The 143,098-nt window shown below is 48.2% G+C and overlaps 6 protein-coding genes and 1 pseudogene across 13 annotated transcripts in view; 4 read left to right on the top strand and 3 right to left on the bottom strand.

Moving 5' to 3' along the window:
* LOC144153778 (uncharacterized) overlaps positions 1–9,409 on the bottom strand; it is a gene marked incomplete in the record, with an annotated part of 404,355 nt that extends 394,946 nt beyond the window's left edge. For 2 of the 4 annotated variants that reach the window (XM_077685504.1, XM_077685505.1), the window contains 1 exon segment: positions 8,831–9,409. 4 annotated transcript variants of the gene reach the window in all.
* Positions 9,410–13,689: 4,280 nt separating this feature from the next.
* Positions 13,690–32,513, top strand: LOC144151947 (uncharacterized). Its single transcript, XM_077683130.1, has 4 exons — positions 13,690–13,908; positions 25,526–25,563; positions 26,081–28,501; positions 30,714–32,513. Exons 1-4 carry the CDS (start codon positions 13,839–13,841, stop codon positions 31,281–31,283), a joined length of 3,099 nt encoding a protein of 1,032 aa, XP_077539256.1. The 5' UTR covers positions 13,690–13,838; the 3' UTR covers positions 31,284–32,513.
* A 10,409-nt stretch (positions 32,514–42,922) lies between these two features.
* Positions 42,923–90,659, bottom strand: LOC144152694 (protein regulator of cytokinesis 1-like). Its single transcript, XM_077684095.1, has 11 exons — positions 90,456–90,659; positions 89,586–89,841; positions 87,002–87,238; positions 84,726–84,896; positions 80,213–80,362; positions 71,857–72,007; positions 68,029–68,258; positions 62,571–62,717; positions 58,224–58,451; positions 50,799–50,945; positions 42,923–44,016 (listed from the first exon to the last, which is right to left on the bottom strand). Exons 1-11 carry the CDS (start codon positions 90,482–90,484, stop codon positions 43,849–43,851), a joined length of 1,914 nt encoding a protein of 637 aa, XP_077540221.1. The 5' UTR covers positions 90,485–90,659; the 3' UTR covers positions 42,923–43,848.
* A 2,640-nt stretch (positions 90,660–93,299) lies between these two features.
* Positions 93,300–94,790, top strand: LOC144152695 (solute carrier family 25 member 32-like). Its single transcript, XM_077684096.1, has one exon. It carries the CDS (start codon positions 93,456–93,458, stop codon positions 94,410–94,412), a length of 957 nt encoding a protein of 318 aa, XP_077540222.1. The 5' UTR covers positions 93,300–93,455; the 3' UTR covers positions 94,413–94,790.
* Positions 94,791–99,026: 4,236 nt separating this feature from the next.
* Positions 99,027–103,786, bottom strand: LOC144152696 (uncharacterized). Of its 4 annotated transcripts, XM_077684097.1 has the most exons (5): positions 102,690–103,473; positions 100,942–101,065; positions 100,193–100,348; positions 99,728–99,814; positions 99,027–99,551 (listed from the first exon to the last, which is right to left on the bottom strand). In XM_077684097.1, exons 1-5 carry the CDS (start codon positions 102,948–102,950, stop codon positions 99,517–99,519), a joined length of 663 nt encoding a protein of 220 aa, XP_077540223.1. In that variant the 5' UTR covers positions 102,951–103,473; the 3' UTR covers positions 99,027–99,516. The 4 variants fall into 4 exon arrangements, 3 of the variants coding, with proteins under 3 accessions (XP_077540223.1, XP_077540225.1, XP_077540224.1); XM_077684099.1 differs by lacking the exons at positions 100,942–101,065; positions 102,690–103,473 and adding an exon at positions 103,494–103,772; XM_077684098.1 differs by lacking the exon at positions 99,728–99,814.
* Positions 103,787–118,210: 14,424 nt separating this feature from the next.
* Positions 118,211–123,834, top strand: LOC144151825 (ubiquitin-conjugating enzyme E2 J2 pseudogene; annotated as a pseudogene). Its single transcript, XR_013318983.1, has 2 exons — positions 118,211–118,331; positions 122,971–123,834. The product of XR_013318983.1 is annotated as a ubiquitin-conjugating enzyme E2 J2 pseudogene (transcript).
* Positions 123,835–137,077: 13,243 nt separating this feature from the next.
* The window catches only part of LOC144153162 (uncharacterized), a 24,856-nt gene continuing 18,835 nt past the window's right edge, over positions 137,078–143,098 (top strand). The window contains exons 1-3 of the mRNA XM_077684813.1: positions 137,078–137,129; positions 139,591–139,941; positions 142,437–142,560. Coding sequence (XP_077540939.1) covers positions 137,078–137,129; positions 139,591–139,941; positions 142,437–142,560 — 527 coding nt within the window. The remainder of the gene's footprint in view (positions 137,130–139,590; positions 139,942–142,436; positions 142,561–143,098) is intronic.

Below are 143,098 nucleotides of genomic sequence, written 5' to 3'. Positions count from 1 at the left end.
TGATCAAGCTCCACGCAACGGCGTCGATGCAACATCGTCGGAAGCGAAGGAAAGCGAGAACACATCTAATCTGCTATAATGTTAGGAATTTGTGTGGATAGTTTTATAACTTTGGTAAATTCTTACGAAATGGTCCCACAATTTTCCAGAACCCGGGAGTTTCTCCAAACGCCATTTCTTAGAAGGCTGTTTTATTGAAAAAGTGGACGGTTATCAAACGCCGTTTTATCGAACGCCCCTTTGTGGAATCGTTAACGGCCGTTTTATCGAGTCTATTTTAATCGCTATTTGCCGTATTATGTCTCACGATGAAAGTGTATACGTTGCAATTAAATGCAATAACCATAATAATGGGAAATTAAATTCTGCTAACTGAAAATTTTGGGATGGGCAGAGGTTGAGGGAAGGGGGGGGGGGGACATTTCGAAGAACAACCCGCCTAGGTACAACTTGTAATGTTGATGTTATAAACGTTAATTCAGTAATTGTGGTTTCGGCATAATGCACCCGAAAAAGTTACAAGTGAGAGCGGGTGAACGTTTTCTGCCCACCGCCGGAGAAAAATTATGGGACGCTCTGATGCAGATTCGTTCTGAGGCGCAGTTGATACATTTGCGTCATTAAGACGGTTCAAATGAATCTTTCTTGCTCTCTTCAAAAAGTGTGCATCAGACTCGGCAGAAATCCCTGCCGTTGTCAAATACAACTCTGCGGATATGTGCTACTTTGCGAATATGCAACACCTTCACAGATTTCTTTTGTCGTAGGTAGACCACGGATTTCTCGTGGTCGATCCACGTAGTTCTTGCGCACAAATTGATTGATTGATTGATTGATTGATTGATTGATTGATTGATTGATTGATTGATTGATTGATTGATTGATTGATTGATTGATTGATTGATTGATCCATTAGCCGTTTTAGAAAGCATTGTCATGTACATCTCTGCAATTACGTAGCTCTTCAGGGTGCAGAGGCTTTAAAGAACGATCAGGGCCCTTGCGGCTGATTCTTTTAGGGATTGCGCACAAAAATTCGCAGACCCCATTAGGAAGAAGGGGGGGGGGGATTTTCCGATACTTGATCTTCGTATAAAAGTCGTCTGTGACTAAATGCAGCCTTTGATGTTTTACATTTCGTTGGCATCCTCACAACAACGCCTTCTAGTTACGAAATTAATCAAAACGTTACTACTGCGGCCAATGACGTATCTATAAAACAAAGGGGGGGTGCCTGGCCATGAGGCGGCTCACCCTTTCCTAGAAGACGGTGGCCTCCTTACCCGAACCTCTCCGCCTGAAGCCGACAACAGGACCGCGTAGTAAACAAGCAAACATATCCAGTCCCGTCCTTAGACATCCGGCAACGTATGTCATTGATAGCCTGAAGGTGGCTCTTTCCGCATCTTCTCTTGTTGCAACGCCCAGCATGTCGTTAGACGCGCGATTTTCGCCGAAACCGCAACGCAATCCATAGCAGGCACACACGCCCCGCGGTGTCTTCATCCGTTTCTCGTAATGTCCATCTTTACCTTACACAATAAGGAGAGAGAGAGAGAGAGAAATAGCGAAAGAGAGATTGTAGGGAAAGAAAGATATTGTCTCCGGATTCACCCACTTCCTTTCAACGCGGCCCCTTTTGTCGACACCTTTCTTCTATCTGCCTGTCCGCTCATCGAATCCGAGTCCTCCACACGAACTGCCGTAGTTCACGCACAGGGAGGCGAAAATTACGGACATCGGCCCCATAGTATTCCCTTGTCGCGTGACTGCTCGGCGGAAAATGAGAGCACGTGGGACGTCACGCAGCATCGCGTCCATCGAACGCGCAACAGGACCTCCCCGAGGCAGAAGGAAGAAAAATTCCACTCAGTGGGGAAGAGTGAATGCGTGGTGCATGGAGAGCGTCCGCGTCGTTCTCGGAAACAAACCCAGATATAGAGCTCAGCACAGGCCACCAAGGGGGGTCGAGCTGACCGCGAGAACTCCGATGACGATGCTGATTACGCGCCATTAGCAAATGGACGTAGGTGATGACGAATCGCCCACATGCGTTCCAGGGCGCAGTCTCAGCGCCTCGGGGCGTGCGCTCGCCCCGCCCGTTATTCGGCGCCGTCCAACAGACGTGGCCGCAATCGAAGAGGCATCTGGCCGCGATGGGTCACATCTCCCGCGCTGTCCGTGCTCGCCAGGCGGACACCCGATTGAGTACAAGGCCTGTGCGTCGCGTCAGCATCCGAAATCTAGTGACCGACCCATTCAAGGCTCGTGCGAGGCTCGAAGTTCTCGGCGTCGGTGCATGCGATTCGATTTCTGACTGTTGAAAGCCTCGTCACTCGTATATCTTGGTGCGAAGGGATGCGATGTGATGTGGCTGCCTCCTACAGCGAGGGAACCGCTGCGGCGCTGAGCCACTTCATTTATTTATTTGGTCAATACTGCCAGCAGCCTATTGGCTGCCAAGGCAGGACTGTACAAAGCAGTGAAATAATGCATTTTGCAAACTGCGAGCACAGAAGAGGAACAAGGGATAAATTAGACATAACACAAATATGCAGAATATTCGAGGAACCATGACAAAAAAAAAAGAGAAACAAATATTACTGAATTCTGTAATGTGTGAGGAACAAGTTCGTAACAAGTTCAGATATTTCCGGTGACGCGGAACCTAATGACATTCCTTTCTATTTTGGAGGAACTTAGGAAGGAAAGAAAAACTGGAAAGGCAGTAAAGTTAACCAGGGCAAACCGGGTGGCATATTCTCAGAGTGGAAAGGAAACTGCAAACATTGTTGGAACTATAGCTAACACAGACCAAGAAGCTAAACACGCTGCCAACAGGTTGTTAATAACAACGACAAAGCTTACACAAAATCATTCAGATGCAAGTGAGATGTAAGGGTAAACATTCTAGATAAACCATCACTGCGTGTTTAAAGCCTACGTACTATTTAGTAGCGGGATCTCAGTCGTGGACAATGCAACCGACGGCGCACTAATACAGACTCTTTCTTTAGGTATGGCGAAAGCTCCCCAAATCTCGCCGGTGAGCCCACCTGAGAACATAAGCAAAATTCTGCTTAGTAATATATGCAGCAAGCCCTCGTTATAATGAAGCACTCGGAACAGAAAACAGGCTTCGTTATAAGCGGCATTTCGTTAAAAGCGGGTATGATTTGCTCTCAACGCAGTTCAGTGGGGGCAATGAGACACTTTGAATGAGGAAAGTTTTAGAATAAAGTGATTTAGTTACAAGAAGGCTTTACTGTGTTACCGAAAGGGGCCAACGTATCCAAGGGCCCAGCCTTGGGAGAGAAGGAGAGCGGCAGGCCCTAATGTCTCGAGGTCTCGTCGGCGAAGAAAAGAAATGCAGAAAAGGATGACGGGGAAACGAGACGACGCGCTAAACCGCTCGCGTGGTGCCTAAATGCGCCCGGGAATGTACGAGCGGGTAGCAAGTCGAGGAAAGTTCTTGCGAACGGGGGCCTAGCGGAGCAGCGGTGGCAGTGTAGCCAAGAATCGCAGGCATGCGCGCTGGAGGGAGAGGAGAGGACAGGCGTGGGACGCGAGGGCCGGCTCAGCGAATAGCCGTCGCCATCAATCGGTCAGTTGCTCAACCCTGTTTCGCGGTCAGCTATGGCAGCGCCCGGGGGCTACTTCACACGAGCACAGCGGGATAACGAGACCGCGATATATTGAAAGTGTCGGGGGCCCGTCTCTCGTTGAATAAGAAAGGCGTGGGCTGACTTTGAACTGCCATGACCATAACTCGGCAAAACTGGACGCCAACTCACTCGCACTCACTAAAAGAATACATTTTTCCTCAAGCGCTCATTCGCGCTCACACCCTTTACTCGCCGCCACGACGCGCTTACAACTTGCCCTCACCACTAGCGCTCACGCTCACCACTCACTCGCGCTCACGCTCATTACTCGTCCTCACCTCCTCACCACTCGCACTCACTCATCACTCCCCACTTGCCCTGACGCGTCTCACTCACACTCACCACTCGCCCTCACCACTCACACTTACTCATCGCTCACCACTCGCTCTCACCCTCGCACTCACTCGCACTCACCACTCGCACTCACCCTCATCGCTCACCCCTCGCACTTACTCTCGCTCATCGCTCACCACCAAGTGCGCTGCTGTAGTCACGCGCAAAGTGTGAGACAGACATAGAGAGTGAGATAAATAAGTGAATAACGGAATGAAAAACTGCATTCGAAGGAAATATTACAAATACCGTAAAAACCCGCGTATAATACGAACCCGCGTATAATACGAGGTGTAATTCGAGGACAGCAAAATCAGAAAAAAAATTTTCATCCGCATATAATGCGAGGTAAAGAGCACAGAAAACATTTATTTGCACTGCAGTTACCGTTCAGTCATTGTCAGTTTTCCCTTGCACTGTCTCCCAACGTGCGTGCAGTCATCGTCAGGTTCGCTGCCGCTGTCTCCTGAAGTCGCCTTGTCAGAAATGTCTTCCCTAAGAAAGTGGTCCTCAGTGCCATCAAGGGCGTTCGAGATGCCGCATTTCTTAAAAGAGCGACTGACGAGCTCCTCTGGGGTGGTGGCCCACGCATCCGCGATCCAGCCACAACGCACCGCTGGAGAAACCCGCGTCAGCCATTCGGTAGCTGTCACTTATGGGTCTCCTGACCTCATCCACTCTTGGTAGCAGGACCTGATGCTGTCTTTGAAAGGCTTGTTGATGCAAACGTCTAGCGGTTGCAGCAGGGATGTCATTCCTCCTGGCATGACAATGAGTTCGGTGCGGGGTTCTCGCAACAACTTATTCACGGAATCGGCCAGGTGGCAACGAAAGGCGTCCAACACGAGCACTGACGGGAATCCCCAACAGTACTCCAGGCCGCCGACACCACACAGACTTTTTCCAGTCAAGCACCAGTTGTTAACATTCTTCACCCACGAATGTTGCCTTCGGTGACGCCGAACTGCCATCCTGCGGCGCAATTCCTGATGGTCTCGGCACATAAAATAACTTTTCTTTTAATTGTAGCCGAATACTGTTTTCGTGCACCCGACATCGTGATAGACTTGCGGTGAACGTTCCGAGATTCTTCGCGTGGTCAAAACAATCAAAATGGCGCCGGCTGAGAAAAGCAGCAGCCAGCTAACGCCATCGCAAGATGGCGCACCCTCCGCTAAAACCGAAAGTGCAAATTTTTGGCTGAAAACTTTGGGATCCACATATAATACGAGGCACAAATTTTACATAGTCAAATTTGGAAAAAAAAAACCTCGTATTATACGCGGGTTTTTACGGTATACCAAATTATTCCTGTTCTAAGTCAGAAGCACCGATAACAGAAACTGCTATGTACTTATGCTGTCATCCGCGACAAGTTCTCATGTGCTGGCATCTTCATTGTCTCAAATGTGGGCAAGGACAAACATGCCAGGTTCGGCCAACTCGACCAAATGTTCGAAAACACTTACAAACGTAGCAATTCATACGTTGCCTCTATCTGCCTTGCCAGAACAATTGTAATTCTATTCCCATTCCTTATCCAAGTTTATTCCTGTTATCTCCCCCACCCACCTTTCACGCTGGTCTCCTGCCGTCCCGCTCCTTCTACGATAAACACGTTGGAGGTCAGTCCAATTTTCCCGTATTCGCACTGCTCGCACGCCATCTATTGGAACCTTTCGTTTCTGTTGGACATGGAATATCGCCTCCAGGCTTAAGCTCGGACGTGAGCCCTTTTTGCGTTTTAACAACGAAGCTTTTTAGCAAATCGTAATTTTTCGTGTCCGCAGTTAAATACCAAAAAATTGCCGAGCGCACACACCGCGCACGTGAGCGCGGGCCTCGCGGCGGCCGCCCGGCAGTTAACAAAACAAAAAAAAAATACAAAAGTTGTCCAGTTTTCTGCAACTTTAATGTTCCAATCCGTCGTTTACAGATTAAAAAAAATTCACAGCATATCCACGGGGTGAATGATGATGAGTGGGCGAAGCTCCTGAGGGGAAATCATCGGTAAAACCGTGACTCTTCAGTGAAAGTTCGCCCACTACATCTGTGTCCGAACGTAACGTCTAGAAAGTCTCGCTTAAACCGCGCGTCGGCACCTTGGGGCTGAGCTCGCCTGATGCGTTTTGCAGACGCCTCACGAGCTCTCACTGCATCGGGGTCTGCCTGCCGATACGCGCGCTTTCTCGCCGCTTCCCGTTCTCTGACGTTTTGGAGATCCTCTTCGCGCCGCAGCCGTGCCGCTTCGCGTACGGCAGGGTCCTCGCGCCGTTGCCGTGACGCTTGGGCCTCTCGTTCTCGAACGCTGGGATCTTGGCGGCGTTGTCGCGCAGCCAGACGACACGCTTCGGCCTCCCGCTCTCGTACAGCAGGATCTTGGCGGCGGCGTCGCGCAGCTTCACGGAGCGCTTCTGCCTCGCGGGCTCGCACATCTGCAGCCTTATCCATCGGGCGACTCCGAGCACGCGCCAACAGCGAACGGATTTTATTACAACGCTCCCCGCCATCTAGTAAACAATCCAAGAACTAAACTAGAGGTAGCCACGCCATCTAGTAAACAATCCAAGCACATCTTTTCATCATATACAAGTACCGCCATCTAGTAAACAATCCAAGAACTAAACTAGAGGTAGCCACGCCATCTAGTAAACAATCCAAGAACTAAACTAGAGGTGGCTACATACATACGTCGAGGATGGACAGACCCACGCCTTAAGGAGCTTCGCCCCTAAAATGCCTAGTGCTCATGTGTGCATCCTCTTGACGACCGCCCAGCGCCCCCTGCGCACGTTTGTCAAGCCAAGCACGCCCACTTAGGGAGATTGGCCAAGATTGCGTCGACCGTCCGGCAGTTAAAAAAAACAAGAAAATACCGAGCGCTTGTGTGTGCGCGCCTCTCGGCGACCGCCCAGCGTCCGCGGCGCACGTTTGTCAAGACAAGCCTACCTACTTCGGGAGATTGGCCAAGATAGCAAAAGAAAAACTCCAACGTTCGCCGTAATCGTGAAACACACTTGCCCGGAACGAGAAAGACTCCTGCGCTCGCCGTAATCATGGCAACACTTGCTCGGAACGAGAAAGACACGTAATTGCGTTCGCCCCTCTAAGGTGATGTCTAATGATAATTACTCCTAAAAAATGAAAGAAGCTCACACTTATAGCAACAATGATGGCATAAAGGTCGTTGCGGCAGCGAAGAGGAAGCAAACCGGCTGCAATACCTTCGTGATGGTCGTGAAGGTAGCTTGCAGCTTCGCTATAGCGAAGCTTTATACGCAACCTTCAAGTCTTACGCGTTAGTGTGAGCTTCCTTCATTTTTTAGCTCAAAGCATTGTTTTAACGCGTTTTTTTTAATTCGCTCTCGCAAAAATCGAGAACATGTATTTTTAATGAAAGGAACACTGCTAGTACCAATTACGTATTCGTGCTTTATCTCGAACACGCCGAATGGTTTCTTTTTGCACAGTAACGTTGACAAGTGTGAAGAATGGTACCATATTTAGCATTTCGAAAGGTTTTACCATTATAAGCTACTTGTTCAAGAATTCCCTTAACTCTTGGCCTTGTGGTTGATTCGAGGGGCGGACAGACGGACGGACGGACGGACGGACGGAAAGACAGACAGACAGACAGACAGACAGACAGACAGACAGACAGACAGACAGACAGACAGACGGAAAGACAGACAGACGGAAAGACAGACAGACAGACAGACAGACGGACGGACGGACGGACGGACGGAAAGACAGACAGACAGACAGACAGACAGACAGACAGACAGACAGACAGACAGACAGACAGACAGACGGACGGACGGACGGACGGGCGGACGGACGGACGGACGGACGGACAAAATTTTCGGGGTTAAGTAGCCCAAGAAAGACGATCGCCAAGAAGCCCTCGGGACGGAGCACTCACGTTCGCGAAGCGGCGCTGCTAAGAAAGGAGCAGCCTCCAAACTAAGGTACGCAAAGCGAGCGACCAGGTGTCTGGACATCAGTGACAAAACGTCTGCGTGCCGCTCACGAAGCACTTTACCTGGCGCATGACGCTGCATTCGAAGCCCAACCTCGCCGTGTTGCGTCACCAGCGTTATCCCTAGAAGTTCACGAGGTGTATGTATACCTGTCATCGCCATCAACTAAAGTCTGCTTGATGATGATGATTACCGGTATATGGAACATATACACCTTGTGAAAAGCTAGCGATAACGCCGTTGATGCAACATGGAGAAGCTGGGCTTGGGCTTCGAGTTGGGCTTCGAGTAGAAATTTGCCGCGGTGGCTCAGTGGCTAAGGCGTTGCGCTGCTGAGAACGAGGTCGCGGGTTCGTTTCCCGGCCGCGGCGGTCGCTTTTCTGATGGAGGCGAAAAGCAAAAACGCCCGTGTGTACGAGATTTTGGCGCACGTTAAAGATCCGCAGGTGGTCAAAATTAATCCAGAGCCCTCCACTACGGTGCGCCTCATCGCCTGCGTTGCGTCGGCGCGTTAAACGCTACAATCAATCATCGATCGAGTAGAAATTTCGGTGAGAGTTCATGATCGTAGTAACCGGTTTTCAAATCGCGAAAAAAATACATAGGGCTCTGCTGCCGTTAAAAAAAACTTGTAAAGTTTTGACACTGCTATTTGCTGAAATATGTCAGGGTAATTCGCGAACGCAGCCACACAACACCAAGCGCAACGAGGTGCACAAAGTGTAGCCAGAAAAATCTTGTTAATTCCCTAACCTATTTGCCGCAGCTATTGTGTCAATTATTAATTTCATGTGACGGGATTATGTACTCTTTCCATTCAGGGGAAAATAACGGTTTAAATTGTAAGCTTACCGGCAATCTTGGTTCCACGCTGATCCATCCTTCAAGCCAGTCAGCAGTATGCAACTTCGGCAGGAAACTTCGTGTATCATCACTATAATCATCATCACTAGTCAACGCACAAACGCAGGAACATGTCCTCCGAGTTGCTGCTCACCTGCAGTCTCCTGCACCACCACTGTGGCCGACACAAAAACGGGGCGTACGCGCACTGCAGCCCCAGACGCGGGAAGTAAACCTTACCAGTTGTCACATTTTGAAGGCTCCGAAATGCAGTAAAGTTCATTCCACGGTAGTTCACAGGGCAGCGAATACCGACGGAAACGGCGCAGCACCAGCGATGGATATAAGTCGTCGTTCAGTCCTCAGAGAACGGCCTGAACCACGTCTCTGTCACTACTATCCTTTATAACCGCACAACTCGTACACCCATCGAAAAGGTATGTCCGAAACGACGTTTCCACACGGGCAACTGCGTAAAACGCCCCCAAATCCAAGCAAGCTTGGAACGACGGTATTTAAAGGGTGCCACAGGCGCTGAAGAACTGGCTGTCTAGACAGACATGACGAGGCGTCTTTGCGCAGCGGGCGGCGCACTTTCGGCGTCGGCCGAAAATGCAACTTCACCACGTCATGGTATCGCCGGCGTTGTCGCGCGCAGATCGCGAGCTCTTGCATCTTCAAAAATTGCAAGCATTGGAAGTCATTACAATTATTGGCCACGACCGGCAACCATCCTTTCGTCGGGAGGAAGAACAAATGGACGACTCTTGGCCAGCATTTGGGAAAACTCGGAATGCACTGTTGGAGGACGACGCGAAAGAAGAAATAAGCCGACGAAAGCCGTTTCGCACGATGGTTACCAACAGAAAAGCAGCGCTAAACGGTTTTTGCGGCTGACCTAAAATTGTAAGCCAACCGTGTTCTGTTGCAGCTATAAATAACTCGCTAATAAGGTCCTGTCTGTGCGCGATGACGAAGAGCTTGGACAGCTAGATCAACCGACTCAGAGAAGCAGGATACCATGTTCCCTTGCTGTGCAGCTCCGAAGAAAACGTCCTGAAAGGGTTTAACGCTAACATTGCAACAAAACAATCGCAAGAAGAAAAATTCAAGGGTCTCCTAAACGTCATACCCTACGTGAATGGGGTATCACACCTATTGAAGAAGATCGGCGACAAGGCAGGCATGCGGGCCGTTTTTTCAGCGCCCAACACACTGGCGTCTATGTGCGCCAAGGTAAATAGCAACGAGGGCCTAAGAGCCATATGGGGGAAAAAGCATGAGAACGAGTATGTGAAATGTGCGGACTGTGTGGTGTACGAAATCCAATTCATGCGAATGAGTGCAAGAAATTTGCGAAAAGGGATTCCCACTCAAAGCTGAAAGAAATGCGGATTTTAAAACGCTATCCAGACGCTAGCTCCTGCAGGGAAATATTGGAGGCCTCAGTGATTGGCATTCGGGGTAAACAATGCGTAAGTACGCCATCAATTGCACTTTAAGAACGAGATCGAGGGCGCATATTTAGCCAGTTGAATCTAACTTGCACTAACTAGCAGCCTTGACACTTTTCGTTTGACTGTATTTATCATTGATGTAAGCTTTTATTGTATATCCTGAGTGATATCTTTTCCTTGAACGGACACATGCTTGCGTCCTTCGTTTTTCCGTGCATTTAAACTGTTATGATAAATCGCTCTCCAGTTGTTCGTAAGCGCTCTAGTTTGTCATTTTCTCCGTCCTCGTTTCTGCGCTGCTTTTGACGAGCGATATACAGCTTCACTGCAAAAATAATTACTTGAGTGCCACCCAAATAAAAACTGCAGTAACACATCGCTGAATACAGCCAAACAATAAATTATAACACAATCCCAGATCTTGGGAACGTAAGGAATAGAATAACACGTATTTATTGGGTTACTTTTGCACGGAACTCCGGGATGGCGGACGTATAAAATACGGAGAGTTAGGCACCCGGACGTTTCGCTGCAGGGCGATTTCGGTGCAATGAGATTCTGGCGTCCCAATGATTAACTGAAAAAGCAACAACGAAGTGAACAATTTAAATAAATTACGGGTTTGTCGATGTTCCCATTGATTGTTTTTATTACGCATAATAATCATATATTGGACTAAATTTCTTGGAAACGATTTATCCTGTAATTATCTATTAAGTATGGTTCGTCGATCCCGTTTTATTAATTATTTTTCTTCAAGATCGCTAAAGACGATTTTTTAAAGAATGTCTATGTTCTTAATAAGGAGTGACCACACGCAGCTAATTTGGTGAGCGACGCGACAAATATAACTCAATGGGCACAGTAAGCAGGTCGTGTGGGCGACATCGACAAGCGAAAAAATTAGTATACTACCTCTGCTGGCCTTCGGTGCTCTAGCTCGGCGCTATCGCTCACTTGTCGGCTGCCTCTGGTCGGACAGACGAGAGCGATGGCGACGGCCCGTTGCTGTCGCTGTCGTCGCTCCCGGCGGCAGTGTATTAATTTTTTCGTTTGTCGCTGGTTTTGATTGATTGTGGGGTTTTAACGCGCCGACGCAGCGCAGGTGATGAGGCGCGCCGTAGTGGAGGGCTCCGGATTAATTTTGACCACCGGGAGATCTTTAACGTGCGCCGAAATCTCGTACACACGGGCGTTTTTGCTTTTTGCATCATTCAGAAAAGCGGCCGCCACGGCCGGAAATCGAACCCGCGACCTCGTGCTCAGCAGCGCAACGCTTTAGCCACTGAGCTACCACGGCGGGTTCACTTGCCGCTCGCCCACACTACCGTTTTCCTGCGCCAATTGAGTTATGTTTGTTGCGTCGCTCACCAAAATTGCTGCATGTGGTTACTCCTTAAAAAGAACACAGACACACACTTTAGAGAAATGGTTTTTAGATACCCTAAAAAAATCCACTAATTACAGGAGAAATCGTTCCCAAGAAATTTAGCAACGCGACCACAAACCAATTTGTTTTTTACAACGGAGCTAGATTAGACTACGCTCCCATAGGCTTTTCGTGTCCTTGCCTCAAAACTCGCAAAGTCTAGTCCCAGTAAACAAACAACAACAACAAAAAAGAAAACACATTTGGGTTCGCGTGGGAATGCAACACGGATCTCCTGAGTAGCAGCCGAGGGCGTTACCAGGGTCCTACCCCGCACGTCGCCAATGACGGAATGAGAGCTAGCCTCTGCTTGCCGCGTGACTGACGAACGTGAGCCACGTGAGTAGAACAAGCGCACACTAGCCACGGAGAGCTGTTATTATGGAGAAGCGATCGTGTGAAGTGTGTCCTGTCGGCCTGTTGGAGTAATTGGCGCCAAAATACGAAGAAACGAAAGCGAACAAATAGACGCCCAACATGATGTAGCAATAACGAACTATGATAAGTATAGCTAGCTTCAGAGAACGTAAGCAGGCTTAATTGGCCGATGAATATTGTTGAAAAATAATGGTAGATTACTGTATAAATTAGTAAATGGCCGATTAATAAAGTACCCCAGAAACCCTGGAAACAGGCTGAAATAGTTCTAGCCCATAAAAATTGCCAATACAGCCTGAACATTTTGAACCTAGATTAGGCATAACTGGACATTACTGAGATAAACTTAGAAAAAAAACACTAAATAAGTCCACTAATAGGTACTTGAAACTCATAGTATGGGGGAGGCGAAATTTATGCCATCTAGTGGTCACCCCAAATTGGAGGGAAAAGCTTAGTCGATCTAATTTTAAGGAGAAAAATGACCGGTAAATAACCCTAATTAACGCGCATCACGGTGAAACTGTTTCTGCGCCGATACATCGAAAACAATATTGTTGGAATTTTAGCAGTCATGCTAAAACTCTAGCATATCGTGCACATGGCCTTTAAATCGGAAAAGCTAATTTGTGCAAAATTTTAAGAGAGAAAGGAGTGGGCAATTAGGGATAGTAAAGGCGAAGAAACCCTGCGCAACTGTTTCGCGCCCATAAGCTGAAAACGACGTCTTAGGATTTTTATCAGTGTGATTGAGTAGTCCAACTCCTGAAAACGGTATAAAATCTCGAGGACAATTATCAACAACACGTAATAGTTCAGCTAGTCAAATTAGGCCAAAATAAGTGTTTTAGGGTGGAACTGGGAACTGCTTAGTTATATTTGGCACCCAACATTAAAATAGGCTGACGCGGCAATGTTCAAAGTGTGCGTCGCTGCTAAGCGTTGGTGTGCCGCAGCTGTCTACCACAAACGGATGCGCGTACTCCTCAGGTGCTGTACAGCTCCACTCGTCGTCCACCTTCCCGGGGCGGGATGGCCTTGAATTTCTCTGCTTTACTGTATACTTAACTTTTTTTTTGTCTGTGCTTCCCAAACGTTTAGCCGGAGAACCGAACGTTTTCGCCCCAAAAAAACGACCAGGCTATAAACTTCGAGGGATGTCCGAGCCGCCGGAAAACAGGCCCGCTCGCATACCAGAACACGCGCACCTCATTTTTTTCTCCGTTTAGAGGAATCGTTTACTGGGCACACCCTCTAAAGCGCGCGCATTTTACCCGTGCAAAGTATCAAAGCGCCGCTCGAGTAGAAAAAAAAAATTAATAGAAAGAACCAGAAAAAAGAGAGCGGCAGCGGGTAGGGCACAGCGTCGAGTGCATGCGCTCGTATACAAGCGCACGCTGGTAGCCGCCGCGCGCCGAAGTTTGCGTTCCAGCGGCGCTCCAGAGGCAGATGAGACGAGATGGGAGATGGAAGAGGGGAGCAGCCGAGAGGTGAATATTTTCTTCGCGGAACGCGAGCGCGCGTTCGGAACGGACTCGAGACCAGCCGCGAAAAGCAGCGGCGGGTGGAGGGGAGGTGCGGCGGGGGAAGGGGGACGGGGAAGAAGTAGCAGCGGCCGGCAGCGAGTGAAGAAAGCTCTCTCTTTCCAGAAAAAAGCGTGTCAGCGGGACAGGCGTCCCGGCCGCCGCCAGCGCGGGGAGCCACCAAGGCAGTGCTCCGCCAGTCTCCTTCGGGCGCCCGTGCCACCAGAGCCATGCGACGTCACCAGCCGCTCAGGCTGCCGCTGCTCGGAGCCCAGGCCGCGGCTCTGCTCCTCGTACTCGGTGAGTGATGAGTCTTCAAACCCCCGACACCTCGTTGAGCACGTGCGAGGACTGTGAACCTTTGACTCCCAGCCGATGACGTGACGCGCGACGGACGCATACTATGGCAGATGAAAAAGACATGCAGAGTTAATTCTTCTTCACAGTGGTTAACACCCGTTCCCTACCCCATTTAAAAAAAAAAATTCCGGGCCATCTCCACCAACGTGAAACCAGGAGGGGCGAAGCATGCAGTGTATAAGTGTATTATTGGCGCCTTGGCGTTTTTGCTAACGGAGGTGAAACCGTTGGGGGTTAGAGGTATACAGCTTTTCTGGAAAAGTATTTTGTCTGTGAAGCACGAAGCTCTCTAACGCGAGGCGTAAACGAGTGTCCCGGTAGTTTTTTAGTACGCGTTACCAAGCGTTCCAGCGCGAGGCGTAAACGAGTGTCCCACTGTCTTTTTAGTACGCGTTACGTTCTAGAGTACGGCGTTAAAGAGTTTCTCGGTGTTTTAGTACCGTGACTACATGAGACGATGATTCCGACGACGACGACAGGAGACGCCAACAGCCCCAGCCCCTAAGGGGCTTCGCCCCTAAAAAAGGGAGGTTACTGCTGTTGTGGCTGCTGAGTTAACGTCCCGCTAAACGTTTGCGAGAAGTCCGCTTTCGACATTTTTGCGCAGAACTCGGAAGATTGCGTTAACGTTCGGGTAGATTCGCGCCGAGGAACCAGCGGTGCGCTTAGTGTCGCACTTTCACGGTTTGGGCACGGTATTTGTTTCTGACAATTACTGCGCATAAAACGGAATAATATTCCGCATAACTCTCGTTGACGCCTCCCATAGCTCAAAAGAGTAGCGGAGCACAGTAAACTTTGAACCAAAATAACTGGGGTTGGCGAGTTAGCAGCGGGAAATACGCAGCTGAACTTTGGTAGGTATACTTAATAATACTGTGCTCTATTTATGCTCGCAACGTGCGCTGCCGGGCAGATATTTAAAGAAAGCGGAATTGTGTTACATTCTGTTGAGACGCTTAAAACATGTCGTTGGTGGAGCGGGGTGGGAAACGAAAGACATGGGACGGTGGCAAAGCGCAGGAAAAGCCTGAGGGGGAAATACAGTTTGAGCAAATGCGATAGTAAGACCAGAAAAAGTAATTCCAGATACCACCAAGCATGCCTGAAATGGTAGTTTTGTTGCATATACCATTCACAACACTACTCACACATTTACCGTCTGTGGAACTGGTTGTCGTGCGACCGCCAAGAAATAGTACGGCGTTATAAGAATCCGTGTGGGAGGTTGACATTCCACACGTCTAAATGCTTTGTAACTGTTCATACTTTTTTGTGTACGTATCAAGGCTGCAGCGAAATTGATTGCAACATAACTATTACTGAAAATTCGAATTTCAGAGCGTCTGTTGCAACAGCTGAAATTTGAAGTCGTGAGCATGTTTTCTGCGCCCTTCTACTAATAATTCTCCGCAATCCTTTAACGCACGCTTCGCCGCACTACGCACGAGCAGGCCGGTAAGCACTCTTTACGGAGAAGCAGCCTTATAAGCGCTGTTTACCCTGTGATGAATCGGATAACACCGCAGCTTCTTGTGTGTTTAGTGAAGTGTGCGCCGGCAGGAGTAATTATTCCCCGAAACTCGGTTTAGCTGGGACACTGGTATGTTGTTCGTACAAATATATACAGCTGTATATGTATATTTACAGTTCAGTTTGTAAGGGCAGCCTCAACGGTTATATTAGTTCTACCGAGCGAGACTCTGCAGACCTGCTACACAGGCGCACATTTTATTTTCAAATTTTTTGTGGTTTAACGCACTAATGCTACACCTGGGCCATGAGGCGCGCCGTACTGGTGGGCTCCGAATTAATTTTGACCACCTGGGATCTTTCAGTTGCGCCGAAATCTCGTCACGCGGCCGTTTTAAAGGAAAGCTCTATTGTCCTCACCTAAGCCATGGTACGCCAATACGCCCTGCAGAAAAGCCAACTTTCACTCACGATGATGATGAATGATTGTGGGTGAAGCGAAAAAAAAAAATGCTTACCGTGGCCGGAATCGAACCTTCCCATGCGTTACGAAGCCGGCGTCTAACCGATTGCTTCATTTTGACATTTCTTTTTCATTGTTGCCCCATTTCAACATGGTCGAAGAGAACGCCAAGCAGCAAGTAACGATTCGCGCCGTTCACCCCAAAACCCAAACGTTAGGCCTGCAGAGTGCACACCTGAGATTTGCTGTGGGTATTCTTGGTGCGTACCTCCAGAGTGCCACATACTCGCACTGTGGGATTGCTCAACCAAAGAATCCATTTTGAGAAAGCTTCGCGTTCAACCATCGTCGTCGTTAGGCGGAGGGGTGCATGTTTTTCCTTTTTTTTTTTTTTTGCTTTTTGCCTCCATCCGAAAATCAGCCACCGCTTCTGGGATCGAACCTGCGTCTTTGGGCTCAGCAGCGCAACGCCCTAGCCACTGAGCCACTGCGGCGGGTGGACGTTTGTTTTAGATCCACAGCCGCCAGTCAGTGCGAAACGGTCAGCCTATCATCCATCAGTTTATGACAAAAGTGTTCACTGTCGTCCATCGTCGCTGTCTTCGCAGAGGCTAGGTATTGGTCATAGCAGTAAATGTAAATATAGTCGTTGTCATTGCCGTCCTCGTATCCGACCAAGCAACTGAATGTGAACGACGTGACTGTGGCCACCTTCTTCATCGGCGGGGCCACTGCAGCCTGCAACAATCACCTGACGATCAGATGAGCGAAAAGACATAAACGCTTGAAAGCGGTTGCCTTACGCTTCATAAACGCTTGGAAAACGTCGTGCGGCAGAAACAGCTTAAACGTAAAAACTAACTGTAAAGCAAAACCTACCAGTGTCCACTCACGCAAATATGACTTATCCGTGTGGGTTTTTAACCGACATGGAACTGTGCTGACCACCGCGTGACCACGTAGAATTATGCAGGCACAAAGGTTACTGCAAAGCAGTCTGCAAGGACGATTCAAGGTCAATGACTTTAGAACATCCCGCAACGGGCTCAATGAACCTAAACGGACGCGTGCTGAATCACCATTCTAAAAATATGGTAATTTAATAGCTCGTACTGTATGGTCACCAACAATCTCAACTAGCTGGCACCCCGGTGGTTTCGAACACATTGTCCGAACGGGATGCTGCTGGCGTTGGAACATATTGGCGCGTTGAATGAGAAAAGTGTAATTTTTGTTTTCCTAAACAAGAATTGTTATCAAGGTCAGATCAAACAGTTACACATCACTGAAGAGAGAACAAAACGTTAGCGACATAACTGTTCGTGTTCTATGCCCCGCTACTCGCTTGTTCCCCTCGAGGAGAATCTTCCTCAAGAGCTAACCTAATGCCAGAAAAATGCGCCATTTTGGGTGGTGATTTTAACTTGAAAACGGGGTAAATGTGACACTCTGTTTGTAGTGAATGGTGAGGCACTACGCTGCGACGAGCTGAGTGAGTGAGTGAGTGAGTGAGTGAGTGAGTGAGTGAGTGAGTGAGTGAGTGAGTGAGTGAGTGAGTGAGTGAGTGAGTGAGTGAGTGAGTGAGTGAGTGAGTGAGTGAGTGAGTGAGTGAGTGCTACCGCTTTCCCCTTCTGTCCTATCGCTTAAAAAAAGTTGGGGGGGGGGGGTTATTCGCCGATACTACACCTAGGCAATGAGGCGCGCAGTGATGAAGGCCTCCGGATTAATTTTGACCACTTCGGGATCTTTACCGTGCGGCGAAATCTCGACACACGGGCGTTTTCGCTTTTCGCTTCGATCTAAAAAGCAGCTACCACTTCTTCCTTTGCATGAAAATATCGTGAGTGGACCGGAACATACAGTAAATACTTGAGTGCCTCTCCATCAACGAGATAGTCAAAACCCTATCAAGTCGACTTATCGCTCCTTGAAATTACCTAGTCGAGCGAGGGTGCGTGCTGGTGGAGTCTTTAACGGTGATAATTGTGTTTCCCTCTACCCCACCACGCGAGGCTTTAATGCGTACTGGCTTGGCGGGAAACGACCGCGTCGAAGTACACTCGCGCTAACTTTCCCAGTAAACAAAGTGGCGCTCTCAGTGTCGTGCCAGGACGTTTAAAGCATAAAGCGGGAATGTATGCGAAAACAGAAGAGTACAGAGAGAGTAGAATAGAACGAGGCAGGTCCGCACAGTGTTTAAGTGAGCGTAACTCCATTTAAACATCTGGCGCGCGAACGCTGAAAGGGGGGAGCGTGAAACGAGATATACATATACATGGAAGCGCGCCGCGCGAAAAGCGAGTCACCCGAGGTTGTTGGCGGTTACGTCCATGACTAGAGCTGTCTAACCAGAACACTCGGACGATAACTCTGCTCTTAAGGTTTTCCTTTTTTTTTTTTCCTTTTTTCTCTACATTTTTTTTTTTTTTTTCGTGAGCAACATTTTTTTTCTGAGTCCGGGCGTTGCGTCGTGTCGGTGATATCTTGCAGGGGTTCTTCCATGACTTCTGCAAATTTTGTTGCTAGTGCCTTTTGGGATGTGTTGTGATCATGACTTTCCGAGTTTGACTTATACACAATTCAATATGATTAATTAATGGTTTTACTTCCAGGTGATTCAGACGACGTAGAATATGACATGCAACGTGTTCGATTTTATATCCTGTAAAGCTGTATAGGTAATGAGTGGCGTTTCATGCATCCAATTTGTTTTGTCCGTGCATTTACGTTTATCAGAGTTAGCTAGGAAATTCTATAAGAACACCGCTAATTTACATATTTACATTGACATTTAAAGTGACTATTAAGCACTGGTATCAAATTTATAGAGAATCAAGGTCATTTAAAATCGGTTACATTGTCCCCTTTTCAGCCGGAACCAATCATTTATATGTCGAGCATAAATGAGCAAAAATTAAAGCACTCAGAGTACGGCAACGTTTACACTCGAACGCCAAATGCGCGCTCGCTACCCTTATCACTGAATGACTTACTATTTTTGGAGAATACGCCCAAAAGGAAGCACTTGAAAATGTAATTTTCAAATTATATTTAAGTAAATCGTTACCTCATTTTTATCCTAATGATAACCGAGCCCTCCGAACAGACAGTGATGACTGCACCCAAGTAACCGGTTTTAATGTTTTGTTGGCGCAGCTGAAATCGAAAACGCTGCATACGAAAATGAGGTACCGAACTAAACACCTCTCCGAAGCAACTATGCGGCGGTGTGATAGCTGTACCACTTGCAGTGTCAGTTATAAGGTTTATCCCCACTTACGTAAATATATAATGCGCTCAAGGAAATGCTTTCGTGGTGCACTTGGGTAGCAGATACACAATAATTTTAGTTTTACTTTTATTCTTTGTTAGTTGCTCTAATGCAGTATCTCCTTATGACGTGCGGTTTGCGGTGAAACGATTGACCGTCCGTGAGAACAGCATGGAACGGAGCGTCATGCTCATTATTGATTGATTATGAGGTTTAACGCGCCTACGCAGCACAGGCGATGAGGCGCGCCGTAGTGGAGGGCTCCGGGTTAATTTTGACCACCTGGAAAGCTTTAACGTGCGTCGAAATCTCGAATACAAGGACATTTTCGCTTCCACGCGGATTATCTGTTACGAATCTTACGTAGGTCCTGGCGGTATGCATAAGTCAGCCATGAATTAAACGCTTTTATTCACACTCCTCGTCGCTGCCTTTTTATCCACTGTGTAAGTTCCGCCAAGATCACTAGAAGGGGGCAGCTTTAAATGACCTTTACACAGTCAGTCGAATGGAAAGCAACAAGTAGGCTTAAAAAGCACTATGTTTGGCATGTTGGTTACACTTCTTCTTAATGCATGTCGCTCAGTAAGCGTGCTTTATCTTTAGCGTTACATCTACCTTGTTATCTTTTCTACTGCTTGGAGAACAACGTACAGCAAACTAAGTGTAAAATTTAAAGAAAAATCCCAAGCCATCTCGACTAACGTGAAACCTGGAGAGGAGCGAAGCATGCAGTGTATAAGTGTATTCTTGGCGCCTTGGCGTCTTTGCCAACGGAGATGTATCAGTTAGGGGGCATACAGATATGCAGCTCTGCGAAGCACAAAGCGTTCTAGCGCAAGCCGTAAACTAGTTCCGAGAGAGAGAGAGAGAGAGAGAGAGAGAGAGAGAGAGAGAGAGAGAGAGAGAGAGAGAGAGAGAGAGAGAGAGAGAGAGAGAGAGAGAGAGAGAGAGAGAGAGAGAGAGAGAGAGAGAGAGAACAACCTTATTTAATCGTCTGCAGTTGGTTAGGCTTCCTCCACATGGGGGAGGGGTGCTGTCACCGTGACGCAGCCTGGGCCCCGTCCCGGGCATCCCTTGAAGTCTGCGCACGAGCTCCGTCCACGGGTCCAGGAAGGCTAGCGCCCCCTTCCCCCGCAGCTTCGCCCGGGCTACTTCTCAAGGGCTGCCGAGACCTGCTGGACGGCCTTGAGTTGTGTGTCGTAGTCATAGCTCCTCGCCGCAGCCTCCAGCTGCGGTGGGATCGTCGTCTTCTCGGTGGCCTCTCGCGGATTTACGCTACAGTCCCAAAGGATGTGAGCTGCCGTGGCTCGTTCCTTTGTGCACAGTCTACAGACATCACTGTCGTACACACTGGGGCAAATGTGTTTCACAAGCACCGGGGTGAGCAGGAATCCCGTCTGCAAGTGTCTATATAACACAGCCTCAGCTCGGGTGAGTCCCGGGTGAGGGGGCGGCATAGCTCGTCTGTTCAGTCTGTACCACTTCACTATGTCGTTGAAGCTGGTCATCGTGTCTTTGGTGTTGTCGAGCATCCCGTACCTCGGGCCGGTCTGGCGTTTTGTCGCGCTGTTGGTGAGTCCTCGCGCAACTGCGTTGGCCGTCTCGTTGTGGTTCACGTTACACCGTCCCGATATGGTGTTGCCCATGTGGGCCGGGAACCATTTGATCACCACAGCGCTGGTGCGCCCGTTGTCTTCAGCCTTGCGTAAGATGCGCGCGGCCTCACTGCACACTCTGCTCTTGGCGTAATTCTGTGCCGCTGTTCGAGAGTCGCACAACACCGTCGTGAAGCTGCAGGGTCGCCGACGGCCAGGGCGATGGCCGCCTCTTCCGCGTGGTGCGCTTTCCTGGCATGGATTCTCGCCGCAGTCCTTGTAACTCCCGTTGATGCTTCTACTATCGCCGCCGTTCCCGGTGTTTTTTTTTTTTTTTTTAGAACGCGTTACGAAGCGTTCCAGCGCGAGGCGTAAGCGAGTGTTCTGGTGTTTCTTTAGTACGCGTTACGTTCTAGCGCGAGGCGTAAACGAGTGTCCCGGTGTTTTATTACCGTGACTACATGAGACGACGGTTACGGCGACATGAGACGCCAACAGCCCGAGCCGCTAAGGGGCTTCGCCCATAATAATAAGCATAGGTTTTCCTCTCTCCCCTCTCTTTCGCTGCAATAAATATGAGGCATGCAGATTTGTTGATACTCTGGTAAACCGTTTTTACCTAACCTTAGAAACTTGCGATCGACCTCTTGACTTTCGGCTTGAAATTTTCCGGAGGTGCACTACTGTTCGCCATACGCACGAATGAGAGGATAAAAGGAAGCTATCAAAAATTCCCCAGAGCATTTCTCAGCAGGTTAATTCTTTCGCTGTTAATTATTACTTATTCTTTTCCCAAGAGTTTTTTTTTTTTTTTTTGACCGGGGAATTTCAGCAAATCCGTTTTCAAGGCAGTTTGCGTCGTCACATGCTTAGACTCCCTCTTATGTGTAAACCCCGCAAGTTTCACACCACTTGGCCTCAATTTGCAAGTCTCATTCGTAATTGTACTCCTTCTCATAATTGTTCCTCGCCCAACTCCTCGTCACATTCCTCATTCCCCACCTTTATTGTAAATCAGTTCATTGTACTGGTCATTCCTTTCTGCGCCGCAGTCCTCTTCACCACCTGATCGAACAAATCGTCACCCGCATTTGGTCCGTCGCCAATCTCGTTATACAACTTGCCCCGCTTCGCTGGAAGCGGCATCACTGAGCCCTTCATTTAATACTTCCTGTACGTTTTACTAAATTACATCGCGACTCGGACAATGTCGCTGTGGTCAAGATACATTTGATCTTTATTTAGTTTTGTTGTTTTCACTAATGCAAAACAGAAAAGCGTATTGTCTTGCGGGCGATCTGCTCGTCACGTGCAGAGGGAAAACAAAGGCGCCCTCCGTTAGCGCCCCCACGCTCTGACACACAAACACACATGAACAGTGGGCCATCCCAGCCAGTGTCAAGGTCTGATTACCGTCGCGAGAAATTTCCTTCCTCCGACAAGAGGCTTCCTTCCTCCGTGGCGGCGGCGGCGGCAGCGCCCATCGGCACCTCGCGAGCAGCATTCACGCGTGCACGAGAAAAAACGGCCGGAGGTCGCCCGCGCGTGCCTCCTCTGGAGCGCGCTGCTCCGGTCCCGATTCCAAAACAGAGTCATTAGGCGCCCGGCTGAATGCTTCACGAATAGCCGCGGGCCTCCTTTGCTGTGCGCGTGTGTGCGGTATGGGCGCGCGCTGGTCAGGCTCGCTGGTCTGTAGTGGCGAAATCGTGCTACCGCAGCCTCCCTTCCACGTGGACGACCTCTGTAGGGCACACTCGCATTTGTTGCGTCTGGCGGGTATAAATGCATGCCGGATGTTGTGAGAAGGCAGAGGCGACGGCTGCGCGATGGGCGAGCACCACCAGGTTAACGAGGTCAGCTGTACACTTCGCTCATGGCGTCGGCTCTTAGTAATGGCGCAGTTCTTGGAATCATGTCCGTCGCCGCACCGAAAACTACGGTTCTTCCTCAGGCTCGCATTCGCATACACGTACAGCATCGGCCGAGAAGGGGGTCTGGCCAGGCGTGTGGATTCTAGTAATCTTTTTCTTTTAATTGCGAGAGTTTGCCCTACGGTATAACAGCAAAGGTACAACATTGTACCAGTTTCACGCAAAAATCCAAGAAGAGCCCTTTACTGGGGTCCCCATATGCAACGCTTAAGATGTGGGGGTCTCCCAGGATGGAGCCCTGCGCCTCGAAGGGGTTGGATTCGGGCGGTTCTGAGGCCTGAGCAAGTCCACAACAGGTGCTTAACGTCAGCTTCTGGCGCACGAGCCTCACACAAGGGGCAGGTGTCTGCAAACGGGGCGTGATAACGGGCAGGCCAAGCGTGAGTAACTGCTGGGGATAACGCCACCCCAACTACTTCCAGAAGCCCACTGACGTCACAGAGAGCAAAGTCAAACCGAAAAGCCACGGGTAGTTGGCTGATCGCTGGGATAGGTTAGAGACACACAGAGAATACTACTATTTAAGGAACAGATGCATGATGCGTAATAACTCGAATGGAGAAAAATGAGTCCCCTTGCACGGGTTCACTCCGTGTGGGGTGTAGAGCGATTTTGATAATCCGAGGCACCACAAGTTTCGCACTTTGATCCACAACACGATGTACCACTGGGAGAAGATTCCAGCCTTCTCACTTCTCACTTTCATCTACTTAACTCCGTGGAAGTTTGCAACCACACTTCAGCGCTTGTCTTACCGAACCTGCCCTCTCTCTCTTTTGGTCCACATTTGGAGCAGTGATGTTCACTGCGGTCGGTCGAGTCCGGCATTCGCGAGGAGCTCCTCCGTGGCAGTCTTTCGTAACTTGTGCGTGTGTGCCTCGCACCGCTTTTGGCACAAAATGAATCGGTAAAAAAAAAAAAAAAAAAGCGGACAAACGATCGTGTACAAGCCGAGCATCGCCGCAGCGGCGAAGGACTAAGCGTCCAGTCACGACCAAACGCTTTGGACGTATACCCCCGCCGGAACGGTTCGCGGACGGCGCTTTCCTTTGCGTGCACCACACAGCGATGGAGTAACGCCGCTTTGTAACAAGGACCACTCGACGCCGCTGCTTCTCATAAAAGCGAACATACCGAAGCGACGGGACGACTTCTTATTTTGACGCTGAACTTGTTTCTCGCGAAGAGTTCCCTGCGCTGCATTCAGCTGCTCGCTGCTAAGCGGTACACGCGTCTAAGCGCTCCCATACATACGCGCATACATCGTGTGCAGGGGAATAGGGAAGAAGGTCACGAAGAATACGGAGCACCTATAAAAAAGAACAGGGGTATAAATGACGCGAATGAAAATGTGGACGACTGAGGCGAAGGGGCCTATTCAAGAGGGCGAGCAGTATACCGGGCATGGCGGCTTCGTTTGACAACAAAGTCCGCCCCTTTATCCCAGATATCATCAGGGTCACTGCGAATCTTGAGATACAGAATGTGAAACCAGAATCGTAATCCTCGTACTTCAGCACTCGACAATCATTGGCCGGCGCCTAGGAAGGGAGACACCGTAGTCCTCCGCCCGTGACAGATACATTCTACCGCCGAAAACTACTCCAGCAATTTGAAGACCAACTCTAAACAGAATCCGCCATCCCCACAGCTAATCTAACAATAGAATCGTGGAAGTTTCAAGATCAAACAGGGTGACTTACAACAATACGTAGCTAGCCAATTTAGTCCACACGCCATAATAGCTCCGCAAGAAGCTAACCCATGACGAAATCACCCGAAACTACATGCTTACACGACGCACCGTCCCGCCGCCAAGAGACCAGTTAAAAAAAAAGTCACCTTCCCAGAACTGCAAACGAACACCATTCCACACTCCACGAGGTTACGCGTCATCTACCGCACAATACATACGATGCAAGCACTGAGACATTCCAGCTACGCTCAACCAAATGTTCCGGGAACAACAGTCGAATCCAGAGCTCCAGCCAATCCTCAATTAATTTATACTGCACGCGAGCAGTAGGAGAGCTTACTTTCCAGCTCTCTCTGACGGCTCTGACCTCAGTGATCAGCTTTGGTCCACTAAAAGGGCTAAGGCGGTGGGTCGCACCAGCGGAGTCCTGAACTAGGTATCCTTAAAGGAGCCATGAAGAGAAAATACAACTTCGTTTAATTTGAAAGAACTAGGATTCAATATCTCACTCAGCTCCAGTACAGCCACAAAAGATGTATTTTTAACGAAAAAAAGCAAGAAGTATTTAAAAACTTTCAAATTTTGCGCCACAGTGACGTGTTATGAGCAAGAATGACGTCATATGGGCCAACAATAAAACATAATTTTCAGTGCGTTAACTGCACGTTAGCATTCAAGTGATGCGGCCAAATGGAACTAGAGGCCCCATTACAGACGTCCAGTCATGTGTCTTCGCGACAGGTCAGTTAGGCGGCCTCCAATCGCACAAACAATGTTCCGTGACGTCATAGAAAAGTTGCGGGAAATTGGCTAGGGGGTCGCGACTGCTTCACACGTTTTCTTTAATATCTCCGTTATTTTTTCGAAGATTGCGATGATATTGATATCATTGTTATCGGGACTAAGCAGTCTTTCTAATAAACCCAACTTGTATTTTGTCTTCATGGCTCCTTTAACGAACTCAATTTTAGTGCTCAGTAAAGAGTTTTCCTCCTCCCCGTTTCCCCTCCCTGTGGGATAATACCATGAACGATGAGAGAATGTGCCATATGTTGTACTTCCTCACAGTAACAGGCAGCGCGCTATAACATGCTGCATTCGCGTTTTTTTTTGTTGCTGGCGCAGGACCCACGCTCTGGCTTCCACATGGCGCAGAAGCGCAGGTGAGTACATTTGCTGTGCCTTACTTCTGTCGCAAGTTATTCGGAGACCGAATTGGGCAAAATTTCAACACATGCATGCATGCACACATACTTCGATACAAGCATGCATACCTACCTACTTGCCTACATACATACATACATACATACATACATACATACATACATACATGCATACATACATACATCATACATACATACATACAAGAAAAGAAAACTTCGAACAAGGTAAAAGCACGATTGTTGCCAACGTTTCAGCAAAGAGACTTGCTTTCGTCAGGGCAATCTTGTTCAAAGTTTTCTTTTCTTGTGTTCTCTACCATCTTCAAAAGTTCAACTACATACATACATACATACATACATACATACATACATACACACATACATACATACATACATACATACATACATACATACATACATACATACATACATACATACATACATACATACATACATACATACATACATACATACATACACACATTAATCGCTGATCCCACTGCTTGCCACTCCGCAGTTCATCAAGCTCCCCAGGCTGTCCGGGCGGCTGCGGCTACCCTTTTTCCGCAAGAGCCCGTCGAAGCCGCTTCAGGGCGGCCATAACATGGAGACCGACCTGACGAGCTTCCTCCAGAACGGGGCGCAGCCGGGCATGCCCACGCTTCACAAGCTTCTCCTCAAGCAGTACGGCCCGCCTCCGATGCACGGCGGCCCCGGAAGCATCCCTCAGGCAAGCCACCCGTACCCGTCCTCGATGGCGCCTTTCGGCATGCCCAGGCTTCCGGCGCCCACTTCGGTGCGGCCCATCATCCATCCACCACCGCCACCTCCCATGTACCCGATGCCGCCTCACCTGGCCGGCTTCCATCCCATGAGGCCGTACTACCCTCGGCCGGGAGGCATGCTACCCGGCATGCCATTCCCTTCGAACCCGTTCGCTGTGCTTCCGCCGCCACCAGGCCCACGGCCGCCGCCGCCTCCGCCGCCTCCGCCCAAGATGAACAAGCGGCCGGGGCCGGGGCCCAACGTGGTCTTCGCCGACAAGGAGCCGCAGAGCAGTGGCGGGAACTTCGACTCTGCCGAGTTCGACGACGAAACGCCCATCATCATACGCGGCCGCAAGCCCCACGGAAAGCGGAGGCGGCCCATCGTCATCGAGGAAGATGTTTCCAGCGAGGAAGACGACTCGAGGCCCATCGTCGTGCGCGGGCGCAAGCCGTACCGCACCCGTGGCCGGCGGCCTTCGCCGATGGCCGACCAGGACGAGCCCGAAGAGTACCCCAACCGAAAGAGACCCTTCACGTACATCGAGGAGCTGTCCGAATCGCGGCCCTACGATACCCGGGGCGGCGGTGGCTTTGAGGACGAGGTGCCCAAGCCATCGGGCAGCTTCATACACGACGTGCCCACGGGCCCCAGAAGCATTCTGAGGTATCCGCCCGGCGGCAGCCGTTTCTTTCAACCAGACAGCAGCCGCTTCGACAGCCTCATGACATCGGAGCAGAGGAACAGCCCGAGGGCTACGGGCACTCCCAGTTTCTTTACGGGCTCATCCGGCGGCATGATCCACGACTTCAGCAATCTACTCTCGAACCAGAGGCACAATGATTTTTCGGGACTCCTGGACGAGCCCAAAATGGTTCTCACGCCACACATCGACGGAGTCACGTCTCTAAGGGACCGCCACGAGCAAACCAATTTTTTCCCGAACAAGTTGGAGGCGCCACCGTCCAGCAAGACCATGCCACCCATCGTCTTCCAGTTTCCCAACAAGGCACCTCCAAATCAAAACAAGTACGTGCAAGCGTTGATAGTCCCCATCCAGGGAAGCATCGACCAAGTAGCCGAGGAAACCTTCGACAAGGCGACCAGGGGACAGTCGTTTGTGTTCTTCCCGCCGAGAGCCGAAGCCTTACAAGGCAAGCCGCAGAAGGGACATACGAGCGACTCTCTGGAACAGCAGAGCCCTTCCAGACAAGGAGGCCCTGTTGCCGCCCAGTCCTTCTTGCCGGTTACGTACGTGAGACCACCCAACAGTTTGGAAGCCAACGAAAACCGAATGCCACCCCCATATCACCCGGTCGACGGTTCACAAAACTACGGGCAACCCACTGCGATTCGCATTCTGGTAAGGAACCCTATAGACGGAACAAGCAAGGAAGTATATTCTAGTGCGATAAACACGCCAAGTTCCTACCAGCCACTCGGAGGGGAGCCATCAATCCATCCCGTTAGGAGCACCTACGGCCCAGGAAATGACCAGAACAGAAGCAAGATGGTCATAATCGCTCTCCCTAGAAACGAACTTACCAGAGGAGCGCAAAGTGTGGGTTCACCTAACTCCCGTTCCAGCACAATTGTTAACACCTATTACCAGCCGTCCTCCTTAACCAAGGGCCCACCGGGTAACTCGGCCGAAGCATCAACAGCTGTCCCTATGCGGTACAGCGAGCCCCGGCGAAACACCCAGTACGTCGTTCCGAAGGTACCTTACAACGTTGTCTCTTCACCAACCTCGTCACAATTCGATCTGTCCGACAGCAGGCATAAAAGTCCTTCGACGTCCACCGGGAGCTCGAGAAAAGAAGGTTACAGCTCAACGTCTTCATTTTTTAGCTCCGTCGACGGTTCACGACAGCAATCGTATCTCAAGATAAAGCACCCGGCGTCCTCGTCTAACTACGCCAGAAGAGTACCGCCTAGCCCCGCTTACTACGAGCAGCAGCCGCTGTCTTCGTCTCCGAACACGCCTCAAAGACGCGCCACTCACGTCTCCCAGTACGCGAGGAGGAAGTACTCCTCCGGAGCGGACAGCCTGCTTGGACCGTACGACCCCGGCTACGACAACTACCCGTCCCTTACGAAGTTACCGGACACGAGCTTCACCTGCTACAATCGAGCCCCCGGGTACTACGCCAGCACTGAGCACAAATGCCAGGTACGAGCTCCCCTCACGCACATGTTGCGGCTCCATTCTTTCATAGCGCTTTAGATGACGACGAACGGATAGCCAAGTTCGCGCTAGGAAAAATGTACGGTTAACATCCGCTCTTCTTTGTTTTTGCCCACCAGAAAGAGTATGTGAAGTTTTGTAGAGCGACGCGTACACGAGAAGACTGGAACATTGAAAATGCCTAGTTGATCGCCGTAAATTCTGCAGCATAATTAGCTTCTCGGTACTCGATTTTAATTTTGACAGCAGAGATGTTTGAGCTTAAGCTTGGCCCGGTGACGTTCGCAAAAACAAAAGAAAAAAGAAAACGAGCGCACGTGAGCGTGCACCTTCTGAAAAGCGGCCGGCGTCGTCCAGGCTTGCGCGTGGGCTTGCGCCAGGTGAGGAGCTCGTAAAAAACACAAAGAAAACGTGCGTCCGCTCCTGAAGTGAGGAGCACAGGACAGCTCGCGTTACAGGCGCCAAGTTCGCGAATCCGGTTGCCGCCGGTTCTAGCGCGTACTAACGTGGTCCACTTTGGGAGAGATGTGAAAGGCTGCGGACAAAACGATCCGGACCCGCCAGTCATGGAGAACTTTCAGCGGCAAGTTCGCAAATCCGTGTTAGGTGGAACAGCCGGAGCGACCTGGCTCTGCTCTGCTGTTTCTCCCGCCTCGCACCACAAGTGCAAGCTGCGCAATTTTTTTTTTCTGCGTCTTTCCACCCCGGGTCTAGCGAAGCTGGCGAGGTTAAGCGGGCTTTAGCGAAGTATTTGCATGTTGTGGTTTAGCTGTATAGGGCATTTGCTATATTGAATTGCAAGGACAGTGGCCCGATCTTTACGTCACAGACTAAGGGCACGCACACGGTTGTGGGGTAGAGACAATGACGTTTTATTATAGCGCGGCTACGCCAATCCCAGCGCAGGCTCTAGTGCGCCGCACAGGTGGCCGCCGAGGAGCGCGCGGCATTGCGCAGTGGTTGCAGGGGGGAGACAGACGCCGCCCGTGGCAAGCATACACGCGACTCGGGAAAGAGCCAGCGGCGTTGGAGAGGAGCATAAAGTGGGACTCTAAACATACTCCCTGCGTAGATTGTCATGCTTCACTGCGCAACACCTAATGTGGGAAAGCCAGCTTACAAAAACCAAGCTTACATCGACTTTATCTAATGTCGGCTTCGCCTCTAAACACAGATGCGTTGCTGTGAAGACATTTATCTAGTGCCAATATTATACATAAATCAACATATGGAGGCCCAAAGCCATTTTTTCTACTTTTATGAATTTTTTCACACGCTGAACACACACCTCAGAGTAAACTGAAGCGCGCACTATTTTAGGGGCCTTAGCGCCCACGAGCGAGGAGCAGCCGCCACCTACCGACGAGCAGCCTAGTTCGCCAGGCGCGCCGTACTTTTTTTTGAAATCTAAATACTTGCAGAACGTAGTCACCCAACACACCCAGTACTTAGATCTGGGGGTCACAAAGTACCTGAGCCATAAATTACTGCTCTATGCCCATCATCTAACTTGTAAACTCGCTTTTTTTTTTCTCTCTTCCCCGGTCTTGACGTTCTTCGACGGCTCGAATTACGTCACTAAGGCCATGGAGCGGCTGTTGGCCAGTTTTCCTTCAGTTGCAGCAATGGACACTATTCGACAGCAACTTTAAAAATAAAGATAACTATAGCTTTCGTAGTGGTTCCAGACGCGAAGGAAAAAGTGAAAGCGCTTATCGAAAGTGTTACAGGGTCTCTTTAAGAATTGTAGTACCTCATATATGTTATAATGCGTTTTAAACAGTCTTCTTTAAATACACGCATGTAGGCAAAATCAAAGAATATAAGCTAACAAGCGGCGTTACATCTCAAGGCGCACCCAGTGGCACGGATGCATGGCTTACCTGGGGTTGCCAGACGGGAGCCAGAGGCCTCTAAAGCCGCCCGTGGATGTTTAGATGGCGAACTCCAAAGGTGAACTCAAAACGGCAAACTCCGAAATGGTCCACAGTCCTTTCATATTGATAAATTGTAACGCCCAGTAATTTAATTATTAATTTTAATTTGTTTATTTGCTTATCGCTGGGAATCCTGCGATCATTCAAAATTCTTTATCGATGTGCTGTCCCAATGGCCAATTTTTAATAAGGTCCAATGAGGAGCAAGGTAAAGTAAGTCTCGCAGACAAAATCTTTATTCGTTCTTCTTCGTTCGACAGGTGTACCACCACTGCACAAATTCGGGCTCCCTACAAACCTTCCTGTGCCCCAACGGCACAGCCTTCAGCCAGCAGACGCTCGTGTGCGAGTGGTGGCACGGCGTCACCTGCCAGGCGTCCCGCAGCACTCACCCCGCCAAGGACTCGGCTCTGCAAAGCATCGACGTCGATTACCCGGTCTGGCCCTCTGGGTCGCCGCAGCGGGCCCAGCAGCCGCCACCTTCTTCGGCCCCCAGCCACCACCCCTCCACGACCCGAGCCCCGCAACCGCCCAGCTACAGCAGTTCCGTCAGCTTCAGCGTCGCCGCCGCCAACAAGACCCCGACGCGGTCGCCCTACAGCGGCTCCAGAGGAGGTTCCACAGAGTACGGACTCAACCTCGGAGGAGGCGAGCCACAGAACACTACGTTGGGCTTCCAACGTACCGGCCAGAAGGTAGTGCGGACCCGAAAGTTGGTGACAAAGCTGCGTGGCTCCAGCGGGTCTCAAGCCAGCAGCGGAGAAACTAGACGGAGGAGCCAAGGTCTGTCCACCACACAATCCCCAGACTCCAAGGCCAGCGCCGAGTGAAACTCCAGAACAAAGTATCTCCCGAGCAGAGGAGTGAAACACAAAGAGGGGATAACAGGAGGAAAGTACCGCGAACGGCGCCATCAGGAGAACTCAACGCCAATGGACCAACAGCCACACAGCTCGCCGGCGGAACAAGAGAAAGAAACTGCCGCACGGCGGGTGTGCTTGCTTGACGGTTTTTTGTTCCCTTGTGCTGCGCGCTGTGACAAAGGTACCGTCCACACTAGATAACACGAACTCATATACGAACCACCGTCAGAATGTAAGAAACGCCCACGAAGCCGGCGTGCACGGCTGCTGGTCGGCAGTGGATCCCAGGTTCACGCTCACTTTTGCAGGTGTTTCTGACTGCTTCCAGCCGTGGTGAAACGGAACAATGACGGCGTTGACGGTGGTGGACGAGGCCCGCCGCGCTGGCGCGTTGCTCATTGCACAGTTCGTAAACCAAATAAGGTGCCGTGCGAGTTGCCCACATGGCTAGCAGCCTTGGTACTACGTATTCCCCCGGTTCTGTCTGTGTTAGCCGTTTACGTCGTCACAGGGAATAAATGAAAGCGTATGATCAGATGATGATGAGGAAAGGCTAGCTTTACCGCATGTTCTTCGTAAAGGCTACAGCACAACGGTGTATGCAGTATTTATTAAAATGCCAGAGGAAGGTGCGGACATAGGGAAGAAAGGCAGCAGTCTCAAGTAAAGGCACAAGGCAGTTATTACTACGAACGTAGAGTAGTTACGGATATTGTCATACTCAAGACTGGGCTCAGCATAGGGAAGTTACACAGTATTAACTAGGGGTTATTTTTTCTCAAGTAAGCAACACAAATGATGCTGCACGGTTATAGTGCTTGCAAACAATTACCTTGTATCACGGGTGCCAGTAGGCCAAAACAGAAAAAAAAAAAAAAAACATTGAAGAAACCTTGTATTCAAGGGTATCGGTAAGACTGTAGGGAAACCTTAAAGGAGGAAGCACACAAAAACAGAACAACTTAAAGGGCGCTAGCCATGTGGGTCAACGTTATATGCCCTTACGGGTGCAAAGTGTGTAGAGTGTAACACTGCCGGATGGGCACTTCGGCGGACCACCTGCTGGGCAGGACCGCAGGCCTTCCCGTTCTCCTTTGTACATAACAGCACACCCCTGACCTCATTTTTTATGAGTGCGCAAAAGCCTGATTTTTGAGTGTGTGTGTGTTTTGTCTATTAAACCTGTATTTAATTAAAGAAGGCTCAAACACGTTGTGTGTCTCTTTGGTCTATCCATATCGTGGTTGGTCACAAACTCTCGCGACTTGTTCGTACTGCGCATGCGCGGCTCGTCGCCAGGATGCGCGGAAAGCCACGCGCTTCGTTGTTTGTATTTCAATGTATCACGATTGTACCTCTTTAGTGTCATATCGACTGATACGTCATGCTAATTTCAGCCGCAGCAATGTAGGCAACAGCTATGGGTGCACCCAAATTTACCCAAGTGATATTGGCGGAGCGTTTTGGATTGGATTTAGTTGAATTTTGGAAAGAGTTTGTGTCCATGACAATCCTGTATGCCGGTTTGAAGCCGGATTCCGTTTCGAGCCCAACGTGAACACACACAAAAAAGAGGGGCACGTTAGAATCCCGCGTACATAAGCGCACCCAGGGTATTTGTCTGGGGGAGTTGAAATTTTAACTACAAATATAGAATTTAATAATATATAAATAAAAATTTAAAAGAATAAACATCAATGTAAATAAATAAGGTAAATAAATATCAATATTTCAATAATTAAACATAAAGAATATAAAAAAAATAGTTTCAAGTTTTTTTCTTTCTTTTCCCACGATAAAAATTAAGCGCCAAAGTAGCCGCCATAACATAAAAAATCCGCCCGCACGAGAGCGATGATATTGGCCACACTTTTAAATAACAACAGAAAATAACAAAGAAACAACAACACAAAAAAAAAATTTCCTCGGACTCGAGTCTGGAAGTAGAATGCGAAGGAAGAGATAATGGGAGACCAGGGTGGGAAGGAAATGCAACTAAAACATTCCCGAATGCCTTCTTTTCTAATGAAGTTAAGCAAAGTGTAAAAAGCACGTGCAGTCTCCTCGTGACCCTTCTTTGTGCAAAACTGCAGAAAAAGGGTGATTCCACGAGAGGACCCACATGCGTGGACACGCGCATTTTTTTTCGTTTTTTTCCCCCATATTTTTAGGAGGTTATGCGCAAGCCAGAGAATAGCTTAAAACCGCAACCCGTTTTCCTCTAGCATGAGTACTTCGCGAGAAATAAAAAGAGAAAGGTGGCGCGGGTGACGCGCTATTTCCGGCGACTGCCGGGCGCGTCACCTGGTGATCACACAGCAAGGTGTGATCATTCCGACTAAAATTTGTTTGAAAACACAAACTACACCAATATTACAAATAGGTGAAAACAAATTTTGCGTTCTGCCCCGTGAACAAAAAAATTAGAAAAAGATTGTGAAATCACGTCAGACGCTAGATTGTCGCTACCTTTGACGCCCCCTATCTCCGTACCTGTAATCGTTACCAACTTGTAAGTGATGGGTAATGTAGACCAGGAGCAAACATATCTGTAAAATATCGCTTGTTTACAAAAAATACAAATATACGCAAAAAAAGAAAGAAAAGAAAGAAAGAAAAAATAGCGCCCTATCACCGGGCTATCTACAACACTGTGCTCCGTGAGTAAAAAATTGGCCGCGTATCTGCTCCTTTCGTTGCAAATGTCGTCAAAAGACGATAGTCTTTGTAGACATTTGCCAAGGAAATGCCCCCCCCCCCTTTGCTTTCCCGCTCACCTTTCATGCTGTTTCTGTACCGTCGCGCTCATCCCAAGGTAAACACACTAAAGGTTTGCGCAAGGCGATTTGAATTTACCGCGTTCCACTGCTACAGGCCGAGTTCCTCGATGCCAGCGCTGCAGTACCGCGGAGACGCGCGTGAATGGAGGCGGCCGACTACCCGTGCAGCCGTGCTCCACGTGCGTTCCAAGCAGAAAGTGGAACCTAGCTAGTGAAACTTTTCGTTGCTGTTGCCGCCTGAGTTTTCATATACCGCCAGGAGGCGGTGGTTTTCTTCAGTAGATGTAGAATATAATTTTTTATCGAAAAACCAAGCATCCAAGAATTTTTTAATAAAGGAACACTGTAAATATCCCTTGTGTACTAATTTCCTGTCTTATATTTGCGTAATGTCTTGTTCTTGTTCAACAAAGTTGAAAAGTATGAACATATAAACCAGGCTTATAAGACAATTGCGCAGGAAGCAGTGTACTTTGACCGAGTGGCTGAATCGAGTAACAGTTGCGCTGCTGAGCACGAGGTCGCGGGTTCGATTCCCGGCCGCGGCGGCCGCTTTTCTGATGGAGGCGAAAAGCAAAAACGCCCGTGTGTTCCGAGATTTCGGCGCACGTTAAAGATCCCCAGGTGGCCAAAATTAATCCGGAGCTCTCCACTACGGCGCGCCTCATCGCCTGCGTTGCGTAGGCGCGTTAAACCCTATAATCAATCATCGAATTGAGTTACAGACAGACGGACAGACAGACCAAAATTTCTGGGTTTAAGTAGCTCAAGAAAGACTATCGTCTTTAAAAGCGCCCTCCGCCTCCCCAGCCGCGTTCGGAGTTTCTTGTCCCGCGCGCCGTGCACGAAAGAACCGTTGGCTGGTAGTGGTAGAAAGCTTTGCTTTAAAAAAATTCCCCCCCACCTCCCCGAAGGGAATCGTGCAGAAATGCGAATGCATTGGGTGCACCGATGAGTGTGTTGCGAGTAATGGCGTAATTAATGACGAGAGTGTGAACGTAATCATTTATTCATCAGCACCTGTTTGTGTTATCGTTGTACCTGACGGCCACAATCACTGCCTTGTGATCGCCAAAGTGCACGGTCAAAGGGTCTTTGAGAAGCATACGCGCGTCACAGTTTCGCGTAAAGACCAGATCAATGCAACTCCCGTGAATGGTAGTGGGGCACGTGTCGAAGCCGGCAGAGAGACAATGCATAGAGTGCCTGGTCTGCATGTACTCGACCAGCCACTCGCCACTCTTCTTGCGCACGTCAACGTTGAAGTCGCCAACCAAGACTATGGGGTCAGAGGGTTTGGAGCGCACGCGCACACTTTCCATAGCCGCGTCCAGCTGCGCGGCAACGGCGTCTCGAGCGAGGTTGGGGGCGAGGTACCCGGTCACCACAAAGACTCCGTCTCCGGTGTAGGCAAGGGTGTACAAGTCCTTGTATGGAGACGTGTCTCGAACGGGAGACGTGGCAACGGCGTGCGATATCAAGCTCCCATACACGTTAGACACGAGACTAACACCGCAGTACTCGCCGTCCTTGCCGCTTCGAGCAAACTAGTACAGCTCGCTTCAAGCGCATGCGTTCGGCATTGAGCGCGGAGAGATAACACCTGCGGGCGCACGCCGACGGAGCACGACAACCCCCGACTAAGAAATGCATTCGCATTTACGACGACGACGACGACGAAGGCAGAACTACGAGGCGCGCGCTCACGTGCGCTCGCGCTGGAGGAATGCAGGCGCACGCCGCTCGCCGCTCGGTGGACGCAAGACAACCCCCGACTAATAAATGCATTCGCATTTAAAAGTTTTCTTGGTGTGTCGACTGCCGTAACTGACCCCGCGCCTGCCCCTTGCTACGATGCGGGCGGCCGTATTGGACTGCACAAGGGTAGGAATTGCCGCTGGAGCAGCCTCGCCGACTTATCGTCGCAGACCGCGCGGTCGCGCGCCCGTGCGCCGGAAAAGTCGGAGTATGAGTATACACACGTGCCTGAAGACTTTAAGGTAGGGAAGCTGTACGCAGCCATCACGAACATCACGACGGTTTAAGTCCACGATTGCAGCCGATTTGCTTCTTCTTCGCTGCCCCAATTGTTAACGACCTATACTCCATCATTCCTTCATTTTTTTTTTTGGAATGTTATAATCATTTGACATCACCTTGGAGGGGCGAACGCTGGAGTTTTTTGTTCACTCTTGACCAATCTCCCTAAGTAAGTATGCTTGGCTTTATTTAATAAACGTACGCTGGGGACGCTGGGCGGTCGTCGCGAGGCACGCGCACACGTGCGAAGACCTTTTCTTAGTTTTGTTAACTGACGAGCGGTCGCCGCGAGGCACGCGCTCACATGCGCGCGCTCGGCAATTTCTAGGTATTTTTAACTGCGGAGACAAAAAAATTACGATTTGCTAAGCAGCTTCGCTGTTACAAACAAAATGGTTTGCGATCGAGTTTCTAAATTTTTGGGGAAAAAATTTCTGCTGTAATTATGTATTAAAGACGGTTCTTCGGAACTGTTTTATTGGTCGGTACTGTTTTATCGGCACGCACTCACGTGCGCTCGGCCTTTTCTTGGTATTTTAGCTAAGACATGCAAAACAACAAACAATTTGCTAAACAGCTTCGCTGTTAAGCACAGTTGTTTTAGCTTTCAAATAAAATAAAATGAATTCTATCCGACCTTATTCAATTTGATTTGAGGCCAGAAGGCAAACTCGAGCAGACTGTGTTCCAAGCTATGAAAAGTTTCGCCGACCTCTTTTCTTTTTTAAAAGTCGACGAATGATTTAAATCTCGTGACTGTAGTTGCGCGCAAAGAAAGTGGTGTGGCCCTGGAAAAAATTTAATTGCGGTTTAACTTGGGCTATGAGGCGCGGCGTAGGTGGGGAGGGGCGGCCACGGATTAATTTAAACCCTCCAGAGACTGTTACGCATGCAGAAATTTTCTACCGACGGACACCTTTTTTGTCACTAAGAAACTTTCTCGTTCTTTTAACTTAACCTACTTCAAGTTATGCGCGAGTTGGGTCGCAGTCTTAAAAGCTCGTGCTCCTGTTTTCTTTTTTTTAATACCAGAAAAACAATATTCATTTTCGAGATTTAACTAAGAATGTACACAATAGAAGCTTCCGAGACTACAAACTTCGCTCGGTAAACCTCGGTTGTCGGTTCGGTGGAAGAGGGGTTGGGTCGACAGACCTTGTTGGGGGGGGGGGGGGCCCTTCCCGTAGGTGAGAGAGAGAAGGTTCTTATTGGAAAAGCAGAGAGGTTTGCCGGCATTTACAGTCGCCTACTGCAACTTCCCGTAGGTGGGCCACTGCCTGCAAATACTGTAGTCCACAAGATCCCAGTTTACTGAAATTGGTTTTAGATGCAAAGCATCTCTTAGTCGACCCTCCGTCGTCCGTCAGCGTCCGCACCTCTCCTCTTCTCCACACCACCTGGGCGATACGCGCTCTGCTCCTCCTCTCCCCTTTCCACACGAGCTGTCCAATCACGCGCATGCGCGCCGCTCCTCTCCACTCTCTCGGCTCACATATTGTAAGAAACTCTATGCCTCGGCTCTGCAAATAAACCCGGTCCACGCTCCGCTCAGTCTGTGGCTCAGTTGCTTCTTCGGTACTGCGCCGTCCGATGACTGGAAATGGAAGCCAACGATTCCGTCAGCGAACTGGCTGGCACACCTTCAACTAGCGCCAGCCAGCACACTGTCAGAACCGCGAGCACCTCCGAAGACAAGGCTGCACAGAGGAGAGCTCGCGACGCCGAACGTAAACGGCAGCGTCGAGCAGCGGATTCCTCGCTTCGAGAACGAGAAGCCGCTTTGAAACGCCAGCGGCGAGTAGCTGATCCAGATGGCGTTCGGCAACGTGACAACGCTTCGAAACGCCGGCGTCGAACAGCAGATTCATCGCTTCGACAGAAGCCGCAAAACGTTCCCCACTACTCGATAAATAAAGAAGACATTCTACTACACGTGTCTTTACTCTAACAACCAATTAACACGCTACTACTCCACGGCTTTGCATCCCCTCAGGGTTCCCACGTGGGAAGACGGTGTAATTTGTTTCTTCAGAAGTGACAACTGGGCTAGTTGGTAATGCATATGGGACATCTTGAAGGTAGCGCACTTAAACACGGACACTAGGGAAAGAAACGACAAACCACAGCGCTGGTTTTTCTTTTCTTAGCCTGCTATGTTCTTTTTTCTTCTCCACGAGAAAAGCACAAGGACGGAGTTGGCCTAATGCTGAGGAGATAAGAGGCGCTCCCCCAAATCGCCTTCCTTTTATCGCTTGGCCGCATGCCACGGGAGCAGTGCGGGAAAGCCCGTCGCCGCGAGCGGGGAACAACCAATTCTTAAATAGTACTGCAGTCGACCGAATTATTGTCTATATCGAAGTCTGAACATCCCCTTGGAATTCCCATACAATGTATAGCGCTGTTGTACAGGTGTATCGAACTCGCGAACACGGTCACATTCGATATATAGAACGCAGCGCCGCAAGTGCCTCTGCAAGTGCGCTTCTCCAGACGGGCCTGCGATGATCATGACTTCTCGCGGGCGCTGCCGCGCTCGGTGAGAAGGAGCCGGTGTCGCGACTCACGTCGCTTCCATGGTCTTCAACACCTACTAGCCTGGTCTTCAATTCCCGCACGCTAGCATCGGTGGCAGCTGCATGGCAGCGAGAACACGGGGGAGCACGATTGGGTGCTAAACGCAATAAAGCAGCAGGGGAAACCGACCGGTAGCGCTCGGTTTCTGGTATTTTTTTCTGCGTACTTGAACGGTTACCAGTGGTGGCTTGCGCAGGGGTACCGATGTGGCGTGGTGCGTGTTTTTGTCCACAGCACGTGTTTCAAAACCGTGATCATGAAGAAAACGGACGAAATCGAATTTAGTGACAAAAGTGGACATTATTGGACAAGTACAGGCTGGTGAAATGATGTCGGCTGCAGAGGTGTAACAAATTTCTCGCAGCAAGGCGAAGGCAGTATGGCCGTGGCCTGGTCGATATGGAGTGTGTCGTGTGCAAAGTGGCTTCAGACAAGGGTGTTCGGATTCCAAGGATGACGGGGCTGAGTGTCTCGAGAGTGAATTTTGAGAACTGTCAGCATTTCCATGCAGCGCTTTGAATGACATGACAGCACACAGGTTTGTAAGTGCTGACAATAATGTGCAGGCAGGGGCGAACATGACCGATGCTGAAGCTGATCTACTAGCGGCACTGACAGCGTTCCCTACTGCCTACTGCAGCCAAACTTGCGTCAGTGTTCAGATTCGCCATTGTTGTGGCACAGTGTACAACACCGGATTTTCTAATTTGGATGGCGTTTGTAAACTTGAAGGCAGTGTGATGAACTTCATGACACAAAAGAAGAAGCGAGCGAATATGACTTCTTTTATGTTAAATAAAGTGCGGTGGTTGTCACCCTATGGTTGGAATTTTCCGTGCTGTGAGGAACACATCGGTAAGCAAGCGCTTGTCATAATCTCGGAAAGCGCTCGGTGATGTGCAGAGTTATCACATAACCTTCAGACAGGCATATTTTATATTTCGAATCATCAATATATCGAACTATTTTGCAGTGTTCAACTGTATTCAATTCCAAGCCGAATCGAAAGTTTGAAACATTCATATACCCTTACTGAATTTCCGTATTTAACCTCGATTTTGCAAGGCATTCCGCCACTGGGTCAACTGACTCCTCTTCTACCTACACTACAACACATACACCGCACATAGGGCAGCAAGCAGAGGCAGCCGAATGAGGAGACATGTCAGGAACATTTCTGCCAGCGAGAAAGCCGCGCCATCCTCTTTCTTCCTGGCTCAACAGGTGGGCCACTTTGCACATGCCCATGCGTAGCATACAAACGGAAATGAGTGGCACAGCTAGCGGTCCCACGAGATATTCCGCTCCAAGGTAGGTACAAGCCCAACACTACCGGTGCTGAAACGTGATGAAACAGCGCAGACTAACAATCGTTTTAATGGCTGCACTACCAGCGCGATGCAAAATGTTAGCAAACTTGTTAACTTTAAATGACCTTTATTTACAAAAACAATGCACAGAATTAAGCTAAGAGAACATTTTACATTAAAGAAAATCACAAGTCTGACAAAAAAAAACACTGGCATAAATGAGGTTCAAACCCAGGGTGTTTCGTTTTAAACCCCACAATTCTACCCTTAGGCTACTGAAGCAGAACAGCAGAGTTCTCTTAGCAGTTGCACTGAAGAAAAGGAATGTTCCAAGCAGAGCCGCAGATGGCACTGGGTACGCATAGGAGATGCCGGCCTTGTACCCACGAGGAGCAGAATCTCGCCACTCTCACGCTACAAGCAAAAGTTACAGCTCATGTTGTTCCAAAACAGTTGCAACGCTTCACGCTTATGCAACCACTGCAATATTTCACACTACAAGTTGCTGAGCCAAAAATTTTGAAGGGTTTGACAACCAAAGCTCTGAGTGTGTTCTCTGAGCCAGATGAAAAACATCGCCTCAGACACTGAAGTGCATGTTTTTGCTCTCACCACGTTAGGCTGCATGCCACCAAGATGAATGCTAACAACCTTGACACAGAACTTGTTGCTTGTAGTCGCACATGAGGATAAAGAAATAGTACCATGAGAGATAGCTTAAATATTTTTAGGTAACGTGACCCACCTACACCTGTAATGACAAGTTTAGGCATTGACTGTAACCACCTTTCAGTTTGCACGACTTTCATAAAAAAATTACTCCCTTAGGACTGTGTTCTTGACGATACAAAATGACAACTTTTATACACAGTAGCATGCGTACGCTTGCTAAAAATTTGTCTGCAGCGTCTTTTAAGGAGCCATGAAGACAAAATACAAGTTTGTGTTATTCGAAAGATTTTGTGTTTTACAGTTCCCCTAGTGCTTGTCCGAATGCAAAGGGCGCTTTATTCACCGAGAAAAATTAATTGAGTTAAAATTTTGATTTTCCCGCTAAATCATGCCTTTTCGTGGTCTGCAATGCCATCACAGGAACCGACTGCTCTGCAGCTGATTGGGAAGCCTTGTCTACAGTTAGTGAACCTAGATGGTGCCATCATACTGTGGCAAGCCGTTTTGTTTGGTTTGTTTTTGGCCGTATTTAAATTGGCTTGTTTTTGTTCAGGGAGAAAATCGTTTTATGAAACATAGTGCTCACTTGACAAATATGGTCCCGTAAAACACCGTCGCTTGCGTCAATCGGCCAGGGTCATCTGAGACAACCCCAAAGCCCCGCAGTCCTGTGCAGCTAAACCAAACATAGCGCATGCATTACCAACAGCAGTACTGGCAGTACGCATCAGTACCTCTCTTTATGTGTGCTGCTTTCGTAACTTCCACTGTTTGTGCCACCATTATTACGGCTTTAAAAAGAATGTGCCCAAAATTTAAGCTCAAATAGTTCGTTCGGCAAGCTTATAAGCTCTGCCTAATTTGAGTTTGGTTTTGCCGCGCTCCGCCAATCAGAGCTGGCTGGTACGACATCACAAGTTCTGTTGCGGGAAATGAGCTAATGGGTCGCACGGCCATTCCCTTTTTTTTTCTGATTATGTACCTAGCTCCTTTGAGCGAAGTTTACGTTAAAAAAGGTGTCAGTACGATTCTAATGAGGCAATCTTTTGAACAAACCAAACTTGTGTTTTTTCTTCATGGTTCCTTTAAGCTTGCTACTTCCGGAATGCCTGAACCTTCGTGATCAAGTTACAAGGCACCCAAGTTCCTTTTGATGTGACACTGCACACACATCCCATTTCATCTAGTTGGAAAGCATGTGTGCGGGTGGGTGGCACGATAACAATGCCGGTGTGAATCCGATTGGTCAGCCACTGACAGCTGCCGTCATCGCTGGCCAATGCCCCTGATCGAGGATTGGGGGTTGGCATGTTGACTTCACAGGCAATCGGCGAGTGGGAGACTGGCTGTGAGCCAAGGGCTGCATTGTCGCTGGTCTATCACCAAAACTAGTAAGCCTTAACCTGCCAAGCAACATCAGATTAGGTAATACATCAAGCTGTGGGCACCAGTTGACATAAGACCTTAGTGTCCCGTTAAGGTGTACCTTGGGCTCCACATACGCAATGAGGAAATACGGGAACCACATACCCCCTTTGGCAGCCAATGAGGATGTTATGCCAGCCCGTGTTCATTGCCAATGGAAATTCACAGTTTCAGGCTTGATAAGTGTTAAAAAAATTTGCACAGCAAGTGCAAATGGGAGCACATCCAGCTTTTGGTTTAAGCCTTTCAGACACTATTTACACAAATCCTGCGGTTTTTTTCATGAAAAGAAATACCGAAGCTGAAAGTTTTCGGTAGTTTAGCATAATTTGGTATCCATGTAACAATCAAGATTTCAGGGCCATCTGGCGGCTAGCAAGATTACTATGAGCGTTAAACAAACAACAAAAAGGCGATGGCTTAGTTTTTTTTAACTTTCTCCTCGTTTTCTCAAAAGACCTGCGGCCCTAAAAGGTATAGAAACTGCATATTACATAAATATATACATATGTGGAAATATTCAGCACTACTTGATGCTCCTGACCTCCGTGACACTATGTACGCAATTCTGAACATGACTGGGGAAAAAAAAAAAATCTAAGATTGTGTTGGGGTCAGTACGCTATCTTACAAAAAAATTTTGTAGGTGGAAATAGCAAGCAGCATCTGAAAGGGTTAATGTAGAAAGAGGCACAGTGGAGAGGGTGCGGGGGTAGCGGGGTATCATGTCCAGATCACCTCATTTGGACTGTTGTAGAACATGGGAACCATCCCCAGAGACGCACAAAACCTTGTTAGTAGCATAGAAGTTTAAGTAACTTTATTGTCATAAAACACTGGTCTAAAAAATCCTCCAAGGACTGTCATGTGTTTATATAAACAGCATGTGCTGCTTGGAAAGGAGGCCGGCCTGTTCCAGCAGATATAGGCAACGTACAAATAGGATTGTGCAGGTGACCTAATGACTACAGCACCAAGATAAAAAGGTATGTACAACTGCACTGATAAAAAATATCCAATGCATGTAAAATCAAGCACCATCAGAGATCTGCTGACAAATGCTTTTTCATATGTACACCCAACAAACAAAAGCAACAACTTGCAAAAGAAAGGGGGAGGAGAAATAGAATAAAAACACAAAAAGGTATTTCACAGTAGCCAGAAAGATACACTTTCCTCCTGCACAACTTGGTCAGGCATTTGCTCTGGTAACAAGCAGTCCATTCACACACAAAAATCAAGATATAAAAATCGAGGGGGCTTAAGTTGGCTCGTGCTATTTAGTCAGCACTACACCACTCCGAACTGCCAGCAAGTTGCCAAACTGCCACCAGGAAGTTGAATACAATCAATGCACTAATTTGTACATACGAAAATATACACAAAGCAGCTACACATTGTCGGAAACCTCATGGTGACCCAATTTCGTGCCTGGGCTTCCTAAAAAAAAAATGAGAGAGAGAGAGATGAAGCTTTAAAACCATCCTGCCCCACCAATAAAAACAGAAGGGCGAGGGGTGCTCAGTCGTTTAATGGCACAAAATGAAGCAGCCCCCTTTCCAGAAAATGCTGCAATCGAGGAAAAATAAAAGGCGCAGCACAGTTTCAGGCATGCTTGGTCAGGTTTGCAAGTTAAAAAAAAAAGGGATACACCCCCCCCTTGTCGAAGCACATAAAAACAAAAAAGAAAAAAAAAAAAACCATGCTGTGATGACAGCAGCTGCAGAGTAGCTAGTTGCCAGCGGGGGTGGCCTCCTTCTCCCCATTGGCTGCAAGCACCAGGGTGTCTTCGGTGCCGTTGGCCGCTGCTGTCTTGGCTGCGTGGGGGGCATATGGGGTGCTTGGCAGTAGAAGCACGCTACTCGTGAGCTGCTTGTCAACAGGCTCTCTGAGCCCTCGCTGCAAGAGTGAGCACGCCACCAAGGGGTCAGTACATATGCTGACGGAACTACGAAGCTGCGGTAATCGCAAACTGAAGTTTTGGCTGTTACACACGGCATTCCACGTGTGGCAACACCAGTCACTTGGTTGTGAGCGGAACAAAATTAAATTAGCAAATTTTTAACCTCACGATGAAAACCAAGAGAGAAGCTGTAGACAAAAGGAAATATCGTTAAAACCGTTGCGTCATAACTAAACGCAATGTCCTCGTGCACGGCGGGTTTTCAGACTCTCGAGGGGCTTTTCCAACAGCTCGCAACCGGCTTGCGTTTCTCGGGTCGGCTCGGTGTTTAGGCTTCGCATTGCGGTGGATATTTGACTGCCGCTATCTCTACAACTGCGAATTGCAATCCATAGTGCAATTTTTCACCGCACTAACAACCTCATCTTCGCATGCCGAACTTCTTTTCCACTTTATTTCCTGGTTTATTTTTTGCAAACGACGCCCGGAATTTACAACTTTAGCACAGCTATTGCCGTAGTTGATCGGGTGGATTGGCAAACGAGCTGCAGCTATTGCTTCAGTCGCCTGACTGCGAGTGATGCAAGGAACGCAAGGTCCTCTTGGGGCCAGCTTTAGGGCGTCCGCTATTTTGCCTCTGTGAGGGCCGTCGTCTCCTCCGCACGCCAGGCGATTTTTTTTTCCCCGCTTCCGCTGATGCGCCACTACTTGCACCTGAACTGACTTGCACGATTTTGAACACTGCAGCTGCGGCGACTGTGGTTAGTTAGCATGACTGAACTGAGGTAGCCAAGCTCGGTTTGTGTTAACCATGGTTAGCGGGATAACCGCAGTTTCGTCTGTCGTGTAACGAAGCAAACTGCGGTTTTGTAAAACCATGGTTTTATTAACTGTCCGCATAACTAAGGACCCTTTGAGCAGTGCAAATAAACATGCGCAATTTTTATATTACACTGCGACTCGCAAATCTCTGTGAAAGGTGCGGGAAAACCAACCAGGCTAATTCCCCTCATTATGCACTGCTTTAATTACGTCATTACAGTGGTGGCTGTCCCATTGGCTGTTGCTGGTTAATGCACAATTAATTTCTCAAATTTCCGGTGCAAATCCACCATCGTCGGCATACAGTTTTGGCTTCTTGTCTGTGCTTCGAGTGAGCGCGGAGTTTAAGTGACAAACTCCATAGTTCCCCTTCTGCTAGACAACTCGACAACAAGCGCTTATTGTTTCAAAAACGCCCTACCAGCCTGAGAATGTCTGTGCAAGAAGGCCCCAATGCCTTCCCTGACCCGCATTAAACCAGAAATAGACTTCTCCATGTTGTGGAGAAGACCGAACTTCCCGGCCTGTGATATTTCGAACGTCGCTGAAGAGGACATCACGAGACACCTCTCCTCTCTGGGAAATAGCGCGCATCCTTCGTCGCGAGCACAAGGGCAGAGTTGAGAGGCAACTATTACAGCCGAACTCTGCAATAATGAAACCGCCTGGGAAAGCGAAAAATTTGCATTTGCGAGAATTTCGTTTCTGCGAGAATGAAACATAAATAGGAAAATTGCCCACAAACCGAATATTTATTTTCAAAAGTCTGTCATATTACTTTGCGAACCTTACATTGCAGCGACTACACAGCGCAGCTCTCACAATACAAGCGGTTCGTAGCAATGGTTCGACGAATGAATCATGTCATACATATCCAAAACGTCTGCCCTCTCTGCAACATTTTTCTCCTTGGCACCGGGCATACCTGAGCATGCAAGCTAAGTCCAACTACTACTGTCGACAAACTATGGCAGACAGTTGCATTTCGTTGTTCCAATGCTGTACACAAAACTACCGCTTTGTTGAAGTCTGAAACCGCCATGGCCGTCACTTGTTTTGGGCGGCCTTCCTTTTCAATATGGTAGAGAGCGAGCTGTAGATGGTTCCAAACTTGTCGATGCTACCCTTCCTTCCTCCACTTGGGCCACTGACTTGGTCAATGATAGCTACCTTATCTTGTAGCGATAGGAACGTCTGCCTTTGGGCTGGTGAAGGCATTTTATCGGGAGCAAATGTGCTAATTGCCACGCACACAACAAAACGTCTACCTTTGGGCTGGTGAAGGCATTTTATCGGGAGCAAATGTGCTAATTGCCACGCACACAACAAAACGTCTACCTTTGGGCTGGTGAAGGCATTTTATCGGGAGCAAATGTGCTAATTGCCACGCACACAACAAAACGTCTACCTTTGGGCTGGTGAAGGCATTTTATCGGGAGCAAATGTGCTAATTGCCACGCACACAACAAAACGTCTACCTTTGGGCTGGTGAAGGCATTTTATCGGGAGCAAATGTGCTAATTGCCACGCACACAACAAAACGTCTACCTTTGGGCTGGTGAAGGCATTTTATCGGGAGCAAATGTGCTAATTGCCACGCACACAACAAAACGTCTACCTTTGGGCTGGTGAAGGCATTTTATCGGGAGCAAATGTGCTAATTGCCACGCACACAACAAAACGTCTACCTTTGGGCTGGTGAAGGCATTTTATCGGGAGCAAATGTGCTAATTGCCACGCACACAACAAAACGTCTACCTTTGGGCTGGTGAAGGCATTTTATCGGGAGCAAATGTGCTGGTTGCCACGCACACAATGAAACGTCTGCCTTTGGGCTGGTGAAGGCATTTTATCGGGAGCAAATGTGCTAATTGCCACGCACACAACAAAACGTCTACCTTTGGGCTGGTGAAGGCATTTTATCGGGAGCAAATGTGCTAATTGCCACGCACACAACAAAACGTCTACCTTTGGGCTGGTGAAGGCATTTTATCGGGAGCAAATGTGCTAATTGCCACGCACACAACAAAACGTCTACCTTTGGGCTGGTGAAGGCATTTTATCGGGAGCAAATGTGCTAATTGCCACGCACACAACAAAACGTCTACCTTTGGGCTGGTGAAGGCATTTTATCGGGAGCAAATGTGCTAATTGCCACGCACACAACAAAACGTCTACCTTTGGGCTGGTGAAGGCATTTTATCGGGAGCAAATGTGCTAATTGCCACGCACACAACAAAACGTCTACCTTTGGGCTGGTGAAGGCATTTTATCGGGAGCAAATGTGCTGGTTGCCACGCACACAACAAAACGTCTACCTTTGGGCTGGTGAAGGCATTTTATCGGGAGCAAATGTGCTAATTGCCACGCACACAACAAAACGTCTACCTTTGGGCTGGTGAAGGCATTTTATCGGGAGCAAATGTGCTAATTGCCACGCACACAACAAAACGTCTACCTTTGGGCTGGTGAAGGCATTTTATCGGGAGCAAATGTGCTAATTGCCACGCACACAACAAAACGTCTACCTTTGGGCTGGTGAAGGCATTTTATCGGGAGCAAATGTGCTAATTGCCACGCACACAACAAAACGTCTACCTTTGGGCTGGTGAAGGCATTTTATCGGGAGCAAATGTGCTGGTTGCCACGCACACAATGAAACGTCTGCCTTTGGGCTGGTGAAGGCATTTTATCGGGAGCAAATGTGCTGGTTGCCACGCACACAATGAAACGTCTGCCTTTGGGCTGGTGAAGGCATTTTATCGGGAGCAAATGTGCTAATTGCCACGCACACAACAAAACGTCTACCTTTGGGCTGGTGAAGGCATTTTATCGGGAGCAAATGTGCTAATTGCCACGCACACAACAAAACGTCTACCTTTGGGCTGGTGAAGGCATTTTATCGGGAGCAAATGTGCTAATTGCCACGCACACAACAAAACGTCTACCTTTGGGCTGGTGAAGGCATTTTATCGGGAGCAAATGTGCTAATTGCCACGCACACAACAAAACGTCTACCTTTGGGCTGGTGAAGGCATTTTATCGGGAGCAAATGTGCTGGTTGCCACGCACACAACAAAACGTCTACCTTTGGGCTGGTGAAGGCATTTTATCGGGAGCAAATGTGCTAATTGCCACGCACACAACAAAACGTCTACCTTTGGGCTGGTGAAGGCATTTTATCGGGAGCAAATGTGCTAATTGCCACGCACACAACAAAACGTCTACCTTTGGGCTGGTGAAGGCATTTTATCGGGAGCAAATGTGCTAATTGCCACGCACACAACAAAACGTCTACCTTTGGGCTGGTGAAGGCATTTTATCGGGAGCAAATGTGCTAATTGCCACGCACACAACAAAACGTCTACCTTTGGGCTGGTGAAGGCATTTTATCGGGAGCAAATGTGCTAATTGCCACGCACACAACAAAACGTCTACCTTTGGGCTGGTGAAGGCATTTTATCGGGAGCAAATGTGCTAATTGCCACGCACACAACAAAACGTCTACCTTTGGGCTGGTGAAGGCATTTTATCGGGAGCAAATGTGCTAATTGCCACGCACACAACAAAACGTCTACCTTTGGGCTGGTGAAGGCATTTTATCGGGAGCAAATGTGCTAATTGCCACGCACACAACAAAACGTCTACCTTTGGGCTGGTGAAGGCATTTTATCGGGAGCAAATGTGCTGGTTGCCACGCACACAATGAAACGTCTGCCTTTGGGCTGGTGAAGGCATTTTATCGGGAGCAAATGTGCTAATTGCCACGCACACAACAAAACGTCTACCTTTGGGCTGGTGAAGGCATTTTATCGGGAGCAAATGTGCTAATTGCCACGCACACAACAAAACGTCTACCTTTGGGCTGGTGAAGGCATTTTATCGGGAGCAAATGTGCTAATTGCCACGCACACAACAAAACGTCTACCTTTGGGCTGGTGAAGGCATTTTATCGGGAGCAAATGTGCTAATTGCCACGCACACAACAAAACGTCTACCTTTGGGCTGGTGAAGGCATTTTATCGGGAGCAAATGTGCTAATTGCCACGCACACAACAAAACGTCTACCTTTGGGCTGGTGAAGGCATTTTATCGGGAGCAAATGTGCTAATTGCCACGCACACAACAAAACGTCTACCTTTGGGCTGGTGAAGGCATTTTATCGGGAGCAAATGTGCTAATTGCCACGCACACAACAAAACGTCTACCTTTGGGCTGGTGAAGGCATTTTATCGGGAGCAAATGTGCTAATTGCCACGCACACAACAAAACGTCTACCTTTGGGCTGGTGAAGGCATTTTATCGGGAGCAAATGTGCTAATTGCCACGCACACAACAAAACGTCTACCTTTGGGCTGGTGAAGGCATTTTATCGGGAGCAAATGTGCTAATTGCCACGCACACAACAAAACGTCTACCTTTGGGCTGGTGAAGGCATTTTATCGGGAGCAAATGTGCTAATTGCCACGCACACAACAAAACGTCTACCTTTGGGCTGGTGAAGGCATTTTATCGGGAGCAAATGTGCTAATTGCCACGCACACAACAAAACGTCTACCTTTGGGCTGGTGAAGGCATTTTATCGGGAGCAAATGTGCTAATTGCCACGCACACAACAAAACGTCTACCTTTGGGCTGGTGAAGGCATTTTATCGGGAGCAAATGTGCTGGTTGCCACGCACACAATGAAACGTCTGCCTTTGGGCTGGTGAAGGCATTTTATCGGGAGCAAATGTGCTAATTGCCACGCACACAACAAAACGTCTACCTTTGGGCTGGTGAAGGCATTTTATCGGGAGCAAATGTGCTAATTGCCACGCACACAACAAAACGTCTACCTTTGGGCTGGTGAAGGCATTTTATCGGGAGCAAACGTGCTGATCGCCACGCACACAACGAACGCACGTGTACTGCTTGGCGGTAGGGCCGTAGCCGACTAGCCTAGCCCCAGCTGTGCCATAGGTCACCATGTGTCGCCCCCTGCTGGCGCCGCTAAGAGGCCGACTCCACGGCCGCCTGCCGTACGGTCTTTCTAGTAAACAAATATGGCGGTGGCAATGCAAGCACGCTGTGGCAGAAGGTCATGCAATTTGATTTCCACCCACCTATGTATCTTCATAACAATTTTTCAGGAAAAGTGCCAGGATTACGCGAGCAAATACAGTACATGGGCTTAAATGGACATTCTCCACGGATCTGAAATATTTCGTCGCCGTGGAAATTTTGTAGTCGTGGAATTTTGATAACGTCAGGTTCGACTGTATGCGTGATTTTAAGTCTTGCACAGCTTAGGCGATTTTCCTCATTCTTGTGGGAGGAGATTGCACAGAAAATGTACTTTACTCAGTGCTGCAGGGTCCTTTTAAGGGGGGATAATAAAATCCTTGGCCTTCAAGTTCCAAACGAGCATCCCACATTCACCCTTCCGTGTGTGGGTTCCACAATCTGTAGTTCAAAGAAGCTTTAGAAACATTCTACTACAGGGGCCACTCACTCAGCTCCATTAGGGCCACAAAAGGTGTTTTTTAACGGGTAAAAGCAAGGAATTTCGAAAAATCTCCAAATGTCACGCTACAGTGACGTAAATAGGCAGGAGTGAGATAATATGGTAATCACTGAAAACAGTTACCAGTGAATTCACTGCACGTTCGCATTCCAGTGATACGATAATACCGAATGAAAGGCCCCACTGCAATCTCCCAGCCATTTTTCTCGGCGATGGCCGCCAATCCCACAATCAAATTCGGTGACATCATAGAGAAATCGCTGAAAAGTGACTGGGGCATTGCCAGTGCTTTGTCTATTTTCCTCAATACGTCCGTTATTTGTTTGAAGTCCACAATGTGTCATTCTTATTAGGACAAAGCAGTTTTTTAATAAACCAAACTTCAAAAGTGCTTCTTACCACTTATGAACCTGCACTGTTCAACACCCTGAAGAGCCAAATAAAACTCACCGTGAAGCCCTCAAACGAGCAGAAGCTGCTTTCAGGGACAGCCAGGGCGGCCTTCGACGTGGCGACGGCACGAGCCTGACCGTTCGCCTGTGGTCCAGGGGCCTTGCTGTCCGACAGGCCAAGCTTTCGTGCAGCCACGGACTTTTTCTGCAGCCAGACAGGGTGGAAACTAAATCGCATCACCGCCGCACAGATTTCCATTTTGGGTGTGTTCCCAATTCAAGTTTCGCACAACCCCAAACAGAGAGAAGGAAACAAGACGAGGTAGAAGTGTTGCCAGTGCTGAGTATCCACCTCGTAAACTCACAATTTCATGCTTACGATAAACATCGCATTCCAGTCTGCTTTGCCAAAATACTGCGAGGGCTTAAAAGCAAGCACTTTTAATTAACCAGTGTGCTACTTAAATAACCGTGCTACAGTAGCAGGGTGATTTAGGAAGTCATGGGACGTAGAGTGTTGTTAGAACACCCTGAATGCTGTGTTCAGGGTACGTTTACAACATACAGAAGTCCCAGCCACAAAATGACCCCATTACATTGCTCTCAAGCAGCATAACCTGATGCTATATCCTGAAAAGGTAGTGCAGTTAGCCAGCATAAACATCCCCCCTTCACAACATAAGGGGTTTTAGAAATTTAACGATAGCCTGCGCAATCACCTGGCAAGCTCAAATTCACCAGCATCACTCAACAGCTCGAAAACCTTTTCACTGGCACACGGTCATTACAAAAGTTCATTCATTACATGCAGTTTAAATGCTTTGTAGTTGGCATCCTGTTGACCCCATGGGGATGTAGAGCATCCATAAAATTGCAAAAAGAATCAATGACAGAACTTTGTCCGTACCTCAAACCAAGTTGGAGAGAAGAACAAGTGCCTATATTTAACGTACAGTAAACCCACATTATAAAGAAGTATTTGGAATAAAAAATTGGCTTTATCATAAACAATACTTCGTTAAAAGCAGAGATGACTTGTTCTTTATTCCGAGGGTTTCATGGTTTCTACGGCAATTTACAAAGAGAAATTTCAGACAAGGTGAATTTGTTCGAACAAGTATTTCCTGTATTTGGAATAAACGTGTGTTTAACGAACTTGTCCACAAATACCAAGTAAAAAGGACACAGTAGTGAATGTCCAGCACAAGCCCTTAAAGGAGCCATGAGGACAAAACACAAGTTCGGTTCATTCGAGAGATTGCCTCGATAGAATCATACCGACACCACTGTTAACGCACACTTCGCTTAAATAAGCTACATAACTAGGAAAAAACGGAATGGCCGTGCGACCCACTAGCTCATTTCCCGCAACAGAACCTATGATGTCATATGAGCCCAGCTGTACGATTGGCTGAGGACGGGAAAAGCAAACGCAAATTAGGCACGGCTTATAGGCTTTCTGAACGACCTATTTGCGCTTAAGTGTAATGCATATTCATTTATCAGCAGTAAGAATGGTGCGGTAAACAATGAAAGTTACGAAAACGCACGTAAACATAGAGGTACCGATGCACACTGCTGTTGGTACTGGGCACACTATGCTTGTTTTAGCTGCACAGCGCTGCACAGCACTCCGCCGCTTTGAAGTTGTTTTACAGGACACTGGCCAATTGGCGTAAGCGGCATTGTCTTACGCGACCCTGTTTGTCGAGGATACCCCAGGTTTCACGAGACGATCACTTTTTACAGTAATGAAAACAAGCCAGGTGCAAATACGCTCAAAAACAAAGCAACAGCAGACAACAGTTCGTGGATGACTGTAGCAGCGCCATCTGGGAGGGCTGACGGACAGCAAGGCCGCAAACCCGAATGACGCAGTGGAAGTTCGCTTGAATACACGCGCTTCTGGTGTCATTGCTGACATTACGAAAACCCACGATTTGGCGCGAGAATCAAAATTTTAACCTAAATTGATCAATTTCTCAGTGAACACGGCAGCATTTGCTGCCGGACAAGCGCTGTGGGCACTATAAAACGCGAAATCTTTCGAATAAAACAAACTTGTATTCTGTCTTCATGAACACTTTCGTGACCATGCCTATTCTCACCGACAGTATGTTATCGATGAATACAAGTTCAAATTTTGTTTTGGCACTCTCCGAGCACTTCTGGACAGCTCACACCATCCAAAGGGTAAAAGAGGATTTCATCAGTTTCGCTTTTGAGGTTTTTTCTTCTCCGTTGCGAAAAGGGAGGGAGGGGGGGGGGGGGGGGGGATTTTAAAGTTCCTTCACAGTCGGGCACATGGGGTTTTGGTTATGGCATCGATGCCGCTCGCCGATGCTCCATGGGAATGGAGAATTTTGACGGATTCCAATCTGAGCTGTAATCTCTGGACGATGGTAGCGGCACAGACACGAAAGACGACTTCGATTTGTTAGACTTCAGTATCGACGGCGAAAGTGTGTCAAACCGCCCTGGAACATCAACAGGTATCTGCCAGTAAACTCTTTCTCCCCGGGCAGTTGTAGCGCTGCCGCGCATTGGTGTAAACATATTCGGCCTGTTCTAAAGGTCACAGCTCTTATCTGAAGGGTGTCGACTTCGTTCGAGGGGGAGCACTTGGCACAGGCTGCACAAAAAGTGGAGCGAGCCTTTGTTTCACTGCATCGAGAAACTGCTTTGCATGGTAGCATACCGTATTTTCTGGTCTATAAGTTGCACCTCTGTATAAGTCGCACCCCCCTCAAAATGACAGTTTTTCCGGGGGAAAAAAAAATGTATATAAGTCGCACCGGTATACAAGACGCACTTGTTAATTAGGTAAACTTATAGTGAATCATATCATTAGAAAGTGCGGCGAAAGGACATGGTTGCGGCGGCCGCCACCTACGAACGCATCCCCCGGTAAGGATGGCTAGACACGTGCATATACCGTCCAAAGTCTAGACAGAGCTTCTCAAGTATGGTTTATTGATACACACAGATGGCACGTACTTACAGATGGCGTTTAGGGAAAAACCATCGAAGTCTTCCTCCGACTCGCTAACAAATAAACAATTCAGCAACTTCAAGTGGGTGTTCCGCCGGTGGATCGCTGTCGTCCTCCGACTCAGTGATGTCTTCTTCGTCAACATCGTCACCACTCGTGGACCAGATTACTCCGGCCTTTATCAACCCGGCTACAACTTTTTTTTATAGAAATGGAGTCCCAGGAGTCGGAGACCCATTTGGCCACCTCTCCAAACATCGCGAGTCTCTTGCATGCGGTCGTAAATCAAAGCAATAAAGGTGTCATGGCAGACAGAAGTGACTCGAACGGAAGCGGCCCGAAAATCGAAACTTATTAGCAAGCTGTCATTTTAAAAATTAGCAGCATGTTTACCTTCTTCACAGTAACTCTCTGTAATAATTTATAAGCTGCATTTTGTTGTTGCAACCCAGTTTGATGTTACTTTAAATTTACAGTTGAACCCCTTTATAGGAGACACGTACCGGGGAGCAGTTTCTGTCTCTTATAAGAGATGTCTCTTATAAGCAGGGTACTATTTTTTCACTAACTGATCAACCCATGGTTCTATGTGGGCACCGTATGACTAAAATAAGCTCAAAAGAACGCTACAGCATGTTTCAAAAGATTCATTCTAATTAATGTTTGGCCCAAGAATTTATGAAACTTTGTTTGCTTCATGACTGTATTTACACTATTTTTTTATAACTGATTCTACGAGCTTTTTTTCCTTTCCTTGTTTGTGGAAGATGAATCGTAGATGTTGAGTTCACAAGCCTGATGAATAGCCAGAGCGTACAGCTTCCACTGTGTGCTCAGGCTATTCATTACGCTTGCAGGACTCAACATCTGCAGCGCTTCTTGATTGGGAGCTACGCTAGTGGGGGAGTCCGCATGTGCGATCGCGCTCCATTCAATGGATGGGAGTAAGCTTCAACTACTTCTGTCAGTTCAATTTCCATTGGCAGGGCTTCTCATCGTCATTTCATAGCTGACTGAACAATTGTGTGTTTGCTAAGTTATAATAAATAGCGACTGCAGGCGTCTATTGTCCACCTGTGTTTCCACAATGGAAGCAACTGCAATTAGTCACTGGTGGCACTGGATCTGAAGTTAAAATGTCTGTTACAAGCGAGATTATTGATTAAACTTCAAGGATGACTTGTCCCTTATAACCAATCTTCTACATCCGATGTCTGTTATAAAAGAGGTCGATTTAATGGGAAAGATAGGGCAGCCAACCTTGTGGGTGAATAGTGTCTCTTATACCCATTTGTCTCTTACATCAGTGTCTCTTATAACGAGGTTCAACTGTATTCTGAACTGTAGTTACTGCGCATGGCAGAAAGTGGCGCACGGTTATCGTAGGCCATTATCATTGTTTTTGACTAGAAAAAGCTGCAAATTCTTTGGTTTAACGTCAGGAAGCGACATATGGGCTATGAGAAACGCCACAGCGGTGGGCTTGGGATTGATTTAAACCATAGAGCTGTGTCTCAACGTGCGCTGGCCACGCGCGGCCACCGCGAACCAGATTTATCAACTAACCGTCCAGGTAAACAAATCTCAAAGGCTACAAGTTTCAGTCACCTAGATGCAAAAGTATGCGGGATATACAGTAAAACCGTGTTGTGACTACAAAACAGGATATAATGAACTAATGGATATATAAAAAATCATAATTCCCCTTGAACTTCCCATAGACGCCCATGTATTTAAGACCTTGTTTTAATGAAGCTGAAATTTCCTTGCAATAGATTAGCGAACCATTTTTTTTCCACAACCAGCATTTATAGACCATTTTAGTGCACATCAAATCAATGTCAGTGTGCTACAGTTTAGGTCCCATCACGGATGCTGTAATTCATAACTCACGCTTGCTCCGGGCAGCCAACTCCAGCGTGCTAAAATGGCTACAAGCTGCCAGGCAACATGCCCAAGCATGCGTCCCCATTCTCAGGGACCCGCCCACTTTTACACTGCATGCATGGGGCGGTGCCAACTGCGGTTTTGTAGTTGCCTGTCATGCCTGTGTGCACATCAAGGATATCGGCTATCAGCACGGTCCTGCGAGTCTCCGCCACCAGAAGATGGATGACAGCAACAACAAACGGAAGCGATATCAATCGAGCAGATGGTGGCTATGCTGGCAGCCGCACAGTCCAGCGTGAAGAAGGAAAAAGTGGCTGAAGGTTGACATTGTGCTGAGCATGCTGTCAACGATCTTGAGCAGCAAAGAAGCTGTCACCGGTGCTGTCACATGTGGCGTAAAAGGCGGCAGAGAGAAGCTGCAAGCCCCCGCTTTTGAAGCTGTATAGAAGGCACTCTTCAAGGGGCTTTGAACACACGAGAAAGCGAAATTCCTGTGAGTGGGGCACTGTTGCAGCGGAAAGGGAGGGACTTCACATGCATTATGCACTATTTTGTGGTAAGTGCCCGCTGGCTGCTGCGCTTGAAGTAGCACCACGACATCGTCCCAGGGCCATCAGCAGAGAAGCGCAGGGAGACAAACATTGGACAGTTGCAAGAAAAGTACTGTCCCAAAGATTTGTTCAATGTGGATGAGACTACCCTGTTCTACCAGATGCTGCCACAAAACACCTTGGCCCTCAAAGGTAAACACTGCAGGCCAGTAAGCAGAGCAAGGCCTGTGTGACCATGTTGCTCTGTGTCAACATACCATATTTATTCGATTATAAGGCAGTCATGATTATAAGGCCCAGTTCAGTTTGCAGAGTAAAAAAAAATCGCGCCACACGCACGCACGCACGCAGAGAGAGAGAGAGAGAGAGAGAGAGAGAGAGAGAGAGAGAGAGAGAGAGAGAGAGAGAGAGAGAGAGAGAGAGAGAGAGAGAGAGAGAGAGCTCTGAATATAAGGCACGATAAGACTTGGAGACTACAAATTTTAGAAGAAAAGTTCACCTTATATTCGAATAGATATGGTAGATGGGGCAGAAAAGATGCCGGCCCTCGTATTCGTCAGAAGTGCATCTCCACGGTGCTTCAAAGGCAAATGGAAGCTCCGGGCGAGTTATGTGTCCAACTGGAAGTCTCTCATGATGAGAGAAATTTTCGCACAATGGCTGCTGCAATGGGACTAGCAGCTGGGCCAGCAGAACTGGAAAATATGCCCCTTGCTGGACAACTGCGCGGCCCATTACACTGCCACTGTGCTCAAGAACATCGACCTGTATTTCTTGCTGCCAAACTGCAGCAAGGCAGGTGTGCAACTTCTCGACCAAGGGGTTACCATGGGACTACCACAAACATGTGATCGACCGCCTAGCAACGACAGTGATGAATGCGTCGATGACAGCCCGGATGCAGCAGACCTGCTCTGCCGCTTCTTCAGTGCTCACAATGATAGCGGGAATGGACTTGAAATAGCTGCTGCAACTGAGAAAGCCATCATTCGCCTGAAGAAGATGCGGCAAAAATCTATCAAGGACATCTTTTCTGCAAAGTGAGCTTCCAGCTGGTGTGCTGTTGATCGATCAGGAATGAGCCGTTTGGTGTGAATAAAGTAGTGATTTGTTGCTGTTTTTTTTTATTTCTCCGTGCAACTTTCTTTTTTGCGTGACGGGTTGTTGTAAGTTTCAATGCCAAGTACATCCCCTCTTGCGTGGTAATTGCCGGTAAAAATAAACAATGGTTATCACGAAGTAATTACAAACCCCTTCAACTCTTAAAACGATCGATTGATTGGCTGTAGGGTTTAACGTGCCGACGCAACGCAGGCAATGAGGCGCGCCATAGTGGAGGGCTCCGAATTAATTTTGACCACCTGGGGATCTTTAATGTGCACCGAAATCTCATACAGATGGGCGTTTTTGCTTTTCGCCTCCATCAGAAAAGCGGCCGCAGCGGCCGAGAATCGAAGCCACGACCTCTTTGTTAAAATGGGATTCTGTAAATAGAAAAATGTTCATGGAACCAGAAGGGTAACAAGTAAAAAATAAACACCTTGCCATTGTGCACTCGCTTGCAGTTCAACTGAAATTCGCTTTAGGGAGGTTTTCCTTGCCCTCTCCACACAACTGACCAAATAGCTGTTTTTGATTGCAGCCTATTCACAACGTCAGAGTATGTCGCTAGTTCCCGTGGGCTGCTTCCGTACCGCAGTCCCCTCAGTATAGCAATTCGCAGAGGCTTTTCTCTCCAGTTTTAGTGTGGACAACACTATCAAGCTGTGCAGTCTGGCAACGCCTGCATCGTGTTGGTGGGACCCCGTCACAAATGATGTCACATGCGCTCTTCTCCCCCTCGTCACCTCTGTTTACTCTGTTTACTCTGTTGCCGTGATAAGTGCCACTCCGCTCGATTCCCTTGCGTGGCAGCATTTATACGCCTACTGGGCGAGATGTTGACACTAGCCAGTGCGTTATACTAGGAGTGAAGGAGACTTCCTCTGACTTCGTGCCTGCCTTCTCTTTTTCCCCTGTCCACAAGAAAGTGCAGACATTCAACACCCACCTTCAGGGAGCGGCGCTTGGCAGGCTTAGGAGGACCGGCGCGTGATGGGGTCAGCGTGCGCTGCAAGGCACTGCCAGCCTTGGAAGAGGGAGTCATTCGGGCCGTCGTTGAGCCTGTGCTGCTCATCCCAAGACGTGACATCTTGGAGGCAGAGCAGGTGGGCGTGCCTTGCCCGGGCCGCTTGCCAGCCATCCGCACCGGAGTGGTGCCCTTCTGGCGACGCTGCTCCTGGGAATAAAATGATGCAAGGAACACTGAAGCAACTGGAATCGAAGAATTCGAGAAAGTGATCTCGAACTGACCAGCCATGCCGCTTTTTTTCTTATGCTGTTTGAATTGTATTGTTTTGTGTGGAGGCATCGGAATTGTCCAGTTTTTATTTTTATTTTTTTTTTTTATGTTTTGCCGTGTACCCACTCTGCTATAGCCCCATTTTCGAACCCGCAGTGTAGCTAAATAAACAAGCAAACATCGCAGTTGGGGAAAGTGCACAACATCCCCAGAACACAGTGGATTCAGAGAAACTTCAACTGTGTCATGCTACATTCCTTACTGGGACAGCTTCTCACCTCACAGCAGCCATGCTCTCAACATGCCTTGAGGCACACACTTTAACAGTAAGAAAAGCTACTGTGGTTCTAATGTCTCATAGCTTTAGCATGTGCATGGCAACACTTGTACAGGGTCACTCTTGCCGCTCGCAGAGCTCTGCAGAACATGATTTTCGCTATTACTACGAAAACGGGTATATTGGATAGACGGCGGCAGCTGATGGGCTAGCAGTGGCGATGCCTGGCCAAACACTTCACGTTTCTGGGAGCACTGACCACTGATGCCTCGAGGCTCGCAATCACTTTCATCTTATTACAAATGTTTTTTCTCTCTAGCACAGCAAGCCACTGCAGTATAGCCCACTTATAGCCTGGATTCCGTTGAAACCAGGTTTGCAATAACAAACAAATCATTTTCTGTCACCATTTGTACGCTTGCAATTCAATTTCAGCCAACTCGCAGCGAAACATTCCAAAAGGCCAGCACGGATATAACGAATAAAACTAACCCAAAATGTGCCGAATTCGGTGCAGAATTGTCGTTAAAAGTTGGAGAGAGCTAAAATAAACAGAAAATAACACAAAGCCGCTGACCCACAGTGCACAGACTGTGCCTTTCACGAGCATGTACAGCGGAGAAAAGCGTACCAGTCGCCACGCTCGCACTGCGCAGAAGTGGGATGCTTCACTGCAAGACACGCTCCGAGTATTGCTCTATCGGATGCTCCATGGAGGAAAGGTTGCTTTGACCGACGCCGCGAGACCAATCACAGTGTTTGCCACTGGTCCCGGTTCCGTAGTCACTGTTCAAGCGCCGCTTTTCCCACGTTCGCGTGCCCCAGGCATGTTGACATCTTCGATCTTGTCAACAACAAACCCAGGGTTCTTTCTTTAGGCGGCCTTGGCGTGGTGGGCTTGATATATTATCTCCATACCTGCCCCACTCCTTTCCATTTATGTTTTTTGCCGCGGCCTATCGTATCCATAGATTTGCAACGCGGATGCTGTCGCAATAATTGGAGAAAAGGAGTCGCAATGGATAACAAGGAGGACAAGGTGGTGTGTCCTGGCAAGAGTGCATTACAAGACGTGTACAGTGAAATCTCGGTATAACGAACTTCAGGGGGCTGTGCAAATTGCTTGTTATCCTGAAAGGTCGTAGTGAAAATCACAAAATTTAAGACAACAAATTAGAGTGTAGAACTTTAATAACGTAACCACCTATAGTGCGGGACCAGATATATGCAGGTTTTCCTGGCCACTGATAGGCCTCCCACGGAACCCTATGCATAAGTGAACTGCTCATAATGCGGTGGCCCGAAGAACAATACAGTTTATAGGGCGGCTTTTCGGTGGATCTACTAATTAAGTGGTGCAGCTGGGGCATCGTTTTAGGGTCGCAAGAAAAAGGGAAAAGAAAATGGACTTAGCCATCCGACGCAGCCCGCACTCCCTTTTCTCTTCTAACACAGGTACGGAAAAAAAAAAAAAAAAAAAACTGCGCTCCTTAGCTCTTGTGTTGCCTTTTCACTCACGTGATAACCCCAAGTGCCTTTGCTCTGAATACATCTCAGTTGCAAAATCGAGTCCCCCCCCCCACCCCCCTCGGGTATGGTAAGTTGTTGCGATTAGAACCACAGCAGATAAGCAACCATCGTTTTCCTGTTTCGAACATCTGGAAATAGTGAGATGAATGACGCGGAGGTTTCCACTACCTGCACATTAAGCTGATAAGCCAGTACCTTCGGCATCGCGAACGCAAGTCGTAGATGATGGAAAAAAAAAAGACAGACAGACAGAGACAGAGACAGAAACCAATCCGGTTTTGCGTTTTTATCACGTTGTCTTGCTGGCATAAGCCGGGCTTCTGCTCTGTCTGCGGCACCTCAAACTGAGAGGCGGGAAAAAAAAAAAGAAAAAAAAAAAAGAGAGGAAGTTTTATTCTGCGTTTCGCTTTACTTCCACATTGCACCAGGTATTCCGAGCCCACGCTCCGATAACCTTTGCGCGCGTCTCTGCGCTCCATGGCACGTGTAAAACCTGAAGCGGTCTTTAAAAAATATGAAAAATAAAAGGAAAAGAAAACGTGGAGTAAAAGGTGCTGCGCAGCCTGATCCAGCGGGCCACTCGAACAGTGGTGGCATAGAAAAAGAAAGGCACGCGGCAGCACGCAGCCACAGGCACGGGCAGCTTTCTGAACTGAGGAGGCCGCCCACCCCTCTTTTTTTTCTGCTCCTCACCTTTTAGGTGCACAGGCAGGATCCGATCACAGGCAGGATCCGAGCCTGTGTCTGGTAGACCAGACAGAGTTACTGTCAGCCATCATACCCATTGGGCTACGACCGTGAGTCAGTACCCGAGAGTCGAATGGCTTACTCCCTCGCCTGTAACGGTGCGGGGTACCTTAGGACCTCCCAATGTCCATCCGTGTCCACCCATGCGCACACCACCATCAAGCGAAAATCAAGCTCAAGCGAAATTAGATTTGAGCCATGAGTTGCACTTTCACTTAGGGCAGTGGTTCTCAAATGAGGGTCCGCGGACCCCAGGGGGTCCGTGAGAGCATTTTAGGGGTCCGCGAAGCCTCCCTCAAAACTTTTTTCCCCCCGTCGCTGTTTTCTCAATTTTTGCCAGCACTTGCTTGCAATGCAAACGGGTGGCTTCGCTGCATTACATGTGCGCTTAATTTCTCCGCGTAGCATACATTTTAACATCTGCTTTTTGCACAACATGCCAGCTATCAGAAAGAAAAAAGACAGAAACAAAAAAGGCAGCATAGAGGTGTTTAGAAGACTTTTTATATTCAAGAGCAACATTATGTTCAACAACATTACTGTTCAACATTATGACGTGCGTTGTCATTAACGTCAAGCAGAATAGGCGAGCATGGGGTAAGTGTGTGTGCGACTTAGGCTGCAAGGACATATTGTATGACATTATGACACCTACCAACATATGCTCCGTCAAGGGGTCCCCCATCCCTTTCGCAAGCACAAAAAGGGTCCCCGGGGCAGTCATGGCTGAGAACCACTGATTTAGGGAATAATCAAGGGGCAACTCTCGGCTCAAATCAGATGGTCGGGGCGCAACTTGGTGAGGGTAATGAGTACGGGGACTCGAAATGACATCCATCATCCACGGAGTGGAGATGCTGCCATTTTTTGTTTTTTTCCTCTCTCGCATCGGCTCACACGTTCTGCGGAGCAATGTGCAAGGCGTCCACTTACTACGCTTTGCCGTGTCGTCTGCTAGCCTACGGCTCCGGTTGCCGTGCTTGTTTCACGGATATCTAAGAATCCCTGGACTTCAAAATGAGTTCTTAGTACTGAGGCACCGTTAATATAGCACGGAGTTAAATAAAAGGATTGTTATTTCGAAAAGTATGCTATTCTGAAGTACGTATAGTGAAATAATACTACATTAAAACTATAAGCAGTCGGCGTGGGATTTCTTAAATGTTCATTCACCTGAAAATTTTAATGTTAATGTGGTGTTCCTTGTACAGAGATTTGACTGTACAACTGCAGAGGCATTTTCATATTGAAAGTGTGCATATACCTTTTATTTCTGTGCAAAAATGTCGAGTTAAATTTTAGTACTGTGAGCAACCACAACGATTACAGAGCAACAGTTCCTTTGGGACCGGAGTACATGGCAATGAGCAGCAGCAGCCAAAAAAAGAGGGGGGAAACATGTGAAGCAAAATACACCACATGAGCTGCTCATCTCAGCAGCGCCACACGAAGCACAACACTAACTAGCCTCACACAAGCGCTTTATAAATGAATGCACGTACCCTCTCAAGCCGCTCCCTTTCTTTTTCGTCGTTGTAGGCGGTGTGTTGGGCTTCGAGGTGTGCCAAAAACTGGGCACTCCATGCGTCGAAGACGTCCCTCTCCTCCCCGGCGTAGTTGTCGATGTAGGACGTAATCTCGCGCTCAAGCTAAAATAGAGAATATGGGAAAGGCCGTCAGATGCAAACGCTTATTAGAAACTGCAACTGTGCTGACAGCCAATGTGGGCAAGATCCGTTTTGGCCATTGCTTCTTGGACAGCATACTTAAGGCCAGACATACCAGAAATCTGGCATCGTGTGTTAACGCCACTGAGTCCAATCAATGCAACACCAAGGTTGGCAGACAGAACATTTCAAGAAATCGAAACATTTTTGGGGAAGTACCAACTATGAAGAGTTAGCCAGGCAGTTTTTTCTGTCGGCCCGGGAACACTTTGAAAAAAAAAAAAAAGAAAGGAAAAAGAAGAAAATTAAGAATAAAGCACTTCCAGATGTGACAAGAGCCACGTTAGTTGTGACAAGAGCCGCATCTACTGCTACCATGTTTACTCAAATCTAGGCAGATTTGTTTTTTTTTTTTTTTTTTAACGATATGCAAAAGTGGAGGGTTAACTTAGATTTGAGTACCATGGTTTGACGGCCCGGCTGCGCTAGCGGCATGACGGCTTGCCATGCACTGATCTCAGGCTGCTGTGTGCAGACAGTTCTGAATGCGCGCCCGCAGCTCATTTTCCAGCATTCTACGGTAGCTGCATGGTGACGTGGTCGTTCAGGCTCAGCGGCGGAGGAGTCCCCACGGCTACACAGGCCAACCGCGTCACCTGCTTTGACCTGTCCATTGTTCTAGAATCTCACAGTCCCACGTTCGTGCAGCGAGAGTTGTCGAGCCGGCGAGCTTTCATGCCGGTAAGGGTGGACTGTGTCAAGTTAAGACACCGGCGATTGCCATGCACTTTGACACCCCCTCCTCTTTTCCACTCATGTGGTGCGGGCGCAGAGTTGCCAGTTTTCTGGAAGAGTCGTTCAGTGCAGTAGTGTTGGTAGAGTTTTGCCAGTGTCGCACCTCAACGGCGTGCTCGCGAAACGCCTGCACCACCTGCCCCACCTCTACTTGAGAAGCAATGGCATCAATCAAATGGTGCCACTACTGCACGGCCTTTAACTCTTTCGGGACCGCTCCATAGGCCATCGATCACATATGATCGATGGTTTCACGAGCCTGCAGAATACAAATTTCCGCCCGATGGAACACCTAGCAACATCTAGGAGATAGTTTGAAAACTATAGTTTTCTCTTTTGTGAAGTTTCTTTTTTTATCGCCAGGCGGCAACGCATCAGATATTTTATTCTGACGGGCAGTGGTTTCGAATGTAAACAATCATGGCGTCATCTTCGCCTTCGCCTTCGTCATCTTCGCCTTCTACTGTGGATTTCAACGATAAGAATGGCAGTGAAGAGTCGGAATGCGGCTTTAGAGATCGGATTTCAGCTCGAGTGAGGATTCAGGTGTCGATCAGCCTGGAACATCAAATCGCGCTCAAAGGTGGGTGTTGGTTTCGGTTTCAATTGTCTCTGGAGTAGGTATGTGCGCTTGAAATATGTTCTGGCTGGTTTATATTTGTTCGCTAGGGTGTTAACTACCTATGGTGGTGATCTCCTGCCACCATCTCAGAAAGGGATCAAGTTTTCGCCGAGACGAAAGCCCGGCGTGTACCTGGGCGATGACGTAGCCATGGCCCTAGTGCCAAAGAGATCACGCACAAAACAAAAAACCAGTTACACCTAGCCGCATCAAACTTTCGCGATGAAGAAACAAAGCATTGTGTTAGATTTTGTATATCCTGAAATACAGTCTACGCTCGTTACAGCGGATCCGGCAACAACGGACTTTCGGTTACAACAGACCATTTCTGTTGGTTTGTCTGGTACCCATGCATTTTAAATGGAGTCCACTCCGCTCACAACGGACCCGGCTAGAGCAGACTATCGGCTACAACAGACTAAATTTTAGGCGAAAATTGTTTCGACTGAACGTTTATAGCGGACTTCCGCGGGGCCGGCGCCCGGTGTGCTTTTTCGTTTATTTTGGCAAGAAAACTATTATGTCTGGCAACATTGCTGGCAGCCGGGTCGTTGGCGCAGCCAAGCCAAGCCAGTGGCTTTTTTTTTTTGTGCGACCAGCGGCATGAGCGGCAGGGTAGCTGATTTCACTGTCGGATAAATTAAGCGTAATTAACGCTGTTGAACACGAGGAAAAACAGGCTGACATCGCCAGAAGTACAGGCCTGTCTAAACACAGTGTCCGCTGTACCGTCAAGAACAAGGCCGCTGCCGATAAACGCGACTCCGGTGAGATTGAAAACAGGGCAATCGAATACTCGAAGTGGTGCACTCGGAGGCGAGTCTGCCCGCGTCAGTTTTTTTATGTAATAAAAAACTCGGATTCAGTGAAGTTCGGCTTTTATTATTCCCACGCATGCATCGTTCCCGTTCCGTTCGGTGAAAAAGGTAAGAAATGCCTCAAGTAGGGGTTGTTCCCCATCCATTGTGTGCAATCTGCCGGTAGCCGTGCGCAGTCCAACTGGTCTAACTTTCGATTTTACAGCTGACCGTCATCAGATTATTTCATTACATCTGTTTCAATGACCAGAATAAAATCGCTAAAAATGTGGAATCTGCCTTGAGGGAACGTCAGGCAGCGATCCGATTGGTTTGACGAACGGTTTCGGGAAAACCTGCCTCGTCGTGAGGGGATTTAAAAGAGCCTAGCTAATGCTGATGGGCACAACTGATGTTTTATAGCTGGTTTTTAATTGCGCCTAGTTATATTCTTGCGTTAATTGCTCAGCCCATTTTGCGTCTTTACACGCTTGACCACATGCGCTAGGCCTTTTCGAAGTGCCGGTGCTAAGTTTTGAAAACGGTGTTTACGCGATTCTTTGCCTTCGCGCGAACACTGTGCAGAGGTGCTGCAGGCGTGTAGAAAGAACAAAGCGTATGTACTATGCATGCAATATCGGTCAAAGTACCCACTGTAAGGCTCATAGCCCCCCCCCCCCCCCCCCCCCCCCTCCCCGTCGGATACTGCATAATTCGGCTACAGCGGACGTTTTTTTCCGGATTCAGAGGGTCCGTTTTAACGGGCGTAGACTGTAATTTTATTCTTTTTTAATATTTTTATATTTACGCTTTTTTCTATCTTTTTCTGTAGTTTTTTTACAAAGTTCTTACTTTAAGATTTTTTCATGGTTCTATCGTCAGTGTTGAAGTAAAACTTGGTATTGTATGTCAAAGAACGTATAATTAGCTGCATTTTGGTATATGCTAAGGTAGGATGGTGCCTTTGCTTTATGTAATAAATTTGTAGCGAGACCTCACTTTTTCATCACTTTTTCGGGCGGTCCCGAAAGAGTTAAGCAGAAGGTCGTTTTGCACGCGGAGAATACTTCAAACCTCTAAACGAAGCGCAAGTTCAGCGTGCACAAAAAGAATGTGTGACGATGGCGCAAACTACACACCGAACTATTCAGTTGTGCGGCAACCCGCATGCAGTTCACTGGACCAAAAATAGGCCGACACCATGAGGTGGATGGAAGAGGTTGTCCCCAATTTTATCAGGAAACAAAAGGGAAGCGGGAATGCCCGCGACGGCAGATTATCCAGGCGAAAGCCAAGGAAGTTGCCAAAGCGAAGGGTGTCACACGAGCCAATTTTAAAGCAAGCAGGGGCTGGGCGATGCGCTTTATTAAACGGTTCAGTTTTAGCCTGAGACGACGGGCCTCCGTGTGTCAGAAGCTGCCCAACGGCTTTGAGAAGCTTGTAAGTTTAGTGCTAAGTGATGCAGCAACGGCGAGAAAAAGGCTACCAACTGGGGTAAACAGCAAGCGCTGACCAGACCCTGCTGTTCTTCAACATGCCAATGGCATGCACTGAGAGCAAAAAAGGTGCGAAAAAACTTGGGACAGTGGGTTATGAAAAGCAGCAAACGACAGTAATGTTAAGTTGCACCACCGATAGACGGAAACTCCCCCCATGCATAATATTCAAGCGCATGACTACGAGCAAGTGAAAAGTTCCCCAGAAATGTTCTTGTGCATGTTCGCGATCAAGGTTGGATGTCCAGCAGCTTGATGGAGGAGTGGGTGAAACTGTTTGGGAACGCCATCCAGCGGCCGCATTTTGCAAGCAGTCACTTCTAGTCCTCGAGTCCTACTGCGGCCATCTGACTGACAGCGTGAAGACTACGCTTTCTTGTGCTAGGACAGACATCGCCATAACCTCTGGTGGCACGACTAGCCACCTCCAACCGCTTGACGTTGCCATTAATAGGCCCTATAAAGGTAGGCTTTGCAAGCACTATAATGACTGGCTTACGTCGGAAGAATATCAGCTCCTCCCAACCGGGCGCATCAAGAGTGCCTCGATAGGCCAGCTGTCGAACTGGATCGCCGCGGCATGGAACGAAATTCTAGATGAAACAATCATTACGACTTTCAAAAAGTGTTGTATTTCAAATGCGATGAATGGAAGTGAGGATGATGCCCTCTGGGATAGACTCAGCAACAAAGAGGACAGCGATGTGGAAGGTGACGATGAACAAGCTTTATACGTACGTGCCTATGGAGCGTGCAGTTACGCAATAAAAATGCTGGGTTTTCAGGCAATGAAATGGCTTTTTTTTCATTCGGCCTGCATTCAAGGTAAGTTTATTTTTTTGGTCTTGCGAATTTCGGGGGTCTTCCTGCAATCAAGGACGGCCTAATTTGGGTAAATACGATACTTAATTAGGCAGTCGACTGTGTTCACGTCACGCAATCTTGGCACGTATCAGTTTTCAGCAAAGTGGCCTCACAGTAAAGTACTTCTCTATATACTTCTTGCTTTCTGTGTAGTGAAACTTCTCATCTCAAATTAATTAAATCTTGCCTTATCTATGGGTTTGTGCAGTCAACTTTTTTTAGTGTACATGAAACAGAAATACAATTACACAAATGACAATAAACGTCAAGTCCCACCATACAGAGTTAACACTCATCACAAATAGCTAGCACAGCTTTCTCTAGGTTCATTGATTGATCGATTGTAAGGTTTAACGCGCCGGCGCAACGCTGGCAATGAGGCGCGCCGTAGTGGAGGGCTCCGGATTCCTTTTGACCACCTGGGGATCCTTAACAAGCACCGAAATCTCATACACACGGGTGTTTTTGCTTTTCGCCTCCATCAGAAAAGCGGCCGCCGCGGCTGGGAATCGAACCCGCATCCTCACGCTCAGCAACACAGTGCCTTAGCCACTGAGCCACTGCGGCGGGTCTTTCTCTAGGTAATTAGGAATTTTGCAATCTTCTGCAAAATTCTACAAGGCACAAAGCGACTACAATGTAGCAGTTTATGATCAAAAATGCCATCATGAACAGTTTCAGTGCAAAATTAGAAGATTGGGCAGGTGCAAAGTACTCACCCGCGGCAGCTCCGTCTCTAGTCGTTTGCGCTCTTTCATCTCGCTGAGCAGTCGACCGCCACGGTTGTTGAGACGTGCCGGGTCAGCCAGCCGCTTCTCGTAGTCGAGAAATCGTGCCCAGAGGGCCTCTCGGCGTTCCACCTTCCTGAAGATGTCCTCGTTCTTGGCGTGGAAGTCCTTCAGGGTCTTCAGCTCTTTTTCAAGCTTCTCCAGCCTCTCTTCTGACCAGTCTGGAAGGAAAGAACCAAGAGAAAAGCGAAGTGCCAATTGGAGGAGACAGAGGCAAGAACACAGAGAATTCTTTCACGAATAAGTTCATGCGGCGGAAAATCTGTCGCGGCAGGGCACCGTATGTTCATCGGGCTGAACTACATGGAGCAAGGACACGGCGTCTATGCTGGGTTGCTCTCAGTGTGGCTAACTGAAGCTCCATGAGCAGAATCAATGGCGGTGTTCAGTAAACAGACCCACTGAAGGAGCTTCCCACTTGGGCTGTACGTTGTTTGATGATATTCTGCATGAATGATGATATTCTGCATGAATTCTGCATGATATTCTGCATGACGATATTCTGCATGAAAGTGCTAAAGGCAGATAAAAATAATAAAAGTCCCCGAAAAGATTCGAACCAGCAACTCCCAGAAAATGAAACTGGCATTCTACCACCACTCCACCTCAACAGATGGTGCTTTGGTGCAATACAGCATGTCAAGCCCGGCTTTGAATACATACGGCAGGCTGGTTCAAGTTTTTTGCTGTATTTGAGAGGCCCTCGCAGTGAATATCGCCTGTTCCTCACACACCGACCTTGCAGATGGGCCCCATGTTGCTGTTAATACAAGTTATGTAGCCAGACCGCCTTTATTTAACCTAATAAAAGCTATCGTACATGCCTATCTTGGCGACACAAGCCACAGTAGTTGGGTCGGGACCGTGTTGCGTTTGCGGCTTGAGCTATCAGAAAAGTGAGGACTTCACTTCTTGCAGCACCATTTTCTTCAATCGATCTCAGATTAGCTCAAGTAGGCACAGGACAAGAGTATGTCTATCAAACTCTTTCAAAGTGGCCGTTTGCAGCGGCCCATACACACCATACACCATGGAGGGGAAATTGGAAGACCTGATTGATTCCTTTGGTTTACCGTTCGACACCGCTCCGCGCCCGCTGAACTTTTCTGACCCTGCTAGATCGGCGGCAGACAACAATTTTTCCCACGGCTCGTGTCGGGTGAGCGCCGCCGGGCGTTGTTCATCACCTATTCCATACCTGCCAGGTTTGCCAGGATAGCATTAGGGAGATCTGACCGGGGCCTTGTAGCAACAACAGAATGGGTAACCTTACACACATTTTTTATTTACTTACAACATAGCAGGAAATGAACTGTTTCTTTGTCCAAACTACCAACAAGCTACACCACTGAAATGTTCGACGTGGCTGACACCGCCCCTTTCAGAAAGTCCTGGAAATAGTACTGCAAGCGCAATACAAAACAGCAGGAACTGAACTGTTTTGTTGTTTCGTCTAAACTACAACAAGCTACAGCACTGGAGACTTGCAAAATCTTCAGAACGGCCGTCCAGAATGGCCGTGCTCGTGCGTAAATGAAAGCGGCGGTGGCGCTGCGCTTCTATCAACAGTAAACTAACAATTGGACGAACAGGTTCACCGTCTGCGCATGGCCAACTACGCTTTTTAAGCACTTCACTGATAATGATGCCAATTGGTGTCGGGTTGGATTGTCAGGTATACCTCCGGCACATTGTGGTCAGCCTGGGAAAAAGATTTGGCCAAAGACGGGTGCGTTTTCGGGAGATTTTTGTTTCGGTCGTACAATTCGGTCGTACGTGAAAATGCGCCGCGGTGACGGCGGCAACGTGGCGGCGTCACCAGCCGCAAAGAGGTGCGCTAGCTCCAGCGACTGCTTCTAACCGCTCTTTAAGATATCACTGAAGGCCCAAACGAAGGCAATTGTGCAGGAAAGGAGCTGATAATGTGGTCGAAAACGACACTATAAAGCATCATCCGTGCTGCTAGGGAAAGCGCCAATCAAATATCCGCCACCGCGGTAAGCCTAAACATCTCCGGCGGCGCCAGCCGGCTGTCTCGAGCGCTTTCTAACTGCCCGGCATAAAGAGCACGCCTCCCCATAGCCTCCTTTATAACCTATACAGGAGGCTATGGCCTCCCAATCGGGGCCTCCCACTGCCGCGCTCGTCACGCGTCATACCGAGGTAGAACTTGGAAGCAGTAGAAGCTGCCGCGCACGCGGAATCTGTGACGCGGCGCCAAAAAGTCGCCCGCGCAACGCCGACGCACACGAATCGCATGCAAAAATGCGTCAAGAAGCGTTTTATTCGTCTCTAATAAATAAAATGAGCATTAGCAAAACCCTTGATTCAATGCGCGGCGCTAACGTAGCCGCCATGTTTGTTTTGGTATCGCGTGGCAATGGCCGCTGCCGGTTGCTTCGATGGTTGTCATCTTGCAGCGAATGTATTCTTCCCGCTCAACCCACAGCGCATGGTTATTCCGGGTGCTTATACAAAAGCTTTCTTTTTTTTTAACATCTACCGCGCATACCGCAAGCGCACGGCTCTTGTGGAGAGCCGCCGTATGGGTTGACGGAAGAGCTCTTTGTGATACAATTTTTTAGGCGGCGCTCACTTTTTTTTTTTTTGAGAGATGCAATTTTTCGGGGTCGACCTACATTCGAGTCGACTTAATTGTGTAAATACGGTATTAATGTGCTATGTGATTCAAGTACTTCTTAAAAATAGAGGAGAGAGTGAAAAAGGTCAAGATGAAATTAAATAAAACACGTAGAAAAATATTCACCCTTGTGCCAACTGCATTAAAAGGTGGGTGCTTAGCTTGAAAGCGGTAGGGATACTTTTTGGCTACAGAATTTCCCTACGAATTCACTGTTTTCACAACAAGTTCATAATTTGGAAGGGCTGAAAAATTTGTCCCACGTTTTCAGACACTAAACACAACATTGGGAACTGGAAGAAATCAACAAATATGATAGCCAATAAAACAATAAAAAAGCTACCTCATCTGGTAAAGACTACAAATTCATGAAAACTTATCCAAAGTTTAGAACAGCACCCCTGCTACCCAGAAACCATGCAAGTGTGCCGACCTCACTAGCTTGTTTGGTGGGCGTGAATGGTACCCTGAAAGCCACCTTAAAAATGTTTACTTTGTTGCACTCAGTACAGGAAGATGCTAAGATGATAGCACACGCATCATGATAGAGCATTCCTTAACAGAGAAAACAAACTTAACACTTTCCGCACAATGGAATGACTACTTTTTCTTAAGGATCATATGCATGTGTTCAGCCTTTCTTAATGTTCCAGATATGAGCACTGCCAGCAGCAAAGAAGCCAACACTTTCAGTTGCCAAAGCAGTTTTTTATGGCACCAGTGGCATAAGCTGCTTTTCCCACTGTACTTTGGCACAGAATTGAATGTTCAGCTATTGTTCCTTAAAAGTGGGCTACCTCCTGTACCACGAACTGCTAGTAAAGCAGCTTGAGGCAAAAATTAACCGGAAAATAGAAAAACTTGAGAGCTACCAAAGAGCAAGAAAACATTTCTGCTCGACCCGCCTCAATCAACATCAGCATCATTACTGTTCTCGCGCTGTTTGATATATGCGGGATCTACTGTATGAGCATAAGTGAAAGCAGTGTCATTTCAAACAATTTCACGTTGTATTCCCGCCGATCAACTTGAATTAGTGTCCAGAGCAGGGGTCACACATTTTGTCTACAGCTGCGCACTCGCAACGAGAGGAGCCGCCAGACAGAAACCACACCCACCCTCAGAGTCCCACTCCTCCTCCAGAAGGGCCTTGCGCTCGGGGACGCAGCACAGGCGGAACCACGACAGCAGCTCGTCCTGGACACGCGTGATGAACTCCTTCATGCGCTCCTGCTTCAGCACTTCGCACTTGGCGATCTGCCGCTTCAGCTGCCGACAGGGAAAGGAGAGACAAAAGAAGCACGGTCCAAACTCTGGCCACAGCAGCACCCTGGCTGTCCTGTCGGAAAGGCGTGCCAACACCAGCTTGTTCTAGTGCTCATTTGCAAACTCAACCTGGGTGCGAAAACAACCAAGTGGTGTTTGGGTGTTACACTCTCGACCCACGGCTCTGTCTGGGTTGCTTGCAGGCATAGCTTATCTGCTCTCACCTTTTTATCAGGCTACTGGTTTCACGTGCCACGCCATGAAGGGAAAAAAAGACTCCTGTGTCCTTTAAAAGGCTCGTTAAGAGATGGAAGGTTTAAAGGAGCCATGAAGACAAAATACAAGTTTGTGTTATTCAAAAGATTTTGTGCGTGTTTTATAGTGATTTGATTGATTGTGGGGTTTAACGCGCCGACGCAACTCAGGCGATGAGGCGCGCCGTAGTGGAGGGCTCCGGATTAATTTTGACCACCTGGGGATCTTTATCGTGCGCCGAAATCTCGTACACACGGGCGTTTTTGCTTTTCGCCTCCATCAGAAAAGCGGCCGCCGCGGCCGAGAATCGAACCCGCGACCTCGAGCTCAGCAGCGCAACGCCTTAGCCACTGAGCCACCGCGGCGGGTGCGTGTTTTATAGTGCCCCCAGCGCTTGTCGGAATGCAAACGATGCTTTATTCACAGGGAAATTAATAATTTTAAGCTGAAATTTTGATTTTCCCGCTAAATCGTGCGTTTTCGTGGTCTGCAATGACATCACGGAACCGACCACTCTGCAGCCGATTGGGAAGCCTTGTTTACCGTTAGTGAACCTAGACGGTGCCACCATACCGTGGCAAGCAGTTTTCTGCCTTTGGTTTGTTTTTGACCATATTCAATACTGGCTTGTTTTTGTTCAGGGAGAAAATAATTGTTTCGTGAAACATAGTGCTCGCTCGACAAATATGGTCACGTAAGACACCGTTGCTTGCGTCAATTGGCCAGTGTCATCTGAGACAACCCCAAAGCCCCGCAGTACTGCGCAGCTAAACCAAGCAGCATAGTGCGCACAATACCAGCAGCAGTACGCATCAGTACTTCTATGTTTACGTGTGCTTTCGTAACTTCCACTATTTGTCCCACCGTTCTTACGGCTTTAAAAAGAATGCGCCCAAAATTTAAGCACAAATAGCTCATTCGGCAAGCTCATAAGCTCTGCTGAATTTGCTTTTGCTTTTGCTGGCCTCCGCCAATCGCAGAGCTGGCTGGTATGGCATCATTAGTTCTGTTGCGGGAAATGAGCTAGTGGGTCGCATGGCCATTCCCTTTTTTCCTAACTATGTAGCTTATTTGAGCGAAGTTTACGGTAAAAGTGGTGTCAGTATGATTCTAACGAGACCGTCTTTTGAATGAACCAAACTGTGTTTTGTCTTCATGGCTCCTTTAAGGGGAGTCACCTCTTAACATTCCTACGGGACTTACTACTTTATGACCCACGGGGTTAAAAGCAATCGTGCATGAATACGAAATGTTTTACAAATACATAGAAATCTTCACAACAGCCTAGTTTGCTTATTTAAGAAATATGCGACCTCTGTACTGAAATAAATGCACAAAACTCTCCCTTGTTAGACAGCTAGCACAACCTAGTCAGAACTAGATAAACCAAATTGTTTTTGGATAATTGTTTAACATATTGACGACAGGAGACGCCGACATCTGATGTCATCAAATTGTCAAACAATGGTCAAAAAACAGTTGTACAGTGGATAAAACCGGTTCATAATTTAACATGACGTCAAAATAAATTGACGACAGGAGACGATGACAGCAGAGCCCCTAACGTGCATCGCCCCTACAAAACTTCGTTTAACCCTTTTGCTCCCATTTACGATATAGTTGCTATTAGATTTTGTACCAAAATGAGCGATGACGAGTATTGGCCTCGAGGACATGGCGCCACCTACGAGCGACATTACTCGTAGGACGCCGGGTTATGTTGTCGTCTGCTAGAACACATTTGCTGTGTTTATGCGGCCGCGTGTTTTAGATGTGACTGCATCTCATTCACTCGCCTTGTCCCTCCATAGGGCGTTGTTGTCCGTCCACACCCCTCCCCCTACACTATAAAAAAAATAATAGTTAGCGGCGCCCGGTTTCGATCCCACGACCCTGTGGGCGGAACGCGAGGTACATGGTGCTCTTCCCACTGCGCCACAAAACCGAGACAGAATCAAATGCTACGAACGCGCCTTATATCCTTGACTCATTCAAACTACGTCAAGATGCTACTGATACAACGCATGATGGGGCAATGATTAAAACTTGCAACAAAAGAAAAGAAGCTCCCACTTACAGCAACAATGATGGAGTAAAGGTCGTTGCGACAGCGAAGCCCCAAGCATACCACTTAGAGAGATTGACCAAGACTGGCCAATAAAACATAATAATCATAAAACATAATAATCATATGCGTTCCCGACACGTTTCACGCGATTTCAGAATCAATCCAACGGAAACACCAAGTGAACCCCACGATGCGTCGCTCTACACAGGGTTCCCCTCGCGGGGAGGTGGGCGCAAATTTTTGTTGTGGCCACCGTGTGCCCTCTCCTCGCTGTTTTGATGCAAATTACAGAAAAAAGTTGTCTATAGACCAAATAATCCGGACAAGCAATCAGCGACTCGCTTGTTCCCGGCGACACCACCGCGTCTACATAGTTGCTACTATCGCCACCGACAGCTCGTACGCAGCCAGCTAACGCCAAGGATGGTGCAATTGATGCCGAGAAAAGTACACCGTTAATTCATTATGAAATACTTGCGACCTTGCAACAGCGATGGAAATGTGCCACTCAGTTGCGACCTCACAGCGTGTACTGCGAGCATTGCCTGGTAAATGAATGGCTATGTAATGAGAACGGTGAGCGGATCGCTTCGCCGCACATGCTTAAAAAGGGCTGGTGCGCTCCTATTTCCCCTCCAATGCTTTTCTTTTATATATATTTATGCAGTGATTTGATTAATGATCGCTATTCTGTACAGCTGATCGTTTACTTTTCAGGACAAGTTGTCCGCAATGTTTGAATGGTATTAACGCGAGTTTTCAACACCTTCGAGTGGATTTAGACATGCCTATGTTTACTTTTAATTAGGGCCTCGCCGTGGGAATTTATAATTGCAACGCGGGCATCTGCCTGTTTACAATGAGCCTGCGCCTTTTTCTAGCATCAAGTTCGAGAACTCGCGACCGCTCACAGAAGGCGCGGCTGTGTAACAGGCGAAACCCGTTGTCGACGTCGTGGAGTAATGGGGAGTTTTAGAATAGGGGAACCAAGCATAGGGGACCCCCCAAGCAGTTCCGGTCACCCAAACGCAACGCGCTTCCACGCGGCAAGTTTTAGAAGAGGGTCTTCTCTTACAGCTTGCAGTCAGCTTCAGATGCGCGGAGCTGGATGTTGGGAACTTTTGGCTTAGCGTCTCGACAGATATTCCATCGCCACTATCATCACACTAGAAATGACAGTCCCTAGCACAACTTTTCAACCACACTGTCACTCCCTTTCTTGTATGTGGAAATTAGTATCCGCGGTGATTGCCGTTTAAGCGATCGATGATCAAGATACCTGCCACGACCTCGGCCGATTCTCGCGCGCAGGCATCGCCATTCTTCAGGCCCCTCGCCACCCCATGCGTGAACGGGTCGACGGCGCCGGGACCGATCTCCGCGGCCGGACGACGTAGGACACGGCAGATATTTGAGCATCGCTTTGAAAATCACAGCTGATGACACTACCTAGAACAATTTTTCACCACACTAACATCTACCTTCGTGAATGTAGAACTGCTTTTCCGCGATCACTGTCATTTAAAAAGCGGCAACAAGGTGTTGCTGCCGCGACCTGCATCGGTTCGAGCCGCCGGCGGATGTGTGCGCGAACAGGGGTGAGACAGCTGAACCAGATTTGGGAGCAGTTTTCGGAGCAGCAAAATCTCGATTTTGGAGCAGGAGAACCTTGATTTGGAGCAGAAGAACGACATTTATTATGTCACCTTAGGAGCCTAAAAAACCAAATTTCTGGCAAATCAGGGGGGGGGAGGAGGAGGAGGGAAGTGCACCTTTTAATTGGTTTTGAACCTACATAACTCTGAAACAGCTACCTACATAACTCTGAAACAGCTATCAATAAAGTTTTTCTATCAGAGTATCACAATTGGTACGACATTTTTACAAACCATTTTTAAATTTCTAGGCTCTATGCATAGATAGCGTGGAGTGCCGTTGAGAATATCGAATTGAAAAACTAAGCAACTCCAAGGCATTTTTCTTATCATGTGAATGCCTAAATTATTATTTTTGCAATCCCAGACCCGGCTTTACGCACAAGTGTAGAGCCACGGCAAAAGTTGCACAAAGCGAGGTGACAGTCGTACCCCCCCCCCCCCCTCCCCCTCCCCATTTCAATCCCCAAGGTACATGTTCACTACGATCGTAATTTGAGTAACGTTGGTATGTTCAGCCACCTCCCCCTTGGCTCCAAATTTCACTTCAGATAGATGAACCATTATTACTAGCGTGCAATAATAGCCCGTCCTCAGACACTGCTTGAATATTTTGCGGCGATGTAGCCTGCGCCGCCACTTCTGCAGCGTCTATCGTCCCATTCCCGCCGCTCGCAAGCTTGCTGTCAGAGGCAGCAATAAATCAGCGTTTCACGCACCACGCCTCACACTCAACGCCGAAACACGGCGAATTCGCCGGCACCACGTTGTTTTTGATGAACTCCCGTCTTTCGAGTCGCGCAGCTTCCCGCAACAGATCAAACGACTAAATGTAAACCCAGCCACCCCCATAACCAAAACCACGGTACAAATTGGCGAAGAGCACTCAGCCTGAGCAACTGCTTCGCCCGGCGGCCATGTTTTCCAATCTTCACCACACCAAGATGGCGGCGCCCGCTGAACGCTGATGTCGTTCTGGAGATAAGGCGCTCCGAAAATTGCCGTTTTTTCGTCAACTTGCACAAGTAGTTTGTCGCCTCAGTACGCATAAGCATTTTTTCTACAGGACTTTGGAATGGTTTTCGATAGGGAAACTTTAAAACTCGCAGAATGTAACATGTGCAACCTGACGTGACTTTCGAAAAAAAAAAAAACTATCTCGGGGGCAGTTTTATGTGGTGTTTTATTGAATGATCAATCAACCAAACCTTTACAAACAGCTTCACCTTGGGAATGCTGGAAAATTATGCCGTCAGTAAGTATTTTTCCCCACTGAGACTGACGGGAGCGTTAAAATCCTTGGCTCTCAGACTGTTTTGGAGCAGTTCGGCGCAATTTTTGCGATTTTCAAGCTTTTGGAGCAGCCTGGCGCAGGAAAACAAATTTGTATCAAAACTGCGCAATATGCGCAGCTGTCTCACCCCTGCACGAAGCATTTCCACGAGTAGTAAACACTTCACTACTTCCTGCTTCATCCATTTCTTGCGAACGATAAGCTAAATCTGGAAGTTATAGCTCGGCGATCGTCGAAGCCTACAATGTTGATCGGGAAAACGAGCCGCAGCTTGCGCTTACACCGAGTTCGGTCGCATACGTTCCGCATACACCACTACGCCCAAGTCGTTTGCGGGCAGCCAACCCCAGATGCACGGTTATAAGGTTCCCGTGAGGTCAAACTACGCTTCACACACTGATAATTACCTTCAAACCCCGAAAATTAACATGAAAATACACTTAAAAGGCGTGTCCTAACCGAAGTGCCACGCGCTGCAATACAACTACCGTACTTACCCAATTCTAATGCGCCCCCGATTCTAACGCACACCTGATTTTCTTGGCAAAAAAACCCGGAAAAACATGCACCTCCGATTGTAACGCGCACAGAAGTTTGTTAACCAGAAAAACGAATGTGAGAGAAACGGCCGATTTATTTCCCGAAGTAATCTCACTCATCTTACTCCTCGTCACTCTCCGAGAGCTCCTTGTTGCTTTCCAGTGATCACATCTTGTCCTCGGTGCCGTCAAGCGCGTTCGCGATGCCACACTTCTGAACGAACGTTCAACCATGGTCGATGGAATCGTGGCTCACGCCTCGCACGCCCATCCCGCAAGCTTCAGTCGACCGCTTGTTTTGGACGCGCGAGTGCCACTCGTAAGCCACTCGTGGAAGCGGCGCACTGTCGTTGCCGCTGCTGCCACTGCTGTTATCAAGCGCGCAAGTGGAACGCTTTGACGATTTGTGTGAACGCCGACAGAAAAGCCTATGCGCCTAGGCTTCCTCCGTCCGAAAAATCGTTACTAAAAGCTTTGGCGCCATCTTGAGATGGCGATGGCGATGGGTGGGACAAAATTTCCGCTGTTTCTGCAGTTACAGTTTCGTATCCGACTAACGCGCATGCGATTTTTCGGCCTATTTTTCCGGAAAAAGAGTGCGCGTTAGAATCAGGCAAGTACGGTACGCAGCAAGGCAAGAACGGGGGGGTTTAACAAGTGACATCAAAACAATCGCAGCGCCGGCCTCTCCAGTGGTGGCCTTCGCGGCCAACAGTCGTCATAGCTCATTTGGTACAAAATATTGGAGCCCTGATGGCACTTTTTTGCAAGACACTGTGGCCATGCAGTGAAGCTATCTTTTAGCAATCTTCTTAATTAACACAAAGAAATCAAGGAATGTTATTTTACCGAAATAATGGTGCCATCTGAAGCCATCTTAGAGCAATCTTTTTTTTTACACAGAAAAATATAGGAACGTTATTTCATCAAATAATAATGCCGTTTTATTCATAAAAAAAAAAGCTCTGCAAATTGAGCAAAAATAATTTTCGGCAAATTTGGTACATTTTTTTTCTCGGTAAAGAAGGGTTAATGAATTAGTAAACGTTTTTGTACGAGTACATGATGCTTTTTAAGACCGTGCATCATTAATTTGCAAGTCCCATAGGAATGTGATCAGGTGAGTTTAAGTGATGCAAATGGTAGGTATTGTGCAACTTTCTGAAATTAAGGGCATCACAACCTATGCAACAGTGCCGTTGCAACCTGCAACAGTGCTGTGGAACTGAGCCTGCCCAGTGAACAGTGCAGGCCCAAGCATCAATACTTGTCAACACCCACGCATTCTTGCTGCCCTCCAGTTATGTTTTTGCAGCAGTTTAGATGGCTGTCACATGATGAAAGAATTAGCCGTGTGCAAGCTTGCTCGACTGCAAACGACATCTAAAGAAATAACGCCCCTCTCTCCTCTACACCTGCTTAATCCTCCCTTCCCAGATGCATCACATGACCCAAGAGTGACCTATGAGTAGGTCCCTACTGGTTTGTTGATCGATTGATTGTGGGGTTTAACGTGCCGACGCAACGCAGGCGATGAGGTGCGTCGTAGTGGAGGGCTCCGGATTAATTTTGACCACCTGGGGATCTTTAACACGCGCCGAAATCTCGTATGCACGGGCATTTTTGCTTTTCGCCTCCTTCAGAAAAGCGGCCGCCACGGCCCCGGGAATCGAACCCGCAACCTCGTGCTCAGCAGTCAAAGCACGCCTCAGTGACAGACAGCATTGTAGAACACTCGTGGCAATGGTCAGAGACAACGAAATGGAAAGCGTCGCCTTGCCCAGAGTTTGGGACAGCCAGCCAAGAGAAGCGAGACAGTGCAAGGCTGTCCCCTTGTAGCCATTACCACATATGTCATAAGTAGATAACCTAATAAGGCAATGTGGCCAACCCAGCCACGGGTTCTTGTAACTAACTGCAAATAATGGTACTACAGTGGTATTGCGCATCTGAAGCTACGACGCTGAAGTGCGGCCTTGAGGGCAGGTAGCCCTCTAAGGTGGTGGGAGAAACTACGCTCGATTCTGGGAAAAACAACGCAGGCCACAAACCAACATGTTTGATTGGCTACAAAATACTTTTAACCGAGCACTTTCCAAAAAGCATAAGGTAGGGGGGGGGGGGGGGGGGGGGAGGTGGCAAAGGTTCCACGTGTATGTCTAGGTTTCTTAATGACCATGGAAATATGTGCCATTGATACAACCGTGGCAGCACCATACAAAGCCCATTTGGGGATACGGTGGTGCCTGAACTCAGACGTGGAGCCAAGGCCTGGCACTTACAGCAACGGCTATTCAAGAAAAATCCACTGTAGCGCGTTTGGCAACGACTAGGCAGGGTCGAAACGTAACGAAAAAGGAGGAGGAAAAAAAGGGCACCCGAAGGGGCTCAGCGTACCGCGTCAAGTGCGGCATCAGTGAGGCCTGAGTGGGACCGCTGGACGTCCTCTCGCTCAGCCTCAGGGATGTCAAGCCTCTCCCAGTACAGGGCCAGGCGTTCCACGAGGCTGGCACGCTCTCGGCGGCGCTGGGCTTCGAGATCCTTGAGCTGCAGGCATGGCAAGTGGGAACACCGAGAAAAAAAATCTCACGCCAAACTGCTTCCATGAGGGAGGAAATGAGAAAAATAATGAACACAGCACACAATGGGTGTGCTCGCAACTGACCACTGCCCCATCCATCCACAAGGCAGTGGTCCACTAGACCACTGAAAAATGCCTTGTAGGGAACTGGCAAGGAGGATGCAGAAAGGAGAACGGCACTTCCAAATCATTTTTTCTACTAAATATTAACGCACCCAGGGTGGTCGAAGCATGGCCAAGAATTTACAGACTTAAATCTGCACAGGTAATCTCAGTGTTTACAAATCACTTTGGGAACCGTTAAGATATGCTAACGGTGCTTTGTATTTAACTCTTTCGCTACCGCAGAAAATTGACCAATTTTGGGGGGTCCAAGAAAACATTTTTTTTTCTGCTAAAAAATTATTTAGGCACTAATTGCAGGAGCACAAAATGCAGATTATTTAACGGCCTTTCCAATAACACCAGTTTTTTAAAGGTTTTCATATATCATAGTTGTGAAAAAAAATATCAAAATCAAAAGTTTTGTCAAGTTGTCGAAAAAAATGATAAAAAAGGAGTTGTGTATATCAAACCACCGGTAGTAGAAAAAAATTAGAATATACATTTTGCAGGGAAACATTTCAAAAACACACCCTAAAAAAAATGTCGACTTGTGCGGAAGAGTTTTTCAGATATAAAAAAAAAAATGTTAGCACGCACGGTGCTCGTGTCATGCGGTGAAGCCCAACCTCTAATTCAAACTGTGAAATTTTGGGTGGTTCCTTGGAATAAATCTGGCGGTTTGACGTTATCAGAGGCACCAATTTGCCCCCACATAACGTAAAAACATCTTGTCAATGGCTGACTTTGCATTTACAGCGAGCACAATATTTGGGACAAGCACGCGATGCAGAAAAAAACATGCACGAAGTTGAAAACGGAACGCCGTGGCTGATGTTTGTTGTCGTTCACGGTCAGTTATCTCTCAAAACATAAAGCTGAGCTTTATTATCATCTTCTTACTCGCAATTGTAGCCTTGCTCGCAAAAATGAGGTACGATGAGCTAGAATCGTCCGCTGCGATCTTTGGCCGAGTAGCAGTCGCGCGCTAAAAAAGATCAGCACAACGAGCCTCCTCTATTGCAGCGCCACCTAACATTTTTCAAATGAAACAGTACAAAAACTTATCAGAGACTCCGTCCGAATAGACAGTTCAACTAAGCAGCAACATTAGACACCCGGATATACCCTCGCATGAAAACGAAACTGGAAGGCGAACAGCTGGCAGTGTAAGGCCGGTTTGAAGCGCTGTCCTCGGCGGAACAGATATCTGGCTACTGGGTGTGACCTTTTGACTTGCATCTGAAGTTCTTATCGCGGAAATCGGGTTAGGGTGGGGGGAAATGAGGAGCGGCGTGCTTTGTTCGAGGATCAGTCGCGGACGCTTCAGGCGCCATGGCAGTTAGCCTTGAAGTTGGGTAACTGCGTAGTTGCGCTAAATATGAATTTCGCGATGCAGAAACGAAACCGAAACTGTTGTAAACTGTTTGGGAATGGTCCTGGGGTAAGTAGAACTACCAGAGTACTTAGGACAACTTGCGCAAAGGCAATAAAACTGCCTAAAATCATAAAGTAGCTTTGCAACCAGGCACTGCTTGACATTTTCAGCCGATTTCTGGGATTATTACTGTCAGAGCGTGAACCTGACGATTGAAAATCGTTTGCTAGTTCCCCATTCACGCCCTGATAGCAAAAAACAAGCGCTGGTGCAGAGTAATTACGAGTTGCACGCATTCTTCGTTGGTAGCCTTGAGGCGCGATGACCACGCTCCTTTTCCACAACCAGGTGATTTAAAAGCGTGTCAAAAATCACGTTTCCGTTGCAAAAATGAAAACAAAACTGATTTTGAAAGGCCATTTTCTGATCTAACTCCGAACAGCTTTACTTGTTCGAGAAACGCCTGGAACGCTATGAAAAGGCGCTCCCAAAAGTATCGATCAAATTGATCGATTTTGATAGGCGCGGTAGCGAAAGAGTTAATTAAGGCAACCTGCAAAAGTTATTCAACAGCCTCAGGCAACGACAGAATAGTGGTCCTGCTAAGAGCATTGTTTTCACGGGAGCATTTGCAGTCTACAGTTAAATCTCGTTACTACAAACCCCATGTTAACGAATTTCCCAAATTTCCGAATATTTTAGGAATACCCGCCAGATTGGCTATATTTTCCATATAAAAATATTTCAGAACTACGAATTTCAATATAGCGGATATTTCGAAATAACGCACGCAATTCATTTTCCCCCATTACAACCGAGGAACATCAGTATTACGAGTACGACTAAAAGTAACAGCGCTGCAAACTCTCACGTGAAACAAACCGCTAGCGGTTTCATCATCACCATGTCGAGTGGCAACAGCTTGTACCCCACAATGTTGTGGTTTTAATTAGCCTAGCAGACCCAGCCGTGTTTGCCTCTTTTCTCTCTTGTTTTGGGTGTCAGTGGGGCCGGTCGGCTGTTCTCATGAAGGTGGTCGTTCTTCACACTAATCACGTGTGTGGGCAGGCATTCATTTGTTGTGGGCGATTTTGCTGCAAAGTAAGTGCGAGATCCAAAGATGAATGCAGCTAGCGACAAAGACGTAGCGAGAGCAGCGAGGCGATGACACGAAGGAAAATGGCTGTGGTTCACCGAACACAGAAGATGAGATCGGGTCAAACACTGGTGTTTTAGTGCACACGAACAAAGTTCAGACTTCGTTGCTGGGTGCAATAACGTACCCGATGAGGTGTTGTGCAAGGTGGAATATGTAGAGGCATTCCTAATCGGTCGTGGATGGTGCACGCAGCAGAGCAACTTATTTCTTCAAATAAAGCAGCTTTGAAGTAAGTGCAACGTTTGAATCTGCGAGTTTGCCTGTCCGCCCACGCGTCTACTGTTCATTCCTAGTTTGAGCACTGGCTTATAACTGCCAGTTTTTCATTACAACGGAATTTAAAAATAACGGAAGATTTCCGGCTGTCCAGCGTGATTCGTTATATGGAGATATGACTGTAGTACGAAAGCCGACTGCACTTGGGGAGTTCGCAAACACGACACCATCAGTGAATACACTGGACCAAAAAGGACCTGAAGGCAGTGTGATGCAGTGCCCAACTTTATATACAATATACACAATACATTTGAATCCCGGTAGAACAAAACTAACAAAACTGATAGGAAATTAGAAAAATTTCACTGAAGCGGAAATTAGTTGCGGCAAAATCTGTCCCAACATACCACGGAAGGGGACCAAAAATAGCCCTGTATATTATCCACATCATTGACCGCATAACGCAATGTTTAGAAAAAGGAATTATGGGCAATTACGCCGTGTTTATTCGATAACAAACATTCCAGCGGTTCCATTTTTTTGCCAACACGTAAAGAACATGTTACTGGGAGGGGAGGAAATGCAGTTGCAAAACAATGCTGTACTACACTGCTTATCTACCGAGCTGATTACTTGCAGATAGCTGGTAGGCCGTTGAGCTACCAAATAAAGATGTCAATTTCTTAAAGGAGCACAGACACGAAAATTTTTTGTTACACTTTTATTGCTTTTATCGATGCCTAATGGTCTGGCGAACCTGAAATAGCACTTCAAATACTTCACCGCGCGATAGTTAATTGCACTGAACGGCCTGAAAATCGTTTGTTTCAAATTCCCGCGCTTTCATCCCGAACGGCGCATATGACAGCCTCCCGGTTTGACCTCACCGCTTTGTGCGGACGTCACCGGCGCTCGCTTGAGAGGGTGTTGCGCCCGCTCGCCGCTCGTGGGGCCGCGCGCGTGAAGTGACGTCCCAAGTTTTTGACGAGCGCTGTCGCGTCACTTCTTTTTCCTCTCCTGGAGTGATGTCACGCTGATGTCCATTTACTGAGTGCCGCTCCGCGCGCTACTCCGTCGGCGCGATAAATGCGATCCAATTGAACTATGTTTTTCGCGTCGCAGGCCGCTCATATTTCAGCCAGGGTATTCTGTTGAGTGAAGGAAGCGAACTGTGCAATAATATTAACGCCGAAAATTGGTGTCAGTGCTCCTTTAAGGAAGGAAAGGTCTTTGAATTAGGCAAACTTCAGTCCCGCGTGGGCCAAAATTTCCTTCCAAACATCGAAACAAACTTCATGAAAAGCAAGAGGTTAGGGGATCTTATGAGCGCATACCAGTTCCATTAACGAGCTTTCGATCAGTCATTTCGGGTATTAAAGTAAACTACTGGTGGATAGTCAACAGAACAAAAAAAAATTGAATTCTGGCCAGAAGTGCTGACACCGACACTGCCTAGTCGACCACTGTCTCTCACCCTTTGCAAGTAGTCCTCGACAGCCTTGATGTTGGAGGCTGACAGCACGAACGATGACGGATCCTCCACCACTACGTCCTGTTCCAGTTGCGATTCCGGCCTGACGTCCAGCAGGGAAATCATGGCAATGATCTGGCTGCGAAGAACCGCAAACTTTCCCTGCCGCGTGATCTGGAACAGAGTCAATCGCAGCAGGTTGCCGACTCCACAAGGTGTGCTTCGTAGCCAGTGGGAATGGAGAGACATCACTAAAGATTTAAGGGATGCTAAAACGCAGAAACAAGTTTTACTCCATCAGTAGAAGACAGTGCTGTGAATGCTGATTCCCCCCCAGCTACGGCAGTAGCTTATTAATACAGAAAAAGTCAAAAGCGTCAAACCAGGTTATCGCCTCCTACATCCACTTTCCTGCACTACAATTTGATACGCCACAAAATATAAATGTTGTACAAATTGGTGCGGCTTGCCTAAGCAGTTTTCTGGAACAAACACTTGAAATGAAACACTTTTGAAAACGCAACCTAGGTGCTTGTTTAAAAAAATGTTGTACCCTAATAAATAAATAAATAAATAAATATAGCGGTTGTACCCTAAAACAGAGGTTGATTTTTTTCCTTTTACGTGTGCCGTCTTGTACCCGTTAAAAATTCCGACAATGTTGCAGTTCTCGACGACTTTTCTCAAAAAGCAAGATTCCTTCTTAGTGCCATCAGTAGTCGCTGGGTGTCAGATTTATGACAGTGAGAGATAGGTTTAAACAACCTGGAAGTGTTAGCTCCAGTAAGAACAAAAGCAGTGTTAAAAAGGGCCATGAAGACCACACACAACCGTTCTCAAATAAAAATACTGCCTAATTGGGATGAAACTCCCACCAGTTTGAATGCAAATATCAAATAGGTTACGTGCTGAGGAGAACGGAATAAAAAGCAACAACTCTTCAGCTACTTCCCTGCACTCAACTCACGATGAAGATTGTCCATTTCTTCCTGTTGGCTGATGCTGAATAGATTAATCAATTAAATTGTGAGATTACAGTTCGAGCTCATGGCATTTCAAATAAAAAGCAATTTTATGGCCAAAAGGGGATTAAGAAAAATGGGGGAACACTGGCACCGTATCGTATCATGCGTTGCTGTTTGATCCCATACATCATGTATCACATTTAACTTTCATGCACCAAATACGATACTTGATAGATACAGTAAAACTTTGTTACAAGAGACACTAAAGGGACGCAGGAAACATGTGCCTTGTAACCAAAGTCTCTCGTATGTGATGTTGCTAACATGGCAAACATAGGGAAACCAACCAAACCACTTTCATCCAAACGTCTCCTCTAACCAAGTGTCTCTTGTTCTTGCAACAATGTCGGTCGTAAAAATTTTTTTTACTGTGACATCATCCCAAGGTAAGAAAAAGAAGGTGACGTAGTTGAGCGTCTTCGATCATTGGCAGAAACCGTCGATGTCCCTTCACACGCACTGTCCAAATAGCGACAAGGCCTTAGTGGCGTTCATGAACTGATGCACATAGCCAGAGCTACAGGAATAACCGCTCGCCACAATAGCACTTTTGCCAAAAAAAGCTCTGCACGCGGGAAAGGAGCAATATTATAGACTAAAATCACGTTCGAAGTTACCATCTGCGCTTTTAATGAAAGCAGTCGTCACATAGCTGCTGCAATGGTAGACCTAGACGCCTTCAGGCAGCTCAGCCACTAAACTTCGGTGGCGGGGCGGTCGAAACGCCGCATTCACCGGCCTCCACAGCGTATTGATGTCCGCACAAAAAAGTGAGGTCATGGCATGGTTTTGTTGTACGCGCACTCTGGGCTCCAAGCCACTAATACTGAATCCGACGATTTTCAGGCCATTTTATATAATTATAGCATGCTCAAGTATTTAAACTGCTGTATTGAGATTTCCAGACCATTAAGCATCGATGAAAGCAATGAAAAAGGAACATAAAAATTTGCTGTCCGCTAATGGTGCAAGGGTATCTACAACCAAATAACGCTCAAACTATGTTAGGTGGTCATTCAGTGGCCGTGTTCGTGGTTAAAATATGTACATGAGTTATGGTTGAAATAGCAAAGATGATGGGCACAAAACTGCTGTCAAACTCCATAAAAAGGGGAAGTAACAGTAAACACTCGGCCTGGCTTGCGCACTCATTACCACCTGCACCGGCTGCGGCGACCACAGGTCAAGGTAGCACACAACAGAGAAAAGGTCCTCGTGAGAAAAATCTTCCATAGGGCAGTGGCTGGAACTGACCTTTTCCTCCGTCAGCTTGGCTATGTGCCGGCTCAGTTGGTTCAGAACGTCCTGTGATGGTACGGGGGTGGGTGGTGGCAGGACGCAGGGGGAGGCGCCTAGCTTTGCAGTGAGCTCGGCCTCTTCCGCACGCAGCTTGCGGAACTCCTTCTTGCGCTGAGACTTGAGCAGGTTCAGCTCTGCAGCCTTTGTGCGCACAGCGTTCTCCTGCTGAAGGACTGTCAGGTCCGGCTCAGGCTGCGTGGGAAAAACGAAATGTTAATGAAAACACGAGGGTGCTTCGAATAAATTAAAAGCCGTTCCACTCAACGTGAAAGCTGACGGATGTGCAGAGAAAGTGATTCACCATAGTGGGCTGTAGCGCTGTTATCTGCTCACTGCTACCACCCAAAGCAATTCAAATTTCCCACCTCCGTAGTGCTTGCACGCCCCCTGCCTGAAACAGCGCCAGCGGGAGTTCCGTTCTTTTCGTGCTTGCTTTTCCTCCAGCACGTGCCAGCGTTGCACTGGCACCTTTTTTCACTTACAAGGGTGAGACAGCTGAATCAGATTTGGGAGCAGTTTTTGGAGCAGCGAAATCTTGATTTTGGAGCAGAAGAACCTTGAATTGTAGCAGAAGAACGACATATATTATGTCACCTCAGGAGACTAAAAAAATCAAATTTTTGGCAACTCGTGGGGAAAAAGTGCACTCTTAAATCGGTTTTGAACATACTATAGAACACTGAAACAGCCTCTCAATAAACTTTTTTTTCTGCCAGAGTATCACGAGGTACGAACTGCACTACCTTTTTACAAACCATAGTAGAGCTCCATTTAAAATATTGAATTGAAAAACTAAGCAATCGTAAGGCATTTTTATAATCATGTGAATGCCGAAACTCGGACTCGGACTCGGCTATACGCACAAGTGTAGAGCCACGGCAAAAGTTGCGCAAAACATTCGTATGTATAGCCGCCTCCCTCTTGGCATTAAATTTCACTTCAGATAAATGAACCATTATTACTAGCGTGAATTAATAGCCTGTCCCGCTATCGGACACTGCTTGAACATTTTGCGGCAATGTAGCCTGCGTCGCTGCTTCTGCAGCGTCGATTGTCCCATTTCCACCACTCGCAAGCTCGCTGTTAAAGGCAGCAATAACTCGGCGTTTTATAACACCGCAATGAGTCCGAAATTTCCCTTCAAACACGCACCGGACCGAAACACCGCGAATTTGCGGGCGCCATGTTTTTGATGAACTCCCGTCTTTCGAGCCCCGCAACAGATCAAAGGACTAAATGTAAACCCAGCTATCCCCATAACTAAACCAAGGTAGACATCGGCGAAGAGCACTCTGCCTGAACCACAAGCAAATGCTTCGCCCGGAGGCCACGTTTTCCCATCTTTACCACACCAAGATGGCGACGCCCAGTAATGTCTCCGGAGATACGTCGCTCCAAAAATTGCCGTTTTGTTCATCAACTTGCACAAGTAGTTTGAAGCCTTAGTACACATAATTATTTTTGCTACAGGAATTTGCAATAGTTTTCGATGAAAAAACTGAAAACGCACAGAATTTAGCATGTGCAACCCGACATTGTGACTTTCCAAAAAACTATCTCGGGGACAATTGTATGATCAATCATTCCCCCACTGAAACTGACGGGAGCGTTAAAATCCTTGGCTCTCGGACTGTTTTGGAGCAGTTTGGCGCAATTTTCAAGCTTTTGGAGCAGCCTGGCGCAGGAAAACAAATTTGTATCAAATCTGCGCAGCTGTCTCACCCCTGCGCTTACTATTGCAAAAACCAACCCAACGAGCCTTCCGAAATAAATGAACGCGGGTGCTGCCGGTTAATTACATATATTTTGTGTCAAATGCACCTGCAGTATTTTTTGTGCTAAACTACGGGGAGAAGTATGACAAGCGCCAGCAATTCACGAGTTTCAAACGGTTATGACTATTTAAACCACTTGGTTTTCGAAGCCCCTGTGGGACGCCCTATGACGAAACGCCGGGCTCCCCTTGAATCCAGTATCTCGCGGCACCGCCCGATTTCGGCAGTCGTTTGGCATCGACCATTACAGCGAGCTACAACAACAAGGCGAGCCCCTAAAGTGCTCTGCACTTTAAAGTAAGAAGCAGGGTTAATGGTAGAGAGCCCTGGGTCATTCACTATGATAATGGAGACCGTTACGCAGGTGCTCTGGGTAAATTTGTTCCTTGTAGTGTACAGCGAATTATGTGCAGCCAATAACAATAAGCTTCCAAAAGATGAGTGAAATATGTCAGCACTGAACACTGCATTATAAACAATTAAAATTTCCGAACAAAGCTTACAACCTAACGCCCCGCTTTTCAGTAAACAGCTAACGTTGCAGCATTTCTGCTAACATTTCAACAGACAAATCTCTAAACACACGGGCTACACCATTGGCCATTGGAGGCCCGTATTGGACCTGGAGAAGAAGTTACATGAAGACAGAACAATTTGAAAGCCACACAATAGGTTCCCCAGGAGCCCATGGTGTAAATCAATGCAGCAGGACTCCCAAGTGAGCTGTTCCGGAAGGCTTTTAACCGAGCGCTAGAGACACTCACCAGTGTCGCCGGTAGGCCCAGCTGTTCAGACAGCTCGACGATTTCTGCAGTGAGCTGCTTGATGGTGGCAACCATGCGCTGACGCATGGCTTCCTCCCCCACGTACATCTCCTGGAGCAGCCGGTCAACGTGATCCTCGGTACGCTCGAGCCGGTTCTTCAAAGCCATCCCAGTCACTCCAATGTCATGCCACAGGCTCGTCAGGGCATTGACTTTCCTGGTAAGCTTGTGAATCATCCGGTCAAGAGTCTCCTGCCTGCGTTCGGACAGCAAGAAAAAAAAAAATACGGTTTCAAACGCCGTGTCAGTGGAGAGCGCAGGTCAGCTCGCGCTACAGACGCCGAGTTCGCGAAGCCGGTTGCCGCCCGTTCTGGCGCGTGCAAACGTGGTCCGCTGTGGGAGAGATGTTAAAGCCTGCAGACGAAACGATCCTGCCCTGCCAGTCACGGAGAAAATTCAGCATTAAGTTCACAGGTTAGGCACTGCGTTCGGAAATCCATGCGAGGTCTCCAACGAAGGGACAGGGGAACTAACCCCCAGAAGAACTAACTTCGACACCCCCCCCCCCCAAAAAGATTCCTCAACCACAGCACCCTGCCTAGGGATTTATACAACACCCCCCCCCCCCCCCCCTCCCCCCAAACATCCCACCGACACGTCTGCCGTTTCGCCCGTCTTGCACCACTAGCGCAAGCTGCGCGAATTTCTTTTGCGACTACCACGAAATTGAAGTTATTTCGGTGCAAAAAAACACGCCTTTCCTAAGGTTAAATTCAAACGAGGCGTTCTAGAACAAAGCGTTACGAACGCGGAGACTGAGCCGTTGCCTCTGCTGCCTTCCACTTACTTTTGAACGTCAAGCCTACTTACCGCAGCGCTTCCATCTCAGCGTCGTCCATGGTTGTTCAGCAGGTCTTGAGGAACACAATCCACAGTAGTTTGGAAGATTTGACCGGCTGCCGGCCGTCAGCTGTCAGTGTAATGTCACGGCCTGAAACCGTCGTTCCAAACCGGCGCGTGGACTTTAGGCACGCTCGGCTCGTGACGTCGTCAACGTCGTCTTGACGCAGCCAATCGGTGCCCACTACGACTTAAAAAAAAACAAAGAAAAAAAATTTTGTCAAATGTGTTTGCGTTTTTTGGGGGAGAAGAAAACCACAAGAGAACTGTCTAAACTATATTGCACGGACAGCATTGGTAATCAAAATGTTTATTATAAGAACGTTTTGCTCAGCTGGTTGTAAAAATCATAGAGTTTCTCAAACTCTACGGTAAAAATATCACTAATTGAGCATGCCACATATCGGTACGAAACATAGCCTGGAAGGTAATAAATAAATACAGGGGCGGTATCTACAGTTATTGTACAAATTAGTCTGATAAATTTTAAATTAGTAACAAAAATAAAGATGACGTCATACGCAAGTTTACGTTTTTTCAACGCAGTGCCTATTCTGTGGACCAGTCCACAGGATAGTGTTCAGCTTTATTCTGTGGACCAGTCCACAGGATAGTGTTCAGCTTTATTCTGTGGACCAGACCACAGAATAATGTTCAGCTTTATCCCGTGGACCATTTCAGGCGGCGCTTGGCGGTGCTGTTCGGCGCGGTAGTGTCGTGCAACATTTTTTTTTTTTTAGATACTTATTTCAGTTTCGTAACTGCGCCTTCCAGGGCGGGCGCTCCGGTCGCGTGTTGCGCGGTGTCGGCGGCAGCGTTGACGGTGTGCGCCGGTCCGCTGAGCGTGTACATGGAGGAAGAAAAAACTTTTTTTTCCTCCATGGGTGTGTAGTGCATGCGTGTCTGCTCTACAAGTTTCTTCTTTTCGCGTGCGAGAACCTTGCTTCTTCAGCGCGCGGTTGTGCGGCCAACTTAACTTAGCGTTTTCTGCGTGGTTTGTCCACAGGTTTGTGATCTGGTTTACAAAAAACCTAGGCTATGAACCTAGTAACACATATTTTTGATGCCGATTTTGAACGTACTGCAACATTTTTTTAGCAAGCCTGCCCCGAAGTCAACTGAAGCCACGCCAAATTTGTTGTTCTATAATAAACATTGCGACTACATATTACAAAGTTCGCGTGAGACAAATACGGCACAAACTGAGCGTCCTGTAGCGTTAAAACGGTCGGCATTATGTCATCGGGAGTTGAAGACGTTTCTTTGCCCGCCTAATTTTTGTGAACGTGAACTCGGCCGCATTTCGCCGCATCGTGGTCGTCGTGGTGTGGAACGTAGGGCTCGCCGCTTCGGAAGTCTTTGTCGATTTCGTGTGTTCTGTTATGCTGTGTACTAAATGCCTGACGACGACATTACGCTACCTGCATCGCTTGCTGTGCGTAAAGGGGAATGCTGTTCTGATTAACGGAGTTGAAACCGTCGGGGAGGGGGGGGGATAGAGGTATACAGCTTTGCTGTAAAAGTCTCTTGTCTTCGAAGCACGAAGCGTTCTAGCTCGAGGCGTAAAGGAGAGTCTCTGTGTTTTTCTTTTTTTTACTATGCTTTTTTTTCTTTATTGCATATAGAACAAACAGGCACGTGAATGACTACGACGCTGGTTTAAAACACATCAGTGTCGGTTTAAAACCCGCTCACCGAACTTTGGTGGTCAAAAACTATCATACACATCGAAAGAAGACAATTCTTCTAAAATTGGTAACCACGTAAGCTCCGGGCACTGCATATTAATTACGCGTTACGAAGCGCTCTAGCGCGAGGCGTAAACGAGTGTCTGGGTGTTGTAGCACCGTGACATGAGAGGACGATTACGACGACGGGAGATGCCAGCCCCAGCCCCTAAGCGGCTCGGCCCCTAAAAAGAAGTATAGGTGCCGACAGAAGTAACTGGAGCATGGGAGCTGTGGCCGAACCGCATGAGCACCGTGTAGTTGCACCGGCGGTAAACGAAAGGGGCAGAACACGCATGCGCGCCTGCCGACGGTGATAGCATTAAGAATTTTTCGGTTTTTCTTCATTAGGCTGCTTGGTTTTATTAAAAGCTTTTTAGCAAGAGATTTCCTCTTCGTTCATTTTGTAAAAGACATAAGCATGTGCCCCATGCACAATGCATGTGCTCAGCCATCTCACAAGCGTCATCTGCTTAAGTGGGCTGGGAAATTATATGTACTGTTCCTGTAAATAAAGATTCCTATTATTATTATCCGCTCGTACAGCCGGCTGTGAGGTAGGTCGGGGCGCCAAGACAGCACATTAAAGAAAACCGCGTGTTTACGGAGTCACGAAACGTTTTCGTCCGCGGTCGTACAACCGAATGCACTGAAGAGGCAAAGTTCTCGCACAAGGGTAAAGACAAACGCAAGCGAAAAGAAGAAACTTGTAGAGCAGACACGCAACTACACACCGCAACTTAGAGCTCAGCGGACCGGCGCACGCCGTCAACGCAGCCGCCTAAAGTCCCTCCAACTCGCGACCAGAGCGCCCACCCGGGAAGGCACAGTCGGCGCACTTACGAAACTGAAATAAGTATCTAAAAAAAAAAAAAAATGTTGCACGACACGACCGCGCCGAACAGCACCGCCAAGCGCCGCCTCAAATGGTCCACAGGATAAAGCTGAACATTATTCTGTGGTCTGGTCCACAGAATAAAGCTGAACACTATCTTGTGGACTGGTCCACAGAATAAAGCTGAACACTATCCTGTGGACTGGTCCACAGAATAGGCACTGCGTTTTTTCAAGCAACGTTTTTCAAGTACCCGTCCAATCCAAGGTCACGTCCAAGCCAAAAGCGATAGGGCCGGCAGGGAGCATGCGGAAAAATGCGTAGCATAGGCAATGATGAGGGCTGATATTGCCGCGAAGGTGATATAGCGATCTGCCATCGGACGACCGGCGTGCGCCCAAAAGAGCCATGTCTGGTCTGTTAAAAATGTCGCAGAAAGATGATGGTCGCAATGCAGGTTTCTTCTCATTCTTGTCTCACGTGAAGTCGGGCCATCTAATCGCCGGTGTTTCTGGAGGTGTGATATCGACGCTGTGTGTGCACCCGTTCGACCTCTTGAAGATACGGCTCGCAGTAAATGACGGTGCAGTATCGAGCAGGCCGCAGTACCGCGGCTTTCTGAACGCCGTTGCCACAATTTTCAGGCAAGAAAGCATCGTGGGATTCTACCGAGGTGTGACCCCCAACTGCCTGGGAGCCGGCGCATCGTGGGGCTTCTACTTTTTCTTCTACAACGCCATCAAGTCTCAAACTTCCCTGCGAACTCAGACGGAGCGCCTCGGACCCGGTCAGCACATGTTGGCCGCCGCGGAAGCCGGCCTCATGACTCTGGTCATGACGAACCCGATATGGGTCGTAAAAACGAGGATGTGCCTCCAGTACTCAACGGCGGAGCTGCCCGAGGCTCTCAGGTACAGAAGCACGTTGGACGCCTTCAGGAAGATCTACCGCCTTGACGGAATCAGGGGCTTGTACAAGGGCTTTGTCCCCGGGGTTTTTGGAGTGTCACACGGCGCACTGCAGTTCATGGCCTACGAAGAAATGAAGAAGTTGTACCAGCACTACTACCGGGACGTCGCCAGCAGACAGCTGGGCTCACTGGAGTACCTCGTCTTCGCCGCCCTCTCGAAGCTTTTCGCGACGACGGTCACATACCCGTACCAGGTGGTCAGAGCGAGATTGCAGGACCAGCACAAGAAGTATGCGGGGGTTGCGGATTGCGTAACCAGGACTTGGAAATTTGAAGGCTACAAAGGCTTCTACAAGGGACTCGTGCCGAACACGCTGCGAGTGACGCCGGCCACTGCGATCACGTTTGTTGTTTACGAAAACGTTGCGAAGTGGCTTGTTGTCAAAGACAAGTAGCCTGGTGCGTTTCGCGGAAGCGATGTTTTGGGTGGAAACGTGCACTGCAGAAGTCATTTTTAAAGCAATGATCAAGGCTTTACGAAATGTTAAGCATGTAGACATATATCTAGAAGTAGAACATGCACAATTTTTTTTTACTTTGCTAGCCTTCACTTAAGTGTGCCTAAGGCGCAATATTGCATTTGCACCCCAAAGAAAGAAGCTATTTTGTATTACGTGTCGCGTTAATATGAGCTGTTACTGCTGTTGTTTTGGAGCACATAGTAGGCACAAACACTTACACCATCCGTTTTATCCTAGTCAATGCTTACGTGTTGATAGCTTAGATGAAACGTAATACTCTGATTGTTGCTTGAATAAAAGGTTCGAAAATTGTTTCAATATCTGAATTTGTTTTCTCAAGAATGCTAAACATGCACTCATCATATTTGTTGCCTTTTCTTTTCTTTTGAACTTGATAAGGGGATAAGCATTTTCCAGTAGGCTTGTGCTCCAGGTAGGGTGACCGAATTCATGAAAATGGGACACACCAGTAAGGAGGGGGGGGGAGTGTACTTAAAAAACAGATTAAGGTTGGAAGAAAACATTTTCATTCAAGAACTGCTCTTATTTAAAACGTTACATTTTGATATAAGTCCTCACTCAGGCTGAGGGAACAATCCCACTCACAGTTCAATCACCTGCATTTATTTTGAAAGTTCCACTTGGGGTCCTCCGTTGGTGTATTTCGTCGACGATTTAATTTCTTTAGCAGAACTTTATTTCTCAAAACTCGGTTGGAAAATTCTTTGCCCTCGTACAGAAAGTTCAGCCGCACAAGTAACATTGCATGCAATGTTGACAGCATTTTGATGCCACCGTCGAGTTCACAGCGGGAAAAAAAAAACACGCTTTACTAGAGCCGCAGTTTCTGGAAAACACAGGGCCAGTTCCTCGATGCGAGAAATGCCCGAGCAGCGTACATCCCGTGATGTGGGACACTTGCACCCATCTCTCAGAGACCAAAATACGAGAAGAGTTTCAATCTTCTACTTTCTTTGCAATGTTTTGCTTGACAATGATCCACTAGTGAAATAATGCCTCTTCAAACTCGTCTTTGGCAAGAAACTTCATAGCGTTCTTTGGTTAGAATAGATCTAAATTGTACTCTCTTGGTAAATGTTTTATATTTGTAAAATATACTTATAGTGAGTTGGCACTTTTTTCGTTTGATCAACTTGCTTGGCGCCAATTCTGAAACTGTGCAGTCCCGCAAAAACGGAACATCATTGTTAATTTGGACAAAAAGACAGGACGACAGAAGCGGGCCTCAAAAACGGGACGTTTGGTCATCCTAGCCGTAAGCAATCATCTTTTGCATGTTCCATTGAAAATTTAGTTTTTCATGTGAGTAAACATAGGCAGGGGTGCATTGCCAGGGAACAGAGAGGTCACAATGCACGGACAACTATATTAAAGTGCGACTAATACGTAACTTGCCGCCTTAAGTGCAAAAAGCAGAACGTGTAAAAATGCTACTTGGGACTCGCTCTGCAAAGGGATCAGTGCCAAGCCGAAATGGTTTGAAGGAATGCAATTCACCGCATTCACTATATAGCAAAACTGTTATATAACATATAACAGCAAGAGGCCAGACACAAAAGCAGGACAAAACTCAATTTGTGTCATTACTTTTTTTTTTTTCTGCAGCCTTGTTCTCATTCACAAGCAAGTCTCATTACCCTTTCTTGAGCTAGCTTGTTTCATTTACAGTCAACTTAATAATGGCTGTGTTTTTTTGCATGCCATAGTTAATTCTTGGTAGAGCAAATGTGCTGGTGTGGTGACTTACGCTCGCTAAGCATAACGTAAAGTGCTGTCAGAAAGTAGTACTTGATTAGTTTGTTATTAAAAAATGAAATCTGCCACACTGGTCACCCCTCACAACGTCACAACCTGAAAAAGGACAGCAGCACTGCAGCCTCTTGAAAGTTCATGACTGAACAACACATTAAATGATTTATGTACGAAACAATAACAGAGCAATACAGTAAATAGCTTATGTACCAAATATTCCTTACAGCTTGACATACAAGCGTACCGATGCAGATTTCAGCTCAGCTTCAAACACAAAGTAATATCATCAGCAACACGTGCATTTCGCATGTGGCACGCAGTTTTCTCATTTTATCCCTACACAAACGCAAAACTTGCCCGCATGACAACAGCAACCAGGCTTCACAGGTGACATGCAGATTTTCTAGTTCGCCTACACTACACACATAAAAAATTTGTCCAAGTAACACTCAGCATCCGGTAAGCACCAGCACGCATTAAACGCAAGGTTTGATTGATTGTTTGATTGATATTGATTTCCCCATAATGCCAATGGTGTGAGAGACTGTGGAAGTGACGGACTTGTTCATTGATTGATTGTGGGGTTTAACGCTGAAGTAACACATGGGATATGCAACATGCTAAGATGGAGGGCACCGGAATAATTTTAACCACAAGGGGATCTTTAACGTGCGCTAACTTCTCAACACACTGGTGTTTTCGCTTTTCGCCTCCATCAAACAAGCCGCCACTGCGTCCCGGATCGAACCCACAACCTCTGGCTCAGCAGCACAAGGGCCTTATTGTTCCCGCTGCTGATGAAACCATTTCTCATAGTCCACACACACACACATGCATGCACATATGCATGCACTCGCACACAGGCGTGTGCTGCTCACATGCACATCTGGAGCATGTTTGGCTTGTAGCAGTCCACGCTGCACAGAGCCAGCCCTGTAGTGGAGCAGGAGTACTTCTCGGAGTTGTGGCGGCCCTCGATGCTGTACAGGGTTCTCTGCAGGGGGCTGCAGTGGTCGTGAGGGGGAAGGAGAGGCAGCGTGTCGGCTTTCTTGGCCAGCTTCTTGGTGCCACCCTAGAGATGTGAGTCGGACTTCTTGGGCAGGCACTCAAAGGTCTGCCTCTTGTCCTCTCTTCTGCCTCCTCCGCCTGCTGCTGTGTTTCATGGCACGCTGAATCTACCGCTGGATCATCTCCTCCATCAGCTCTTTGGTGGACTCCACTTCCGTTCGGTGGAGAGGAGACACACATCAGTGGAGGCACCGTTCGCGAACAAGAACGTAAAACGTTTTTCAAGCAACAGCTGTAAAGAGTGAATTTTAGAGGGGGAGGTGTCTGGAGTGCCAGTATGTGTGTGCGCACATGCCATTAAGACGGCTTCGAGAGCGGAAGTAGGACCATGGTGGCACATGCAACTCTCAGTGTTTGTGGAATATTATACAAGGTTTGCGCAAATTTTTGCATCTTTTAACACACCCGCAAACCACACCAGTTTTTTTTTATCTGAACTCAAAAGTCGCTCTCTCTGCTCATGCACTATACAATATTAAACGAGCCATGAAGACAAAATATAACTTTGTTAATCTTGAATATGCTAGACTTTGACAACTCACTCAGCTCCATTGCAGCCACGGAGGACATTTTTTTAATTGAAAGAAATGCAAAAATGTTGCAAGACTTTCAAATTTTCTGCTACAGTGATGTAATATGGGGGGAGTGATGTAATATGGGCCAGCCATAAAAGCATGTTATCACTGTGTGGAAGGATGGCAAGCTGGGCTAGTTGATTCATAGTGACCATATTGAACCAGCAGGGTAAAAGAGACGGGACATAAGAAGGACAAACACTGTCACAGCGCTGAACTCTCAAATGAATTTTATTAGAAAAAACACACATTTGGCACGTGCGGTCTGATAATGCTTTGATGTAATCGCGGATGACAAGATATGAAGCCACATGGCTCTTCAGAGGGGAGTACATATATGTGTGTTTTTTCTAACACATAAAATTAAGTTGAGACTTCAGCCCTGTGTCATCGTTCATCATTCTTATGTCCCGTCTCTTTTGCGCTGCTTGTTCGATATCAGTGTGTTACTGGACGCCCATTACAATTGCCCAGTCAGGTTTCTTATTGGTTGCTTAGGTTGGAGGCCGCCAACCGCACAAACAAGATTCTGTGGTGTGACACAGAAATCGCCAAAAAGTGGGTGTGAGCTGCCACTGCTTCATGAACCTCTATTATTTGTTCGAAGTTTGGGATAAAATTGGTGCTATCGGGCCAAAGCAGCCCATTTAATTAACAAAACATATTTTGTCTTAATGGCCCCTTTAAGGGGCCATGAAGACAAAATACGTTCTCTTTCATCGTTGTGTCTCGTGTGCTGTCCAATGTCACTAAAAGCACGCACTGAAGTGAAGTCCGCTATCTTATCTTGCGTAACACCACGTCTGGCATACTTCACTTTCCCAACATTTTTAGATTGGGTAATCTGAGAAACGTTGGCTTCGATTAACGCAACCAAACCTAACCTGACCAGCGCAGAAGACTTCTGGGTTAGGTTGGGATATAGATAGCGTTCAGTGTATTTCGGCTGCATTAGGCTTGTTGGATACGGCTAGGTTACGTCATGTTGAGTTGGGTTAGGCTGCATTAGTTTAGTTATAATAGTGTATCATGCACGAAGGTTGGTCTGGCAATCAGCATTTATCGACAGAGACGGGCGCTTATATACACGGCCCGGTAGGTGGCATATGACAAGATACGGTACACGCAAGCATGCATGACTGTGCACAGTTACATCTCCCCTTTTTCAGTTCTCTTTATTGAGGGGGTTAGAAGTCCCTTTCTGGGAATCTTTCGGAGGACGATGTTCTCGCTGGCTTCTTCGCAACGGTTTGGGCTCCGACTGTTGCGGAGACACATACGCAGGAACAGACGCGTCGGTAGGCGTGCATACTGGTGTGGACGGCTGGTGTGCTGGCCTGAGGTGTTCCCGGGTGCATTGAAGCTGACATCCATCCTCAGTTTCCACGACGTAGGAGCGCGGAGTAGAAGCCGTCTGGATGACTTCAGCGGGATACCACGTTTTTGCTGGAATGTTTATACTGCGACACTGGATCCACGTGGCAACTCTGGCAGGGGCTTGGAGCTTCTGTTGTAGACGGTCCGTTGTTTCTGGAAGATCTGTTGTAGTCGTTGCTTCACGTCTTTAGGTGGTATGACCCGTGGCCAGAGGTGGACGGCAGGAACAGGCAGCAGGGTCCTAGCTAGTCAACTTCCCCATGAGTTGTTGCACCGGAGACTGCAAACATGGGTCACAGGGAGAGTTCCTCCATTCGAGCAATGCCGCGGAAAAGTCTACCGAGCCAAATGGATGCTTCTTTAGCAGTTTCTTGGCCTCTTGTACGGCTCTTTCTGCCATACCATTTGAGCGTGGGTGACATGGACTGGAGCAAACGTGGTTGGTGCCAACCTTACCGATGAAGTCCTGAAACTGCTGGCTGGTGAACGGTGGGCCATTATCAGTGCAGAGCTGGAGTGAAAACCCATGAGTCGCAAAGCTGTCTGCGAAAGCGGAAATCACATGTTTAGCCGGTGTCGACTGCACTGCTCTGATTTCAGAGAAGAAAGAATAGAAATAAACGACAACCATGTACTCGTCACCGTTATGGTAGAAAAAATCGGCGCCAACGGCCTTCCACGGCAAACTTAGAATTTCGTGGCTCATTAAAGGCATTCGAGCATTTCTGGGCCTGTGCTTCTGGCATACCGGTCAACGCCGCGCTGCTTCCTCAATGTCATTGTTTATGTTTGGCCAATAGAGTGCAGTTCGTGCGCGTGCCTTCATGTTTTCCGATCCACCGTGCACAGCATGCAAACAACAAATAATCTCGCCACGCATCTTGGGAGGGATGATAAGGTGGTTGCTGTGTAGAACCAAACCTTGTGTGTGAAGTTCTTCTCGGAAGGCCCAGTAGCTGCGTAGATCCGGGATGACGTCATTTTTGTTGCCTGGCCAACTTATTCTTGCGTAGTGGTGAAGTTGGAGCATTATTGGGTCCTTTGCTGTCTCTTCCCGTACTTGCATCAGGCGCTTGTCTGAAATGGGCAGGTTAGCGATGAAGTTGATGTGAAAGTGTTCGTCCTGCTCCTTCAGAACGGATGCATTTGGAGAGCGCGATAACGCGTTAGCAATAAAAAGATCCTTCCCCGGCGTGTACTTGACAACTATCGGATACTTTTGCAGGTTGAGGCGCATGCGCTGCAGTCAGAGTGAACACATACAATGGTTTGTGAAAAATCGCTTCTAGCTGTTTGTGACCCGATTCCACTACAACTTGTGGCTGCCCAAATAGGTAGAATTTTTCCCCATAGCCAGCACTTCTTTTTCGATCTGAGCGTACCTCTGCTGCGTTTCCGTTAGAGAACGAGACGAATACGTTAGGGGGTGGCATTCTGAATTATCCCTGTGCCAACTCCTCTTTGACTTGCGTCGACTGACAGTGTTATACGTTGGCCCTTTGTGAAGTACGCTAGAACTGGAGCCTTTGAAAGCGCCTCTCTGAGAGCCATGAAGCTCTGTTGGTGGCGGTCCTCCCAAATCCATGCGACATCCTTTTTCAAAAGCTCTCGTAATGGCGCTGTAACCGTCGACAAGTTCGGAATGAACCGGGAGACGAAGTTGACCATACCCAGGAAGTTTTGCAGCTCTTTCTTGTTGCTTGGTGCTTGAACTTGTAGGATGTCATGCAGCCTGTCCGGATCCAAGCTCGGCCCATCACGCGTCAGAACGTGCCCTAGGTATTTGACAGTGCCCTGCAAAAAGCGGCACTTCTTGCGATTTAGCTTCAAGTTGTGCTGTCGGCATCGCTGCAGAACGTTTTGCAGGTTCCTGTTATGTTCCTCTTTGGTACGCCCCCACACAAGAATGTCGTCAATTACAACAGCGACACCTTCGAGGCCTTCCATGACCTTGTGCATTGCACGCTGGAAAACTTCCGGAGCAGACGAGATCCCGAAAGGCATGCGTAGAAACCGGTAACGGCCATAAGGAGTACTCATGGTGCAAATTTGAGAGCTCTCATCATCGAGCTTTATTTGCCAGAACCCTGACGAAGCGTCTAGTGTTGAAAAATACCGAACACCGGCAAAGTCAGCATGGGATAGTGTTCCCTCAGTAGAGCTTTGTTTAGTTCTCTAGGGTCCATGCAAATTCGCGTCTTGCTGTTCTTTTCGACTAACACCATGTGGCTAGACCACTCCATTGGCTCGGTTACTTTTGTGATCACCTGCGCCTCTTTCATGCGGTCAAGTTCCGCTTTAGTTTTTTCCTGCAGTGCTATTGGGATCCTTCTTGCCGGCCTAATCACGCCCTGGGCTTCCGGATGCGATAGGTAACACCTGTGGGCGCCTAGGCCGTTGAATCTGTCCCCATAAGGTTTCGCAACTTCGTAAAGCTGTGGTTGCTCCACCGCCGCGACTCTGCGCAGTAACCCAAGCTGTTCTGCGACAGAACCACTGAGTGTTACGGGAACATCGTCTTCGATGATGAAAAAGTTAGCTTCAAGGCTAGACTCAGTTCTGGCGGCAACCAAGCGTATGCGTCGTGTTGCCTTTTTGTGGTGGCCAAAAAAACGTGTTCAGCACGATGTCGCAACTCTCGTCTCTTTTGTCGGTTATTTCATGCAGTTTCTTTTTCTCTATCACCGGACAATTGGCGCCGGTGTCAAGTTTGCACAAGACGGGCGTCCTTTCTATTTTCACTGTCGCTGACCAGCGATCACCTTTCTCGGCGTTTCGTGATAACGCGTCAATCCAGAAATGTTCTTCCCGGGCTTCAACTGCTGCAAGCCTGTCTGCGCCTTATCACTTTTCGTTCTGCATGTGACAGCGAAATGATTTCTTTGGCCACACTTGTTGCATGTGCGTCCTTTCGTCGGGCATCTGCGATTAGCCTCGTGCTTTCTGGTGCACCTGCCGCGACGCCTCATTTCTTTCTCGGAGACAGCACTGATATTCGATTTGCCATGCGCGCGTGCTTGAATTGCTTCGCACTGCTCTTTGCCCTGTTCTCGGGTGTGGCATATTTCCACTGTTTTGGCAAAATTCGCGTTCTCCGAAATAAGCCTTTTCTGAAGCTTTTTGTCGTTCACGCCAAGAATAATTCTGCTCCGCAGCATGCGTTCTTCCATTTCACCAAATTCACAACTCTTGGGTATACCCTCAGTTCGGTTATCCAGTCATTAAAGCTTTCTCCGTCATGCTGGTCACGTATTCCAAAACGATACTCGTGGAACACTAGGTTAAGTGACGACTTGTAGAATGCTTCAAACTTCTTTAAAACTGCTATGTCCAACTTCTCTTCTTCGTCAAACACAAACGTGCTGTAGGTTTTACGAGCATCCTCTCCAATAACCATGAGAAAGGTGGCGGCCTGTACCTCTTTAGGCTGCTGGTTCAGGTAGGTAGCCACGGCGAACAGCTCGAACTCTTGGTCCACATTGTCCAGCTCTGCCAGACGTCCCCGGAGGTATTCAGGGCTCTCGGGGGTGGAAGTAGCGTGGTGACCGGGGCTGCTTGCTGGCGTGGTGGGTCGGCCATGGCGAAGTTCTCGAAGCGAGGCTGGAAGCCGCCTGGCGTGGCTTGCTATCTTGTAGATCCACTGCTGTCGGCTGCCGCTGCCGCTCTTGCTATCGGCCATCGTCACTCTTATCGGCCGCCGCTGCCACCATGTAGCACGCACGAAGGTTGGTCTGGCAATCAGCGTTTATTGACAGAGACGGGCGCTTATATACACGGCCCGGTAGGTGGCGTAAGACAAGATACACGCAAGCGTGCATGACTGCGCACGGTTACAAATAGGTTAGGCTATGTTTGGTGCAGCCCCTTTGTTAGGTTACATTAGCTAGACTACATTACGTTAAACGTACCTGGCCCAAACTTTTGTCACTTGAAGTATAAGGTGGTCACAGTACGGGGCTACCCATGCAAAATGGAAGCAAATTCAAGTCTGTTAGTTTACTCCAAGTAATGTTATTAAGCTATATTAAAACCTGCCAGGCGTTGACTGGAGCTGCCGTGAGAATAGACACAGCCTTTTTTCTTAATCTCTTCCAACTCTACAGCTTGCAAGCAAAGGTAGTATAGTATACTAAACTGTACAGAGTGCTGCTAGCTGCTTCGTTCGCACAGGCGCTCGCCTGGGTCGGCGCGTAACTGTCATCTTTGTGCTTTAACAACTCACTTTGGAGCAGCAGCCACTGCATGGCCATGATCAGCATTGGGTCTTCCATGTTTCGCAGGTCGTCATCACCTCTTCCAGCCGGCCTGACTCCAGGCATCGCCTCCTGTATTTTTACAATGCCAAACGCATCGCGCGCTTCCCAATGGGAGTGACTGGTACGCCTGCAGGGCCTAGATTTCGCAAGGTGGGGCCCCGAGCTGAACAACAGAAAGTCATGCACAAACAAGTGCGCCGCACAGACCACCACCAGCATTGATGAGCGGTTCACCATGGACGGCGCTGTTTGCTGAAGCGACGGCGGTGCCAGACAACAGCTGCCCGGTCCCCAAAGACAATAGTTAAGGCCCGTTCACACTAGCGACGAAAGCGAGCGAAAGCGACGGGAATTCCGTCGCTTTGTCGCGCGACGATCATTTTTGGCGAATGGTCGGGACCAATTTTTGTCGTCGCGCGACAAAGCGACAGAATTCCCGTCGCTTTCGTCGCAGTGTGAATGGGCCTTTAAACAAGAGGTTTATATAGACAGAACCGTTTGAAACAATAGTTAAACAAGAGGTTTATATAGACAGAACCGTTTGAAACTCCTGGAACCGCTGGCATTGGTCATACATGCACCCATTATTTAACGCAAAGAAAACATCAGGCACATTTGAGGCAAAATATATGTACATAACCGGCAGTTCTTGCGGTCTTCTAGTTAAGAATACACATTGGGATGGTTTTTACGATAATAAGGGGAAAAAAATTGGACTTGGAAAAAAATGGCGCAGGAAAGGCTCTAGCATGTGCGAGATGAAAGCAAGCACGAAACAGAAAGAACAAAACTCCCGTTCGTGCTGTTCCAGGTAGAACAAGAAACACAATATAAAGAAAAGGATGCCTGCTAACCGAGAAGGCACGTGAGCAGAGCGAGGGCGGAAAAATTGAATTGTATTGAACAAACCTTCGTTCAGTTCATCACGCGAGGAGTGACCACGCATGGAGGGGAAGAGCGTAAGGGTGCAAGAGGAGAGAGAGAACAAGTAAGGCTGAAGAGGCGGCAGACAACTATAGTTTTTTCACTACATTTGCAGTGAATAAGACGCGGTCAATTTTCAACAGTGAAGCTGTACTTGGTTTTATGGGACTAAAAGTACAACGCGGTCGCAGCGATGTGGGGGCAAGCCTAGCGAGGAGGAAAGCAAGCGCCAAGCATGCGGCAAGCCACGTGTAAATGCAGTGAGACTTTTATATGGGCAAAGCTTTTTTAAACTACAAAGTCTAGTGGTGATGTTTATACTTGTCAACACTGTTGAGCAGAAAGGAAACATTAAAGGGGCACTGACACAAAAATTTTGCATCTTGTTTTTTTTGTTGCGATAAGTAGCTAGTGACCTACTTATAACCTGTAGAAACCTCATTTGCTTCTGCGTGCGACGGTTGTTTAATTAGAGGCATTTTCAATGCGGCCAGTCGCAGTTTCGGTTTCAGCGAGTGCCGCGAAACGATGGATTTTGTGGATTTTGTGTGAACAAAGCTGACCACGTGACCGTCGGAGGGATATCACAGTTACAGAGCAGAGCCGCCGTAGCACTGTCGAATCCGCATCGACGGCAGTTTCTGCGAATGCCCCCCCGTACTGATCTCGTGAGGCGCCTAATTAAAAAGCGACCGTGGATGTGACGCAGGCGCTGCGAGTGCAAATGCTAGCGCGGCTAACGAACGACGCGCGACGCTCGAGACGGTGGGTGGCAAGACGCGCGCTGGGAGCAGCCGGCCGGTCTGCCTACAGGTCCGCCTACAGATGTGTTCGGCTTAGCACTGCGGCGGATATTCAAGTGTCGCTCTCGTAAGCGGTGCAGATGACAATTTTTAATGCAACCCGCCATCGCATCATTAACTCCTTTCTCATGTAAGCCACCATGGTCGGGACTTGGGGACAATTTCGTGCAGCGGTAACAAGCTATCACTCGAGCTACCTGCGCCGGCGTGGGCCACTTCGCGGCCGTGGCCGCCGCCTGCACAGCGACCGTGCGGCTTGCTCAGTGGGCTTTTCGTGCCTCCGGCGCGTTTCCGCATCCAATGGTAATAAACAGTAATAGAAACAGAGTGCCTGGAATCGCTGTAGAACTTTGGTCGCGGCCAGCTGCCCGATGAGCTGACGAAATCACGGCGCCTCCGCCGCCAACGATCGGGTCGTTCCATGGCTTGCCATGGCTCCATGGGTCGTTCGTTCTCGAGAGCAGAAGCTCCGCCCTCCGGCCCTCCGATTGGAGCGGCGAGCCGCGCGAGACGGCGCAAAACGCCGGTAGTGCGGAAGCGGCAAACACAAACTCGTGACGTGTTTGGATGTTGTTTATTTACAATTGCGCGTGGTCCTCTGCTGGCTGCTCGGTTGCGTTTCGCACACTTCAAAACTGATTTTAAATATGTTCTAGGCTGTATTCGCCGCTGATATTTTGCAGATGATGTATGTGTGTTCCCACCAATCTATCTCCGAAGTTATCTCGCCTTCAAAATTTTGTGTCAGCAAATTTGAGCAAATTTGAGGAAAGACATCAATACTACATAAGTGATATTGGCATTGTTCTTTTAATTAAAATTACATGGCTGCTTGATCTTTCTGATGGAAAATAAAAAATACGCCGTGGGAAAAAAAAGCGCTCGCGGCGCTTTCAAATTAGTGAAACGTTCCAGTCATGGAGGAAAAAAAAGCTTAGGAGAGGCCCCCAGCTATCCCCGCGCATTGGCAAAAGTGTGGAGGAAGTCACGTGTTTTCGGCGGCCATTGTAAGTAGCGTTAGCAACGGCGTCCTAGCAACAGCCCGCCCGCCGTTCGCCAGTCATGGAGGAAAGGCAGCGTCTGCCTTGTCGTCCGATTGCGAAGATTGCTGCTTCGCTTTGCTGCGCTGTGGTCTTGCGGAACTCGAAAAGGATGCTGCGAGTTGCGACAGCTGCGCCGATGGGAATATGTCATTTAATTTCTACTTGCAAGTGCACCTTGTACCGCGTCAAGCTATTGCTCCGGTCGCGATCACGACGCGCCTATTGAAGTGCAGATATCGTGAACGCGCCGTCCCGTCGTACGCGCGGACACCCGTCTGGTAGATTTTCGGGAAGTGATACACGTGTGCAGTACGTAGGCGACTTGCAACCGAACGATTCGCAACTCAATTTTTTGGTTATCGCCGCCGCAATATAGAGTTTGCTAGGCCGGCAATGCGCGGCAGTGCTTTTGCAACTGTTACAAGGTAGATTCCCAGTTGATATAATTCCATCGTCCTATTACCTTAGTAGGTGTCCGTCTGTTGACTGGAAGAGTGCTGGATCTGGAATCTGGATCTTTTTGTGGTCTCGCTCTGGATTTCGATTTTCAACGCTTCATACTGCGAGGTTAGTGTATGAACGTTTTCAACTGATATCACCTTGAATTTATTGACACAGAGACAAGTTGAAACTTGGCGAAAAAAAGTTTATTGACGCCACCCACCCTCTCATTTTTTTTTTACTCAATAAAATGTTTTGCCTCCTCCTCCTGCTCCTCCTCCTCCTCCTTCGCAAAAAATTCTATCGAAGGCACGCGAACAACGGTAAAAACATTCCACAATTTTTTAGCGTGAAATCTGCATGAAGTACTGCTTACCTATATATATAGAACGGCCGTTTAATTGACTAGTCATCTCTGGGATTGCCAGTGAAACTGCAACGCAAACTTGGGCACTTTCCAGTCCGGTAGCCGCATGGCGTTCGCCCACTGTTTGCGGCGTTCTCCATCGCTTGGGCACCTATAAACGGCGGCGATTGCAAACAAAGGATGAATGCACACCAATGTACAGCAATACTTGTCAGCGGAATGATGCACTAACCGGTGGAAAGTGACGCCCAATTCCTTGGGTACCGATCGCGACTTGCAGCCTGGCACCGAGCATTGCGGCATTGTTAGAGCGAGCCGCTTCGCAAACCTGCTGCGGCCACACTGAAGACGTGTAACAGTGTAACCGCGCGTTTAGGTTCACGGTCACGCGCTGCAAAACGGCCTTCTACCTGCCTATCAGCTGATTTCCGCCGGCTCGGCGCTGGCAGATGCAGACGACAAGAGAGGCCATACAGGACGGAGGAGGCGGAGAAGGTGCACCGAGAGAGAGAGAGGCAAAAAGAGTCCGCCAATGGCATGGAGGGCCAATGGTCCGCCATTCGACTTACAGAAATGGCGTTTCCGGCTGCGCTGGGTGTGACGTCAGGGCCTCTCCTAAGCTTTTCTTTCCTCCATGGTTCCAGTTAAGCGTAGCTTATTTAGTGACACTAGTTCCAGTAGATGGCGCGAGCAGTGAAACACAACAAAAATGAACTAGCGCGAACGGGGATCGATCTGCTAGCTGGCTTTGACGAAGCTTAGATTTGCGATCAGGGAATGCCAGGAAGCTTCGCTGTTAACATCAGCGTTCGTGACATTAAAGGAGCCATGAAGAGAAAACACAAGTTTGGTTCGTTCAAAAGATTGTCTCGTTAGAATCATACTGACACCACTTTTAACGTAAATTTCGCTCAAATAAGCTACATAATTAGGAAAAACGGGAATGGTCATAAGACCCACCAGCTCATTTCCCGCAACAAAACCTATGATGTCACATGAGCTAAGCTCTGCGATTGGCGGAGGCTGGCAGAAGCAGACGCAAATTAGGTAGAGCTTACAAACTAGACGAACGAGCGATTTGCGCTTAAATTTAGGGCACATTCTTTACAAAGCAATGAGAATGATGGGACAAACAGTGGAAGTTACGAAAGCACATGTAAACATAGAAGTACTGATGCGTTCTGCTGTTCGTACTGCGCACAGCATGCTTGGTTTAGCTGCACAGCACTACGGGGCTTGGGGTTGTCTCAGACGACACTGGCCGATTGACGCAAGCAACGGTGTCTTGCGTGTTCCCATTTTTCGAGCGAGCACTGTTTCAGGGAACGAATATTTTCTCCCTGAACAAAAACAAGCCAGGTTTAAATGCGGGCAAAAACAAACCAAACGCTTGCCACGGTATGGTGGCGCCATCTAGGTTACGGATCGTAAAGAAACGCGGGAACAAACCAACACCGCTGTACAGGGTGGAGACAACCTTTGAACGGTCCCGTGCCGCCGCAATTGGGCCAACGGGCTCAACGCGTTATTCTTTTCGTTTCCCACGAGACCTAGCAACGCGAAACAGACAATATGATTCAAACTTCTTCAGTAAACCGCGTTGCGGCGATAATTTTAGCTTGGTTTTGACACAATGACTTGCTTCGGCGGCGAGCGAGCAACCGAAAATGGTGGCGCCAGCGTATACGTGTCTCTACCGTGCACGGCGGATGCGTGAATGAAGGTACTCTAGGCTGCAGAGCGGTCGGTTCCTGTGATGTCATTTGGGACCACGAAAACGCACGATTGAGCGGGAAAATCAAAATTTTAACCTAAATTGTTTAATTTCTCAGTGAATAAAGCACCGTTTGTATCCGGACAAGCGCTGGGGGCACTATAAAACACGAAATCTTTCGAATAAAACCAACTTGCATTTTCTCTTCATGGCTCCTTTAAGTCGGTGAATAACTGGGCTAATTTTATTTTATTTCCTTTCCCATAAAATAGAAAACAGTTCCGGACTGCCCATTAGCTGCCTCGCGCTGGTTTGTTCGCCAATCGGGGCCTCAGCAGACGATAAGTTAGACCGAGCCACAAAATGCATGCAGCGTTTGTACGTTCTGCGGTTCGCAGGCGATGTTCTCACACTTTCTCTTACGAGCCGGGTCATCTGTTGCGGGCTGTTGCGGGCTCTGCATTACTTTCGAAGTTCTCGTAAGTTGGCTGCTGTACGTGTTTAGAGGGAGCGTTTTGTTATACCCCTGTCACACGGGCACTTTCAATCGCGATTGAGTCGATCCGGATCGAGCTCAATCCGGATCGGGCGCATTCTACACGGCAGTTTCAATCACGATCGAGCTCGATCCCGCTCGAACTCAATCTTGGTTTCTCAAGCGCGATCGAGGCAATCGAGCCTTCCAAGCGCGATCGAACGAAAGCGGCGATACTCTCGTCCTCGCTCAGTAATGACACAGAAGGTGAAAACTTCAACTAATGCTACAAATTCTGTCAAATAACTTGACCCAAACAAGCGTGCGGTTACGACCGCGCGAAGTTACCAGACGCCGGCCGCAAGTACATTGTTAGCGCCATCTGGCGTACACAAGTGCAACCGGTGCAACTTCTCGCAGCGGCAGTGCGTCGAGTGCGTTCGAAAACTCGATCGCGATTCACTTCAATCGGGATTGAAAGTGCCCGTGTGACAGGGGTATAATCAGGCTTGAGGAAAAAATTCCCCCGCATTTCCCCGAGGGGGAGAATGTGCAAGTGCGAATGCACGGTTGTCGGCCCGCTTGCGGCGCTTGCGCTCGGCCCCCGCAGCCCACCGCCTCGCCGCCTTCTCTTCCATCTCTTCCATCGGGTTTGTAGTATCACGTGTACACCACGCAGTTATCAAGCCGCTATAACGCCGCTGAGTCGCCAACGCACGCCGCTGACGACGTAGTTTAAATGCGTTAAAGATATAAGGCGCGTCACTAACACTGATGTCAGCGTCGTGCCCGTGGCTTGGTCGGTAGAGCGTCGCGCTGCGGCCGCAAAGTCCTCGGATCGAAACCTGGCGCCGGATGCTGATTCTTTTTTTAAATATAGAGGAGCACTGCGGACGCCGCCGCCGCCGCCGCCGCCGGCGGTGGATGGTTTGGGGTCGCTTATAAAGTGCATTCGCACTTAAAAGGTGCCGATCAATTGAGGTGCAGATGTCGAGCTCAACTAAAAAGCTTTGATCGCTTTTTACGCGATCGTCTAATTATATGAATTAGCAAAAAAATTGAGCCATAATTTAGCGAGAGTAAAGCCAGAAAGATAAAATACAAGAATTTCATGAAAATTTTGACTACCCACTGAAATAAACATCAAAATTCCAGAATTTATTTTTCCCACAACGCTTTTTTTATTATACTTTTGAATAGCAAGACTATAACAAACATACGGATAGGAAGGTTCGTCAAAAAAAAATTGTGCTCTATTATTGTCATTTATATCTAGCAGCTTAAGGCCATTTTAACTATAGCTGTGCGCGCTGTGGTAGACAATTTTTTCCCGTCAAAATTACTCCATCTCTCATTCCACCTACAATTGGGATCTTCCCTTTATTTTCGGTGGTAAGGAAGAGCGTTTATTTTGTTCTTGGGTGCTTTTTGTTTCTTCCCAATTGCTAAATAAAGCCGATTATTTTTCAGCCGAATCAGAGCCTTTGTTGCAACTCTTAGTGCATTTCTTTTCTGCTAGTACCTGGGTGCGGTTAATTCGGTAGCCCTACACTTTGAGCGTATGGAGGGCTGCTTTTCGTTTCCTTGATTCCACTCGCCTATACTCTCACAAATTCTAAATATTTCAGAAAAAAACTGGTCTTTGGTCGGATTTAAAGCATTTTCCAGTACCTCACCAAAGTGAGCAGCATCCTGCCGACGTGCTCATTTTTACTACAGTGCCGTGAGTAGATAAGGCCGCGTGCTAAGGGGTGTAGCGAGGAATACGAGGATGTATGTACACAGACAAGCGACCGCTTTTGCGCTTGTTAAGGATAAATCCTTTATTTTTGAATTTGAGACCATTGCTATTTATAAATTCGGTTCTTACGAGTTCCTCCCACTAATCAGCGAAATCCGAAATAAAATTCTTCTAGCGTAGAGCAAAGTGCCCTCAAGCCATTATCTCGAAAACGCATCGGCAGACACGCATGGGCGCGGTGCACCAGCACGGCACTTGTGGAGCAGAGCTCACGGCTGCTCCCTCGTCGGCAAGAATAATCTTGAGGATGGTGTTCCCGATTTTGCGTCTGGCGAACGCCCAGTTTGTCTTGTATGAGTGGAAGCACCGTGCGTCGACGATAAAGCCATGAGCCTTGCTTGAAGAGTGCGTACATCCATGCCATGGCCAGCTGGCCATATACCCGCGCTAAAGAACATGTTGGCCGCAAACATCGCGGCCTCCACGCAGGCCTCCAAGAACCAGTGCCGGATGGGTTTGGTCTGGCCATCACCTCCTGTATTTTACAATGCCAAACGCATCGCCCGCTTTCCGATGGGAGTGAATGGTACGCCTGCAGTGTCCATAGTCGCAAGGTGGGGCCCCGAGCTGAACGGGGTCACCCAACTATAACTAAATTCGAGAGCTATACTTGTGCCTGGTTGCCAATGCAACCGATGTTTGAGGTTGTCGGAGTAACGACGCTGTCGCTAGCGTTAGAAAACTCGATCAGACCCGCGGCGGAGCACGTTTTGCCAACGTGGCCGCTTTCCACCACGCGTCGCCCAAGATGAACCGGTTGTAGAAACTTTCGTATCATCATCGCAGTTGCACAGATGACATCATCACCATCAGTGCCGATGATCACGCGGGTGGCTCGCTCGAGGTGCTTCATCCTTCTCATAATCGCCATTAAAGCTAGCGATCTCCACGGTCGCCCCTCTCTGCATGGAGGTCATTGTCCCTCGGGCTTGGGTTCCCACATTTTGGTGCCGAAACCCGAGAATTGACGTCGGAGACGAAGAGCAGCAAGACCACTACCTTATTACGACGACTCCTGCTCCGGCAGACCAGACCCTTGGGACCCACGATGACCTCTATTGAAAGGAAGCTACGGCGACGAAACACGCTGCGGGAGAAGCTGGATGACATCGTTCGGAACGTCGAAGAGGGCCTCCGCAGTGGACACCTTACCACACAGATGGACATGACTATTTCTCTGGAGCGGATCGAATTCCTCTTTCGACAGATCCAAAAGCTCGACGAGGATATTTACCTCGACACCACCGACGACCTCGTTACAGCGGAGACATCCGAAGAAGCAACCTTCAACGACAAAATTGTACACATTATGGCGGAGCTTCGTTTTCGGTTCCGAGATCATCCGAGTGGTGAGTCTGGTATTACACCTTCTCAGACAAACTCACCCCACTCCGGGACCGTAGCCACGCGAGCGAAGCTTCCAACCCTAGAATTGACTAAGTTCGATGGCGATCGACGAAAATGGCTCCAATTCTGAAACCAGTTTGAGAGTACGATTCATACGAACCCCGAACTTAAACCTACGGATAAATTCCAGTATTTAATCAACCTTTTAACGGGAAAGGCTGCTTCCGCAGTATCATGGAATGCCTCCGACAGAGGAATGCTACCAGGACGCTGTAGCGCTGTTGAAACAACGGTTCGGAGATCAGGCGCTCCTTGTACGAGATCATATGCAAGCCCTGATCGAATTAAAACCGGTCGCTTCATCGTCAGACGTGGAGAGATTGCGGAGACTCTATGACGAGGTTCAAGTTCACTGCCGAACCCTAAAAGCCCTCGGAACGAGCCCTACAACGTACTGCTCCATGCTACGAGAAATTCTACTCAGGACGCTACCAAGAGATCTGGTACTTCTATTTCATCAGTGGTCGAAGATTCCTATGGCAAATACTCCGAATGATGATCTTCGATACCAACTACCATCCACGAGAGAAACTTCGAAGAGCTTATGACATTTCTGGGGCAAGAACTTGAATGTTGGGAAGCGATTGTGCCAGCTGGGTTAAGACACGAGCTCAGCGATGCGAATTGGGAACAGCAGCATGCAAGTCCCCAACTGCCTTCCGTAGCATCCCTTCATTGCGCTACAAGTGGGAGGAAGAAGTGCATCTTCTGTTCGTCCTCGCACGACGCGGCTTCTTGCTCCTCTCAGTCCATAGCTTTAGAAGAGAAGAAGGCATGTCTTACTCGACAGGGACGCTGCTTCCGTTGCTTGATGCAAGGGCATATTGCTAGGCAAGGCAGGAGAAAAATCACCTGCCAGCACTGCTTGCGGCGGCACGTTTCTTCGTTGTGTTACGAAGACCAACGGAATGAAGTTTGCGAGACTGTCACCAGAACTCCAATCCAGCTGATGTCCAGAGAAAGAAAATCCGTGGTACTCCCCCAAACGCTGACCGCCAACGTGTCAGGACCGACGAGGAAGTTAAATAGCAGAATTCTTCTCGATGGAGGCAGTCAACGCAGCTTTATAACGACTGATTTCTCAAAGAAGCTGGGTTGCGAGTCTACCGGAAAAGAAACCCTCACCGTAGGAGTATTTGGTGGAAAGGAAATCACAGAAACTTTCAATAGAGTGAGAACACACCTGAATAGCTTGACAACCAACTCTACCGTATTAACAATAGAAGCGCTTGAAGTGAAATCGATTTCAAACCAGTTGATTCCGTTTCCAGACGAAACTTTGATTGGAGTTCTGAGAAAGAAGTTCATCGACACTGCAAGTCGCGAGCGTGAGCACGGGGATGAAAGCGACGTCACTATCCTAATTGGATCAGATTTATATTGGGATGTTGTTACAGGAAACATTCAAAGTTTAGGACGTAATCTCAAAGCCATCGAGACGAGGCCTGGATGGACCATACACGGACTAGTGAAGCAACCACCCCCAAGAGGAGAGCATTGCTCCAACATCGTAGCACTCCATACACTCATTGAGCAGTCCGAAGTGATACCATCGCTTGAACAAGGGTTGGAGATGAAAAGTATCGTGACCAAGGACAAAGCACCGACTCATCGAGATGACTCCGTTATGTCTAGACTTGACGAACCCATCTCGAGCAAAGATTGCCGACGCAAGGTTACTGTTCCCTGGAAAAAGGATGCAGACTTTCCGGACAACCTTTCAGTTTCCGAGGGAAGACTCGATCACCTCTGTGACCCCACAGGCGGGATCGACATCTAAGAGATTGATAAAGTTGGGGAGAACGCGAAAAGGACCTTTGCAGGAAATTTGTTGGAGGCGGAGAAGGGTATACTCGCAAGAACTTCTCCCTGAAAGCGAGAACCTTCAAAAGGCATCCGACAAGCTAAAAACAGGATCGACTGTGCTCGACAACGGTGATATTGATCTACGCGTGTTTTGGACTCCGGTTGGCAACGATAGGCCGCTAAAACAAATTTAGTTCCTAAGCACTTCGTGGGTTTCCGAATGTACCGATCAAAAGCCGAAAAGTGCAGCGCCTCGGACTACTGAAAGGGGACTGACCGGTTTTCTCAGTGGCCGGGGGGAAGATGTAGAAACTTTCGTATCATCATCGCAGTTGCACCGATGACATCATCACCATCAGTGCCGATGATCACGCGGGTGGCTCGCTCGAGGTGCTTCATCCTTCTCATAATCGCCATTAAAGCTAGCGATCTCCACGGTCGCCCCTCTCTGCATGGAGGTCATTGTCCCTCGGGCTTAGGTTCCCACACCGGTCACATGACTAAAGCGCTGGGAAGGCTAGCGATTGGGGAGAGTGGCCGGAGTAGAAGGAGAGGGCTTGGTTGGCCGGTACGGGCTGATGCCTGTGCTGATGCGGTTTGGCATTGTAAAAATACAGGAGGCGATGGTCTGGCGTAGCATCGGATACGCCGCACCCACGCACAATTGGGACGCGTAGCATTGTGGGGTCCCCAGGATACCCGATGTTCCAAACCGTTGTGGGCGAATTTCTCCACTCCACTGAACAGGCGGCACGAAGGTCCCATGCCGTTCCACCTCCACCGCGGCAGGGCGGGGCGGCTGCAGGGCGCGGCCACTACGTACAGCTGCTGCCGGTGGGGCATATGGTGTGTTCCTGCCACCCTCAGCGATGACTTTGGAGATCCTTCTCCGGATATTCTTCATTGTGGCCGCCTATGGTTCACTTGCCATGGCAAGGGTGCCGGGTCGCTGCGCGGCCGTTGGCGCCGTTCCCTTTAGTTTCGCAAGCGGCTGACTCGAGGCAGACTGTAGCACCGTGAGATGAATGATGTTCGGGAAAGCGTAGAACAAGAGAACATAAGAAGCTAACCCCGCGATGGCTGCTGAAAGGTTGGCGATGACGATGATGCTCCTCAAAGATTGTTTGTTTGGTTGCTTGGTTCGATCCTTAAGTCATGGAGCGTACCCACGCGGGGGATTGGTCAAGAAGCTGCCTGTTATTGTTGTTGTCGCTGCTTCTGCTTCTTCCTCTTCCCCTTAAATGGAAATAAATGATTGTTTGATTATGGGGTTTGACGCGCCGGCGCAGGCGATGAGGCGCGCCGTAGTGGAGGGCTCCGGATTAATTTTGACCACCTGCTGATCTTTAACGTGCGCCGAAATCTCGAACACATCGGCGTTTCCGCTTTTCATCTCCATCGGGAAAGCGGCCGCCGCGGTCGGGAATCAAACCCGGGATCTTAGGCTCAGCAGCACAACGCCACAGCCACTGAGCCACCGCGGCGGGTAAATGGTAATAAATACTTCTTGGGATACTTGGAACGTTATAAGATTGTGAAGGCGAAAGCCTGGTTGGCCCTTGTGTTGATCTGCTGTTGAAACTGAAGACATTGTTAGCACTGTAAGACGGGACATAGTATAGGAATACACGGGCTAGCGTCCCGTGTTCGTCCGAGAGACCCCTATCCTGTAATAACCATGTCTGAGTAGTAGGAGGAGGCGTTGCGCTGCCCAGACCACGAGTATCAAGCCTCACTAATCGCCCGGGCGGCCGCGGTCGCAGCCAAAACGGCGCCCACCATGCTCGCCAATAAATGTGATTCCTCCTCTTTGAAGAAGACCTTCGAGCCAAAATAACTGTGGCCCCGCTGCCTAGAAACATGCATCCGGAGTACCATCAAGACCGACGGCTACCCCGTGCTAAGGCGCTCCACAAGCAGTACACCGCAAACCCAGCGGTACGCTATATATACGTCGACGCGGCGGACTACCCTGTCCAACGGGCGGTAGTGGCCGTTGTGGTAGATCAGCAGGGAAATGCAACCTTGTCTTGTCGGAAATGCAACCATAGCTCTTGCAATTACGAGCACGCAGGCTACTACCATCATCTCGGACTCCGAGGCCGCCCTTCGCAACTATGCGCGCGGTAGGATCTCTACCACAGCCGTCAAAACCCTTACGAACAGCACTACCCCGATTTCAAGCCACATCCTTGATGTCGGGCTAGTTGGTGTAACATGATTTTGAAGGTACGTTGCGCTTGCTATGAACACAAAGACTTGCACGGGAAAAAAAACGTAGACTTTCACGAGAAGACGGCGCAGTCTTCTCGTGAAAGTCTACGTTTTTTTTCCCCGTGCAAGTCTTTGTGATTATAGCAAGCGCAACGTACCTTCAAAGCCACATCCGCCTGGTAGGGACGCCAGCTCACTCGTCTCTCCCGGGAAACCAGATGGCACATGCATGAAGCAGCTCTAGGATACACGAAGTAGGCTGACTTCGAATCCGACAACGTGTCGTCTGCGACGGGGGGAAGAACCAGACTGGCAACATACCGACAGATTACCCAGCACTATAGGCTGAGCAGACTGAAATTTCCTGCTACGCACACTGCGCTAAACAAATGGCAAACAGTTGCGTGTCATAGGTTGCAATAAAATACGTTCCCTCACTTCGCCCTGTGTCAAAGCATCAAAATATATCCCGATAGATACACGGACAGATGCGAGTGGAGCAACGTTGCAGCAGCCACACTACAACACGTGGTCTGGCAATGTCCCAATAAACCACAGTCCTTTGAACAAGTAATACATGTAAGTAGTGAGCAGTGGGAGGCCGCATTAATTGCTCATCTCTCTTCCCGATGTACAAGCTGCTGTCATACAACTGGCAGAGGACGCCGCCAGAGACCATGGGTTCCTGACCGCCGTCTGTAGGGACGAAAACACCGGCCATTCCCGCGCGGTGCATTCGTCTTTGAAAGGGATGGCAATAAAGTCTGTTCTCTCGCTCTTCTTCTTAGAGCTCTTATCTAATCCTCCTACCGCACTGATGTTTCCCTTTCCAGGTGCGCGATCCTCTGCTCACGCTAGTCTTCAACCGCGCAGCTTCAACCTTTTTTGGACCAACTACTTTCTGAACCTCGCAACGCGCGTGCTTGAGACATAGATATTTAAGGCGAGAGCCTTAAAAACAACAGCAAAAAAGTACCCATTCGTCCAAAGGCGCCATTGTGAACCCTCAGAATATCGAACATCAAATTATTTAATATTAGTTTCCTACAGTTTAGCATACAACACGTCGGCGTTCTGCGTGTGAATGCATGCATTCAAAATTGAAAAAGGAAAGGGTATTTTTTTCGCAATTATATATAATACGTCAGTAAATACCAATAAGTTCTGAATTTCGACAATATGAGTGCGTAGCGAAGTGCATTTTCTTTTCCTCTGAATAAAAGAAGTAAGCGAGTGGTGATTGGAACGGCACACACCCAAGCACGCGCCAACGCGACGCCATGGAACAAAAGGAAGACGACGTTTGCCTCGGCCCGCGCCACGGCTGGATCGGAAGCGGGGAATGCCGAGCCTTGGGCAAACACGAAGCATCTTGGCGTGATCGTGCATGGTAAAAAAGACCTTACTTCGTTGTTGTGCAAAAGCGCCGTGCGCGTCTTAGAGACGGCAGCGAGATTTCTCGAATTCCGAACGTTTTTTAAGGCCCGCATACCGTAAGACTCGAGTGGCACCAATGCATGAGCCTAACGTTCGTTCTGCCGTAATTGCCACGTCTCGATGCCATCCGCCGTTCGTTAATACTTCTGCAAACACATTGTGCTGTTACTAATAAGAGAAAATTTTCAAATTTATAGCTATTTTTTTATTTCACGATGGGGTCGTCGTCGCAGCTTCTTAAACGTATTACTTTGCTTTTGCAGGTGTGATGGCAGATTGCACAGTCGGAGCGGCCCACTTTTCCGAAGCATTCGCTTAGCCTCCAGCTCTGTTCCAGGCGGGACAGCGTCTTGGCAAGTGTAACTGGGCTTGGTAAGTGGGATGGTTCTTGTGCTCATTAGTACATGCGTATTTAGTTTGTTTTCCTTGTAGGTGTCAGAAACGGTGGAATCATTAAGCGCTAATTACATTGAATCAGTGCGCGTCGTGTGAGTGTCCCGTCTAAATGGGGCCCTGTATGGCGGCTTCTCGAACGTATATGAGAAGAGTCGACGACCATCTTCCTGTGTTCTGTAAACCATTCGGGATGGGTACACTCCCGCGGCGTTTGTGGCCTGACTTGAGAAGGAATGAGAGCATGTGTGCGGTTTCTCTGTACCTTCAAGGCAGGGCAGCTCCATAGCAGGTGGTTAAGGTCGGCGACTTGTTGGCTGTCAGGCGGTCCGCACTGCAGATACCGTCGCCGGGGTGTAGACGAAAGCGTGCCATGGTGTGCGGCGTTACGACAATGTTCGTCCGAATACGTCGGAGTGTGACCGTTTCCCACCGGTTATAACTGGATGGCATGGGGTCATCCTCTTCGGGTAGACGAAGTCGAAGCGCTGCACGTCGCTCAGCACGTGCTTTGGAAATAGCTTCCTCGTCGTCCCCTTCCTCTTCCAACTCGTCGGGCAGAAGCTCGAAAGATGGAGGTGTCGACGCTTGGAGAGCGAGGAAGACGTTCGTCGGTCGCGACGGAGGCTTTTGGCAATTATCGGGGTTGGAAAGCATCTCCCTTGCTGCCTTGTGTGCCTCCTCGTTGCCCGGTATTCCGTTAAGGGAAGGGACCCAGCGAATTGTAATTGTGCGGCCGACTTGTCGAAGGTCTCTTGCGACTGCACGAATTCTTGCGACCGTCCCACTGCGGGTGTTATTTTTTCCGCATTCTCTCGCGGCTTCCTTAGAGTCCGTATAGAGCAGGAAAGTGGTTGGTGCCTCAGTGGGGCTTGTTTGCTGTACCCATTGAGTTACGTGTCGCTCGTCGCCGTCGCTGCAATAAAGCGGCGCATAGCTCAATGCATGCCGTATGCTAAACGCTGGAGCTCGATTTCAACCCAGTAGTTTTGCGAGAGCGAGGCTTCCTTAATAAATCTGAATCTCAGTCATTATATTCTCCCCCCTCCTCTTACCTCAAGAATAGCAGAGGCTGAGTACAATTACTTCGCACAATTATATCACCCCTTCAATGCATGCGTAAAGAGGCCATGGAGACAATATACTTGGTTCGTTACAAAGGCTGATTTTTCTTGATAACAACCGTGCCAGTTTTGTCGTAAACTTCCAACCAATAATGAAGAGACTAAGGAAGAGTCACTTTTCGGCTACGGCTCTATGATGTCACAGAATTTTGTTTGTGTTATTGATGACTGCCGACCTAAGCCCACACCAAGAAACTTGACTGGGCGGCTGCACTGAGCCCTCCAGTTCAGTTTGGGAATATCACTTGTGCGCTAATGAGGAATTAACACTGGTAACTGCGTGTAGTGCCGTCTTCTACTGTCTTCTACTGCGTCACTCCTGCCCATATTACGTCACTGTGATGCGAAATTTGAAGGTTCAACACTTCTTGCGTTTTTTTAAAACGTTCTTCGTTGCTGGTATCGAGCTAAGTTACTAATGGCTGGTCCTTACAAATTTAATAAATGTATGTTTTGTTTTAATCGCCCCTTTAACCTAAATCCAATCTCAATTTCAATGTCAACACCCCCCGCCCCCCCCCCCCTCCCGTTCTTCCAGAATTGCAGCAAGGAAGGCTGAGGGCAACTTCCCCATATACTCATATTACCCGTTTAAGTACGCTACAGGATTGGGCCCGCCCATGCACAAGAACGGGCACAGGAAGCGCTGCCTGAGTCGTGTTTTATCAATCTTGCTACAAATGTCAAACTATTTTAAGTGCGAATGCAAGCGAGCCTGAATCGTCCGCCGCCGTCGTCCGCATAGCAACAGCTGCGGGTGCGCGCGCTCCTCGTCTTCCTCCTCGTCTTCCCTAGCAACGGGGGGAGATGGGCGCGCGCTACTCTCCTCCTCCTCTCTCCGCTCAGTGACTGCGGGTGTTGGGCGCCTCCTCTCCACTTCGGGCGGGAGAGCTCTCGCTCGCGTAGCGGGCGTTCCGCATTCCGACGCGTGAGGGCGCTCGTGTAGCCCTCGCCGTAACGGCGGGCGCTACTCTCCTCCTCCTCTCTCCGCTCAGTGACTGCGGGTGTTGGGCGCCTCCTCTCCACTTCGGGCGGGAGAGCGGGAGGGCATTCGCACTTACACACTCTCCCCCTCGGGGAAGTGCGAGGGAATTTTTTTTAATCTGGTTCATGACTGGAACTGCGCACGAAAACGGGACGAGGGAAGAGAACACACACAATGCGTTGCTTGTGTTCTCTTCCCTGTTCCCGTTTTAGGGGCGAAGCACCTTAGGACCTCGCTTTGTCCGGGGCTTGGCGTCTGTGCACACAATGTTGCGATGCGCGACGAGCATTGGATTGGATTGGATTTGGATTGGATTGAAATGGGTTGGATTAAATTGAATTGTGTCAGATTGGATTGGATTGTAATTGTATATACTGTAGTTGTCGCCACGGGTGATTTACGGTAAGAACGATCCCCAGTGCTTCGCCCACTCATGATTCACTTCGTGGAGATGCGTGATTTTTTTTTTTGTACGCCCGGATTTCCACTCTGCTTTTAAACTGGGACGTAGTTCCCACCCCCAGTGTTAACATAAACGGGTGCAATCACGTGCACAGAAAACAAACAAACAAAAAATGAAACAGCATGATTCTGATGAGCTCACCGTTTGTTTTTTATTCTGTTTTCGTCCGTTTTTTGTGCGTGCAGCGCGCATATTTTATAAGCTATTGATTCCATTTTCCTGGTGCATCAACAAGACTGGTTAAATTGTAGTTAAGCATGGGATGCTCAAATATTATTGCATTCGTCTAGTCCCCTGCCGTCTTCGGTGTGGGGTGTATTACAGCAACGATGAGTGTGACCAGACACTCAATTTACAACATTACCCGCTGACCCCACGCGTACTGTTCCTCTCTTTACTCTTGCTCTATCTCTTTTTACTTCCATATTTCATTTCTTACTTTCTTTATTTTCTTTATTATTTTCTTTCTCTCTATCCTTTCTTTCTTTCTTTCTTTCTTTCTTTCTTTCTTTCTTTCTTTCTTTCTTTCTTTCTTTCTTTCTTTCTTTCTTTCTTTCTTGCATCTGTATTCTGGTACATTTTTTGTGTATGTGCATTTAAATGTCTGCGCTTGTGGTATGGTAGACAGTGCCGCCGTGTCAACTGAGTGTGAACGGCACTTTTTAAAGAAGTAGCTCGCGGCTCGTGTTGGCATTTAAGGGGTGCCTGGCCGTCTCTGATCGTGGCGCGCTCTTTTACACTATAAAAATAATTAGAAAGGGAAATGTAAGCTTCAGTTACCATTCTAGACAAAGTGAGCACTGTTTGTCGTCGAACTAAATCTACAAAAGCTGTGAGGGGTGTGGTCTTGATGCTAAAACAAGTAATATTTAGCCCGTAGAAGTAATTTAGTATCTGGTCTCTGTGGTATTCGATAACCACAAAAAATGGCGCTAACCCGAGTAAGTTAGAAATAGGTTTAAGGTAAACTTGAAAGCGTTCTTCCTACGTTACTTAGCTGGCCCGAAAACGACTTCTAGAACATTACATTCAGTGCAACCCAATGGTTCTCAAGAGAGTGCAGCTGATGTCAAACATGACGTTCGACCACTAAAGCACTTTATTATTGTGCAAAAGTTCACTGAAAAAGTTATGTCAAAGAGAAAGCCTACAGCATTCGTTTCCCATCGACTGCAGTAATGCCATACTGGCGAGATTTATTCGCAGTAAGCGACTGTTAGGGAAGAATGAGTGGAATTCACTACCTGCTAGCGTTGTCGCACACTCTCTGCAATCAACTTTCCAAACTGCGTTACTTGCTTTTCTTGAAACCGATAACCAATTTTAGTCATTGTAATCTCTTGCTTGTGTAAAAAGTACTGCTTTCGCAATGTGTTTGCTCTGTGAATATTTGTTGCGGTCTATTCTGTATTTTTTTGGAATTCTGACTGATTATATTTCTGTACCCTGCATTTTTTGAAGCAATTTGTTGTTATTACTGCTGTATATCACCCCCCCTTATGTAATGCCCTATTGGGCCCTTAAGGTATATAAATAAATAAATAAATAAAGTTGGATCAGCTGGTATCGAGCACATAATACCCATGTATTTTCTTTTTTTTTTGTGTCCTATTCCTGCGGCTACTCTAGTCAAGTAAATGACCGTCCACGGTGAATATTCGATATGCGGTTGAAGAAAAATATGCTTCGTAACTATTGTGCGACCCTCACAGATGGTTGTCCTTCGGATTTCTCTAATCGCCGAAGCGCGCCGCTAGTCTGCTGATGATGGCAGTGGTGGGCTCGATGTTTAGCGTGAGTTTCTCAAGGCATGGTGTGTGTATGCAAATACAGCATGCTGCCGAAAGCTCAGAAACGTTTGTACGCAGTGTTGCGCGCCCGAAGGAATTCGTGTTATAACTTGTGGATGACCCGTAGCACTAAAGTGCTTATTCACTAAAGTTAATCCTGTTCGTCACATCCCAATAACTACGAAGAGATCAACGGAATGCAATGCGTACAGTAGCTCTGTGCTGGCGCACACGACTTACTGCGTCGTCTTTGCAGGCGCCAAGCGTGCAGAAGCAGCACCATGAGTCGTGGCAGCCGCACCGCAACTCAGCGCTTGAAGCTGGAGTACAGCAAGCTTCTGCGCGAGCCCGTGCCGTACGTGACGGCGCACCCGCTGCCGTCGGACATCCTGGAGTGGCACTTCGCCGTCAATGGCCCCGAGAAGACTCCGCTGCAGGGCGGAGTGTACCACGGCAAGCTGCGCTTCCCGCCCGACTTCCCCTTCTCGCCACCCTCCATATTCCTGATCACGCCCAACGGCCGCTTCCAGTGCAACACGCGGCTCTGCCTGAGCATCTCCGACTACCACCCGGAGTCCTGGAACCCTTCCTGGTCCATGTCGTCCATCCTGACGGGCCTCATCAGCTTCATGGTGGACGAGACGCCCACGCTCGGCAGCCTCGACACCACGGCCGACCAGAAGCGCAAGCTGGCCCGCGAGAGCCTGCGCTTCAACCTCGAGGACAAGATCTTCTGCGAGCTCTTCCCCGACGTCGTCAAGGAATCGCGCGCTGCGCTGGCCGCCGCCGAGTCCGGCCTCAGGGGAGACACGCCCCCGGAACAACCCTGACCGACCGCAGTGCACGCCCTCCCGCCTCGACCCCGGCGGCGCCCTCGTGGGTCGGACCTACGCTCCCCTCGTGCTCAGTCTGCTACCGATGAGTGTTGTAGCTGAACGGTGCAATGACTGACGCGGCGGACCTACTCAGTGAGCGTCTCGCAAGGGACTTTCATTACGTTAGCCACGTCCTCACAGTTTGCCTTCCTTCAATCGGCTTCCTTTCGAAACGTGCAGGGGAAAAGGATTTGAAAGCTTCCGCTCGTACAGCCCATTTTCGACGGTATGTGCGCGCACATACCTGGGACTTTCGCAGCAGGAAAGGGGGGGGGGGGGGCAGAATGGCACAATAAATTCTTTAATGGGCGGGAGAATTTTTTTAGTGGGATTGTGTTCATTGCTTGCTCGTATACAAACATTTGCTCACATATTGAATTACTCAGTCAAAAATCATGCCCCCAAATATAGGACCAGAAATAGATTGGTTGAGTGTCCTAAAGAAGCCGCATCCGCTTCACGCCTGCTTCCTACAAATCCATTTGTTTTTTTTAGGCTAAAGAGGAAAACCGGAACAGATGGAATTTGATCATTCCTAGCGGGCAAGCTGTTCATCGCAAAGACACTGGAAGGCTCAAAATTCTGTTCGGTCTGAGCCGATATTGTCCCGTAACTTATTTCAGCCACTTTCCCGAACAGGCCTAAGCCCGCTCTGCTCCAAAACTGTTCTCTCTGCCCCCAAGTGTTCGTTGCATGGGCTGCACTGGAAGGCCATGGATTTCGAGGTATATCCCTAAAACGAAGCTTTAAGCCTATCAATGATGTCGTCTGCAGTCCACCCAAAACGCACTGCAGGTAAGCCAACTGTCTCTGACGATGGTGACGGTCGTCGGTAAAGTGAAGAAAAATTAAAACCTCTTCCGCCTAAGGTTAATGTCCAGCAGAGGGAGGAGGTGACGTGGGCGTGTGACGGCGCGACGTATATAGGCCTAACTAGAGTCACTAAATAAGGCCTTCATGCTCGGAGGTGAACGTCGACAGCCGTTACTTGCAGCTCGACATACGATGACAGTGACATGGCTCTGCATGCCGTAAGGCTGTTCGTCGCAGGATGTTAGGCTTAACGCCGCATTTTCAGGTATAGTACGTTAGGCTTAACATTAAAATTTGGAGTTTAACACCTTGAACCGGCACCCACATGAAAAATCATGCACCTCTCCGTCTAACGACGATTGTTGAATTCGATGCTTTCTCGTGATGTATTCTTTCGTTGGCCAATCCCACACTGAGAGTATGTGCTACTCTGGAGGTACGCACCACTTTTCTGGAATACCCACAGTAACTCTCGGCTGTGCACTCTGTAGGCCTAATGTTTGGGTTTGGGGTGTACGGCGCGAATCGGGACCTGCTGCTTGGCGTTCGCTTCGACTATGTCGAAATGAAGCAATAGGATAGACGCCGGCTCCATAACGCGAGGGACCCAGTTTCGATTCCGGCCGTGGGAGGCGTTTTTTTCTTTTACTTCACCCACGATCATTCATCATCATCGTCAGAGAAAGTTGCCTTTTCTTCAGGGCGTGTTGGTGTACAACGGCATTAGTGAGGACACTGAAGCTTCGCTTTAAAAGCACTCACTGTACGCCAAGCAGCGCGTACCGATTCACGCCAAACCCAAACGATAGGGCCTACGGAGTGCATACCTGAGACCTGCTGCAGTTGTGGTGCATATACCTCCAGAGTAGCGCATAATCGCAGTGCGGGAATAACCAACGTACAAGCTGGGGAACGCATGCATGCACCACAAAACAAATTACTCAGCCAAAAACCGTGCCTTCTTCCAAGGACGACGATGGTTGAACGCGAATTCGTTGAGCGGTGGTTGAACGCGTACCTTCGTCGCACGACGATGGTTGAACGCGAAGATCTCTCTTCGTTCAAAATCAAATGGCAAAGGGTCAAAGTCGGAGCCGCTGCGATCGAAGTACAAACTGCGTGAGGAGGAGGAGGAATAAATGCTATTTCACGTGCGCTGGTGCGCTGCTGTTATGGCACCTGCCCGTTGGGGGGTGTCTCTAGTTCGGGATGCCCTGGCCTTGGCTGGCAGTCCAGGGCCTCTTCACCAGTTTGCGCTGGGTCCCAGGGTACGCACTTTTCAGGCAGGCCACCCACTGTTTGTAAGAGGGGGCAGGTTTGGGGGTAGGCCTGGGGTTTGTCTGCACTCCCATACTTGCAGGTATACAGTGTGCTGGGTAGCGCATTTCCAAACGCTTAGCTGTAAAGCCGCCCGACGTGACATGCGTCTTTGCGCGATGCAGAGCGTTAAATTAAAGTGGTCATAGGCTGCGCCCCGAACCTAAAGCGACCTAAAACATACCAAGTCACCATTATTGTTAAAAACAACACGTAAAATTGAGTTTATAAGAAAAAAGGTAGACCCGCTGGGGCTCGAACCCCGGCAGCGTGTTTCCAAATATTCGTAAAGTATTCGATTTCAGATTTCCATTTTACACAGAGCGAACGAAACAGATTTTTCTTAAAGGATAACAGTGCAGTTCTCAACTCAGAGGAAATGCATTATGAGCTATATCATTAAAACTCTTTGTTACAAGACCTTTCCTGCCAAGGCGGGTGGTCTGGTGGCTCTATGATACACGCCTTAGCGGTATATATGAATATTTCACGGGAAAGTTTTAGTGCGGGGAAATTTTTCGTTCTTTTTAGTTTTCATTTGTTTTGTTCGAATACTCCCAAACTTTGCCCCCGAAGTGGTTGAAACGAGGACAAAGCAGGTTTTTGAAGAGCGAGGTTGTTATTTTGGGGAGCTGCATTTTCATTTATATTACAAACTCAGTTTTGTCAGTCCGGACAAATAGTATTACGGTAGATGTGGAAGCAGCTCGGCCTTCAATGTCTTCAGGAGCGTTTCTAAAGCCCATGAATTACTGGCCATTGTACGGTCTACTTTACGCTACGTCTCAGCCAGTACTTCAACCGTTGCATGACCGGAACGACGCACAAATAGTGCGCTATACTTTTACAAAGAAGCGGTGAAGTCTGTGGCGAACCATCTTGATCGTCTTATGGCGTGGAGAAGCATGCGAGTATGTAACCGAAACAATGTTGCAACCCTCCCTCAAGATTCTCACATGCAGAGCCGAATCCGGAAATGCCTTTTCTTGTCTCACGTCACCGCGTTCAGGAACACGCGAATCGTCGCTGGAAGCCATGCGCGCCGTTCGTTCACTTGGACGAGCACGTGTTCTCTCGTTATTTTAAAGACGATAGTCTTTCTTGGGCTACTTAAACCTGGAAATTTTGGTATTTCTGCATGTATGTATGTATGTATGTCTGCCTGTCTGTCCGTGTGTCTGTCTGTGACTCGTTTCAGCCACCCAGCCAAAGTAAAACAATGCCTGGGTAATAGTCTTATATAGTCACAGCTAAATCTACCCAAGTCCGGTGTAACGTTCATACTTGTCAACATTGTTGAAGATGAACAAGTCATTACGCAAATATAAGACAGCAAATTAATACAGAAATAATATTTGCCGTGTTCCTTTACACTAAATCATACATGCTTAATTTTTGCGAAATTAAATACTTCATAAACTGCAGAAAAAAATTCACTCCACCTTCGCCTGCTGTCGCCCGCGCCACTATATCTTCTGGCGCCATTTTAAAAAAATCAACCGGCGTGGAGTAGGGAAACGTGGTTCTATAAACGTTGAAGTAGGGCGCCTCAATTCACGCGCGTCATCGCCGTACGGCAGCGTTGGCATCGAGACAACCGGCCTGAAGAAGTGGAACGCGGTAAATTTGAAATGATTTAAGCAAACCTTTGGCGTCTTTACCTTGGGAGGAGCGCGACGCAAGAGGAACAACATGAGAGGTGAGTGGGAAAGCGAAGGGAGGAATTTACTTAACAAAAGTCAATAAAGACCATCGTCTTTTCTCGACATTTGCAATGAAAGGAGCAGATACGCGGCCAATTTTTTGCTTCAGGTTGTTCCAACCAACGGCGTGGCGTGAGCGGGCCCCTATGTAACTATGGTCACGTACGAACAACGCACGCCTGGATCTGCGCGATCTGTGACTTCCGCCGACCACGCAATGCGTCTTTCAGTTACGACACGGGGTTTTTCTGCCTGCGAAGACATTACTGATAGTGTTTAATCAGGATCAATACTTCGCTCGGAGGAAAATAAAATATAATGCGGTGGCCTTGTCGAAATGTTGGCCCCCGTCTGAGGCGGGGAAGTTTTGTTGCCATCTATAGATGTCCCGTTAATGTACATACATACAGAAAATGGGAAGTGAGGGGCTCGGTGAATTAAGACAAAATAAGGGTTGGCAGTCAAGAAAAACTCGGAAAGCCAAGGGAGTAATGCGGTAGGTCATAGAAACAGATGAATTTTTTGAATCAGAAAGAAAGTGGTGAAAAAATTCCCGCCGGGTGGGATCCGAACCAACGATTTCCATAAACCGGTCTGGTGCGATGACCACTACGTTACCGGCGGGGCTGTTTCCCCACCACTTTCTCGGGTATTTATATTAAAGTATTTTTTGTTTCCTGCACTTGGGGGTGGTAGCCAGCGCCACTCGGACTACTCGGGGTGAAGGGGACCTTCTTTTTAACCCCCGGGCCGTGACTCGAGTGTCTGCGACATGTCGAGAGTGGTCGACCAGCGTTGAACCCTCTTAAGCTACCTTTGGCACCAAGACTGCCAGAACAGAGGCCCTCGATATGCATGTAGCGAATCAGAAAATGGGAAATGAGGGGCTCGGTGAAATAAGACAGAATAAGGGTTGGCAGTCAAGAAAAACTCGGAAAGCAAAGGGGGGAATGCGGTAGGTCATAGAACATCCATCCATCCATCCATCCATCCATCCATCCATCCATCCATCCACCCACCCACCCACCCACCCACCCACCCACCCACCCACCCACCCACCCACCCATCCATCCATCCATCCATCCGTCCGTCCGTCCGTCCGTCCGTCCGTCCGTCTGTCCGTCCGTCCGTCCGTCCGTCCGTCCGTCCGTCCATCCATCCATCCATCCATCCATCCATCCATCCATCCATCCATCCATCCATCCATCCATCCATCCATCCATATACACGCACATACATACATGCATACATACATACATACATACATACATGCACGCATACATGTATACATACATACATTACTACATACATACATACATACATACATACATACATACATACATACATACATACATACATACATACATACATACATACATACATGCATGCATACATGCATACATACGCAATTTACACACGCATACATACCGATAATTTTGCGATGCGCTAAAAGTCCGCGGTGAAAATGAGCCAGCCGGAGCTTGCTCTGAAGTTGTGCCACAGCAAACGCGCCAAACAGTGCTTTTTGTTTAGCACTTCCCCGCTGAGCGGAACGTTCTTGGCTCTCATATCCTTGAATCAAGTAAGCAAGGCTTACTCCAACTTCTCGTGCGGGGTTGTCCTAGGGTTATTTTTCTTCGATACAATTCAAGACGGAGTAGCACAGATGATGGCGTCCCTTCCCTTCAGTACTGTGAAAAGCGTGCTGGCCGGGATGTTCTGATCTGCGGCCAGTGTTCTGCTGAGTTTATCTTGTAGAGCTCCGTAAAAACGGAGCTACAGAGATGCCTCATTTTTTTCTGATCTGGCGCAATAATCTTCGTGGCGTTCTGACGAAACACATTCGAAATTGCTCCTTTTTGAAATGTCTGTTTATCAATATACTTCGTTAAATCGGGAATGGCGCCGAATCTTTTTCGTAAGTTAGAGTTCAAAACGCATTGAGCCGGATATGCACCTGCAGCGGAATCGGAATTTGTTCGTTTCGTTTCGTAACATCGTAATATCGGGTTTCGTTAAACTGAGTTCTGACTGTACAAGCTTCGCTTGAATAATATCAGAGGAATGTGAGATGTCGCCCTCCATCAGACACATTTACAATGTGCACTGCCACACCGCTTTGTTTTTGTTCTAAGCACCTGCGCGTAAAAGGTATCCACGAGGAGCAACGGCGCGGGGAACAGGGGCGAACCGTTAGCCCTGTTCCCACGGGTCCCCGTTTCGTCAAGGGCGGGAGACGAGCAGATTCGTGCACGGTCGTGCTTGTCGGTTCTCGCCTTCTGAGCCGCCCACACGTTCCCACCACACGCGCCTGAAGCTCACCGAACAACGAACCGAGACTGGGGGAAAACAAAATCAAAGTGGAGACACAGCGCGAAATTACCCGGGACAGGTGTGAACAAGCGTGGAGACGCTAATATTCCCGGTGAGAACCTCTGCCGCTTCGAGCACTGAACAGAGTAGACGAAGAGTGTCGCATGAAAAAAATAAATACGCGCACAAAAAAAGAAACCTAGGTATAACAACGTTCTCGTGCCAGCGAAGTGCAGTTGGGGTCTGCAAGCGACAATGACCGTTTACTGCGGAGCGTCGCAACACGGTAGAAAGAAGAGAAGTATATTGAGGGCGCCCACAAAATAAATCTCATTCGCAAGACTTCGTTGCAGTATTTCTGTTTATGGGCGAATACCCTTAGGGGCTGGGCTGTTGGCGTCTCCTGTCGTCGTCGTAATTGTCGTCTCATGTAGTCACGGTACTAAAACCCCGGGAAAGACGTTTACGCCTCGCGCTGGAGCGCTTCGTAACGCGTACTAAAAAATACCGGGACATCCGTTTACACCTCGTGCTAGAGAGCTTTGTGCTTTCAAAGGCGAGAGACTTTTACAGCAAAGCTGTATGCCTCTACCCCCCAACGGTTTTATCTCCATTGGCAAAAACTCCAAGGCGCCAAGAATACACTTATACACTGCATACTTCGCCCCTCCCCAGGTTTTACCTTAGTGGAGATGGCCCCGGATTTTATTTTTATTCTTTGCCTGCTCGTATCTGATCTGACCTACTCCATCTAATGCGACTCGGCTGATCACTCCATTTTGTCTCGTCGCGAATGCATGTTACCCTCACACTCTAAAAAGTCCGCGCAGGTCGTCTTCCCCACACTGTTCCCGAATGGCCTATTGAAGCGGCCGAGTGAGCAAATTCGGCAAATGACTTTACGACAAATTTGAATGAAAAAGGGAATCTGCGCCGGGACATTGCGCGATGCAAAGCGCCACTCCCGCCTTGCGTGTTGCCCCTGCGCACATGCACGTTTTTGTACATATGTTAGGCTTCGTCATTCGCCGCTTTTGCACACTTTTTTACTTCCATCGGCCACTCTGGAGCGCTTTGTGGAGCGATTGTGTGCAAGGGTGTGCGCGCCATTTTTGCAAGGAAATAGATCGAACAACCAATCGTCTTAGCATAAACCAAACAATAATTGTTCTTATCGGGACGAAATAAGTAACTTACGACGACAGAGCGTTAATTATGACAACCTTGTGCACGCATGCTGGTTTCATGTTTTACGCGAGTACAATGCGCTTCAATAACACGCGAGAAAGAGGATTTATTTCCCAATTGAACAGCCAAAAATGCAGAACACTAGGGGACAATAGTGGACGGTTTCGTAGCAGCAACACAAAAAATATGAGAGGGCAATGCGGTGAAATAAGAAATTGAGACGGCGCTTAAGGTGCACAGTCACGCTGTGATTATGTCACGGACATGATATGCATTGCTTGAGAATACAAATCGTAATTAAGCTATCTCGCTCATCGTTGATCCATCCCACCCTCCGAGCGCACTTTATTAATGCGCGCCCTAACATGGAGGGGAGACCTTGTTGTCTCCCATGGAGGGGAGACCCTGCCGATTCAGCTCGCACTGACGGCCAGGGGCCAGGAGTCGCTGGAGACATATGAGTCCCGTGAATAGGGAACCACCCCGTCTGTTGCCGGCGCGCACCATCGAATTTTCGAGGTCAGTAAAGTTGATTCCCCCTCTCTCTCTCTCCCTAAGAAGCACTGATGGTTTTAGCGAAATAACAGATTTTCTGCAGTTGCAGCCTCAAGATGGATCTGCCCAAACTAATACTTGAGCCATTTTTAAACGTTTAAGCGTTCATACGTGGATTAAAATAAAGCCAGTCTGTCCGTCTGTGCCACCTGATGTGTCACACTTTCAAAGCATGCTAGTATAAAAGACGCTAGTGTTCCCATTAGGGCTGGGCGGCGATCAAACATTTTAAGCTGATTAATGGGCAGGCTTTAATTGGTTCATTGATCAATGAATCGGTTGCGTTGGTTTGTGAAAGAAAATGAGAAAATATATTTTATAATATACGAATAAAAATAGTATCAGTACGTTTGTAAGCCTTGTCACACACACTCGAGGTGAAATAAGCACATCATCTAATTGGGCCTGGACGCTATTCACCGCATTCGTCATTTGCACTGTTGGTTGAATCAGTATCCCATGCACTCGCGGTGATTGCAGGGGAACCGATTAATCGTGGCTTACTTACGCCAGATTTAGTCGATGCAGCGCTAAACAGGTGCGAGTGCCCGCTCGATGTTTTTTGTACCCGGTACATTTGTATTAGGAACAGACATTTTCCAAGCAGTCTTGGCTACCACCTTGCGGTTGTCATTCCTATATAATCTCGGATCATACTTGCATCGTTTACTGTTGTGACGTAAGGCGGGTTATTTGAACGCGAGTATGACCCTCGACATGCTGGCTCAGAATTTTAACATGACACTCATGGTTCATTTTGCTCGCACGACTTCACCCGATTAACCGGTTAAAAATTAATCGCGGCTAAAGCATTAATCGATTAGTCGTAAGATCAATCGATCAATCGACCACCCGTAGTTCCCATGCTTCGATCTCAGACTCCTTATACTGCCGAATAAAAATGACTCTTCAGCAATGCATTGGTGTAAAGCAGTGAAGCCGACTTCAAATGGTATCTGTATATAGCGTTCCATAAGGGTCTTATGGAGGCATTAAGTAAATAGCCCTTGGCCCATCATACTTTGACATAAGGCTTTTGATACCTGTGCGTGCGTGCGTGCGTGCGTGCGTGTGTGTGTGTGTGTGTGTGTGTGTGTGTGTGTTGTGTGTTGTGTGTGTGTGTGTGTGTGTGTGTGTGTGTGTGTGTGTGTGTGTGTGTGTGTGTGTGTGTGTGTGTGTGTGTGCGCGTCCTTTTACATGTGTGTTAAACACTGTCCTCTGTAGTTTCACGTAGTGTCTATATCTGTAGTGTTTCTCTGTAATGCCAATTTCCTCAATGTTTAACACCAATGTTTATATTTATGCTTGACAACTTGCCCAGTGTGTTATATACTTTATAATGTCAACCTTCTCCCCTATCCTCCTATTCCTATGTATTCTTTTCTCCCTCTCACCCCCCCCCCCTACACCAGCAGGCGTTCCGGTATCCGCCCCATAGGCGAGACAATTTACGCCTCTTGGTGGATCTTCCCTTTCCAATGAACAATACATACATACATACATACATACATACATACATACATACATACATACATACATACGTACATACATACATACATACATACATACATACATCCCCTATAAATGTCGTCCCAACAAAGCATTAGTGTATAGTAGTGAAGCCGACTTCGAGATGCTCGGTATATAGGGATACAGGGGCTCTCATGGAGGTGTTTAATAATGGGGCCTTCCTACTTTGGTATCAGACTGCATGTAGGACACCTGAAATAGTGTCTTCCCAGTAGAGTATGGTTGTGCTGTAGTGAAGCTGGCTTAAAATGGTCTGTGTGCAAGCAGGTTGGCCTAAGCATATATTCGACAATTCCCCCCTGAAAGTGTCTGCTCGCATTTTTTTCACAGCGAAGCTGTTTAGCAAATCGTAATTTTTCCCGTCCGCAGTTAAACAAAACCTAGAAAATTCCAAGTGCGCGCAGGTGAGCGCGTGCCTCGCGGTGACCGCCCAGCGTCCCCGGCGCACGTTTTTCAAGCCAAGCATACCCCCTTAGCCAAGATTGGCTAAGTGGGTAAAAATGTGGCCAAGATTGGCCAAAAAAAAAAACACTCCAGCGTTCGCCGTCATCGTGGCAACATCTGCTCGGAACGAGAAAGATTCCAGCGTTTGCCGTAATTGTGGCAACACTTGCTCGGAATGAGAAAGACAGGTCCTAGCTCAAGTCCCTAAAAAGATGATGTCCAATGAATATCACTTCCAAAAAAGAAAGAAGCTCACACTTATAGCAAAAATGATGGAGTAAAGGTCGTTGCGGCGGCGGAGAAGAAGCAAATCGGCTGCAATTCGTGGACCTAAACCTTTGCGACGGTCGTGAAGGTTGCGTGCAGCTTCGCTACTTTTCAGTCTTACGCGTTAGTGTGAGCTTCCTTCATTTTTATTCCTGCGAACCCCAGAGAATGAGCGGAGCGCTGTTCCCGGCGCGGCGCCAGACACGGCGCAGTGGACACGGAAAGGGTCCACCTTCTCTCGGGCTTCCCTGGAGGAGAAGGCGGACCTCCTCCCACGCTCGGCGGCGGCATGGCCCTGGCTGGATGCTCCCTGATCCGTCAAGGTCTCGCGGGGGGCGAACATGGTGCGAGAGTCGCGCCCGCGCTGCCAGCCCGACTGCCCGTGCGGTGGTCCGCGGTCGTCGATCGAGCGGCGTGGTTGACTGGGCGATGCGGAATCACTGCCACCATGGACTGCCTTTCGCGGAGGATGCTGATGATGCTCGTTCTCCAAGCGCTCTCCTTAACGACGGTAAGCACTCAGAAAAGATCCTTACAGGGGAAGGAAGCTTTAGAAGTGTTGGTACTTTATTTGACCAAGAGAAAAGCTCGTGCGATCGGCAAAGGAGTTCAAAAGATAGCCTGTGAGCACGATAAAACCGATTGGAATGCGTTTGTCGTGTAGACTGATTGGTCATCTCTGGGACCAAAAAAAAAAAAAAAAAAGGCTCCATGATTGTTGTTCGTAAATGGAACACTCCTACGACCGATACCTACCCGCCGCGGTGGCTCAGTGGCTAAGGCGTTGCGCTGCTGAGCACGAGGTCGCGGGTTCGATTCCCGGCCGCGGCGGCCGCTTTTCTGATGGAGGCGAAAAGCAAAAACGCCCGTGTGTACGAGATTTAGGCGCACGTTAAAGATCCCCAGGTGGTCAAAATTAATCCGGAGCCCTCCACTACGGCGCGCCTCATCGCCTGAGTTGCGTCGGCGTGTTAAACCCTACAATCAATCAACGACCGATACCTTCGAAGGGAAAAGTCCAGTACTCGCTCTAAGCACACCAAAATGAATCATAAAACTCATTTTTAAACAGTGCGCTATTTACCGCTGTCAATTTCTGCGCTCTCTGAGTGGTCAGCTTTCAAAGTTTTCGCCTCCACACCCCCTCCATATCCTCCACTCTTGACAGGAACAAAGGCTAATAACAAAGGCTAATAACGTCATCAATATATAGTGGATGTTACGGGGTGCTGTTAGAAAAAAATAAACATGCCGTCATTGAGCTTTAAAGCCGAAAGATGAAGCGAATGTCACATAGGCGTCGGCCCGTTTCGCATATATACGCTAAGTGTTTGAATTTAGAGGCATTGTAGTTAGTGAGACCTGGTCACTTCTCATACCCCGTGAAAATACACTCTCTTTGCACCCCTTAAATTAGGAGCCACATGACCAGATGTCCATACACCTTTCGTTCGGCCAGACACGTTTGCCAGATGACGTTAACAAAACTTGTTGCTGAGCTAGTCGGTACACACTTTAAGAAAGAAGAAAACGTGGCGCATACTAGACGTAGACGAAGAAAACAAGGTAAGTCATATACAGGCGCCATATATATATGGGGCCTGTATATATGGGGCTTGTATATACAGGCGCCAGATATATGGCGCCTGTATATGTCTTACCTTGTTTTCTTCGTTCACGTCTAGTTTGCGCCACGTTTTCTCCTTGCCGGATGACGCCTTTTGGTTGAACGCTATTAACGACGGCACCGCGAGAGATACTGGGACAATCACGGTATCTGTCTGCTCCTAGACTTCCCTAAATAACCGTTATTTCTATGAGCCCTGATAGTCGCGTTGATGCGTGTGCTTCGAGTTATGACCACCGCAGAGCACATAGCCGAGACATGCAACGTGTGCGTTGCGACGTTCTATGGTAAAATCAGGTTATTAATTGTTTCCTTCGAAGACTTAAACATACCGTGCTCTGAAATTCAGTGTTCCTCAAGTTACCGGAGGAGTTTCATAAATTCGCACATAATCGTTATGGCTCAAACAGGGCCGCAAGGGGGGTGGGTGGTATGGGTGATGGGAGGGGAGGAATTTCACCCAAATGCACACTAGCCCCCGCTTACGAACTGCCAGAAAAAAAAAAAAATCGGAGGTGAGGGGGCGGGTTCGAACACTGCCTGCTTGCCTCGGATCTAGCGAGGTCTCCAAGAATCAGGTGAAATTCAAAGCGAGGTAATTTTTCACATAATGAATGGTGACCGGCTTCGTGTGACAGCAGGCTGAAACCGTTTCCGAGGGGATGAAGACAGAAACAGGCGTGTCGGAGACTTTCGACGAAAAAGCCAATTTAGCACCGACACAGGGGAGGGAAAAGAGAACGGACATTACGACACCGACGCCCGTGAATTAGTCAACCCGCAACCAAGTGCTTAGGCAAGCCAGGACCGAGAAAGCAAGCACGCAGAGACTCAACGCCCCGCGGCCTCGCAGTGTCAGTCAGAACAGTCACGGCTGCCTGCATTCCCGGTAGATAAAAACGGCTCCCTTTACGCGGATTTGGGCAACAAAACCCACTTTTTTCGCATGGGCGGAGCTGGGCGGTTCGCCGCGTCCACACCGTCTGCGCAACGTTCTCCTCGAGGATGCAACGAAGCGAACTCTTAAAGTGACGCTTGTCTCCGGAAGCAAAAAAAAAAAAAAAAAAAGCGTCTGAAGATTGAAAATATAAATCCTGTGCCAACACTAGTAAGGTTGACGTCTGGGCTAGTTGGTTCAACATGTTAAATATACAGCGCTATAAAGACACACACAAGTACGAGTAAGGGACATACGCAGCGCTGACTTCCAACTGGTAGTTTATTGACACGGGAAAAAAACATTTATACATGCAAGATATAGTGATACTACAGCATAAAAGTAGATAAACAAGATATCAAATGCACTACACTTAATCTGCCCGCCGTTGCCGTCCAGTGCCAACACGTGCTTCGTGTAAGTAAGCCAATTCCTTTGCAGTTAGTGAGATTGAATGAACACTGATGCAGTTGTCCCCCAACCGTACAATCTCTTTTGCTTCGATTATCTCCCTTGTGGTCTGATTGCCACTCCTGCTCAACGCCGTACACTCTTCAAACTACAAACACTAGTGCTGGGGCTCGTTTAAGTGCGTAGATGTCTACACGCGCGAAGAGGATTCTGAGTGTCTGCTCAGCAAGTTTGTTCGGGAATCTTAACGGCGAAGTAAAATAGTGAATTTATTTGTCATAAAATCCGAAATGCAATTATCTTTGGATACTAATTATATTCGGCTCTAAGAAGAATTTGTCCATCCGTACGTCTGTACGTCATGACGCCAAGTCATCCCCATCATGTCCCACTCTTCGCTAGCCATGGTGGCCCCGACTCTCACGAACGCCAAAGGTACGTTCAGTGACGAGCGTTGGCTTTACCACGTTGCCCCTAACTTCGTGGATTTGCAGGTGACTGTAGACGCTAACGGAACGTTGAATGGTTATCTTCGCAAAGTCAACGAGTGCCCATAGGGCCAGCAAACTGTACCCCCTAACACGATGTCTACAAACGACTGTGATAAATTAGCGGAGAACTCTTACTGTCCAGTGGTCAAACCGCAAAATTCAGAAAGATGAACCCAAAGGGTAAAAGCCAGAAGTAAATTTTGGCATTCGACATATCTCAATTTGGCATCTTTTGAGTACATAATGATAAGCCTGGGTGTGGGGTGTGCGATGTGTTGAAAACGCTCGCAACCCAGCACAGATCCCTAAATCATATGTATATAAACTCCAGCATAAGTCCATCAAAAGAATAACTGGCATCTAGTGAATCTTTCCCCAACGACGGAATAAAGAAGTGGTCCATAGGAGTTTCGTTGGATCGGGCCACGGAAGGTAAAAATATAGAGTCATGTGAAGGAGAAAACCTGCCAGTCGACTGTTAAGGTTTCCGCCGTTCACTGGAACAACTTGAGGCGAACACTCGTCGAACATTTCAAGTCCTTGGGAGATCCCTTCTATCAGCCTTGCGTCACACAGGGACTTACGAGACCGGAGGCAACAATTGCTGTACCGCATCCGAACGGCCTCAGCGAAGACCCCAGCATGGCAATTCAAGGTGGGCCTCGTGCGATCGCCTCTGTGTTCGACATGTGTAGTGATAGGGTATGTACACCACTATGTAATGTGTTGCCCAGAGCATGATATCGAGCGGACTGCAATGCTCTCTGAAATTCGAAAGTTGGCAGCCCCGCACAACACCCTGGACCACATCGTCTTCTCAAGGGGTCATTGGATGCTGCGCAGAGACGTGTCGCGCCTTCGGGAGACGGAACTGGCGAACTCGTGGTGAAAGGGCACTGCCATTGGCTAATTAGGAGGAGCTTGGGCGGAGCATTTGCCGGCATATCCTGCCAGGCTAACCCCGCCTGATCCCACACAACAACCATTACCACCACCACCAGTAGATCTTTTCCTCAACGTTCCTGGTACGGATTCTAGAAGAGGGAACTTCTTAGGTCCCCACTCTGAGACGCGTGAGTCCTTCCTCTTGACAGTTGATCTGCAGATTCAATCCTTGGACTTCTTGAGTGTAAACGTGCCCTTCTCTGTCTGTAGTTCTTCGCGGATAGTCTGCGCGTGTGCTGTGCGGACTTCCACGATTGAGCCTGCGGCTTTTATTTACTGTATACCTGGCGCCTGCATAGATCTCTCTTGCATCTGGTATACTTGTGCTGCTTATTCACTGCATTCCTTCGAGTATTATTAGTTATGTTCGATCCGTGGGTGTTTGTCGTCATGCGAATGCGATGACATAATACAAAAATAAACTACCGTGGGCAGATTTTGTAATGGTTTTTATCTGGTTCCTAGTATATTTCTCCTGTCATTGTCTGACGCCTACACAGCCTACACAGTGAGTGAGTGTAGCATAATAGCTGATGTCTAGTTGGTGTTCCCTACCTAATAATAGGGGCGTAAATGCTGGTAGTAGCGGATAACGTTTTTTGTTGATAAAAAGTGCTGTATAACTGTTTCCACTGTAGTGCTGAAGTGACCATTTGTTAAAGAGTAACCGCTGTTTGTTTACTAAATGTTGATGATTAATTGTAGGGTTTAACGCGCCGACGCAACGCAGGCGATGAGGCGCGCCGTAGTGGAGGGCTCCGGATTAATTTTTGACCACATGGGGATCTTTAACGTGCGCAGAAATGTCGTACACACGGGCGTTTTTGCTTTTCGCCTCCATTAGAAAACCAGCCGCCGCGGCCGGGAATCGAACCCGCGTCCTCGTGTTCAGCAGCACAACGCCTTAGCCGCTGAGCCACCGCGGCGGGTCTTATCCGACGCTTCGGCTATACACTTGTTAATGAGGCGGGGGAGGCGAAAACTCATTACCGAGGCGACGAAAAGAAGATTCGAGTGCTGGTGGACGAAAAGCGGAGAGGGGAATATTGCCTAAATATTAGGATCCAGTGAAAAATAAATACAAAAGATTACCGGTGCTACTAATTAACATCTATCACGACAAGTAATACTTATATTTGAGCCCATATATGCTTCACGTCTTTCGAGGATCTCCCAGAGGCACCTCTTCTTACCTTCGTTTGGTTTACACTAGTATTCTTTCATAGCAGTGTTTTCCCTGGGTCAAAGTTTTAATGATGTCTTTGGCTCGACACAAGGTAACTGAAATAATACTTTTAGCATAAAGATAGTCGCCAGATTTTTTTAATCCCAGTTGGTTGTGTTTTTTTTTATTTTAGCTTAACCTTCATCCGCGATCGATACGCTGCTGTCTCGAAAAGAAGCGTCTAATGTCGAAGCCCTTGCAACGATCCGCGCTTCCGTGCAGTCCCTGCCTTCAGGCACCACCACTGGTTCTTCGTCCAGCCTGTCGTCCGCCGAAGCGACGGACCGAGGGAACAACAGCGTACCGTCGGCGGTCCAGCAAGGACTTCAGGCGGTTCTACCGCAAGGGGGCGGCTCTGATGCCAACGGGACGGTGGGCTCGGCCGAAGAAGGCGAGCGGGTGCTGGGCCACCTGGTGAGCCTGATGGAGAGACTGAGCCACGTGCCCTACCTCGGAGCGCTGTCTCGCGGTCCCCTGCACGGCACCCGGGAGAACAAGCTCAGGGAGGCCGTGGACGAGCTCAAGGTGGGGGCGCGAGACAACGCCACGCTGCGAGTCACCTTGTACGAGTCGCCGCAGGAAGGGGGTGAGTAGCTGCGGGCAGATATTCTCTATTTGCCGCTGCTTATTTAGGAATGATATTGGCGTATTCATATCATTGGAGTTTGGAGGCTCACTAAGAGGGTTCAGCTTAAATTGAGGACTACTCAGCGAGCAATGGAACGGGAGATGATAGGTGTAACGTTAAGAGACAAGAAGAGAGCGGAGTGGGTCAGGTAACAAACGCGTGTTAAGGACATATTAGTAGAAATTAAGAAGAAGAAATGGGTGTGGGCAGGGCATGTAATGCGAAGCCAAGATAACCGTTGGTCATTAAGGGCAACAGATTGCATCCCCAGGGAAGGCGAGCGTGTCAGGGGGTGGCAGAAAGTTAGGTGGGCAGATGAGATCAAGAAGTTTGCGGGGATAAATTGGTCGCAGTTATCACATGACGGGGATAATTGGAGACTTAGGGGAGAGGCCTTTGTCCTGCAGTGGGCGTAGATAGGCTGATGATGATGATGCTTTAGAAATTCTTGGAACATTGTGTTAGGGGATTCTAAAGCGGGAGTACAAGGCGTGCCCATGGGGCCAATCCTCAAGTTCGCGAGGCAGCGGATGAGATGCTGATGCATTTTTGAAGGTGCGACAATGAATACTCCATTAATTTTCATTTATTCATTTATTGTAAGCTCAAGTTGAAAATAAATTGTAGAGGAAAGGGAAAGTGGTGATTAATAATAAACTACACAAACAATAAAAATCTGAGAAAAAAAGGGTAACAATGAAAAAAGAGGAACGCCTCATAGTAGTTTCCCACAATCCCACACTAAGATAACACAAAAAAAACGTTACTTGCCGTTACGTCGCATAGTTTACGTTAAGTACTGTTGTAGCGCGAATAAAAAGAAAAATAACAAAAAAGCAACGCCACTGTTCGCAGTTCTTGCACCCAACAGAAAATTTACAAATAACACAAGTGACAGCTTCTATAATCAGTTACCCTTGATCATGGCCACTGCCGTATGTTGGGTTGCAAATAGGCCTAATGGGGACGAAGCCGGCAGGTGGGAGGGAGTAAAACCGCTTCGGTTCACAGCAAAATCATCTAAGTCACGGGACTGCAGGTCACGAAGACCCTCCACCTTAGCTTTGGCGCAGTCACTAATGCCAAAAACGCATCAAACTGTCGACGTACTTCGCTGCTCCACTAGTTTCTTGTGAATCCCGCTCGTGCCTCTGGTATACGTTTCCTTTAAGGACGAGCATGGCCTCCGAGATTTCCCCGCGTGCGTTGGGGAATCTCGGAGGCCATGAGGACGAGCATGCTTTTAGCCATCGAATTCTGTGTTTTGGGCAATGCCTTTAAAAGTATAACCCTGAAGTTTGATCGCGTACGTCACCCCTAAATTATGTGTAAGGAGGGAAATAAGGCGCGTGGAGTGCTCACTAATCAGACTTCTGGAGCGGAATTCTCAGTTTTTGGGTTTGCTTCACGCCCGCTTCAAAGTGTGCATTTTCAACGAGCCCTGACTGGCTGAAGGCAGATGGCCCTGACGCGACGCAGGACAAGCACGTGCGTTTTTATGCGTGTAAGAAGCCACGCGACGGAACTACGTCCCTATTGAAATGGACGCGAAAAGAACATCCTTGAAATGGACACAGCTCAGATCTCTGCCGAAATACGAACAATAGAACATTCGTTGTGCCCAAGGCAGCATACTAAGCGTGAAATAACCGGGAATGTTTCAGTGCCCACACTCATAATGACGCACATTAATGCGACCATAGCCTGTTCATTTCGTAAGAAGTTTGCTCATGTCTTGCTATGTTTTGTATTGCAGTGGAACCTCGTTATAACGAAGCAGTATCGGGACAGTAATTTAGTTCGTTACATCCGATATTCGTTGTAACAGTAGTGGTAAAAATCGGTTCAAACCGATCGGTAATCTGGCTCCCGCAAAAATCCTTGATACAAAAACGCATTATTTTAATCTTCGAAGCTACTATAAACAAGGTAACCCTTATATTTCCCCTTGTGGCATTTCATGCTCAATGAACCAGATCATGATACGGGAAATTACAATAGAACAAAGTTCATTTGACAAAACAGGCCTGCGCGTTGCTATTTTTTCGAGGGAAGGATGTGATCTTTGTCTGGTGGCTACTCACAAAACTGAGCAGGAAAAAGTTTTCCACAGTGTCAACGAACAAAAGGGCCTTTTCTACTTCTGTGTTTTCGGACGCCGCGAGATTTTCCCAGTAGCTTCTCAGCCTACTGGTCGAATATTTTTTCGTTATATCCGACAGTGCGCGCGGCTCTCACAGTTTCACTTTCGTTATAAAAGAATAACGTGTCCTTGAAATGAAGCGTAACCAGCAAAAGTTAGTATTTAGTTCGCTATAGCCGATAATTCGCTATATCAGTGCTCGTTATAACGAGGTTCAGCTGTGCTATACTCGTAAAGAAATTTGAGGAACAGCCGTGAATAAGGTGCATACATATGGTGTACATGGGAAATATTTTTTGTTCGCGCAAAGGGGAGGCTTTGCCCACCATGCAGAAGGAGTTCGTCTTCGTCCACCCACTGGCGAACGAGTCACAGGATTTGAAGCCACAAGCTGGGTACCTGCATGCCCAGATTTCGCCCCAAGCAGCTCACGAGCACGGGTAAGACCTAAGCAAAAGCGCATAAAAAAGAGACAAGCGTTGTTACATTTGGGGCCAGGCGACAGCGAGTAGCCCTGTTATAACACAGTAAACAAGCGGTAACTAAAAAAATGAAGGAAGCTCACAATAACGCGTAATACTTGAAGGCAGTGAAACTGAACGTAACCTTCCCAAACATCACGAAGGTTTAAGTCCACGATTGCAGCCGATTCTCTTCTTCTTCGCTGCCGGAACGACCTTCGCTCGATTACTGCTTTTAAGCGTGAGCTTCTCTCATTTTTTTTTGGAAGTGATAATCATTGGACATCACCTTGGAGGGGCGTACACTATGACGTGTCTTTCTCGTTCCGAGTAAGTGTTTCCACGATAACGGTGAACGCCGGAGTTTTTTTTTTTTTTTTTTTGCCAATCTTGGCCAGGTGATCGCCGAAATCCCGACAATCTCCCTATAGCCAACAACTACTACCCGAATTCAGGAACGCTGCACGAATACATGTGCGAGTGCATAGAGCTTTTAATGGTGGCAGGCCGA

Source organism: Haemaphysalis longicornis, unplaced genomic scaffold, assembly GCF_048455015.1.
Source record: "Haemaphysalis longicornis isolate Haplotype H1 unplaced genomic scaffold, Haemaphysalis longicornis Haplotype H1 scaffold_9, whole genome shotgun sequence".
Taxonomy (NCBI): Eukaryota; Metazoa; Arthropoda; class Arachnida; order Ixodida; family Ixodidae; genus Haemaphysalis; species Haemaphysalis longicornis.
Note: the sequence above shows the minus strand (reverse complement) of the source record. Positions and strands in the feature narration are given on the sequence as shown.

Excerpts from the sequence above, each read along its gene's own strand:
- LOC144151947 (XM_077683130.1), top strand. The coding sequence starts at position 13,839 with ATGCGACGTCACCAGCCGCTCAGGCTGCCGCTGCTCGGAGCCCAGGCC. Across the intron at positions 25,564-26,080 it reads CACATGGCGCAGAAGCGCAG|TTCATCAAGCTCCCCAGGCT; the intron begins GTGAGTACATTT and ends GCCACTCCGCAG. Across the intron at positions 28,502-30,713 it reads GCACTGAGCACAAATGCCAG|GTGTACCACCACTGCACAAA; the intron begins GTACGAGCTCCC and ends TTCGTTCGACAG.
- LOC144152694 (XM_077684095.1), bottom strand. The coding sequence starts at position 90,484 with ATGGACGACGCTGAGATGGAAGCGCTGCG. Across the intron at positions 84,897-87,001 it reads CCAAGCTGACGGAGGAAAAG|ATCACGCGGCAGGGAAAGTT; the intron begins GTCAGTTCCAGC and ends ACTCTGTTCCAG. Across the intron at positions 58,452-62,570 it reads AAAGGGAGCGGCTTGAGAGG|GAGCAGCGTCGCCAGAAGGG; the intron begins GTACGTGCATTC and ends TTTTATTCCCAG.
- LOC144152695 (XM_077684096.1), top strand. The coding sequence starts at position 93,456 with ATGTCTGGTCTGTTAAAAATGTCGCAGAAAGATGATGGTCGCAATGCA.
- LOC144152696 (XM_077684097.1), bottom strand. The coding sequence starts at position 102,950 with ATGGCCGATAGCAAGAGCGGCAGCGGCAGCCGACAGCAGTGGATCTAC. Across the intron at positions 101,066-102,689 it reads TGAACCAGCAGCCTAAAGAG|GGCACTGTCAAATACCTAGG; the intron begins GTACAGGCCGCC and ends CGCTTTTTGCAG. Across the intron at positions 99,552-99,727 it reads GCAGTTTCAGGACTTCATCG|TCTCCGGTGCAACAACTCAT; the intron begins GTAAGGTTGGCA and ends CCATGTTTGCAG.